The sequence below is a fragment of the Periophthalmus magnuspinnatus genome, chromosome 5 (assembly GCF_009829125.3).
Source record: "Periophthalmus magnuspinnatus isolate fPerMag1 chromosome 5, fPerMag1.2.pri, whole genome shotgun sequence".
Classification (NCBI taxonomy): Eukaryota; Metazoa; Chordata; class Actinopteri; order Gobiiformes; family Gobiidae; genus Periophthalmus; species Periophthalmus magnuspinnatus.
Genome location: NC_047130.1, coordinates 21,873,661 through 22,003,043, shown reverse-complemented (window position 1 = coordinate 22,003,043; position 129,383 = coordinate 21,873,661). Strand labels below are relative to the sequence as shown.

Genomic DNA, 129,383 nt, shown 5'->3' with positions numbered 1-129,383 from the left:
ATCTATATCATTGCACTGATTTCAGAAACTCCCTATGAGCAAACACTATACAGCATGTCAACAATAGAGGTCTGAGCAAGTGTCATATAGATTCATATAAGCCACTGGTAGAAAGAAACTCATTTGTCTTAGTCAAACACTGTTAGATAAATGCAGGAGTATATGCAAACCATACGACATACAACTGTACAACACCTCACCCTTATGTAACAGTAAACCATATTTCACCTCAAACATTTCAACAACATTTCATCTTTTGCATTGTATTTCCTTTTTCCAACCCTCTGTATATTTAATGCGCTTATATTTTAATCTACTTGCTACTAATTATTTTTAATTTCAGTACCACATTTCTATCTTTGTTGTTCTTATTTATTTATTTTTTATAGTGAGCTACTGTGTCTGAACAGTGGTGGAACTTAAAGTAGTATTTAAGTATTTTACGGTAGAATTTCTAGATATCTGTACTTTACTTAAGTCACTTTTACAGTAGATACTTTTTACTTTTACTGCACTACACTTGAGAGAAAGTGCCTGTATTTTCTACTCCCCTATATTTTTTAACTGGACTGAGAAGTGAAAGTTTTTTCATAGGATTTGAGGGGTTATTTTTACCATGTTCGTGGAAACACCCTGACTAAAGTTTTCCAGTTCAAGCTTCAGCTTTGAGTACACTAGGTACACTTCATTCATTCCCATTGAGAATTTTTTTCTGCATTTGACCCATCCTTAAGCCTGTCAACAAATAACACATTTTGAAGCATGATATATTGCAATAGAGAAATACTGTAATAAACAATAATATTGAAACTACTTTATGCCACTGATACAATAAAAATAATGCAAGATAATCCCATTAAACCATTTTTAAATAGACAGTATCATTAAGTGTCACGAGCTGCAACACATAAATAACAGAAAGAAGCAATAATCAGCCACAGAAGTTACAATTTCAACCTCTCAGGAGCAGTGGGCAGCCGTAGCCTTAGAGCAGCACCCGGGCACCCATCTGGACTACACTACCAATCGTGCATGTTTTGGGTTGATGGGGGAAAACGGGATTCTCAGAAGAATCGCATTCTGCGCAGGACGGCCTTGAGCTGAGAGGGAGTTAAACCCATGACCACAAGAAGGTCAAGGTGTGAAATTCTATGAAATCCAAAACGAGAAGTAGGCCAGTAGTACGTTACAAAACTACCCTCCATACACAGTGGGAGATGTGAAATAGAGATAATTTCACAGGGGCCTCATACTGTAAAATGACAGTGCACTTTTCATAATGGCCTTATTGTTTTTGAACGCAGCTGCAAAGAGGCGCTCTCCGAGGATTATTACCGATCGTGAAAGAAAAGATGTTTCTAATCAGTTTTACATAGCAGACACATGACGGGGGGAGAGAAGGACAAAATTCATGTGTTGAAATCTCATCTATTGCAGTGCATCTGTCTTAACCCTATGGTGTCTTTAGTAATGTTTTGTTTAGGTGACTTATGCAATGAAGAACTGGCCTTTTGAAAGAGATAAGGTTTGAACAAGGGAAGAAGAATACAATAGCGGACTTGTCTCTTGGTTTCATGCTAAATGAATGTCAACAGTGTAAAAAAAAAAAAGAAAAAGGATTTCTTTGTCAAACATAAATAAACGCATCCTCTGTGCTCACATAAAGTATGCTGCTAGAAAAGTACTATGAAAAGTACAATTTCTTAGTCACTCAAGTAAATGTAACTGAGTAAATGTAACTGAATACCACCACTGTACACTACTGCTCCTGACGGGTCGCCCACTGCAGCTACATTAATGGGTCAAATGCAGAGGATGAATGTTTATGGAGACAATACAGCGCGCTTTAACTTTAATCTATTATAGGACTCCTTTTGCAAGCAGTTTTGTTGGTTTAAAAATTGTAACTTTAGCAGAAAACACAAAAACTGACAAATGTTATTAAGGAGATATTAACCCCAGGTGAGTGTGGAAGAGAGATGGAGAGGCTGAGGAGGCTGATGGTTCTGCTGCTGTATAGGTTTCATTGCAGGTTAATGGAGCTCCGTGACAACCCATCACAAGTTTTCAGAAGTACATTTTTTTTTTTTTTTTTTTTTTTTTTCAGTTAAAGGGCATAGAATCATTTAAATGATTTCAGCCCTGGAATTATCAGTCTCTATTGAACTAAAAGTAAAAGGAGCTGTTAACTTGAAAACTATCACTACATCCCTGCAATAATAATAAAAAAAAAATAAAAAAAAAAATAAATAAATAAATAAATAAAATAATAAATAAATAAAATAATATAATAATAATAATAATAATAATAGTAAATATTATTATTATTATTATTATTATTATTATTATTATTATTATTATTATTATTCAATTCATTTTATTTTTGTAACTCTCAAAATCACTTAGCTATGATAGCTATGAGAAAAATAAATGAGGAAATTAACTTCAGTAACCTGGGCGGGTGTTTGTTTGAGCTGATTGGCTGAGCGGTAAAGGTGGAGCGCTGTGATCGCTACAGACAGGTGTAGAGAAGGAACAAGGAAAGATGCGGTTTTCCTGGTTGAAATTACACTTCTTTATTTACACAACACACCAAATGTTCCCATAAAAAGTACAGTTTACAACATATACAACATACTGTATTCTTTATCTAGAGCAACTGAGGATAAGGAACTGAGAGAGCAGGAAATCTATGTCAGGGCTTCAAACGTGAATGGACTTTGGACGTAAAAGGTATTTTCAGGAAAACAGAAACAGTCTATGTCTTGTCTTGTCTCTATGTGTTTTGGTTTAGTCTTATCTTTTTGGCATCTTTAGAAGTAAATAGGTCTTACAATGAGCTGTTTATTCATTTCATGGTCACTGAAGTTGAAAGCTTTAAACAAAACAATAGGCTTCAATGTTACTCAAGAGGAGAGTTGTAAAAATTGAGTCATGGGAACAAAACGTATAATTGAGCTCTCAATTGGACCACCAACCTTTTATCGGTTTTGGTTGGCAACTTGGTCTGACTCTGTACAGTTAAAAATGGTAAATGCTAGTCCTTCTTTAGACCTGGTTTAATCCTGGTTTAAACCTGGCTTGATCCTGGTTTAGACCTGGTTGAATCCTGGTTTAGTCTGTTTTTCTTCTCTGTTTGAGTTCAGACCCTGATGACGTCTCGTTTTAGTCATAGTTTAGTCACGGTTTTGTCCTGGTTTCATCATAACATTGACAGTAACACAAAAGCACTGAGATCCAAACCACTGAAACATTTTCTCAGTACGACCTGGACGCAGGTGACGCCACTAGGTCAAATTGCAGGTCAGATCCGTGAATAGGCAACCCCTCTCCCAGTTGTAATACATGTTTTTTACCTTTACAACTGTATAAATAGACAGATATACCTGCATGTCAAGCAAAAGAGCTGTGCCTATGACTCCTCGTTTAATAACAGTAGATGCCATTGCCTGAAATGTTTCTTAGTATGGCATTAAACTTATCTATCTTCACGGAGACGAGAAGGTCACACCACCCGACCAAGTTACGTACAGGTCAGATCTATGGGGAGGTAAGAATGCATTTTTCTTTACACTATAAAATCACTTCGAACCGAATAAATGTAAGATATATATACGTTTAATGCCATATTGTTGAATATTCCAGGCAATGCAATAACATCTCCATGGAGACAAGCAGGTGGCAGACCTTTACAGTTAGATGTAGCCATGACGTCTTTTAAATCTTTTTTTCTTTCCTCTTTATTTGTCAGGCACTATGTAAATTACACTGTAACTATGATAGATGTCCTTTATATTGTGAGAACCATGTGGAGTCAATTCAACAGTGTTACCGGGCGGATGAGCTGAATAAATCTCTGTGTGAAAAATGTGCTTCTGGTGTCGATCTTTTGTTGAGATCTAGGATAGTGACCATTTTGAACCCGTCACCGTGGAAACAAAGGTCAGAGTTGACGCCCTTTAAGTCATTGCTGTCGTTCAAGGAAACGACATGGCGACAAACATGGTATTTTCAAGGAACTGCCATAGACACATTTTTTTGCCCACGCTGCAATGATTAATGATTTGTTAAACCATTATTTTATTGAAACTATCAGAGCTGCATAGAAAAAACATGGACTTACAATAAATGAAATAACTCACCCCAGAAAACACCAAGCCTAAACAAATAAAAACATATTTGACCTAGACAATCTGAACTATTGAAAAACAACTTCAGCTGCTTCACATACAAGTCAACAACAACAAAAAAAAAATCTACATATAATACAGTACATACAGTAGGAAAAGAGCAATGAAACACCAAGATATCCTGTCTAGCTAGCGTTAAATGCCAGGGAGAAGAGGTGGGTTTTCAGTCTAGTCTCAAATTGCGTTAAAGATTGAGAATATCTGAAAGGTAGAGGGCGCTGTTCCATAGTTTGGGTGTTTCCAATGAAAATTCTCTGTCATTTCTGCTCTTGAGCCTGACTTTGGAGAATAACACTGCAGTAACTCCCTTAAATAAACAGGACCCATAAAGTGCAGACGTTTAAACACAATCTATAACATTCTGAATTACACCTGATATAAAACAGTGAGCCAGTGCATGATGTGCTCTTCTGGACATTCTGTAAACGCTGCAGGGAGCCGTGGTCCAGCCCCACAAACAAACAATTACAATAATCCAGGCGTGACGTTACAAATATTTGGATTGATTTTTCACATAGTAATGTAGTTGGCCAAAACCAAATTTGCGGTAACCAATTAAAACATAATGTTACACCCAAGAGACAACAATTCAAGGTAGACTGAAAGACAGATGTAAAAATGCAGTTCAGCAATTGGAATTAACAGGGAAAACCAGTTCTTCTTCCTCATATTAAAGTTTGACATCACCGCATTTTAGGATCTGAAAACCACCTGTTATGTCACCTTTCTAACCACCTCCAGTCACAGAGTACTACACCAAAGAACCACATTCACACGACACAGCACATCAGTGACTGTCCCTGCGTTACTGTTAAACGGTTGTTTTCCCACGTCTTCAGCACCACAGAAACAGCTGTTGAATCACAAACAGATGACTGCAGTTTGAAAATGGGTCAAACCAGACGGTGGTTCACAATATTACGGGAAATCTATAATACAACTTGAGAAATTAAAAGATTGTGCACTGCTGATAATGATGATTTTTATAGTGTTTATAAAATTATTATTATTATTATTATTATTATTATTATTATTATTATTATTATTATTATTATTATTATTATTTTATTTATATTATTTTCATTTTGAGCAAATTATACAAAAAAAAAAACCCACAACAATATTGACATAATTTATTTGAAAAGGTATCGACAGACTTACAGAAATCTGACTTTTCTTGAATAGTCTTGGAATGTTCAGTGGTGGAAGAAATACTTTTAAATAATTTTGTTAAGTAAAAGTACAGATTCGAGAGCAAAAAATATTCAAGTAAAAGTAAAAAATCTACTTAAGTAAAAGTATTGAAGTGTCTGTTTAAAAATGTGCTTAAAGAGTAAAAAGTAAAAGTATTTGGCACAGATTTTGAGGTCTAATAAAGCTTGAAATGTAGTGATTTTGATAAAGATTTGGGTGAAATTTTTGTTCAACCGAAACAAATAAATCAATCGTTTATTTTCTAGGTGTTTTTATTTGTATCTTTTTGTATGCTCAGATTATGAACATGTTAAAAATAAACCCATCAGCCTTTTCTGCAGGTCTTAAACTATAATAAAAAATACTTTTACTTTTCAGTCCAGTTAAAAAATGTAGTAGGGTAGAAAGTACAGATACTGCTCTGAAATGCAATGAAGTAAAGGTACGAAGTATCCAGTTTGAAATTGATTTAGGTAAAGTACAGATGCCTCTTTTTTACATAATGACAGTACTTTACAACTTTTACTTAGTTACGTTCCACCACTGGGAATGTTCTGGATCTAAATCAGAACAAGAAGATACTTTTTTGTGTTGAAAAGTACATTTTATTGTCTAAAAAAATAGGTTATTGTATCAAAATCTAAATCAATCATCAAGTCTTTTATTTGGTACTGAAATCTGGTTTGAGATTGTAGTGCCAAAACTGAAATTAACACATTTTTACAAGCACAACGCCCGTGAAGTTTGATATTTAGGCTGTTTTTATAATGAAGTTCTTATGTTTAATGACAAACTACATTTACTTTAAGATCGATGAAATCATTTGATGGTTTGTATGTCATTTTTGATTCATTAACACCACTTATGTCTCATTTTGGTTGTTTTGATTTCTCATGTCTGAATGGCGGATGTGTCACTGACAGATGACAGCCAGGATTTAGTGGTTTACCGTTTCCGTGGTGACACCTGCCCCCGAGGATTATGGGATTTAAAGAGGATACAGCCTGGTGGAGTTACGCGTTTTTGCTTTCACCACTATTTTTTACTGTCATGTTTTAAGATCTGGGTTATCGTCTTGTGCATGTTACTCTTTATGTAATCGGCACAGACTGGGTTAGTGGGTTATTTCAGAGGGAGAGTCGTGAGAGAAATACTTGACCCAGTAAAAAAATATGTGATTATGTGAGAATGAATGGCCTTGTGAATAGAGGTCATTTTGTTCTGATTTTGTGAAAAGTGGTGCGATTGTATAGAAATCACTTATTCATTAATTTCCAGGCAGAGATGACATAATAAACTACATCATGTCTTATTTCAGAATGTCATAATAATGAAAAATTACATAGTGATGAACAATTTAAAACCAAAAATCCTCAGAATGCTGCATTTATCAGGAAGCTGAAACCCCTGAATAAAAATGTTGTAGCTTTATTAACAAGTCCTCAAGTGTAAAATTTGAGGTTAATCTCAAATTCAAGTGTTTTAATATATATCCCATTAACAATAGTACTCAATTTTACTACTTACTTACTAAAAGTACAGATACGTAAATATAAGTTTCACATGAAAGAATCTACTTGTGTAAAAGTATTTAAAGTACCCGTATCAAGAGTTTAGAATGTTCAGAATATTTTTATTTTCTCAGGAGGTTAAAGAGTAAAAAGTAAAAGTATTTCATGCAGATTTTGAGATCTAATCTAAAGCTTCAAATGTAGTGATTTTGATACAGATTTGTGCTGAATTTTGATCAACAGAAACAACTGAATCGTTATTTTTTCCTTGCTGTTTTGATTTGTATATTTGTGTTGCTCAGAATATGAATGTGAAAAATAAACCTTTAGACTTTTCAGCAGGTCTTGAACAATAATAATACTTCTACTTTTCAGTCTTCTTCAAAAATGTAGAGTAGAAAATAAATAGCTGCTCTCAAATGTAATGAAGTAAAAGTAAAAAGTATCCACTTTAAAACTTAAGTAAGTACAGATTTTTATTTTTTTTTTACTCAAATACAGTACTTTACAACTTTTACTTTACCACTGGCCATGTCACAAGTAAATATAATGCAATAATGCCAATGCACTCCATCTAACAGACGCAGTGTTTGAAAATATGTGGCAATTTAAAATGTAAGACACATTTTCCAAACGTACTCCTAGTTTTGTAGATCTAGGTCTCATCCTCATTTTTATAATTGAGGCCTAAACTAGGGCATGTGAAAGTGAATTGCAGTTCAGATATTTAGACAAAACATAAACCAGTTGTAACGACTAAGATAGGGTCAAAATTTTAAAAAGGATCATTGATTATACATCACATTATTGTATTGTGATACATGTTGTTACCTTTGGCTACTCATCAGTAAATTTTCTATTAATGAATTATTATTTAAAAGAGCAATCTGTAAAGTTTCTAAGTTATACAGTTCTCAGTACTTATGTCAATAATGCTTTTTGCTTGAGTGATTTAAAGTATCGTTTTACACTCACCTGAAGGATTATTAGGAACACCATACTAATACGGTGTTTGACCCCCTTTCGCCTTCAGAACTGCCTTAATTCTACGTGGCATTGATTCAACAAGGTGCTGATTCATTCTTTAGAAATGTTGGTCCATATTGATAGGAGCATCTTGCAGTTGATGGAGATTTGTGGGATGCACATCCAGGGCACGAAGCTCCCGTTCCACCACATCCGAAAGATGCTCTATCGGGTTGAGATCTGGTGACTGTGGGGGCCATTGTAGTACAGTGAACTCATTGTCATGTTCAAGAAACCAATTTGAAATGATTCTAGCTTTATGACATGGTGCATTATCCTGCTGGAAGTAGCCATCAGAGGATGGGTACATGGTGGTCATGAAGGGATGGACATGGTCAGAAACAATGTTCAGGTAGCCCGTGGCATTTAAACGATGCCCAATTGGCACTAAGGGACCTAAAGTGTGCCAAGAAAACATCCCCTACATCATTACACCACCACCACCAGCCTGCACAGTGGTAACAAGGCATGATGGATCCATGTTCTCATTCTGTTTACGCCAAATTCTGACTCTACCATTTGAATGTCTCAACAGAAATCGAGACTCATCAGACCAGGCAACATTTTTCCAGTCTTCAACTGTCCAATTTTGGTGAGGTCGTGCAAATTGTAGCCTCTTTTTCCTATTTGTAGTGGAGATGAGTGGTACCCGGTGGGGTCTTCTGCTGTTGTAGCCCATCCGCCTCAAGGTTGTGCGTGTTGTGGCTTCACAAATGCTTTGCTGCATTCCTCGATTATAACGAGTGGTTATTTCAGTCAACGTTGCTCTTCTATCAGCTTGAATCACTCGGCCCATTCTCCTCTGACCTCTAGCATCAACAAGGCATTTTCACCCACAGGACTGCCGCATACTGGATGTTTTTCCCTTTTCACACCATTCTTTGTAAACCCTAGAAATGGTTGTGCGTGAAAATCCCAGCAACTAAGCAGATTGTGAAATACTCAGACCGGCCCGTCTGGCACCAACAACCACGCCACGCTCAGAATTGCTTAAATCACCTTTCTTTCCCATTCTGATATTCAGTTTGGAGTTCAGGAGATTGTCTTGACCAGGACCACACCCCTAAATGCACTGAAGCAACTGCCATGTGATTGGTTGATTAGATAATTGCATTAAGGAGAAACTGAACAGGTGTTCCTCATAATCCTTTAGGTGAGTGTATATGAATACTATTTGAAGAGCATAGAACTTTTTCTTGAGAACAATTTACATTTATAGTCTTACTTAAATCACTTATTCATATGCCATGTTTCCATCAGTCTACCCCAGGACAGCCGTGGCTATAAAAGTAGTTTACCACAGTTTTTAATTTACCAAGCTCAGAGAGTTTGATGAAATAAATACTCCTCAGCTTGTTCATTATTTTTATATATTTTAAATAAGGCGCCCATGAAAAGGATTTGCAACTGATTGCCCTCATTGAGCTCTCCTTGTATAAATAAAGATAAAGACAAAAAAGGCAAAAAAAAAAACGACAGACAGATAGACTTTGACTCATTTTATTGAGTATATAGAACATCTGGACATATAATAGTATTTAAATATGTGTGACGAACTCAGTGGTACTCTCACAGTGAGGCGGAATGGGCGGAGAGTGTGCGGCAGTGGGCGTGGTCAGTGTGCACAGGCGGAGATGGGGTGGCTCAGACCTGTGAAATAAGACCTCTCTCTGTCGCTCATCACCTCAAAGTGCAGAGGCTGCTGACAGAAGGTGCACTCTGCAGACGAATGAGGCTTTAGCTCCAGACCCACCTCCTTCCACGACTCTACCAGGCGATCTGTAAACAACAAAGCGCAAACAAGTTAGCCTTATTCAGATTAGTTCAAGCATTGTCAATTATTATCATCATTGTTATTATTCAAATCGGTTTGGTGCCCTTCCCAATTGATAAGAATTTGAAAGGCGTATTGACCTTATTCAGCCTGTCCACATGTGCCTCTTTTATCTTTATTTAAAGAGGGGAACACAATGAGAGCACTTAGACTCTATTTTTCATGTGTTCCCTGTTCAAAATACAATACAAACAAAACAAGTAAGTAATCCATATAAAACATACAAACAGGTTCAGGTGCGAGTATAAAAACTAGTTAGCAGATTAATGAATCGTGATTGTGGGCCTCTAAATGATACTAAACCACATTTTCAAACTTCCAGTTAAGCAAGAATCTCAGTCATTTAAATCTGAATCTTTTCGATCAGTCCATGTCAAAGAGCCGTTCAAAAGACTGGCTTTTATCATATAAATAAATATAAAAAAAGAGCCAATGTGAGAAGTCAGTTTATCTAGAATCTAATCGCAGAAAGAAATGACCAAGACTTAGATCTGTTTAAAATGGTTCAAACTGAGAGTGGGAGTGTGTTTACCCTTTCAAATTATCTAAATATCAAATAAAATGTTTCACTACAATAATAATTTTAAAACTAAATTTTTGCCATAACTTGATATGATGCTAAATATATTTTTTGTTTTACAAATCTCCCTCTCGTGTCACCTGCTCTGTTTCTGTGCTGATTCTTTTGTTGGTTTAGCATTAATCAGGGTAAAAATGCATAAAAATTAGAACGAAAAAGATTTGTCTTTTTAAAACTGAGATCTGGATACAGCCGTTCACGTTAAGGAGCTGTTCAAAAGAGCAGACTCGTTCACTTGTTCACTAAACCCTAAATTATTCTATTGTACAGTTTGAGTCTTACCGACAAAGTACTTCATCATCTCAGGGGTGTGGTGAGGCGTGGGGGCAATACGCAGCAGCTCTTCTCCGCGGGCAACAGTCGGGTAGTTTATGGCCTGGACGTAAATGTTGTGTTTGCTCATCATCAGATCACACACTTCAGTGTTTTTCTCAGCGTTTGAGACCTAAAAAAGATAACAGAATAAAATATACATTATAATAAGAATAAAATAATGCAGGTTATGAATGTGAATTGACAGAATGAGATGTAGAAGCAGTGCTCTGTCTAAAGTGTGCTACTGAAATCAGACTTATCAGGCCGTGTTTGCAAATTTGCTATTGTGTGTATTGTGTCACCATAGTAACGGCTGAACACCCCACTTCCCCAGCTGCAACTTTCTAATAAACCCTGGTTTTCTTACCCTGACAGGGATGATGTGGCTGGGACAGTGGACCACAGGCAGTCCAGAGTCCATGAGCATCTGTCGGAGCAGTTTGACGTTCCGCTGGTGTTTCCTCCGAAGCGTCCGGCCCTCTTCGCTCTTAAGGACCTGGATGGACTGACGCGCTCCAGCCAAAAGCATCGGGGGCAGAGACGTGGTGAAGATGAAGCCCGCCGCGTAGGAGCGAACAGTGTCCACCAGAGCAGAGGTACTGGCAATGTACCCACCCACACAGCCAAATGCCTTACCTGTAGAGAGGAAGAGAGGGGGAAGGGGGGTGAGAGGGTTAGATGAAGACACTAGGCTGAGGAAATCTGAAAACACATATAATTACGACTTTTCAAAGTATTGCAACTGCGATTAGATTTTTTTGGTATAGATTTTGTATTAGATTCAGTCCATGGGGCACATCCAGGATAGAGGGGAGTGATATCTCTAATAGAAATCACAGACCTGAGTTTTTTGCCAACTAACCATTTAAACAGTAATTTTCATTTAATTGTGACACATTTTGCAACCCCATGCGGTCAGATGATTTGACATGGCAGAAGCACTCTCTTGAATATAATGTCCTTTCAGTTGGACAGGGACACTGTAATTGAATCAGAGCAGCCAGAGCCTCTGTCTCTATGGCAACAGCACGGATCAGGTTTTCCTTCAGAGAGGCCCCAGAGCAAAAAACAATGTAATTATAGATCGCTGTTGCTCACACTTTACACTTACGCTAAATAACAACTATAAACATTTGTTCTCTTAAGAAAAAAATGCAAACCAATATCATAATTTGTGAAAACAATGGCAAGAGAATTTAACTGGTCAATAGAAAGCAACTGAATCATGTGTAAAGTGATGTTGTTGCACTAGCCTAAATCTGAATGGAATGAATCAGCCAAATTTCCTCTAAACAAGGATTTAGAATGGGACAAAACCATGTCTAAACTAGGTCTTATGACTAGCATACAGTGTCTCTCAAAGTACCACCAAAGAAAAGAGTTGGATTTCCAAGTACCACCAGATCCAAACTAGGTCTATAAACAGGACTATTCCTCGTTTCATCTAGGACTAAACCAGGTCTAAAAGCAGACTTAATTTCTCCTGTAGTTCAAAAGAAATTATCCAAAACAAGACAAAATTCACTAATGAAATAAGGCAGGCCCACAAGAGCTGTCCAAGTACCACCTGAAGGAGCACTGGACTAGAACATAAAATAGGCTCTTGTGCACTTTTTGTTGTATTAGTCAAAGTACCAATGAATCACAGGAAAGCATATTACACATCTCGCCAACATGTTAACTAATATACACCGTCTAAAATTCAAACTCAAACTAATAATGATTTAAAAGGTGTTTATACTGACCCAAAGTCCCTGATATGATGTCCATCTTGTGCATGACCCCGTCCCTGTCCCCGATGCCTCCTCCTCTGGCTCCGTACAAACCCACAGCATGAACCTCATCCACAAACGTGATGGCTCCAAACTCATGAGCTACGTCACACATCTCCTCCAACGGACACACTGCACCTACGGGGAACAAATGCATAATGTTAAGTTACTACAAAAATGAAGGATATAGAAAATGGTTTATCAGGTTACACATAATAAACCAGGATGAAATCAAGACCGTGTTGTGACTGAACTGCGATTAAACCAAGACCCAATCTTGGAAACATGGACCAAGGGTGAGTTCATGCCATAGACCGTGGACATGGCTAACCTGCTAGCCACCGCATCCCAAATAGGAAGTGAGCATGGGCGCACTTCAGGCTTCATTTACTCTGGCTACAATTCACTTCTCCTTCTGTAACTGTCGCTGTCAGGCTCGCCATTCTGATCGTTAAATGTTGGTTTTAACCTGCCCTATGTGATCAGGGGTTTTTTCTTTGGCTATTTTGTCTGTAAATCAACATGAACATTAATAACAGACCAATAAATCACCTGGGATTGGCTCTTTGGTTACTATGATATTTGAGGTTGGACTAAACCTGGACAAGAGCAGGACCAAACCAAATCAATATCAGGACTAAACATGCCTCAAACCAGGACACACCCCCAACATGTCCAAACAAGGTATGAAGCTATAATGGAGGACAACCCCAAGACTGGGGTAAATGGGGCCAGAAGCAAAACTAATGAAGGTCTAACATGTGACTAAACAAGTTCTGAAATGAGTCAGACAAAGCCAAACCTAAAACCAAGATAAACCAGGTCTGAAGCACAATTTTGGGTCTGTTCAATCGATCCTCAAACAAGGTGAACCTAAATCTAATGTGTGTTTTAATCTGGCGGTTTATTTATTATTAAGAAAGTTTGAGAAGAGGATTGGTAATAACAACAGAAGACAACAAATACATGAATAAAGGAATTAACGGTTTGATCATGGCGTCAGTAACAGCAAAACATTGTAAATTCTTCTAACAATACTAAACCGCAACATTAAAGTATATACAAAATCTGAGGACATTTTTCAAGAACTAGGTCTGGCGTGTGGTACTGACCGTCCATGGAGTGAACGGTTTCGAAGGCAACGATCTTTGGTTTGGTAGGGTCTCCTCTCTCCAGCTGCTCTCTCAGATGAGCCACATCGTTATGACGGAAAATGAACTTCTTGGCTCCGCTGTTCCTGATGCCCTGGATCATGGAGGCGTGATTCCCGGCATCGGAGTAAATCTCACAGCCTAAAACAGGTCAACGGGAAAAATAACAAGATTATAGAGTGCATTTATGGAGAAAGACATGAGATAATGCAATTAAACTGAAGATTTGTACTCTCATGTTAATGGAAACTAAACAAATCTGTTAAACCATTAACTTTAGCATTGTGAAATATATAAATGCGGTTTATAGATTATTTGAATGGCTAGTATTTATATTGCTTTACAACCCAAAGACAAAAAATACAATACTGAAACATACTCTTTAATATTTGGGTAATTTTATGCTATTTTTAAATGAAAACATTACAAAAAAATTCATTTATCTTTAACAAGCAATTACCCTTAAAAATAATAATAAATACATATATATATAAATAAATTTGAGAGTTTACTGAAGATTCAAAACAAATACAGTTAAAATTTGTAAACTAAAAAATAATGCACCATAATTATATATAAAACATTTTTTCAATTAAAATGTATGCCATAGTGACAGTGAGTTCCTGTAAACATGGATTGTACCTGGGAGCATCTTGGCGAGGGTGAAGAGGGTGGAGTCATTGGCAACGAAACAGGAAGTGAAGAGCAGCGCTGCATCTTTCTTATGGAGGTCTGCCAGCTCATGCTCCAGCTCCACGTGGTATTTACTGGTGCCAGAGATGTTCCTGGTGCCGCCCGCCCCTGAACCGTGCTTCTTCAGTGTGTCCCTGAGAGGAAGAAATCAGAATAACTATGGTTTTACTGTGTATGTAAACAAAGCCACTTCAATGATTGCTCAAAAAAGTAATTGGATTGGACTTAAAAAGGATGTCAGTACAAAATAGTGAATTTAAATAAAATGCAGAAAAATGTATTAATAATATTTCTCAATATTTACCCATTTGTTGCTACACCAAAGCAAGTAGATCCTATATTGGATCACAGTACGCCATTGGTATTTTACAGGTAGAAATTATTTGTCAGTAGTTAAATTGATCTGTTTGGGGAAATTAATATTATCAATCGTAAGTTTATTAATATTTCCTAATTTTTAAAACCTTTTAAACACCATCTAATGCAGTCTTTCATATTTTTTGTTTTAAAAATTACTTCTAATAAGATTCATATATTCAACACTATACAATGTTTTAAATGAAAACCCAGTAAAAAGTGTTTTGTAATTATTTGACGAGGCCAAACTGCCAATAAAAAAGGTGACCGTGTTGTTACTCAAGGGTATCAGATAATCAACCATGTTTACTGATAGACTAATGCATTTTTAATGAAGCTGGTCATTATAAGGTGACACCTAACCAGGAGGTGTTACTCCTGCTGTGAATAAATAAGGTCCAACAACAGAAAAATACTGCTTTAATAGACACATGAGGTTCAGGTGTAAATGGAAAAATGGAAAACCTACACCACAGAAAAAAAAAAAAAAAAATCACACAAGTGTTGGGTGCTGTTCAATTAACCGCATCTCTCAAGTGGAAAGAATCACAGAGGATGGTTCCGGAAATAATTTCAACAACAAACACCACTAGTATAGATTTAGATTAGTCCATGGAGCATTGTCAATGTTTTGTTTGTCAGTAATAGAATCAAAATGACTTAAAATCCAACAAATTTTGAAAAGACATTTTTTCACCTAAATGTCCATTTATGATTTATCAGAATGAGTCTAATTTAAATTAGGTAACCATTTTGCCATCAGTTACATTTTAATTAACAATTTTACATTTTAGCCTGTTGTATTATTTTACATAATTTAAAAAAATGTACTAAGCTAAAAAAAAAATGTACTAAGCTTTTTTACCATGTTTATTCATTGACATCATTCCTTTCAATTACTTGTTTAAGAGAATGTTCTACTGTTTAATATAATGTACAATGCAACCTTGACCATAATCTCTACAGCTACAAACTAGTCTATAATTTATGTGACTAGAAATATAAATGCTAATATGGAACCAATAGGAACAGTATGCTCTCAATGAATGAATCAAGATGGCAACTTACATGATGGTTTGTATAACTCGCGGGTGCCGGCTCATGCCCAGGTAGTCATTACTGCACCACACAGACACGTCCCTCTTGTCCTCCAAAGACTCGGAGAAATCATTGGCCATCGGGAACTCGTTAGCCAATCGATTCACCGTTTTGAAGACACGGTAAGTGTGATCGCTCTTCTTTTCCTCAATCTTCTTCTCAAAAAACTTGTCATAGTGGATTGGGGACACTGGAGGGAAGAAATACAAATTTGAAAATGTTGTGCGTGCATTGTGGCTTTTTATCCTTTCCAACAGCCTTGGAAAGTACTGACGTCTGTTACTGAACAAAGAAGATCCAAACAGAACTAAACCAGGTGCAGTGATCTACAATACACTATTGTTATTCTTGCGACCCATGTACAACCCGCTGTCCCTGTGCCACAGAAGAACTGGTCTTATTAAAACATTACTAAAATGTTACAACTACTCAGCAAATGAGAAATCCTATACAACAGTGAATTTATTTTAATTTTTTTTAAAGTCAATAAATCTGTAGAAATGCAGTTTTTGTACAGCCTTTGTTATTAATTAAAATGTTATAATTACCTGGCAGGTTGTCCTTGAGCAGATGAGAAACCCTTTTGGGCCTTTGCTTCAGGAGAGTCTTCATCAGGCTCATATGATCCTCAGATTTCTCAGGCTCCTTCAGCTGCACACGAGACACCTCTGCAATAAAAAAAGATTGGGTTAAGTACAATATAACTGACCACAGAGGGAGGATTGATTCAGTTTTGAGAATGAAGTTTTACCCTGCTGGACAGTGCGTACTTCTTGAACATCTTCCTGGAACTCCATGCCAACTTGGCGGACAACACTGCTGTGCTTTTGTCCCATCTCAGCTGCCAAAAAGGGGCATTTAGAGGCCTTTGCTTGCCCTGGGGGTGGCATGGGGTGACCAGGAGGCATAGCTTCCCGTTTGGTGCCTAAATGGAATAATAATGAAGGTTTATTTAGTTGTGCATATAATTTTATATAACTTAATTTAAAATGTAATTTATGACTTAAATGGCAATACACAAATCTGAAATCGTCAATGATGTAACACATCTTTCTTCAAGGTACCATATCATTATCTTCTCATCGTACACGATTTAAGTAACAATTGGGTCATTTGGTATTTTGTAGAGTAACTCATGTACACAGTACATAAACCTGCTCTATACAGCCCACTTCTTTATACAAACATTTTAAGACCAAAATGATGAGGCTGGCAGCAGCTGTTACGGAGAATAGAAAGTGAATTACAGCCAGAGTCGATGGATCTAGAAGCGCGCCCTTGCTCACTTCCCATTTTGAACGTGGCGGTTAGCAGGTTAGCTAGGTCCATATATATATATATATATATATATATATATATATATATATATATATATATATATATATATATATACACACACAGTCTATGGACCCAATGTTATTACAATCAATCTTCTTTCTTAAAAAGGTACCATATCATTATCTTCTTACAGTATACAATTTGTGTAACAAGTGTGGCATTAGGTGTTTTGTAGTGTAAATACCTATATAACTAAAGCCAGTCTCACCTTCAGTATTGTCCATTCTCTGGTGTGAGGAAGAGGAGGAGGAGCAGAGCGCGCGGGCCATCTGAGGGGCCATGGGTTTAGAGGCCAGTTCCATCATAATGGGACATTTTTGGGCGTAAACCACCAGAGAATTTTTGGGCTGCTGCATAAAGGCCTGAGGCACACGAGCCAAGAACGGACACCGGCGAATTATTACATCCATGATCAGCTCTCACTCCTGATTGTCTCCTGATTGAAAGAAAACATAGAATTACACAGTGAAGCAGATTTACCACATTATAGACATAATACTAATCGATGTCTATATTGTCACGATACCAGAATTTAAAACCATTTAGATGATGAAATAGACTCAATGCCTGATACCACAATGATAAAAAAACAACAACACTTTAGACAAAAAATGTGATTTTTAGCATTAAATCATAGTACTTTCTTTTATATTACCTTGCAGTCTAATGCTATTCAGGAAAGGTTCAATTCTGTCCTGTGAATGTGACCTTTGTTGTACTGATACCTGCTCAAATGAGTATCTAGTTTTGATACTAGTTTTAGTATCAATTAGCATCAGATTTTCAATACTTTTGACAAGCCAACACTATATACTAAATGGGTGTATATATTAACCACGCTTACATTCAAGTTACAAACCACAAACCAATATGAATAAGATTAGATAAGTCAAATTTACTCTATGAGTAATGGTAGTGAGTAAACATAAGTTAAAAAATGACTAATACAGGCTATGGTCCAAAAAGGGCAAGTTGTAAGACAAAGTTAGAAGAAAACTACAACTAAATATAAACTACAATCTGCATTGCTATTAATAATTCAATGTGACTTTCTTTGTAATAAATCAACTTCTATAAAAGAATTCATTTGGCGGTTTTTTTTAAACATTTGATCTGATACTGAATTTTAGAATAATTTTAACTTCAGGTTTATTAAACAACTGCAATCTGTCCAGACCAGCCCTTACTACCACTACACTGTGCAAAGTTCAAGTGAAATTCCATTCATCTTCAGTCACTCTATTTCCCCGTAAATAACCCATATAACGTGACACGAGACGTAAATGCCTTTTGAAAGGAAACACAATCCCCAACTACTACTGATACAGCATTACCGTACTGTGAGTGTGTATATAAGGCCTCGCAACAGGTGTCCAACCATAACAAATACGTAATAATCATCGTAACATGCACATTTCACAATTGCAAACTTTACGCACAGATTACGCACGCATTCATTTTTTCCCATCCCCCTTAGACATTCCTAGACCTTGACGCTTTGCTTAACTTCCATTTCTTTTCCCTTGTCATCGAGGAAAAAAAAAAAAGAAAAAAGAAAAAAAGGACGGCTCACGTTTAGTTATAACACTGAGTCAAAGTTGTCCAGCCAAAATAATTCATAATACTATCAAAATACTTGTCATAGAAGAATTGCGGTAAATTTTATGGTTTTAAAACTTGTAATAACTTACTAACCAGAAACTATACATTAGCTAAACCATCACAGTTCATTGTAGTAAATGTAAAATACTTTGTAAACGTAATGATCGTTTATTTCAAAGGTTTGATTAAGTTATTACACAGTCAGATCATTAATATTGTACGTTTAATAATCAAAACGTGGGATTTTATTTCTCCTTGCTAGAAGTCACGATCCGTCAAAACTAACACAAAACCTACAAATGAGCAACTATTAGACATTTTTGTATGATTTGCGGATATTAAAAAGCAAATTACTATTGGATAAAATCATTAATTATAAGAAGATTTCAAAAAAGGTTACCAAAAGATGTTACCAAAGCCGGTGACCTAGCTTAGCACGCCAATGTTAGCTAAAATCAAGAATTCACCATGAAATAAACGCACGGAGGAGATACTTACTGATAAAACACAGTCCTTATGTTGTAAACCAGTACCCTAGTTTGAGCAGCGGAGATTAGTAAAGTGTCTTCTTAAAACCAGGTATAGAACCGAGGCGAGTAGCGTTATCCTGCACTGAGGACGAACGAAAGGACGAGGACGGGGATGCGCTTATATGAGCTCACACCGTCACTGAAACTCTCGCGAGATCAATGACGCCCACTGACGTCAAATCAAAGGTCGTGAGAGTTTATGTGGCTCGTGACATGGATATATTAAAACGTGACAGTTCATTTATGATTTATTGCCATCTGTTGCTATACTTTAAGGGTTCTCTTTGTGTATTCTTGTGCATTGTTTCACTAAATCACACTTGAATGCAAAATGGACGAAGAATAGAGGTCAGTGGTGTAGGTTAAAGGTGCACTATGTCACTTTTCTTTTCTAGTCCACCACCTGTTTGTCTCCATGGAGATGTCTTTTCCTTCCCTGGAGTGTGCAGCAGTATTGAATTAAACATATCTGTCTTACATTTATTCAATTATTATTATTATTATTATTATTATTATTATTATTATTATTATTATTATTATTATTATTACGATTTTATTGTACATAAATTCCTTGAGCCGGTTGCCTCTCCACAGATCTGGCTTGTAACTTGGCCTAATTGTATCACTGTTTGTTTCCATGGAGACAGAAAAGTTTAATATCATTTTGTAGAACATTCCAGACAAAGGAATAACATTGCTATGGACAAACAGGAGGAGAACGCATCTCCAGAAAAGTTACACACCTTTAAATGTGACCACCTGTCTCTCTTGTGATTGTCCTGGCCATCGTCCCACTTATTTAAAGATAATTTACACTTTTTATTGATGCCACATTAATTGTAAAAAGTGACATTTGTTATGTGTTTTAAATATTTTATTTATTTATTTATTTATTTATTTATTTATTTATTTATTTATTTATTTATTTATTTATTTATTTATTTATTTATTTATTTATTTATTTATTTATTTATTTATTTATTTATTTTCTCAGAACGAATTAATAATAAGTACTGGCCTCTAGGGTTATGCTGGCACTCTTAACTATTGCCCAACCACAATCAACTTGTGATGTGTCCCTCTTTTAGTACAATTTGAGTTGATCACCCTAATTAAGTGACATCTTGAAAATCCAAATTGTGATTAATGTCTTACGTTGGTATCTACTGCCCTCTGGTGTTTAAACAGGAGTTTGACATTGTGTGTTATGAAAATGTGTTTGCTGCCCTCTGGCGGTAGTGTTGCGTAGTTTTTCTGTACAAAGGTCATGATTATGTCTTCTAGGAATAAGTCGAGGCCACTAAAGGTTTACTAGTTAAAGTAACCAAGAATTGTAAACCTGCTGAGATTATTCGCAATAATTACTGATTTTCAAGTATGGAATGAAACTGTTCTTAAAAGTAACTCGTTGGGGATATTATACCCATTTGATTGAGAGGCTTTGGAAATCCATTTTTGTCCATGTGTATAAACCATTATCTTATCTGCCAGATTGAAACGTTATTGTTGTATTAATAGCCTGTGCACATCAGAAGAGTGTAAGAATAGGCCCCACTCACATGATTTCTATTTATAGTCTGTCAGTGCAGTATCACCTGTGCACCATACAAACTCCTTACAAAGGAAGTGTGATCAAGACCTAAGTAGCTACAATAGATCTACTTTCACAGTTGGAGTCTTGGTTCATTGTCTTGTAACATGTAAAATCTTCAAAACTAAAGCTATTGATTGCATAAGGTTGTGGAATTACATTAAGACTGGAATTAAAAAACATATTCATGCATTACAGACATTAGAGGCATTATTCTACAGAGATTACATTATTGTAGTTTAAAGTCATAGTATATATCTTTTTGGCCAAAAATATAGGCATGCTTTCTCATTATGGATGTTTTAATTGCACTAAAAAACTGTTTTTTTTTTCCCCCTTAACTGTGATCAGATTTGCATCTTCAAAAATCTGATTCTTATTTGGCCTGGAGGAGAGCCTCCTCCTGCTTCTGCCACTGAAATGTTGTTTCTTCTTTCGCAAGTAATATTTTATTTCCATGGAATCATTCAGTTGACCTCCAGAAAGTGACATATTATCACTTTAAAATGAAAAAAAAAAAAAAAAAAAAAAAATCTCACTGGCATCTCAAACAAAACATATTCTGGTAGATATTTCTTTTATTCAATATGTCATGTTTAATAATCCAGTATCTGTCCCTATGTTTATTGTTCACATTTATTTGTCTTTTGTATTTCGTTAAAGCAGAGGTGCCCAAACTTTTTTTTTTACTTTTTATTTTTTTATCAAGGGACACATCTCAAAACATATTCTGAGCAGAGGGCCACAGGGCGGTGATCAGTGCAGTGCGGTGGTTTTTACACAGCTTTGACAGAGCCGCTGTGTATTAATAAGGACTGAAACACATTCATTTTAGGTCTGTATCACACTGCAATGTGATGTTTGAGGATATAGTGGTAGAAATAGTGATAATAATTTTAGTGATAGGATTTTCTAAATGGAAAATAATAATGTTCATTGGCTGATGTAGGCTATATATGTAATAGAGTTAAAAATGCACTTATTACTATTTCTTGTTTTCTTCCCCGCTCAGTTGCATGTTGGAGACTGCAGAGGGGACCCAGTGTGCCTCATGTGTGAAGACTTGTTAAGAGAGTATTTATATGTTTGTCACAGGAATAAAACTGAGTGACTCCATCCTATGTCCTGTCTTTCGTATACGGTCTAATGAAAGGTTTGTGTGTGTGTGTGTGTGTGTGTGTGTGTGCGGGGGGGTGGGGGTGTGTGTGTGCGGGGGGGTGGGTGTGTGTGTGTGTGTGTGTGTGTGTGTGTGTGTGTGTGCGGGGGGGTGGGGGTGTGTGTGTGCGGGGGGGTGGGTGTGTGTGTGGGGGTGTGTGTGTTTGTGTTTGCTTTGTTTTTTTCAGGAAATGAAAGTATCACATTGTGGGGACTAAAATAGCGGATGACGTAAACCCTTTGTTGTTACATCTATCACTTGGTTAATAATAATACTAATAATTTAGTATACATCAATTTATATAGAGTTTTGCTCAAAGAAAGTTTTGATTTATACTGCAGTATTCATTCACTTCACACTTGTGGTAAGCGGATATAGTAACCACAGCTGTCCTGGGGCAAACTGATTGAGGTGAAGCCGCAGACACCTGCACTCATCACTTTTTTTCATACTAGGCCACTTAAGCTAAAAGTCGAGATAAGACTTTTTAAGGTTAGGCAAGTACTACATGCCAAGTAGTAGTTATGGTTAAGGTTAGGATTAGTCTCCAGCAAATGAACCGAAGTTATTTGAATATCCCCCAAGAAGCATGGAAATAGTATGTTAATTAAACCTATTTTAATTGTTAATAGATTTCATGTGACATAACCATTTCACAATCTTTCATTTTTAAAGATGTGGATAAAGTTTATTTCATCAACGGTGTACAACAAAACCGAACAAAATAAGAAAACTTGATTAGTGTGATCAGAGAGCGTGGGTTATTGTCCACAGAGACGATCTCATCACACACGATCTTTGAGAGCCCACCCATTCCCGTTGGTCCAAACACAGAGGTCCTCCTCCTGCTTCACTCCGCCGCTGGTGACTCAAACAGCCATGGCGTCTGCCTCATCCAGCTTTGTTGTGCTGGCTTTAGTTGTCGTTTTCACCCCTTGTATATTTGGTATGTATATTTTCTTCTAATATGTATTACTTTAGTTTTGTTCAGTTGTCTTTAATGTTGTTTTTGATTAGTCAGTGTGTTGTAGTTATGGGCGATGTCGCTGGAGCTAGCCATGGCATCTTAATAGCATATGTCTTTAAGCTTCAGTTTAGACGAATCGAAACTTATGATTTTAAAAGACAAAAACTACCTTTCCGAATCAGTTAAGTGGACAAAATGAACGCGCAATGGTTCCTTCTATGTCGAAACACTGACAAACATGCAAACAGGATCTTGAATTTGTTCCTGAAGATGCCAAAATCCTCCTTCGTCTAACAAGTTTTTTCATCAACAAGCTAACATAGTGACATCATGCATTAGTTAAACCACAGGATCAGATAAGTTCAGCATGTTTTAGCTGTGGGTCATGTGTGTTTCTTAAATTAGCAACGTCCTTTTTCCATGTGTCTAAAATGCGGATATAAATTGTAAACCTCCTTCACTTCATACCTAGTACTTCTAAACATAATACTGACTGGTTTCATGACCTTGTTGTATTCTATTAGACCAGCCATGCCTGAACTGTAGCCCATGGGCCAAATGCAGCCCTCAGACCAATTTTTAACTTTAACTTTAACTTTAACTTTAACCAGCCTTTATCAAATATTTAATGTGCCCCAATGAGGATGTGAGCATGAATGAAGGTCTATTAGTTCAGTTTAACTTGTAATAATAACGCAGATTTGAAGTATTCACTGTATTGGTGACCAGTCTATGGCCCTCAGTCGGCCCTCAGCTTTGTCTGTGTTTTTATATGTGGCCCTTAATGAGAAAAGTTTGGAGACCCCTGTTATTTCCTTACATCCATCCATTATTGAACTAATAATCCCATTCATGCAGCACCATGCCTAGATTGTTAATTGCATAAGAACAAGTCAAAGGCAACGCCCAGTAATTCATAAAAATACAAGTATTACCGTATTTTCCGCACTATAAGGCGCACCTAAAAGCCTTTAATTTTCTCAAAAACCCACAGTGCGCCTTATAATCCGGTACGCCTTATATATGAATCAATATTGGTCAATTATGACACCCGTAGTCAGGAGGCGTCGCTGAAGTAATAGCGGTAATAACCCTTTAAGGACTGAGCACACTATGGGCCAGTATAGCTCACCTAGACCTACACTTTTATTCTTTTTTAGCCATAAAAATCATGTTAAACAAAGTATCAGAATTTGCTGCGTTTTTTCACACAACTACTTCTATTTTACACATCCATCCGTATTTTTTCTTTTACGCACCGAATAAATGAGTGAAAATCCCCGCAGCCCCGCGCTCTCATTCGTCACCTTCAGGACAACAGAGGCAGATTACCGTAATGATGGTAAAATATTTAGATAGCCCCGTGTCTCCGCTTTGAGACGCCGTTTGAGTTTACATGAGAGCACGACTGGGCGCGGAGTTACGCTGCTGGAAAGTCCGCAACCCGCTGTATCTGCAACGACAGGATCCGACGCTATAGGGATAACGGGGAGACAGCGCCGGGCGACATACGCCACAATCTGCCAATGGATCGCGGATGCCTGGGCTGATATATCAGTCTGAACTGTGGTCCGAGTTTCACGAAGGCAGGAATTGTCACTGAACTGTTAAGACAACAGCAGCGACACGGATAATGGCGATTTTGACGAGACAGAATCGGGCACTTTGAATGAGCTCGACCAACTGTTCAACTCAGACACTGAAGAGGAAGAATTTGACGGATTCGTGAATGAGGAATGAACTGAAAAAGTGAGGCTTTACGTGTTTCTTTCACGTGTTTACAACTAAACAAGGCTGGGAGATATTGTGAATATGGACATTAACGTTTGAACAACGTTGAGTTATTGTTATTACGTTGCACTATTTCGAGAGTTACTATATTGTGAATGCATTAACTTGTTTTGTGAGTTTGACTGACTTATCTGACTGTTTTGTTGACGTTCCCTTCAGCGCAGCTCCATCTCGTGGATGCATAACACAACCCCAGCTACTATAGTAGTTTATATTCTATGCGCCTTATAATGCGGTGCGCCCTATATATGAAATTTGTTTTAAAATAGGCCATTCATTGAAGGTGCGCCTTATATTCCGATGCGCCTTATAGTGCGGAAAATACGGTAATAGAAATACAATTTAGATCTAATGCTGCTTTCATTTAGCAAGAATCCCTCTTGTAGGCTACAGTGTTATAATACTCACAAATACACAACAATATGTCTGAGTTAAGTAACATTTTAAGTCATAAAGATGTTCAAGCAACCCTTTATCATTAGTGTGTCTAAATCTCCAAAGCTAAAAATACTCATGAAATGGTAATTTTCAAGTTAAAAGCTCCCGTTTACCATTACTTAAGTAGAAATTGTCATCTCCAGAGCTGAAATTATCCAAATGATTTTAGTTAAGGTGTATGGGCTTTAAAAAGACATTGGAGCACTTCCTGTATTACCACATGACATCACAAGGTGGAACAGAGTGTTTTCTGCTTGAGAGAATAACTCAGCCTAAATATGCAGGGTTTGTGTGTTAAACATGTGTGAGTAAAACAAACCATAACTTGGGGTATGTTTTTGATGAGGAAACCACAGTATAACATAGATCAGAAGATTGTATCTTTTTTGTTAGTGTAAGGTGAGCTAGCTAGAGTTTTGGGAGTGGCTGTTTAATCTCTTGACTCGTAAAGTTTAAGTTGATTATTAGGTCTATTTCTCTGTATACTTAGTTGTAGGTCACAATAAGTACTATATCGATGGAACAATTAATTTTGGGGGTCAATATTTATCATGGGGACTTTTTCTCCACATACCTGATGCTGATGGAGTAGTTTCTTTGGCAAAATTTGCAATCTTGCTGTAACCTGGCACAAACATATTACCTCCTTGTATAGGTCAATGTCTTTTATGTGCATAGTCCCTGATAAATAATCAAAGAAACTAAACTAAGCTAAGCCACTAGATAATGTAGAAATGTATCTGTGGGTTTCAGAATGATTCAGGAAAGATTAAGACCGTTGCCATAGTGATTAACAATTTAAAACTAAATATTATATCTTTTGAAAGGGAAAAAGTTCTAAAAAATTTTTCTTATAAGTGGAAGACAATGACCAGTGTATGAAACACAATGATAATTCTAAATATTTGTATTTTCAGCGGGCGATGACTGTCAGAGTTACGAAGACATATCAGGACAATACCATGCCCCTCAGAAGTGCCGTTTTGGATTCTGCTGTGGCTCCTGCTACAACAGATACTGTTGTCATGACTCATTTTGGAAGCTCTCAGAAGATAAACAAGATGAGTGGTATGTTTAAACTTTAATATGTAAAATTCCAATATTTCTTAACCAGAATATCACAACATCTATAATGCAACACATTTTACAGTTTTGTTTTTCTCTATGCTTAAATGTCCTACATTACACAAAACTGACTTTTGTGAGTAATCGTGTTTGAGTGATCCTTTATTATTAAGCTGTCGACGTCTCCAAAGCTCAAAATGTAGTGGTAATTTTCAAGTTAACAGCTACCTTTTACATTTAGTTCAGTAGAGATTGGAAATTCCAGGGTTGAAATTATCCAAGTCATTCTAGTGAAGGTGTATGCAGTTTAAAAACACAGTGGAGCACTTCCTGTATTACCGCATGACATCACAAGGTGGAACAGAGTGTTTTCTGTTTGAGAGAAGAACACAGTCTAAATATGCAGAGTTTGCCTAACAGAACCACAGATCTGACTTGTAAACTTGGCCTAGTGGAATCCCCTGCTTGTCTATATGGAGATAAAGTTAATACTAGCCCTGTCGCATTAATTACTATATCGACTCATCGTTCAATAAGTGATAGATGGAACAATAATATTTGTGGGTCCATATTTATCATGGAGACTTTTTCTTTGTACTAATGGGGAACTTTCTGTTGAAGAAGGTTGAATAAATCACTTCTATGAATCATTACAGATACAAACTAACTACTTAAATGTTTAATTCTGCTTTTTATTTCTTGCAGTTTATGTTTTTTAACCATATTACACATTTAGAATAGTTTTTTGGGGGGGATAATTCTACTTTAGAGTTATTGTGTCAGTGGCATAAATTAGCTTCAATATTATCATTTATATTTTCTTTTGCAGTATATCACACTTCATCACACTATTATTGTGACAGGCCTAGTTAATACCATACTGTAGAAGTTACCAGGCATCGTGATCACGTCTCCGTGGTGACAAGCAGGTGACATACCCTCCACTAGAATAGTTTGCATTTAAATAGTTATATTTTTGTAACACTTTTTCAATTTAAGTCAGTTTTTGTTGTGATTAGTCTTGCTCTAAATTCCTAATACATCCTTGCTATTCTATAAATGATAATATTAAAACTAAATGTTCAGTGTTGTAAATAAAAAAAACATGAGCTGCAATAAATAGCTGAATAGCAGAAGTTATGTTTTCAACCTTTCATGGCTCAAATCTCATCATATTGCCAAACATAACCAAAAATTTCCCAGTAGTACAAAGAAATACGATACACGATAAAAATTGACCCCCCCCAAAAATATATTGACCGATAGGCCTGTCACGATAATTACTATATCGGCTTATGTACACATTTTTAAAAAAATATTTATCACTTCAATTTGTATAGTATTTCCATGTGAATTTAATGTATACCATGTGATGCATGTCTAAACATGTGAAAATCCTGTTGTGTTTCTCATGTGGCTGGTATTGTGCAAAAGCAGAAAAACGACAGGAAATTGTATCATCCTGCGCGAGACTTAAGGTGCAGTAAGCCAACCATAACAACGGAAAGGAAGAAATAGTTAAAACAGTTAAATGATTCACCGACTATATTGCAAATAGTTGTTTTCATCATTACAGTTAATTTAAAGTTTAAACAGTTTAAACTTTAGCACCTGTAACTTAAATGAAACAAATAATTAAGCCATAAAAAAGATAGATAGATTAATACCATAGTGTGGAACATTACAGGCAAAGTAATAACATGTCCATGGAGACCAGCAGCTGGCTCCTCTTCTAGCTTGTTTCCATGGAGAACGTTCTCAAGTATAGTTTTAACCTTTTCTCTATACTGAATCAAGGAGGTGACAGGAGCAGGAGAGATCTAGCATTTCAACCGCCTCTCCTTTTTAAAAGTCCCCTTCCTTGCTCTGATTGGCTGCCAGGATGCCAATCGATCAGGTATCTCCAAATTAGGAGGCCCCTTACCAGGCCCCTCCCACAGCGCCCTCACACAGCACCCTCCCACAGCACCCTCCCACAGCACCCTCCCACAGCACCCTCCCACAGCACCCTCACACAGCACCCTCACACAGCACCCTCACACAGCACCCTCACACAGACAAACCAGAGGGGAGGCAGGAGCAGCACACAGAGAAATGCTTGCAAAACTGAAAGGTACCCAGACCTAATAACTGATGCCATGTTTTCTGAATACAGTGAAGTCCATTATAAGCCCATAGTCCCGATGGTGGTGGGGATTATAACCTTCGTCATCATTTTTCTCATCTTCGTCCTCTGCTGCGTCTGCCCCTGCTGCTGTCTGTACAAGGCCTGCCGCAGACCACGACGTGAGTATTTATTATTTTTACATATATTTCAAATTGTTCTATGTTGTGACTAGGCCTGTCACAATAACAGATTTTGAAGTGCGATATATTGCTGAGGAAAATGCTGATGATAAACGATGATGTTGAAACTAATTTATGCCACTGACACGATATAGTATTTATCGTGACAGGCCTAATTGTGACAAAAACAAAGGTAATTTATAAAAAGTACAAAATATCCCGTAACATTAAACACATATACTGTACTATGGGATTTGATGTAACTTTTCTGGTGGAGACAGGACTCTGTTCAAGGCATTTTTAGCAGCAAAAACAGCTTTTGAAAAGATATAAGTTTTATGCCAAAGCAACAACATTTCCTCTGTGGAGAGAACACATGGCAAACCCCACCACCAGAAAAGTTAGTCACAATAGGTTTTAAATAGAAGTCATATGAACTTGTTTGAAGGTTTTTCATGGATTGTTTAGTTTTGCATCTTTGATAATTATTAGGCTACTTTTAAAAATTATTTTTCCCACTCCTTTTTGAGCTTGTATATGAACAGTTTGTGAGATGTGCTTTAGATGTACCTGTGGTTGAAATAAATAAATTAAAATTATAATAATAATCATATAAAATAAAAAAAATATATGAATAGTATTCATTGTATTTGCATATGCTTACTTCCTGCACTATAGTTTATAGCAGCAATTGATTCCCAAAGGCAATGTCATGATACAACCAGACCTAGCCTAAGGTCTGGTTGACCAGACTAAACTGTAATACAAACATAGTTCAGAGTTCATTGCTTCTTCCTTGATTATTATTTACTTAAAGCGCAAATGACAGGATAGACTCCTCATTTCACTAAAACACAGTTGATTACAATGGTAACAAGTGCCAAAACTTGTCTAAATTACAATAGTTTAGATTAGACTGATAAAAATGCCTTTTATTTTGTCAGTGAGGGTTTAAACTGCTAGAAAAATGCCTTCCTTGTGCATAAATTGACGACATAGGCAGATGTATTCTATTGTAGAACTCACTGCTTCTTCCTGTGTACTTGTACTTTTCTTCTGAACGTTTTTTCCACATACAGATGTAAAACTAGTCTATATTTACCACAGGTCCTATCGCTCTACACCAAGTAATAATTAGAAAAAAACAATGAAACTTAAACTTGCACTTAAATGTACTCCTTCGGCAGACCAAGTAGCAGGTGTTCATTTTAAAATCATTACAGTCTCAGTTTTGTCTGGTAGCTAACCTTTCATTAACCCTCATTTGGAGATAAGTAGGCCTTTACACCACATGACTCTCAGTTCAAAATAAGGTGGAAATTGTAACGATATTCGGGAGGCTCGTCATTTGATGCCTGTGTTAGACTTGAGTGTATTCTTTTTTGTTCAGCTTGGCGTGCTTATTGTCAAAATCAAGTGTTAAAACCATAGACTGTATATATAAATGGACATGGCTAACCTGCTTCCGTTCCAAATGTGAAGTGATCATGGGTGCGCTTCCGACTCCATTGACTCTGGTTCCAATTCACTTTACGTTGGAAAATTGTCACCTCTCTCTTCGTAACTGCTGCTGTCGGGCATTTTAGTTTAACATGTTCATAGTGACCCAATCTACATAATCCTGGTGTTTTAATTTCACGAGTGTGTCAGTAAATTAAGATATGAACTTCCGCTAGCGTTAGCAACAGGTTTGATTGACAGTGTTGCTAAGTGCCCGCTCCCTGCTAAATCAGTGTTGCACGCAGGAAGTGGCGTTACCTTCAACAGCCTCTCTCCGGATTGGCTCTTTGGTTGCTACGATACTACGAGTTCCTAATATGTTGTGACAGTCTAGAACACTAAAACTATGCAGCAGATTGTGAGCTTTTCATTTTGGGATTGTGTCCAAGAATGTTTAAACTCCACCCATTTGTGACTCATTCTGTCTACCACCTTTTAAAAAAACAAAAAAACAAAACAAAAACACTGAACAAAGGTAGAACATTGCTACCAATTAACTTTACTAATAATGTGACATAATTTGCAAAAGCTACAGTACCAAGTTTATTTTAAATGTAGAAAATACAGTGTACTTTCTTAGACTTGCACAACGTAGCACAATGTTACACATGGCACATTTATGAACTAAATATTCTAAATAATATAAACTGGTAAAGAGATCTACTTTGGACTTCTTATGAATACAAAATATGTACATTTTGATTTGTTTGTGTAGTTCCTCAGTTATCCAGGTATGATCCATAGTAAAAGAAAAATTTTAAATCTGTCAACTGGACAAAAAGTTGTAGCAATGAAAATGTTTGGCTGCTCATCCAGGCCGCTTCTTCAGTTGTGGTCAGATTACTGGTGGACACTGCCTTATATGTGTCTGAAGGAAGGAGCTAACTACACTGAGACTAACACACCTATTGTTTACAGTTTCTGTTAGTGTAGCTCATTAGACCTAGAATACAAAGAGTGAACTGTGTCCGAGTAGGGATGGAATGATATCAAAATTTAGACTCATGATTATTGTGACTAAAATAATTGCAAGTAACGATATTATCATGATAATTATTAAACCAAGGCAGTATAAAGTTCTCGTATGTGGACACCAGCCATGACTGTGACTGATGGTGAAAATCCATCCCCAATTCAGAATAGGCACAGAAGCCAACAAGTGTCATTGCTCTGATAGTTCCCCCTTGTGGACAAACACCAGAACTAACATCTAAACCCTGTATTGAAACTGGAAACATGAGGCAGTCTGGTGCCGTAAAGGTGATTAGAATCGTGTGCAATGATCACCATTATTAAAAAAGGCCACGAACGATTAATTGTGACCCTTTTTTTTTTTTTATCACGATTAACAATATTATTGTATATTGTCCCATCCGTATGTTCAAGTCACATTTTGCAGAAGTTTAGATTTAGATTAGATTTTGATTCATTAACTTCAGATTGTTTGTTCTTGAATTGATCCTTTGACCTGAACCAAATGTTTTTTTTTTTAATTGAAAAATAAATTATTCAAGTTGTAAAATGGAGAACTTTAATTCAATATATTTCAATATGGCAGATGATCCTGCGAACATTTAATTTGTATTAATTATATTCTAAACGGTTAGGAAATATTCGGCAGAAAAACTCAAATTTAGTATTCTGAGTAAGTTTAATAACTGAGGTAAAATGGCAATGGAGTATTTTGCCTTTATTTGAAAGGAACAATGCAGTCAAATGAGCTTAAACGTTTGTGATAGTAGAAGTGGATATGAAACTGAAAGCCACAAAACTCCACTAACGCATTTTAACTTCCTCTAACTTGATTGTCTCTGAGGCAAAGATAAACAACAGGTTCCTCTGGTTAGTGTTTTAGTTAACAGAACAAATAACATTTACTGCTTTATGTGACCTTGAACTACTGCTACTACTAAATTCAGTATTAAGTAAAAAATAATTACTTTTTCAATAGCATTAGTACTATTAGTAATATGTTATATTTCTAAATTATTATATTTTTCAATACATTTCTCTATTAGTTTAAGACTTTCTTTACAATGGTCCTGGCAATTTAAATAGAATTTAAAATGTACTAAGTTATTCCTCGCACAAGTTATTCCTTATCTGACGGACTCCAAACTGAGGCAGCATCATCAGGACATATCTGGGGTCAAAATTTGTTAAAATAATTTACATAAGTCTCAGGGTGTGGTCATAACAAGCTCTTAACGAAGCAGCCATTTTGAAAGCATAAAATTCCCTGTAACTTGCAAAAATGGTCGGATCTGGATGGACTCGTATTAGTATTTGTGTGTTTGATGATATGGCCATAATATGCAAATTAAATGTTTATCTTTAAAAGTGGCTCTCCAGCGTCACCTGCAAAGTTAAAACGGGATGGTAAAATTCAGTTCAAATACTAATGAAGACCACACCCTATCTACATTGCATGGCCATGCCTCAAAAAAGTCACTGGGAAGTAGAAAAAAAGCTTGTCATAATCCAGTGAAATTATTTCTCATTCTTTATGTGACCCTGAGCTAAAAATTCTATGGGGACCACACCCTATTTTCAATGTGAAAAATATAAAAATATTATATATTTAAAATATTCAGATGGTTGAAATCTAGACATCCTACTTTAACATACTTGTCTTAGGGTTTTTATTTGACAGACTCCAAACTGATGCAGCAACATCAGGAGATATCCAGGATCAAAAGTTGTTAAAAGAATTTGTGTAAGTCTCAGGATGTGGTCATAATGAGCTCTTCATGAAGTGGCCATTTTGAAAGTAAAAAATTCCTTGAAACTTTGGGAACTTTGAATCTGAAAACGTCTGCAATGTGGTGTTGACCTAGACATAATGATATGCTACTTAAACTTCTATCTTTAAAAATAGCTCTCCAGTGCCCCCGGCACAGTTGTAATGGAGCAAAGAATGTAGTTTGTCCCAGACTAATGGAATTTGGTACGCACACCTGCCATGTGACCTTGAGAAAAAAAGTCTATGGAGACCACACCCTAACACTGATGTGAAGGCGGCCATTTTGAATCTAATTATACAGACTTCACAGTTTTTATTTGGACAGACTCCAAACTGAGAATTTACATAAGTTTTAGGGTGTGGTCATAACGAGCTCTTAACAAGCAGACATTTTGAATGCATAAAAATTCCTGTAACTTTTGCAAACATCATGGGATTTAGATAAACCCAATGTAGAGTCTGTGTATTTTAATGAGCTGGACAGGATGATGTGTGGATTAAAATTCTATCTTTAAAATGGCTCATCAGCACCCCCTGCACAGTTACAATGGGCCATAAACTTTTATCTCCAACATGACTGGAAATATTGAATCACATGTCAAGCTAAGGTCGATATGCAGCTCTCCCACTATGGTGTGCCCTTCCGCAGGTGCAAGGGTTGCGAGGGCCCTTTATCCCTGCTTGCAGTTTTAATTTGTTATTGTAACTACCAGCAAGTTGATGTGAAGGTCCTGTTTGTGAGTTTCTGGTCTGTTTGGAGACTGGCTCTAGTGAGTTGAGACTGCTGTTGTTTTGCTCTTGTTTTGGCGTGAGTTACGCCCTACAGTAGCCCTTGTGTTCAGAAAATAAACAACCAGAATAAATTTGGTGTGTTTGAACACTACAGTGTATACCATTGTGTTATTTGGAGCTTCTATTTAATTTGAATATTGTTGTAATATAATGTGCATATGCACTGCACTGGATTTTAATTGCCAGGGGGAGAATACCATGTGACTAATTTCTGCACTAAGTTTAATCCAAACACAAGGTACATTTATATGGCCAGAAAAATTTAATCAGATATCTAGAATAATCAGAACCCAATAACTACATGTGATTTTTATTTTTTGTTGTTGTGTGTTTACATGTTTTCATTCATTTTTTTCTTTGGCTACATTCATGTGCACACCAAAATCTGCATGTATTCTGATTTGCGGACCTTTTAAAATGATTTATATTACTCAAAATTGACTCTTGTGTGAGTGTTAATTTATGTTAGAATGTCGTTACCTCATCAAAAGCATACCTGAAATTGTGTTTTGTTTCATTCACACATGTTTGAGTAATCATTTTATTATTAGTCTGTCTACATCTCCAAAGATTAAAATTCTCTGTTCCACCTTGTGATGTCATATAGTGCTAATTTTCAAGTTAACAGATACCTTTTACCTCAGGTTCAGTAGAAACTGTTTTTAAACGCCATACATTTCATTAAACTTGATTTCAGCCTTGGAATTACCGCAGTGGAGCACTTCATTTTTTATTATTATTACCACATGACATCACAAGGTGGAGTGTTTTCTGTCAGAGAGAAGAACTCAGCTAAATATGCAGGATTTGTGTGTTAAACATGTGTGAATGAAAAACAACTCCAGGTATGTTTTTGTTGAGGAAACAAGATTATAACATGAAACAGAAAATAGTGTAGTATGGGCCCTTCAAATGACATGCCACAAACTCTGATCTGAGTATTCAAAGGGCCCATGATCAGAAAGAGAAAATATTTTGCTGTTTACATTTTATTTTAGTTGTCTTATAACAAAAAAATCTGTTACTAATCAGACTTTGAGCGTGCATGTAACCACACCCAGTACAACTTGTGGATGTAACTTGGTAGAGTTACAACATTTCTTTGCTGTCTAAAGTTACATTCCTTGTTTCTAATGTTTTTTTTCTCTTTGTCTGTTGCAGCTGTGATCGCCACCACTACTCACACCACTGTCGTCACCTCCACCCCGCAAACCTACCCCCAGCAGCCCACAGCCACCCCACAACCCTATCCGGCGGCTCAGTACGCACCCTACCAGCCCATACCCGTCCAGCCCGGATATGGGACACAGCCAATGCCCTACCAGGGAGCACCCTACATCCCCGGACCTCCTCCAACCTATCAGGAAGCAAGTAAGTAAAGAGTCAATGTACTGAGATAATCAGATTCAGTGTCTATTTTGGTGGCTAATTTTGTTGAAGTGGCAAATTTGATTAGAGCAGCTGGTCCAAAGGGTAGGTACAGTAGATAAAAATCTGTGTTTATATTCTGTTAGTATGGTACATGAGAAAGTACTTTTATGTCAGCTCAAATTAGTACGAAATTATAATTGTACCATAACAGAACCATAATATAGTAAGTAAAGGAAAAAATTTGAAGACTCAAAAAAAGGAGCTAGACTAAAACCAGGAACTAAAACTACTTTTGAAATACTGCTTTTAGCTATCAATAAAGAAACCACATAAATTGGGCAAAGTTGGACCTTTCCTGAATAGTTAAAATGATCTTGATCTATTTCAGAACTAGTATAAGACCATGTGGTATTATTAAAGAAGCAACTACTATTTGTGTGGAAAATTGCATTATATTGTTATCATTGTGGTATGGAAATTGGATTATTCTGCCTTTTACTTGGTATCAAAATGTAGTTTGAAATTTTAGCATTGTGATTAGCTCTGTCATCTGTCAACACATGTGATATATTGCTTAAGAAGATATAGATGATACATTATAATATTGGAACTCATTTTATTTTCCATATAATTATTGTCGCAACACAAATTAAAATTTTTATTTACCCATAGCTTACTTTAGCTTAATGAATAACTTAATTTAATGTTATTCCTTGTTTTATGTGGTACCTCATCACTGAAGCAGCTTCCTATTTTAAGAAACTAGGAACTTGTATATAACCAACTGTGATTCTAACAGGACCTATGGAGCAAGTTAACACCAAGGTCTGTATCTTTAGGCCTGTCATGATACTTACTATATTGATTTATCATTCAATAAATGAGAGATGGAACAATCATTTTTGGGGGTCAATATTTTTCGTGGGGACTTTTTGTTATTTTTCTGAGCTGAAGTTGACTTAATAACTTCTATGATCCATTAAGTGTTTCATTTATTTATTGTAGCTCATGTTCATTAACAGCACTGTACATTTTTTTTTGGGGGGGGGGGTTGATTATCCTGCTTAAAGATTATAGTGCTGGTGGTGTAATGGGACTCTATATCATCATTTATCATCTATATTTTCTTCAGCAATATATCAAAATGTGTTCTCGTAACAGGCCTACGTCTCTCCATAATCCATCTTTCTGTTCAAAGCTTCTGTCACTGTTGTGTTTTTCTCCAGCTGGTCCTTCATACCCTGCTGCCCCGATGCCCTACAGCCAGGCAGCCTTCACTCCAGGACAGCCATCGTACCCTCTCCAGCCCCCAGGCCCATCTCCATCCCAACCACAACCACAACCTCAGCCCACCGACTTCTTAACCCAGCCTGCGTACAACCCCGACTATGTGTCCAACAAGATGTGAATGAATGGAACAGTCACCGCTACAACGCAAGATCTGGGAATACAGTAAAACTAGTAATATTTTTGAAGTTTGCTCTGGTTCTGGAACTAAATTGTCCATTCACTTTTCCCATTGACTTTTTAAACATTTAAAAATAAACAGTTTGCACATACCCTATCATGTCATGCTTGTAAAGTAATCCATGACACAATTATTTTTAGTCCTAAAAAATCTAAACTACTAAATATCTTTTATTTGTGCTTCATAAAGTTCCTAAAATATATTATTAAAATTCCATTCTCAACATAAACATCATTAGTAGAGTGGTCAGACCCATTGACCCACAGGTTGGCAGTGCGATTCCAGCTCCCAGAGATGACTGCTATCGTTGTGTCCTTGGGCAAGACACTTCATCCATCTTGGCCTCAGTGTCTGCGTGTGTTCGGTGTATGAATGTACTTGTGAATGAGTAGCTCCTTGATGTAAAACGCTTTGAGTGCCTCGAATGTGGAAAGAAGCTATATAAATGTGTGACCATAAATATGATTGTGCCAGTTGCTCATTGGTTACCACGTTAGATTACACACATTACCTCCTAGCAAACTTGTATAGTTTAAAAGATAGTTTTATATAAGTGTATAAGTCAATGGGAAAAATGAATGGGAATTTTACTTGCTGAACATGAGAGGTGGGTGGGACTGTTGAACTCTTTTGGGGCTCTGTACTGTGAAGCTGGAAGTGGAAATCTTTGCAGCCCAAGTAGAGACAAAAAACATATTTATTAGTTGTACACTACCTGAGGTCCACTGTTGTGCACTTGGCATTCAATACCTCTATTAGAAAAAGTCTTGTTGAGTTAACCAAGGGAGACTATGTGGAGGATTTAAGTAACTTTGCATAGGCCGAAGCCAAGTCTAGTCCAGGAAAAAGCTAACACGAAGACTTGTAAGAAACAAAAAATATGCAAAGCAACACGTCCTTACACCAGTGCCCAAATGCTGGAGGTATTGTTGATGTTAATAGTTAAGTTTCATTGAATGCATTTTGAAGCAGGACGTTAGAAAATATGACATAAATAGTCATAAAATAACACACAGCTAATATTTGGTTCTGTAAAAAAAATGGTCATCATTATTTTATATAGTATAGTATTTTGAATAATTTGGCTTATGTAACAACTTTTAATAAACAACTTGTCTGGCTCTTAGATAATACATACAACATCTAAGGAAACTGCTCCAGTGAAGTGGATCTTTTGACTTGGTTTATATCAAGTCATTTCCATTAAAACATTGGTTATATTTTTATTCTAACAAGCATAAGCCAGTGTTAGGTTAACTTTTCATTGCAGTCTACTTCTGAACAAGGACTTGATGAATCCAGTTTTACAATACAAGACTCCCAAAGTGTGATAAACCATTAGTATTGCTTATTAGAAATGTAAATATTATAGTAGAAAAATTATTAATTCCATTGTTCAGTTTGCATGGACCCCCCAAACAAGAACCTTTGATATAAACTTGGCCATTTCAGTTTTTCATAAACCCATCAAAAGTATTTTAAAAGATCAAAGATGTGTACAAATAAGTTACATTGAATGTATTTCTATATGTTCTTGATCTTTTAAGTACCATAAATCATTAATTTATGGTATGGTTTATTGATACGTAATATTTTTGTCTTTTTTGTATCGAAGACACGGCCAAGTCAAAATGTTGAACTTTTATTATGTTACAATTTTAAAAAGAACATCGTGAATTGTCTGATCAAACTTGGTTGATTCTGGGCATTTTCAAGTACCACTATTTTAAAAGTTTAGTTTTATATTTTTCTTTTTAATCTTTGTTACATTGACCATAATGCTGCTCTACTGTATTACATGTTTTGGAAGTTCCCTTTTCAGTTTTTCTGTGGTCCAACTTTGAAAAGTGGCCTTAACTATTCCATGTTCACAATACAATCTAAAACTAGTTCATTTAAATATTAGAATCTTCAAATTTTGTTTATTTTTAATGTAAATGTGTATATTCTATAGAAACGAAAGTATAAGTTTGTCACCATTGTAGAAAGGATGATTGTTGTCAAAGCTTTTGGCCTCAATTGTTTAAAAAGGGAATTGTTGTTGTTCAAAAATATGCAACCAGTCAAACCATCAACACAGGACTGATGTCAATTGTCAAAATGATACTAAAAATGGAATATTTCTTTATAACTTTGCTCAGGTTTTTATAATTTAGTCATGTGAAAATAGCATTGTATGTATCATAAATCACATCTGCAGTGTTGAATGATAAAACCAAAGTTCATTTTATGTTCAGGGGTTGAGTTTATGTTTATAAATTTAGAAATATCAAAACTAGGATAGGGACCAATATAGCTTGATGGGCGAGACACAGTTTTGAAAGAAAAATCCAGAATTTTGAGATTAGAAAGACAAATTTGCAATTTTAATCTTGTGGTTTAAAGCTGTCTCTACTTACCCTTGCCACAGCTGTGCGTTGAAATTATAATTTTGAGGTTTACGTTGCTTGGAAAAACAAAACAAAAGAGAACTTTGTGCCAATTTTCTGTTGTTTGTGGATAGGCTCAGGAATTATATTGTTCAATTATATGAATAATTGACAATAAAAGATTAAATTATACAAGTTCTTACCTGCTTTCCATCTCCCTGTAGTTTTTAAATGAGATGGGAGCAAGTAAGATAGTTGTTAATAAACAGATACTGGCATATTAATTACAAATTATAACAGAATAATAGGCAGTGTTCAAGTGTTGATGGTGGGTTTACCTAGATGTTTTCCATCAAAATACCGTGTGACTGATGCACAAATATTGTCTCATGCCCTCCGTCTGAGAAAATCCAATTGTATAGCATCACGTGAATGCAACCCAGGCTGTACTCAAAACTTGTTCATGAATACTTTATTCAAAAATGCAAGAAAACACCTGTGCCTTCTTCGTCATTTACCAAAACATACAGTAATAGCACACAGCAAAAAGAACATTTCCTCACAGTAGTTGATATGACATACAACATATTGTGATCCTGATTTGAGTAGTTTTGACTGGCTTTTGGTATTTTGTGGTATTTGTGATTGGTGTTTTCCTCTGACTTTAGCTTTAAAGTTGAAAAAACTGCAGAAATAGTCCATCTCTGCAAAGCTATTAAAACTATTCAAAAACATGATTCCACTAGTAGCTCGATAGACTTTTTACTGTCTATTTCTTGAGTGTTTTTCTCATTTCTGTGTTTTACAAGAGTTATTTTTATCGCTCACACCTGTCACGTCACCTGTGCTTGTTACAGCTCCTCAGTATTCTGCTGCTTGCCTTAATTTTTCTAAATAAAACATATCAATATTTTTACTTACTACACCAGCAATTTTATTTTATTTTTATTTTTTTTACACCTGTCTCACTTTTGTTAGAATCTGTTCAAATACTAACCAAAATAGTCTGTAATTATTATTTTTTTATTTAATCATCCAATAACTGTTTATTTTAATACATTTGTTTGTTGGTATCCAGTCAGACTTACAAGGCAAAACAAGTTTATTATGGGAATGCCACTGTTTACTTGTTTAGTAAAAATGTAAACTATTTGTCCTTCATGGCTGTCTCTGTTTCTGTTCTCAATTTTAAAGAAGATGGTATAAAGTTGTTGCAATTTTGCTTATTGAGTGTCAGCAATTTTTTATGAGTAGTAATTTCAGATTTTGGTGCGCCCCCTTCAGGTTGTTGAAGGAAATTTACTCTGGTTTATTTGATTAGCTAAGAAGCTAATAAGACGCACGCGGCCTAGCTACAGAAGTGTGGGCTACAAAACCACGAAAATACAGGTAATCATGACAAAAAAAAAACAACTATATTTTAGTCTAGTCACGAATCTATTAAATATAATTATTTTATGAATTATTTTAAGACATTTCATGCTGCTACATAAACTAGCTAAGTTAGCTAATCACTAAGCTAATTATTCGTTTAGCTAAATAATTACAATGTTACATAATCTATTTCTATGGATTAATTGCAGAAAATGCTAAGATAAAATGCAACTGTTTTACTACACCATGATATAACTTAAAAGTCAAGTCAAGATAAAACTGAAAGAAAATTGTGTAAAAGAAAAAATATATTGATATATTGATATGGTGTTAGTATGATATAGCCTCTGAGGTGTTTTTTTATTACTCGAAACACCAAAAACGCACCGTTGCCTTTAATTTAAAGGCATGCTTAGGGGGTGGACATGAGAATTTGAGGAGATCTACAGAAAACAATAGTGCCGCACAAGATTTTCGAGATTAAAGCTTGTTCTTTCTGACTTCTCCGCGGCGGGACGTGTCTGAACCAGCCCGGGGTGGGGCTACCTCTGACGGGGAAAGAAGACTCGCATTTACCGCAGCAGAAGGGAAAGTAAAAGCATCAGATTTACAGGTCCCAAGTCCCACCGAACTTTAACGTGGTCCTGAGAAGATCCTACAAACTGGTAAGTGGTGTAAACTATGTAATGAGACACAGTAAGATTTGGTAATGTTAAAGTAGTCTGGAGTAGGACTAGGCTCGTTTAAAGCGTTTCAAATAAACAGATCGCTAAAAGGTTAACTGCATTTGTAAAGCCCTGAACGAGAACGAAAAAGCCTTCCCGGACAATGTATAATGTAATCTAAAGTTTTCTTGTTCTGTAAAGTGATACCCTACACACATAGACTTTATTAAGAGTAAGTGTTTGCATATTACGTGTGGATTATCGTCACAAGTGGGAGACCAGAGCTACAACTGACGTAAATGGTGGACATCCTCTTTAGTTTCATGGTCTTATTATAGATCCATGTTTACTTTACCTAGACACTGCCATTTGTCACACGTCTGAGGATTTATATTCTTTAGATAGATAATAATGAGTCATTTTACGATTGTGTACATTATACATTCATTTTATAGTTGATGGTGGTTAACTACTGTAGTAGCCACAGCTGCCCTGGGGTAGAGGGGTAAAAGCGAGGCTGCCAATCTGTGCAATCGGCGCTTGCAACCAACGCTGAGAAATCAAATTAAAACTTGTAAAGGTGGGTGAAGTGTCTTGCCTAAGGACACAACAGTTTGCAGTGCACTGGAGCTGCTGCTGCCCCACTGTGGTATTCCCAGCTGTGCCCCATCCAAGTAATAAACAGGCCCAACCCTGCTCAATTGTCTACTAACCACCCACAATCAACCAAGTAAAATGAGAAGTATAATGTTAGATATAGGCTGTAAAATGTAGCTTCTTCCTACAGTTTTATAGTTTTTTGGTATTTGCTTTTAACCTTTTAAGATATACAATGGGTATGGGCTTACCCTTTAATTTTTGACCATAATACATGTTTTGTCAATTCTCATCTTGTAGGTTGAGTGATGCAATGACCATGTCGGACTACGCTTTTATCGGTGCAGTTTGCGGCTCCATTTTTCAGATAGTTTTGTGTGTGGGGGTCATCAGCGGCTGTGTGTCCCTGTGCTGCTGGTGCCACAAAAGGTGTCGGAGGAGACGTCGGCCTCAAAGTAGGAATGATTTTTTGTCATTATTTATGGGCCATTTTCAGGTTCTAGAATGTATATGAATGTTCATATTCCAGTAATTAGCATGTAGTCATGAATATCTATATATGTCATTACCACCAGTGTGTAGTGTGTATATGTAGAGTTTTAATGCAGGGTGAGAGAGACTAAGGGGTCTGGGTAAGAGTACATGTGCTTATGTGTTTGGCTGTATGTTGTTTTTAGAATAGTATTTGAACAATATGACCCTAAGGATTATCTGTTTTAATTCAATTGTGGTCAGTTCATCTATATACCGGTACATTGAATCCATGAATTTCTACCATGTATTTGTCAGTATTTCTACCAACCTGCTCAGGGACTGCAGGTGTAAATTAGCATTTATGCTATAACTTGGCACAAACATTTCCCCTATGATTTGTCTTGGTTAATGTATTGTTGTGCACTGTCCATGTGTAAATAAAAAGCATACCATATCGGTACTACTATTGCTACAATACCCGCTAGCAACCTTATGGCCACATTTTGTATTAAGTTACGTTGGAAAATTATTACTCTGTATTTGACTCATTTAGTGTAACTGGGGCATCCTGTCACGAGCAGTGAGAAACCACAGTCATAGTGTCGTGCTCAGGGTACCACCTCCAGACCACCTTAGGGAAAGAATTACACCTTTTGTGTATGTTTTGTGCTGAAACCCACCCTGACATGGGTAGAACATACAAACTATACACAGAAAGTCCTTACACCATCCTCATGGAGTGCTGGTGCTAGTCAGCTACATGGCCACCATTTTCATTTGTTTAGTTTTAAATTAACATTTAATCAAATCTAATATAGGGGTGATCGATATTGCACTTACCTGTAAATAACTCGGTTTAGTTACCAGTATCGCACAAAAAAACACTTAAAAGAGCAGACGTTTTCATTCTTATTTGGAAGATTGTATTGGCAGTTAAATTTCTTTGGTTATGCACATCTCCAAAACAACACTTGTGCTGTTGTTGATATTTTGATGCATCTCTGACCTCTAATCTAATGTATATTTTTTTAGATGGGGTGAATGTCATATATGTCCCTGCTCCAGTGCCCCCTGAAGGCTTTCATCCATCTTTACCAAACTACTATCCTCCTGTTTCACCTCCAAACATTGGCCTACCCATACCCACTGCACCACCACCATCGTACCAGGAAGCCAGTGAGTGCTTTCAAACATTTAACATGTAGTGCTCTAGGGACATTTTCCTTTCAGATGTCACTTCCATACAATCACTGAACTATGCTACAGTAAAGTACTATTTATACATAAGAGTATGTTAGAAGTACAAGTAAAATAGTTTAATCCAAAAAATACTCCACAGAGAAGATAGTACTGATGTGAGCAGACAAAAAACAATGTAAAATGACCTACAAGTTGTACTTTTTAAAATGCCAACATTAATTTGACGATGAATAATATCTCAGAGTAAAGGTCAAGAGACATATTGCAACATACCTTTTGTCACATGTGGCGTTACTCATAGTGGAAAGACTATCCATATATTTAAGCCAAGTATTCCTGTCTTAATAAGGTTAAAGTAAGAGAAGTACAGTTTCTTCAATTGCATTACATCCCCTCATACATGCAAACACATACCCTTTTCTCGTGTATTTCTATATACTGTCTGTATACTGTCTATATACTGTTTTGTGTAATCATGTTGTAATTGCAATATAATGTAATGTAATTGTGTTGTTACATGTACTGCATGAATCATTGCACAAACCAATTATCTACCTTTTATCCATGCTTACTTTATATTTATCTTGCAGCTTCCACTGGGCCCTTTTCTCCTGACGTTTCTCAAAGACCACCAATGTACCCCACCCATCCTCCACTGGACCAAATCTCACAACAGCCTTATAATCCTGAGTATTCTCTCCCCAAATACGACCACAGATGAGCCTCTATATGACCACTGCTTTATGTATTCTGCTGCTTATACCAAAAACAATCATGAAAATTCCACTATGTCTAGATCAGTGCCTCTCAAACAAGTTAAGACCAGTTTTAGGCCTTGTTTAGTTTTTCTTTTAGTTTTTTTTTTTTTAGTTTAGGGCATTTTGTGAAGCCAAACCTACCAACACCCTAATTGATGAAAAATGTTTGAGATGCACTGGGCTACTTTTACACTTGTGCCATTTTATGCACGGCCACTAGATGTTGCTGTTCTATATCTATATATATTTTTACATTTAAAATGGTTTGTATTGGTTTTTACTGCTACTATTGAAGAAATGTTAATAATAATAAAATATTTTTTGTGTTTGTAATACTAACAGTGTGGTCATACTTTTAATCATTGCTGAAATCGTGTATTTTATTCCCCCAATACTTATTAGAATAAAATATTTAAATATAGAATACATTTCTATTAATTTATATTTTAAGGATGCACCGCTCCAGCTTTTTCAGTTCTGATACCAATATTATCCAAGAACAGTAGGCATGGAAAAATATTTCCTTAAAACATAACTTATTACAAGAGATCCAGTTGTGTTATGCAGCTGTTCCAATCACTACTGAACAGCTTTGTATGAATAAAAGTACAAATATGAGATGTTCTGGACCAAAATGAGCCTGTAAATAGTCTTATTACATCCAATTAAAGGCCCAACCAGGATATCAGCTTAACTGATATCATGGAACCGATACCCGATCCAGCGATGCAGCACTGATATTCAATACCAGTATCGGTGTATCCCTGTTGTGATGATGCCATACTCCCACGTGATGTGCAAAAGCCAATTTTCCTATTGATTACATGGTGGTGCTTCCCATAATTATTTTAGCTGGCGTACCTCTGTATTAGATTATATTATTGACCTACAGTTGTCTGAAATCACACAATAGGTTGTGTTTAAGAAGAAAAGAAAGTGGCTAACATTGGCTAAAAGAACAGATGTTTAGGAAAAAAAACAAAACTGGATCATTATAATACCTGCATCTGCATCAGAGTATCTTGGAGTTTGAGTTTGTGTTTTTACCAGTACAAGATAGTTCCTTGACTTCCATGACTTCCAAGAGTCATAACAAATGGAAAACAACTGTCAAATCAAATATATATAGAAAGGACAAAAGTCTGATAACAATTCATGCAAAACAGGACGAAGTCATTCTAGTTAAATATGTTATAGATAAACCGTGCTGTCTTTATTGTTGTCTTTGTTCATAAATGTCCAATATGTTTACCAAGCTATATATATATATATATATATATATATATATATATATATATATATATATATATATATATATATATATATATATATATATATATATATATATATATATACACACACACACATTTTGTCAGTGGCATCTTTTCATTTTCAACCACCCATATTCTCTCCCTTCTTTCTCTGACCGTTTATCCGAGCAACATTCTTCTGTACCATGGTCCCATTTAATCCCATAATAACCAGGAGCACTCTCTCTTTAGTCCAATCCATTAATCAATACAGTATTAGTGCTGAGGCAGCGATCTGCAGCCGTGGAGGTGTGTGCTGAAAGCAGATATGACCCTCTCCATATGAAGACTGCAGGTTTAAAATAGCCTGTATCCTTGAAACGTGGCTCAGGCTGCTAATGAGAGAGCCCCCTTAAGGACCTCACTGTCATGGCCGCCGCTGCTGCCGTGGGAGAGAATCGTTAATTTTTTTTTTCTTTTTTAAGTCCAGCGTTTATTTATTTTATTAGTGTCGGAATTGTACAGTTAGAAAGCATTCATGTCTTGGCCTTGAGCCTGAGATGCAATTAAATTGTATTATAGCCACCTTGGATATGCTTCTTTCATCTATTTTTCTATTTTCAAATTCACAACTACAGACAGTACTTTAAGACTAGGATAGTTTCGTTTTGAAGTTGGCTGCTGTATACATACATTTATTTAACTTGGCTTGGCAGACTTCTCATTGTCTTGGCAAAGTTACAATATAATCGCTCCACCCACCAAAATTGTACTAGATTATTTGACCCATACAATATCACTTTATACCTTGTTTTATCAGCTCTTTTTTGTTGTTTTAATTGTTTTATTTATTGATGACAATGTTTCTCATTAATAGTTGAGACCATGGTGGCCCCCATAGTCTAAAAAAAGACAAAAACTGATGATACAAATGGTACTTTATGTTTCCAGAGTTGTCATGAACATAAAAAGTTACTATATTTAATTTGTAATCAGTGTTTTTTATCAGTAGAGCCAATAAGTGACATTTATACTCGAAAAATCATATATTAAAATTATTCAAATATGGATCGCTGGTGCCACCATAGTATAAACCTGTGAGAAACAAATACTTGACATTCTAATTTTGCCTATCTGTAGAACAACAATTGTAACATTATCCATTTTCCGATATATCTCCCCTTATTAGATATTGTAGCTTAATTCATAAACTTGTCATGAGGTTAACGTCCATGTGTTCTTATGGTAAAAACTCTACATAAGAAAACAGGCCTAACTTTACAACACATGCCATCTTTGTTTGGTTTGTATTATTTTTAGAGCTGCAGTTTCTGGGATCAGTGATAACGAGTTTTCCACGATCATTCATATCAGACAGTTACATTCATCTGGGCACCTGCATTGCTTCATGTTGTACTTCAAAGGCTGTTCAAATAGTTTCAGAGGAGTCAAGTCATTCGTTCATGGTGTTTGTTAAAACATAAATAAAATCATGTTTTTGAATGTAGATGCAAAATATAAAAGCTAATAAGAATAATTAGTAATCAAATTTGAAACAGTGTTTTGTTATAATTGATTATATGTTTTCATTCCATCTTTAGGGCTCTAACACTGCAATACCACAGTGTTTCCACTAGGAGCTGCACAAATGTTTTACTGAGACAAACAGGTGTGAGTTTAGAGGAATGAGGAAAACTGCCCATGCATTGTAAACCTTGTTAAAAAAATTAAATTTTAACTACCGGTAGTTTAGAGTTTCACATTGTTTCTAAATAATATATAAGTATTAGTACTGTTGCTTATTTACTTGCATATAATGTTTTTACAAGGACAGCAATTTCCCATACATCTGTCTGAGGCTAGTGGCACAAATCATTTTTATTTGAATAATTTCAATTCTCTTTCAATTTGGGACATATAAAAGTCATTTACTGACTACTTTAAAATTTTAAGTCACTTTTGACCACTTAATGGTAATACAATGAGCAACAAAGTCTGATTTTGTTATGCCAATATATTGTCTGGTCTATTTTAAACTAAGAGGGACTATTTAAGATTATGGAGGGCCACCATAGTCTCCTGTATTAATGGGAAACACTGGATAGACAAGACAACAGACACACACACACACACACACACACCCACCCACACACCCCCACACACCCACACCCCCCCCCCACACACACACACAAACACAGTACATAAAAGTCTGCATATATGTGCTTATTTTAGGTTGTCTATGTAAGGAAAAGTACCCATTAGTTCATGTTATTACTTTATTCGATGTTTGTGATTATTTAATTTTATACTCCTTAAAGATTCTGCATTAAGCAGCTCTTCACATGTCCGGTGCTGATCACATGAGAGGAAAATAGCAGCTTTTTAGCCATTGAGACTGGTAGTTTCTGACACTAATCTTTTTTAATCCTTATACCCCAGTGTCAATTTTGATCTGCTTATGAAATTAATTCACTGCTATGATCTTGAAAATTATGTTTTTAAGAGAAGAAATATTATGTTTTAAAAAATAAACTGAACAATTTTACCCAAAGTTGTTTTTTTTTTACATGTTTAAACAGTGCTTCCATTTTTGGAAGCTTGACTTGTGCCCCCTGCTGCGAACAATAGGAGTAAAACGTACAAAACAAATGGAATTATTATTGCCCACACACACTGTTAAACGCTTATGTTCATTTTGCATAGTTAGTTTTTTCGAGAGCAGTTATTGGGTCTCTGTTCTGAGTTGAGCTGGCCTGCTGTATGTGTGGTTTATGGCTGTTAACAGTTGAGGTGGCAGCTGCCCCTGTTTTGCTGAGTAAATCAGTAAAGTTGTTGTCCATTAAAGAGTGTGACAAAGTTCACCTGTTCTTACACACTGGAATTTTCAGTCCTGATCAGAGGTTAAGAAGCTGTAAACTGTAAGTGGAAGATATTTTTTTTTGTCAACAGGAAGTTTAACATAATGAAACATAAAAGTAGAAAGCAATGGATACCAAAAATCACAAAATACAAAACATCAGGAGAGAATACTATGAGACCCTAGATAGATCCATGGGGTACAGACTAAATCGAGTAATGTACAATGCTCTGTTTAAATGAATAATAAATGAAAAATACATTCAAGTGTCAAATGCAGTAGACGTTTATGTTTACCATCAGTTTGTGACAGAGACATTGTGGTATATTGAAAGTTCAAGAAGATGATGATGAAGAAGAGTAACCTCAGTGGTACATCATAAAGATAACAAGGACAGAGTAAGTACTTCAGAAGTCAAAACAACAAAATAATTTGACTGTACTGTGTGGAAAAAAATCTGTGAAGGGCAAATAGTTTCTTTGCCATTATATTTATATTTGTATTTCAATGAAATATTGACGTCCACTGCAAACCTCTTGACCCGGCCAATAAAGGTTAATACAAATAACAATAAGAAGAAAAAAGAAAAAAAAACAATACATGACAAACTGCCATACCAAAAGATTCATCATGTTGTAAGTTACCATTTTACTCCTACAGTGACATTTTTATATAGAGCTTTTCCACCTTCAAGGCACTCAAAGTGCTTTACATCAAGGAACCACTCACACATTCACACACACATTCATACACCAGTGTACACACAGGTGGGTTGAGTATCTTGCCCATAGACACAACAGCAGTATTTATTTGTGGGAGCTGGAATCGTACTTCCAGCCTCTGGCCCAGTGGATCAGACCACTGTACCAATGATGTTTTTTTTTTATGTTGAGAGTGGGATTTGAACCGCCAACCTTCAAATCAGTGGACAAACACTCTACCTACACTACTGTTACCCCTAACTCCAAAACGTGGTTAAGTACCCAGGTTTGTCCCTTGTTTAGTGTTGTTCTTACATTCATAGAAAATGTGCAACTGTAGTCTGAAGTTGATGTTTGATGTTTTCGTATTATCACTATTCGTTCAGAGTCCCACTGTCCCATCTCCAGAGTCGCCAAAGGTCAGTAATAGAGTTTCATGGGTCAGTGTGTGCGTTTGGATCCTTTGTCTCCAGGATTCATTCCAGATCACTGCCACATCCAGTCCACTGTCACGGAGGATTTAGAAAAACATACTCACTCAAGAACATGAACCTGATCTAACCTCACATCAGCACTGTCTTAAATAATCAACATAATGAAGTTTTTTGATATGGATAAACCCTAATAGCTCATAGTACAACAATGTCTGAATAAAAGTTAACATAGACCTATTTCTTGGTTCTTGTTTTATATGACTAACTAATGTTTAAATATTACAGAGAGACTACTAGTATATTTTATACTTTTATTATGAAATCTGTAATTAAACGAAGAAAAGTGTTAAATATGTTTATTATATGCAGTTTTACCCAGGGATACAAATAGCTTTACTCTATTTTGTGAGGGAAAAAAACATGAACTCTTAAATCATAAATTTACTTACGTTTCAATAAATGGTCAAATTTCCTGTCATAAAATTAAACCAAGCTAGCTGCAAAATGCAAATATGCTTTTGTGTGTTGTTATTTAACAGAACTTAGCGTACTGTCTCTTCGCTCTTTATCCCTCTCCATTCTTTATTCAAAATGCTCCAAAGTATCTTGACAACCTCGGCTGGTATTTTGGCATGCGTCCCTTGAGTGTTGATGTCAGCTGAGATGGGACTGGCTCACTGGGAGAGAGAGAGAGAGACAGAGAGAGAGGAGGGGGGTCTGTTGCTGCCGAGGTGGGGGGCGGAGCTGCCTATTCAAAGCACTTGTCCTATGTCTCCCTCTCTCTCTCCAGCTTTTAGACTAGAGGAGGAGGGGGTAGGCAGGAGCACATGCACATTGTAACCACATTTCTCAGAGTAAAGCTTTGCAGACTGACAGCAGCAAACGGACCTGGCTACTGAAGCCTGCAGCGAGGACAAATTTGGGACGGCATCACGAGCTTTTGGATTTTTCATTTCTTCAAAAACACTGGATTGAACTTGCTCAATAAGGACCACATTGCTTTAACCCCCTACTATGGCAGCCCAAATGGGACAACCTGTCTCATCTCTAAAGTGGACTATAATTTTCTTTTTGACATTGCTGAGTCAAGTGCAAAGCTTTAATTTGGATACGGACCACACGCTGCATAAGTTGGGGGACAGAGGGACATTTTTTGGGTTTTCTTTAGCCCTCCATCAGCAGGTCACTCCGGAGCCGCAGAGCTGGTGAGTGAGTGCATGACTGCGACACTGGGATGGTCCCATGTGTCCTAACTTACACCTTGGGGTCCTAGACTTGATTTGACTTTGCTGTTGCTATTCTCAACTAGGGATGTGAAGATTATTTGGTAACTTGATAATCGTGATTATACTGGTTTACATATAATGTCAGTAAAACATAATCATTGTGAGAATTTTAAAAGAAAAAAATAAGTAATTTTAATTTAAGTGCTTGTTGAGTGTTAATGTTGATTTCACTTAATGATTCAGAAAGTTAGATTTTATAAAGCTGGTCACATACTGGCAGAATAGTGATGGTTCTACTAGACAACTTAAATGAAAGTTAATCTAGGATTTTACTGTTGTTTGTTCATGATGTCAGCATTTTTAAAATAATTTAATAATTGTGAAATGTCTTCTCATAACACTAAACTTTTATATTGTGACACCCTGGTTTTGTGCTGAACCGCTCCAAATGTATTTCTTGACTTATCAGCACATCATTTTAAAACCCAATTTTACATTTACATTATCGATTACAGTATGTGTAGTAGTTATGTCCAAGTATATTACAGTCTATGGAGCAGTTTTATAACATGGTTTGTTTTACCCGCTAGAATTTACAAAGCCTTGCATCTGTCTTTTTCATGTAATTTGAATTTATCAGCATTTGGGAAGAACACAATGAGAACACACGGTGTGATTATCTATGGCATAAATCATTATATTTGTATATAGAGTATAGTGGCATGTCCAAACTCACTGTAATATAGATATGGGAGATGATGAAATATATTGAAAAAAATTATACTATCACAATTGTTGTTTTGGAGATGAAAACTTAACATCACGTGAATTGTTTTTATTAAAAAACAACTAGAGGACAGCGGACAGCATGAAAGAGCTGATTACAAGTCAAGAGAACAGAAAGTTGGATCTTCTGGTAGGGTATAATGTGATACGTCTGTACTTTGATGGTTAATTTGCAGCCCATTCATGTTTTGAGCAATACTTGAACCTCAACCTCAACTTGGACATTTACAGATACAATTTTGCACATTTTGGATATATTGTCACCAGAATAATCCCCAAAAATATTGAGCTACAGTATTCATTTTTGTCTATATCGACTTTCCCTCATTTTAAAGAGTTGAGTAACCACTACTTCCACCACAGTCAGTTTGAAATAGCTTCTTATTGACACCAGTCCTGTCACAAGAACAAATTCAGTAGAATATAGTGCGACAGACAAATATCACAAAAACTACAATAGTGAAACTACGTTATGCCACTAAAGTAACCCTAAAACAGGTCCAAGTGAAGCTTATATTAAGTCAACCATCTATTGTAAAAGTGTAGCCAGCATGAAATGGATAGCACAATTAAACATTTTGGTAGTTTGTATAGTATAATGTGTAATAGATTAAGTTATTTCTATAATATTGAGCGATAAGTCGATATAGTAATTCTCTGGCCAGGCCTGAGGACCAGTGGACAAATGCCGTGCCTATGCCTCGCCACTGTATGTTTGTCTAAGTGTTTGACATCAGCTGTTGTGTGACTAGAATATACATTAGACTGTCCCTGATCCTCCAAAGGACATAAATAAGTGATGCCGCTGATCTGCTGCTTGTAAATAATCTGCAAATAGGAAGTGCCCTCAATTTACCTTCTCTGCAGAGTTTAATATTTATGAGGGAACAGAGCGATGTGCATCCTATGACGTTCTTGTAATGACGAAGCAAATACTGAATGCTTTATCAAAATGTAGCAGAGAGAATGAGTCACACATTTTAATCATATATAGTCTAACAATACGGTTTATTCTTAATATTAGGCTGCTCTTACAACAGTGCCTGCTTGTCTGGAAAATATAGTGTAAAATTTGAGGTTCAAATGTGCAAAAAACAACTTGTTGCTATTCGCACGTGTAACTGTGCTGTGGTTTCGATGAATAATTGTTGGTACTTTCATTTGTAAGGAGATGACATATACCGGTACTGAACACTGTTACTGAAATTGCTCAGTTGGTTCATATGTTTGTCCAGTAACCACTAGGCTGACAATCAGTTTCCACTACAATAATGTTTGCTGAAATTGGGACTCCTTGAGCAAGACGCTTTACTCACCTTGTTTGTGTTAGTGTGATTGGCTGTGGTTGGAGCAGCCAAATGCGCAAAATGTCTTATCGATGATAGTGACTTGTAAAGTAAAAAGTCACTATTTTAATTTTCTGTATGGTTTTACTGTTAAACTACAACTGGCCAAACTACAAAGGTTGCTTGTCCACTGATCTGAAGGTTGGCTGTTTGAATTCAGCTTTCCACATAAACATTGGTTGACATCCAATTGACGGTGCGATTCCAGCTCCCACAGATGAATGCTGCAGTTGTGTTCTTGAGCAAGACACTTAACCCACCTTGCCCCTAGTGTCTGCGTAAACAAGTGTATGAATGTGTTGTGTAAGTGGGTGTGCGGTTCCTTGATGCTTTGAGTGCCTAGAAGATGGAAAAGCGCTATATAAAATGTGTCGTTTACCATGTCCTGTTATCAGCAGGTTTTTACAGTTTTACTTATTTACAATATGTCTGTCACTGGGTCCATATTTAACCATTGGGTGCTCAGTTTACCCTCACCACCGTCGCCCTGACGCCTGCTCGCTCCGGCGGCATGACCTCACTATTAGAGGCGCAGACTGTCACCCTCTAAAATCTGCCTCAGGACACTGCATTCCTGGATGTGCTCCCTCAAATACCTACGCCCATTTAGTGAATCAAACAAGTGAGGTCTTTCCCTCTGAGAAAATGCTTATGCTACTGTAACGTCACCTGCCAAGCCCCAGTCAATAATCGGATGTGCTGATGTTAGCTAGTGCTGGGAATGCATTTGGTGATTAATACAACGTCGCTCAGTAAGATGTGATATCACTATGGTGCTATCACTGCTCTAAATGATGACAAATATATCTGACTACTGGAAGTGAAACATAGAGAGTTTTGATGATGTACCTGTTCACAGTATTCCGGGGTGAAAATATTGTATTTTATCAGCCATGTTTGTAGGGTGGTTGACTCTGTTCAGGGGTGGCACCAGACATTTTTGGTTGGAGGAGTTAAGGGGGATTTAAAATAGTTTAAATGTAGTTAGCTCCTGTAGTGATGGAATACTGTTTTATGGGCTGCCATTTAAACATGTTTAGTCGAGATTGGATGTGCTATTCAAGTGGAGCAAAAATCTTCAAAAAGCTATGGGGGAGCATTAGCTTTTCTAGGGGAGGCTAGTGCCCCATCAAACTCCCACCCCCCACCCCATCCTGGCGCTGCCCCTGGCTCTGTTAGCAAGATACTGGAAATGCAATGGCTGCATAGTTGAATATATTGAAATGTGGAATGAGTTTGTATTGTGAGTAAACTTGGGTTTGGTTGTATAGAGTGTACTAATAAAACAAGTTACCATTGTCTCTTTATTTAACTGGTTGATTGTGTAGGAACATTTGTTTTCGACATTTGACCCTTTCCTCAGGAGCAGTGCATCTACAGTAGGCCTGTCACGATAATTACTATATCGATGTACTGTTCAGTATATGATAGCTGAAACAGTAATTTTTGGGGGTTCAGTATTTATCGTTTCTTAGTATTAGTAGGGAACTTTTTTCACTTTTAGCCATTTTTCTGTACTACGAAAAGATTTGTCAAATACATAACTTCTATTGAGGATAATTCTACTTTAATGGCAGGCCCTTCTGCAGATCTTGAGCTTGGTTCATGGTCAGAACTGGACATGGACTTTCAGGAATATCTACTCTGGATGCTTCAGGAATACCCCACATGGGAACGATGTCTTTATCTATATATTATTTAGTTGTATGTAATTTAATGCTAGTCCAAATCCAAATGAATACTGTTGTTGTAAAAGCAAGTTGTTTCAGCAAAGGTTTGTAAAGATTTATTTGGTAAATGGAAATTATTATAATTTTTACATTAGAGATAGATCAATATAATATTTAGTGTACTGGCTATCGGCCTTAAACTTCAGCAGAGGCTGATATTTTGTTTTAGTCAATCTACTGCCTGAAAATGTACACAAAGCTTTCTATTAACACTTTAATAGGAAGAGATAGCTGCACAAAACATGACAACACTGCCCTCTTATAGGTTTCTGGTAAAAAAAAGGGCTTGGGGGGGAGTTTGTAGTTAGTTTAATTGACATCATTTGAAAAAAATTATCAAAATTGGCCCAAAATATCGATCCAAAAATATTGGCAGAGCTTATTGGCCATCAGTTGCTCTACATTCTAAACAATTGGTATCGGCATCGTTGATGAAAAAACCCATGTCGCTCAGTCTCTAATACATCATAAAAGTCACCATCAATGGCTAATAATTATCAGTGACATTTATAAATTGGCAGATCGGTATGTGCTGCAAGTATAGTGCCCATATACTTTTGTTTTTATGTACTTAGAGCTTGAGTGTTCTTTTATGTTTTCAGCATTTCACTTAGCTCCGTTTGGGTACATTCTTGGCTGAAAGCGTGCACTATATGTTTGATGCTGTGTTTTGATATCTGTTGATGCTTTGTTTAGTTGTAGTATCCATGCTCTTGTGTTTAGAATCCTTATTGTCTGTGTACTTTCCAAGTTTCCTACCCTGTCTGACTAATGCATTACTACTTCTTTGTAGCATCTAAACAATAAGTCTGCTAAGGAGGCTGTACTACTACTATCTGTACCCACTGGCCTGAAACGCTCGTAATTAGAATCTTATGACACATCTTTCCTTTGTATCGAAGAGGTGTAGATTTCTATCACCTCTGGCTAACTGTGATCCTGTATTGTCTGTATGTGGCGACTCATTCACCGGTGAAAATGATAGGTCCACTTTGATCAGTTTTGAGATTACTCACTGCCCAAAAATACAGAATAATATCATAAAAGTGTCTGTAAAAGTCGGCTTAGCCATCCTCATGTAGTCATGCCGAGAGCAGTCCAGAAAACAGCACAAAAGAGTAATTATTTCAGTTGAATATGATCTTTGTAATGAAACGAGAATCAAACAAACATCCCAAATCTTAAGGGCACTTTTAATAGATCAGGATACCCTTGCGGCATATAGTGGATGAATAGAACTGTCCTTGCTGAGAAGTATGTCTTCGATTTGACCCATCTTTAATGCCACAACTCATCATCACTTGTTATAGTCTTGTTTTAAAGCTGGTCTAGCTCTGTTTAAGTCTTGGAATAGGTCACATGGTTTAGTCTAGGCTGTTGTGTAATTCTTGATCAGACAGACATCATTTCATCGTTTCTGTATTAGTCCCAGGTCAGTACATTTTCAACAATTTGAGTCGGACTAAACTAAATCTTTTGCGTCTTGTGTTCTCCCGCTCTGTGTTGTCATAAAGCTGGACCTGGTGCAGCCAGACGAGTGGATGACATGACAGGCTATTTGAGTCTGAGTTATGCGAGAGTGGGTTATTTATACGGCTGTGAGGAAGGCTTCCGCTAATAGTTCAACGCCTGGTGAAGACAGGAAGCCCCTTCGCTTAATCCCACCACCACTCACTCATAGGACCCTTTGGAGACACTTAACGCAAATTATCAAAATGTTGAAAATTGAAATATACAATTTGGAAAAAATCGATTTAAATCCTGCACATTGCTCAAGATTATGATACCTTCTCCTCCATTTCTAAAGGATCCACTAATATAGAATTTTCTACCCCAATTTTATAAACAGTCTTATCTGTTTTCCCATTAGAAGTACATGTACATTTAACATGTTCAAATCAAATATAGTTTTTACTGAAAACAATTATGATGTTGATTTATTCTTAATTACAAAAAAAACAAAACATTGTACATGATGGGCCAAGTTGATATTTTGTGTTTTGGTTCTCAAACCGAATTAATCAGAATACAGAATGAGCCTCACAATTGGGTTCCCAGATCTTATGACTAAAATCGGTCAGAAATAAACCTACAGCTCCCACATGAGACATGGCCTGTCCATTCTCATGGTCGGTCATCTGGGTATTCAACACTTTTACTTGTCTTAGCAACCACAGCGAAGGGGAAAACACCAGACAGCAGCCCATGTGAAAGCATGGCACGACTGGTGTACATCATATACTTAAGTTTGGACAATGTAACAACTGCTGTGGGGTGGAGTGTAAATATAAAAGCACAGTAACTCCATCTGAAGTTATACTTATTACAAACGCCTGACACAAAAGCAAGAAAACACTTTGCAAAGCTCCCCAGGTGAGACTGCCACTGTGTATTCTCACAGCAATTCTTCGCAGGTAACTTGAATGGTAGTTTATTCTTACAGTGGCTTGCAAAAGTATTCATCCCCCTGGAACTTTTTCAAATTTTCACAACCACAAATTTAAATATGCTTTAATTTGCATTTTATGCGAATAAGTAACACAAAAGTAAGTGTGAAGTTGAAATGAAATTATATATGATTTCCAGATAAAAAAAAAAAAAAAGACAAAACTGAAAAGTCCAAGTTAATACTTTGTGGAAGTGCCCCTTTGTTGCAGTTATAGGTGTAAGTCTTTTGGGGTATGTCTCCACCAGCTTTGCACACCTACAGACTGAAATTTTTGTCCATTCTTCCTGGCAAAAGAGTTCAAGCTTTGTCAGATTCCCCCAACTGAGCGTGGATCTCTGCAGCTCTTCCAGAGTCACCATGGGCCTCCTGACTGCATCTCTGATGAGTGCTCTTCTTGTTTGTTCTGTAAGTTTTGGTGGACGGCCATGTCTGGGTAGGTTTGCAGTTGTGCCATACTCTTTCCATTTCTGGATGGTGGATTGAACAGTGCTCCTTGAGATGTTCAACGCTTGGGAAATCGTTTTAGACGCAAGCCCCGCTTTAAACTTCACCACAACCTTTTCTCTGACTTGTTTGGTGTGCTCCTTTGGCTTCATTTTGTGGTTTGCTCCCCAACACTCTCTTAACAAACTTCTGTGGCCTTTACAGCACAGCAACATTTATACTGAGACAAGATTACACACAGGTGGACTCTTCTTAGTCATTAGATCCACATTCAATCTTTCCAAAATCATCAGGCAACTTCTAAAAGCAATTTGTTTGCATTCAAGAAAAAGTCGACTGAATACTTTTGTATGCTGTACGTAAGTTTTTTTATTAAAAAAAAAATAATAATGGAAATCTTGTAATCTTCCATTTCACACTTGTGTGCCATTTTGTGTTGCTCATTCATATACAATGCTAAGAAAATATATTTAAATTTGTGGTTGTGATGTGACAATATATGAATAAGCTCCAGGGGGATGAATACTTTTGCAAGCCACTGTATACACCAGCAGAGGAGGTTTGAAACACATTTATTTGCTATACTAAACGGTGCCAAATTAGCTACAGGTGTGGCAGCTAACAACTTGAATCCGCATCCTCACACTCATTCCTTTGAGTGGCCACTTTAGAGCGAACAATAGTCTTATCATATAGTACAAACAACACACTTCAGTAGAGTGGAGTATGAACCTGCACAACAGCTTAGTGATATTTAGCCTCGTATTGCTTCCCAATGTTTTGAGCTATTGTTGTGTGCATTTGTAGAATTACTTTGGGAGAATTTGATGAGTTGATTGAAGTTACCCATTACTTTCCATTGAAGCTTTCCCCTTTGTAAATATGGCGACTGGCGTTGCTAAGCAAGTCAACTGACCAAAAACGTCACACCGACCATGAAAATATAGAGAGTGAGAAAAACCACATGTAATTTTACCTGCATTTGTTTACTTTCTAATTATTCCAGTGTCTCATTTCCAATGTATTATTTAAATGTTTGTTGTTTGACTTGCATCACTTTGAATCATGACAAAAACTGATCTGAACATGTGAGTGACATATACAGGAGTTTTTCTTATTTAACTCTTTGAACCCATTGTAGAACGTACGGCCCTCATAAATTTGTAACACACTTCAGTGTAAGCTGAATTGGCTGGTGACAGCATGAATGTCCTCCTGGGGCCCATACAGTGAAGTATCCCATATAGATGTCAATGGAAAACTTGCATATTTACAGTCTTTATAGTTCTCTTTGTTGGAGATATTTCTGGTTTCTTTGAACATTTTGATTGAAGATTTCTTTTTTGCCCTGATGCCCTCTCATGAATAAGTCACAAATCTTCTCTTATTGTTTCTTTGTCAGTGTGTAGGCCCTGAAAGACCTGCATTGTGCAACCAACCTCCCTCCATCGGTTGTGATTTTGTCTCGATAAAAAGCAACAATGCACAAACAATTCCCTCCTTTCATGAAACAAGGATGGTTTCTGTCTTTAGGATTAATTGATATGGTGTTGGGAATTGTGGACTTTTGCTTGGTAAGGCATTGCAAATCTTGTATGCTTACTGGTTTAACAATTTGAGGAACTTTGTTTTCAGAAATCGCTAACAAGAATATTTACAGGGTTAAAGAGGAACTGAAATTTTGTTGCTGGCTTTCACACTTGTCTGTGTTAACTTAATGGTGTAGATTTATATAGCAGATTTCAAAATACCAAAAGCACATTGCATTACTCTTTATACCAAATGCCGAGACGTGGCTGCCAATCTTCACCAATGGCCTGTCTGACCCCTGTCAATCACACAGTCACACTTACACATGTGTAACAGTTGTGTTACATACACACTGCCAATGTGTGAAAGACACACTGGCAGTTTGAACCAACTGGCTAGAATGGGAATTTGAACAGCCCATTAACTAACCCAGTTCAATTCAATTTATTTTTGTAAAGCCCAAAATCACAACAGCAGTTGTCTCTTAGGGCTGAACATGGTAATTGAGAGAAAGAAAGTTAGAAAATCAACAAGCAAATTAATCAACAGAAAACAAGCAAATGGATAACTGTCCCAGAACATCCCCTGTCTTTAGACCGTCCTCCTCGGCAAGGAAAAACTCAATAAAACCCAGTGGGAAAAAAAGAAACCTCGAGGAGAACCACAGTGAACCACAGTGAAGGAGAGATCGACTCCCAGGCTGCAGATGTGTCCAGGACTAATGTGCATCCATTTTCAGATAGAGTTCAAGTCCGTAGGGCCAGAGCCCACAAGCTAAAAGACAACCCCCTCACCCGTTAAGGTGAAGCTACTGTATACTTTATAAACTACTGTTTATGTTAGAAAAAAAATGTTCAAAACAAAATGTTGTAGATTATATTAATTTAAATTTTGTGGATCTGACCTGCTTTGTGTTAGGATTGGGATTTGACATATGAGTTCTAGGCCTCATTAGGAAAGCAATTGATTATCAATAGTGTCGTATTTAAATGTTAACGGCCTGGTTTGTCAGCTAAATCTATACATTACAATTTATTAAGCCTTGATTTGGAAAAAGCAACCATAAATCACATTGTTTTTTAATTAATACTTATGATGAACATTTCTGTTAAATGGCAAATGTTTTTGTGCTTTTTGGACTTAACAGGACATTTTGAATTATAGTGGTAAATACACACTATCCCTAATAGTGTTAAATTTAAATATCAAATTATTCTAGTAAATGAGTAGATATAGTAAAATTTCTAGTAATTTTTTTTAAACTTAAACAAAAATATCCCTATGTTAATTTAAATTTGACATTGTTAATAAACACTTAAATGAATTACAACCTATAAATCCAATACCAATCTTAATACAGTCTTACTCATATCTCAGTATTGAACATAAGCAGTGCCTTTCGGGCTCACACTGCCCAGTCCCATTCCCAGTTGTCTCCATGGCAGAGACAAAGTCTTAAAACCGACTTTGTGAAGCTGAACAAATCCTCTCACTGGACTAAAGCCTTGATTAACACAGTCTTAAAAACAGCAGTGGAGTGAAAGAGGTGAGTTTTGGACACCCTCCAAAAAGAGACACATAAAGCTCTGGACTGACAGCTCTCAAAGGGGTTTTTTAAGGACAATACTTACTTAAGTGTTTTTCAGATGATACATTTGGTCCATAGTTGGTGCAAGCAGTGTATTGGAAATCTGAACCGAACTAAAAGTACTTAAAAGTATCTGGCTGAAATCATTTTTCATACCAATTGTGTTAATGGATGCAGACTATGGAACGCTCTTAACACCAACCTAAAACTGCAGACTGACTGAAACACCTTTAACAGGCATCTGAAAGTGTTTCTGAAATTATGCCAGAGATGTACACATGAAAATGCTATATGAAATGTCATTAATTTTATGCAGTCTTACCTCATTTTAGAGCTACTAAAATTCTCCTATGGACAGGTCTTGAATATTAGAATTTCCTGCTGTAACACTTGAAACAATGCACCTGGTCGACCAGTGTAATTCCGATGTCCTAGTAAGGAGCTAATACTGGAAAATACTTGAAAGCTTAGCCTATTTGATTTAATTAGATTTAATAATAGCATTGACTTATGAGATAAAATTCAAATATGACCTGCTACACAATTACAATAATCATATGAATTTCTGAACACGTTTGTCGAGTTTGAGGTAATTTTATACTAGTTATGTTTTTCTGTTTCAAATTGTGCTTAAAACATTAATTTCTTTCTCCATGTTTTCAAATTGTACTTATTCCTCCTTTAGTCCACATTAGTGTAATTCTATAGGCCCCACCATAACAGTTATAAGCTTAAAAGCACAATGAAAAATGTCTGGAGCTGATTTGCATTTAAATAGAGATCTGAAATCCGCTTTTTGAACCTCGGCTTAAGACTCTGGACCCGACCTCACCTCCTCTCTGCTCTCTCCTCTCGTCTCTCACTAATTCAATTCATGAAGCTTGTCCTGAACAGCTTTTTTATTTCACAGTAACTCAAGGTCTAAGAGGTGATAGTCTTGTAACTGCTCTTAATTTAATCATTTTCAAACATGTTACTTAAGAAATTGTGTGCCTTTTACACTGCCAATTTTTTTATTGCACAATAAACCTGCTTTGCAAGTAAGAAAATCAGGAGTAAACTTGTTTTGTAATAATCCTCAATTTAACATTAATAATCTTGATTATTAAAAACATAAATGAATCAGATCAATTAAGCCATAGTCTGAACTTGTTTTTTTGTGTTATAAAAAAGTAGTACAACTAAATGTAAATTAAATAACTGTAAAGAAATACCCGTGGACTATAAAGCTTCAAGTCAGGGCAATGTAAACTAGGTCTAGATTAAACAAAAACTCAGAACTAAACCAGGTCTGAACCAGTGACAGCCTTGGATAAACCATTTAAACCTGTTGTAATGTAAACCAAGATTTAACTAGAACTCAGGCTACATCATTAGCTAAGGCAGGTCTATATAAGGACTAAAGGTGCACTCCCAGTAGCCCAATCCAATTGCTTCCAAGCACGGATAGCCCCCAAAGCGCAGCACGTTTGTCCAGTTTGAGCAGCAAACATTTCAAACTTTTGCCCGGTTGGAGGAGGTGGGCCAGTTACTCATGTATGCACTCATGAACTTATGTTTGCATGCCGTGTTTTGTGCGTGGAGAGGAAAAAAAGAAAAAGTGAATGAACTCTGATCCAAAACTCACGGCGAAACACAATTTTTACCTCTCGCATCCGGTTGTCCTCTCTGCTGCACACTGCTTTTTAATCCATCGATTCACAGAGATATTTCATGCCTCTGGACTTATTTTCAAACAGTGCTATGTGATGACGTGACCGGGCTGTGGTTCAGTTGTGCAGGTTTGACTGTGGGCCATAGAATGTTCTGTAATCTCGCTTCAGTATGGCACGGTTCAAAAAGCCTAAAGAAAACCAGGATTAAACCAGGACTACACCAACTCTAAACCAGGACTGAATCTAAAGGGCTGGACTGAACCAGGACTAAACCAGAACTAAAGCTCACATCACATTCCCCCCTGTTTAAGATTCCTCCATGCTTCTTTAGCTTGTGTAGTGTTGGACAAAAGCTCGGTGGGACGTGGCGCTGGTGACCAAAAGCTCTCAGGAATATTACACTGAACCATGTGCTCACAGGAAGGCAGCGAGAATTTGCAGTGTCAGGACTTAAACATGCAACTTAAAAGCAGAAAATCACTCAAACTGGCAACCTTAGTCACTGTAGCTGATAATGCATTTGGCAAAGAATGTCCTGCACCATGTCATCCTGATGTGAGCTTTTTCCTTGCTTGTAAAAAAAAAAAGAAAAATCAACAATTTCCTGCCTGATATTAACTTTATCGTGTTATCATCACAGCGTATAATCTGTCCCCTATTGTGATGTGCATTTCATTATTCATTCAGCATATAGATTGTAAACCAGATGCCCTCCCTCAGCCAGAATTCAACAACTTAGGACCAATGTACTATTTTTATAGGAAAATGTTGATAAATATTGACAAAGCACTTACCATGTTCATTATTTGATTGCATAGACTGTTAATAAGTTATAGTAAGTTTTATCTTATTGTGAGTATTTTGAAATAGTTTTTAATACTAACTAAATGAGTAGACAAACTATATACACTACAATAAACTCTAAATCAATAATAGGAATGGTGTCATTTTCCAAGTTTTGTTAGAAAAGAAAACCATCAGACAGGTGGTTAAAGTTATTAATATGCTACTATTGATTGTCAGCACATTTTATTGTATAACGAGGAAATGTGTTTAATTTAGGATATTTATACCGCTGAAACATTTTGACAAATCTGTTATAGCTTACAATCTTTACCTTAGTGCATTTCTGCTCGAGCTTGGCAGTCATATCCAAAAATCGGTGAAGATGGTTTGATGGGCTGGGGGAGGGGCTGAGGGAGATGCGAGCTGCAGCGGTGAATAAATCAAGGCTGGTCTTTGATTAAATGTGTGTGAGTGAAGCACACGCAAAAAACAATGAACTACGGTGGAACTTTAATCAATCAGCTGATGGTATCTCTACGTAAACCATACAACCTCACTGTTATGGATGGCAGCTCCACAGATACGATACAATCTGACGGTTATAGATGGCAGGATATTGCTGTCTTTTGTCAATGGTGTGTGCAATCATAAACTAAAGACAGCAAAGGAAGATATAAAAAGTGATGTAATGGTCAATATTGAACAAGCTGATTGGGAATTTAAATGTAAATTAGCCCCGTTTGACAAGAGGTTAAAGGTCCTGTATTACACAAAATTGACCCTCGTGAGCTTTAAGCCATGTTATAATGTTGTCTTCATTCTCACATGTTTAAGCAACGCAACTTTATTATTAATCTGTCCACATCTCCAAAACTCAAAATGCTCTGTACTCCTGCAGTTGTGCAATTTTTATTTATTTCAAATTCATGCAATATTACTTTGGCTCGTGGAGCATCACTGTTGAGGGTTTTTCCATAGTTTACCGTACATAAGATTAAATAAGCCAAACACAGCAATAACAATACATCCAATCCTCATATTTCATATTTCACATCCACAACTGCATGTGTTTTAATACATACAGTTGAGTTAGACTTTCTGCTTAAAGGGGCCATATTAGGGTATTTTCTGATCTATGTTATAATGCTGTTTCCTCATCACAAGCATACCTGCATGCATGACTTGTGTTTTGTTTCATTCACATATGTTTAACACACAAATCACACACACAAATTTAACACACAAATCCTGCATATTTAGGCTCTGTTCTCTCAAACTGAAAACACACTGTTCCACCTTGTGATGTTGTGATAATACAGGAAGTGTGCCACTGTTTTAAAATGTGATACACCTTTATTTTGAATCATTTGAATAATTTCAGCCCTGACATTGCCAATCTCAACTGAACTAAGGGTAAAATGTAGCTGTTAACTTGAAAACTACCATTTCATGACATAACAAGGTGGAACAGAGCATTTTGAGCTTTGGAGATGTAGACAGACTAATGATAAAGGGTTACTCAAAAATGTGCAAATGTAATAAAACACAAGTCCAGGTATGTTTATTGATGAGATAATAACATTCTAACATGGCATAAAACTCACAGGAGTCAATTTTGCATATAAAGTCCTGGTGTAGACTGGATTTAGTCTTATAACTTCTAGCACTGTACGGTACATATTTCCCTTGTGGTGGTTTATTCTGAGCATGTAATGAGTATTTATGAGAAAGAAACAACTAAATCAATTTCTCAAACATGCTTCGCCTAAAATGAGTGGGAAGCTAAACAACCTTCTCTTCTGCTTGGGTATTGATGTCCTATTTATTCGCCTCCTCAGTCACAATTTACGTGTAATGAGATTATAAATAGATTATTTAGTTGTAATTTGTGTAGGCTCCGGCACAGAGCAGCTCAGTATGAACAACATGGGAAAACATAACCAGACTCAGGACATTTTATAAGGTATATTTTAGATAGACTTTTTTGCCGATCTTGTAAAATTCTGGAAGTATTTGAGCAAAATAACAAACTGTATCTTGTCCCAGTACAAAAATATTGAATAAGCAGCTCAAAATAAGTCTGTTGTCTTCTTTATTTTCTCCCTCCTTTGTATATGCCCATCAAAAGGGGATCTCGGGGAAAACAGGTGGGAGGTTTGAGGTTTAAAAAGGGGGAAAAAGTTAATCTAACTGTAACTTGTATAACTGCAGATGACATCAACACTTGATTAAAACAATTTGATCACAAAAAAGTCTGCTTTATGCTGTCTGCATCTAATTCGAAAGCATTTATTGATAATTAGTAAGTGCGTGTTAGCATGCTAGTTATGAGAGTTGTGAAAAACTTGTATCACCTCATCACGGTGAATAATTAGGATGCTCGAAACGCATTAGGTAAATGAGGAATAACTTTGGACCACTGCAAACCGTTGAAAATTAATGTTTGGTTTTCCACATTTTAAGACAGTAAACATCAGGTACATTTCCTTTAATCTATTGTACACTTTGCTCACCAGAAGGTATGGTGTTAATCTAGATGTTTGTTCTTTCTCTTACCTGGTCACATGAGGGTAGAAGATTGTGTTATTTGTATTTATTTAAACAGCAAGAAGTCAGTAAAAGACCGAGTACTCACTGCCTGGAATCTCTCCATATAAATGTTTTCAATGCAATTTACCCTGATTAAGTCTAGGTTTGTTTCTTCATCAATAACCCTGATTGGGTCATAGACAGTTGTTTCGTGTTGTAATCCATCTGAATCAGTTGGTTTAAATGGACATGGAGAAATGGTGGAGATCTCTCCACCGTCTGTCCTGATTCATTTAACACAAACAGACCGATCGCACCATTTAATACATTTATAAAGTTCCTTGAAGAGATTTTAGGCCTGTCACAATAATTACTATATCCAATTATTGTTTAGTAAGTGATCGCTGCGACAGTATATTTTAGGGCTTAATATTTATTGTGTTTACAGTTTATTTGCAAAAGTGGGGAGTCTTTGGGTATTTTTGTTGTACTATAGTAACATTTGAGCTGTAGAAGGCTGAATAAGTGACTTTTGTGGCTAATTATTCCTTCATTCTTTTATTTATCTGTTGCGGCCTATGCCTTTTAATCATGCTGTCTATTTAAAAATGGTTTACTGGGATTACCTTGTATTATTGTTGTGTTATATCAGTGCCATAGAGTAGTTTCAATATCATCGTTTATTTCAATATCTCTCTGAATGAATATATGTTATCGTGACAGGCTTAGAGATTGTTTGGCTTGTACTGTACATGGTTAGACGGGACAGTAAGAAGAATGAAATGGGGGTGAAGGGTCAACAAAGACGTTTAGCAAATGTTGGAGCCGTTGTGGAGTAGCAAAATATAGAATTCCCTTTTGCTTATATTGTCTGCTTTATGTATATCTGTTTTTGTTTATTGTTTATGTGAAGCACTTTGGGCAGCTTCAGTTGTATTTTAAATGCGCTATATTCATAAAATTGCATTGAATAAACTGTTTACAATAAATGTAAAAGTCACCTATATGCCACAAGCCACTACTAGTGTACTGTGGATATTTGCCCCATATTTGGAAGATGGCTGTGTCATTAAATCCAAATCAATCTGCAATTTATTAAGAGACAATAGATATTTTTGACCTTGAAACGAAAGAAGACACCACTTTGAACTGCATTACCAAAACCTTGCTATTTAATACACTCTTGATGTTTACGGTAAATTTGAAAAAGTCAAGTAAAAGCTTCAGAAATAGAGCAGAAACTTGAGACGGCCAAAATAAAGGCTCCATGACAGATCAATACATGGATAAGTGTTTAATGATTGGGGCGAGATGAAGGAGGAACAGAGGCGGATCTTTGATGCATTTTGAGTCATGGATTAGCCCCGCTGTCTGTTTGCCTGGAACTGTCTAGGCCTTATTGATCTGACGGGGCAGGTGGTAGGCTTACAGGCCACTAAAACATGCATGAAAAGGGTTACAATTGCCTTTAATGTGGACGCCATATTGGTTAGGTCTCTTGGTAGTGGTCTCCAGATGAATTGACACCACTGTGATGTCTTGTTTTGGGACAGGAAGTTGAATCATATCCGTACAGTTTTCCCAGTGGGATTTTGGCACAGGCTGGCAGCTGTTTTTGTCTATATTTTCAGACTATTATTTTCTGCTGGGTTTAAATCACGTTGAGTAATCGCTCTGTCACTGTGCTCAGCTGTTGTTTTCAAGTTGACCATCACCATAAATACAAGGATTTTAGACAGACTTAGATGGCAGCTATAGTTCTATTCACAGTGCATTTGTCAAGTATATGTCCACACAGAAGCTATAACCACTGTTAATAATATTCAAAATATAAATAATATTGTGTAAATCAAAGCAAGATGACGGATGGCAGTTGGTGAGTATTGTCAGGAGGACGTTTGACAGCTTTACTTGCATCATTCAGTCACAGGACAGGTGAGACTACATGTAAGACTTTCTTATTCTGTAAAACACTTTGAATTACCTTGTGTACGAATTGTGTTATACAAATAAACTTGCCTTGCCTCGCCTAAGACTACTTTGAAGCACTTTACAAAATGAATGCATCATTGATATATTGTTCATGTTTTTTACTGCTGTATAAAGGTGAGAAACATTGTTCTTCTTTAATTAGTTGTTTGTTCTTTTCTGGTTGTGATGGTGTATCTGGCTTTTCACTGAAAATTTTTAGTAGTAGTAGACTAGTAGGGCAAGTCTGAAGAAATCAGAAGTCAGTTGCAAGCGGGAGATATATTGACAATTTGATAGTATTGCAGTTGTTGTTTTGGAAATATGTAACGTTAGAATATCGAGTTTATGATTCAAATTTAAGTTTGCAAAAAAGAGCATATGGAATAGAAATACATAAAAAACAACTTGCAGTGTAATCTTTCAAACTAGGCTGTGGCCACACTCCTGTCTCTCTCCCTGTACTCCCCATGAGTTTTATACGGCACATTCTTCCACTGGCTCTTGTGTGTGTGGATATAACATGTGTGCAGAGGTCAAAGGTCATAGACTGGCCTTAGGATAACAACAAAAGACTGAGCCCGGCCCCACGGTGATCCTGTGCAGCCACCGATCCCCAATTGGACTTCAGGGACAAATGTGGAGGCCACCAACTCCTGACCAATCACCACCTGTTAGATCTCCATACAGCAACCTGTTTATGTAAGACTTTAGTTGTAGTTCAGTGTAAAGGACCATTGCATACTTGGATCATAGATTTTTTAAAATAGATGTATTAATTGCAAATCACAATATTGATCTAAGACGACATCATAACAGAAATAGCACTCTGAGTTCCTGTTTTGTCTTTTCCTTGTGCAGTGAATTCACTGTGTAACATTTTTTAAAGATAAAATAAAGAGCCGTGGGCATTGATAGGTGGGAGGTAAAAGCTCAGAGCACTCACTTCTCAAGTGAGGAACAACATAGAAACACTTAATTTCCTAATTTCATTTGGTAAACATTTTTATTAGTTGTGGAATTATGTTGAACTATTAGTAGGGATGCACCAATCCACTGGTATTAGATATTGGCACTGATAATGTAAAATTAGCTCGATTGCATATCTTCTTCCAAATATCGGCTCAGCTAATATTCTGGTTGGACATATACATTGATGTAATAAGACTATTTACTGGTCGTAGTTGGCCCAGAAAAATGTGTATTTATACAAACTTGTTCTGTGGTTCCTTACTTTATTTTAGTTTAAAGAAAATAAATGCTGTTTTTAGTCTTGGCACTCATATCAGTTCATGTCGGGTATCGGCATGGGTCGGTTGATATCGGGTTGAAATCGGTATCAAAACTGAAAAAGCTGGATCGGTGCATCCCTATCTATTAGACCACTGCTTAGTCCTGATTTAGGCGTAGTTAAGTTTCATATTTTAGACCTCTCCATTTTATAGTGCTAATAATCCTGGTTTAGTTTTGTTTTAGACACTTTCTCAATCCAGGTCCTGGTCCAGTCCTAGACCTTCAGTCTGTTTTGAACAGGTCTAGTTCAGTCGTTATTTAATCCTTTTCAAAACCACAGATTAGAGCTTAAACTTCAGCCTTGAGTTCAACATTGTAGATCAAGAGCAGCTTCCTATGGTCCCACATCCATTAAGGGGCCCCAGACATGTCCATTGTGGCTGGGTTTTCATTCATCTTATTAGAGCCCTGGTGGATGTCATTGCATTATAACAATACGGTTTGTTCATTCACAACTGCAGTGAATGCTCTATAGTTAGTGCAGGGCAGTGGGTTAAAAGGTCATGCAGATTGTGTGGCCCAATTTCATTTTCATTGACCGACTTTTAAAAGATCCCAAGTTAGTACAATTGTTTGGATTAATATTAGTCAGTGTAGATATGGCAGCAAATAATGGTTAATGATCAGTTTTTTATTTGAGTAGTCAAATAGTACATCAAAATCACGATACTGGTCCTTCTTCTTTGCCATATTGAGTTTGTAAATCTGTATCGTCCAGATAACAATGAATGGTTATTAAAATAGTAATTTATTTTAATACTTGCCTAGTCACAATAGTCTCATTTTTCATTGCAGCCACTTTCTGAATGCATGTTGATTAGTAAGCAAAAATAACAGTGGAAACAATAGATCCCATAAGAGGCATATATTCTGTATTTTATTCTTAATGTGACTTTTAGAGGCTAAGTGTATTCCTTGGGGGACCAATCCTTCACTGCCACCGCCCCCGCCCTTTGGAAATCACTCCCACAATCCAACAGGAACGCAGACTCATTACAGCACTTCAACATTTGAACTGAAAAAAAATTCCATTCATTAATGTGAGATAGGATTATAACAACAAAGTTTAGCGTTTTAGCACATTGTAACCGAAGTTAATTACTGCTCTCTACGCTGTTGGTGCTAAAACTGTTAAGACAAAGATAATAAAATACTGTGGGCACATTTTATTAACCAACCACAATAGTAATTAAATTGTTCTAATTTAAAATCAAATTTGACCCAAACTGGCACATTCTTGGGGAAGGCTGCACTGTGGTTCCCCTGTAAATGATTTGTGTGAGAACGCCTCTTAACCGCATTATACGCAAAAAACTACATTGTTTTGGTGACAATTCAATGTAAAGTATTTAATTTCTTCCTCTAAAAATGAGCCATATTATCCGGAGTTTACCTCATTGTATTGTGTCCCACTGTCAATGTCCATCTTCTGAAATGTGACTATAGATGGTGGGGGAGGGGGGTTGCATTGTGGGTACAGAGGGCTCAGGTGGGGGAGGTGTGACCAGTCTGTGAGAAAAAACCAACAGCAGGGTCAGTGCACAGCATACCTCCCAATATGACGGCATGCAGCGTGAGAGTGCAGTACTATAATAACTGGAAAAATCACTCTAGTGTATGGGATTTTTATGCCCACTGTATGTTGTATTATTTATTTTGCTTAACAGTAGATTTTGAGTGCTGGTTCTGTTCCCTGTGTGCTTATAGAAACAAGCACTTATGTTTCAGTAGTTGCTTGGCATGTCCACAATAATATGTCTCTGGTCTCTTTTTTATATAGAATCATCAGTCAGTCTGGTCACCATTCCCTCTGTCGCATCTAGAGATAAAACCAAATATAATTGTCCAATCCCATGTGTTTATTTGTTTTGCTTTGTTCAGTGAAGCATGTGAAACAAAGGAGCTAATTGGTCACCCGTCATTTCCAGTAAATTGACGCGTTTTGATACGGATGGACCATGCTTTCCCCTGATTGGCTGATCCAGCTGTCAGTCACACCCATCTGAACATATGGAGATTCAATGATGACCAAACTCGACCAGATCTTCGTAAAGTACTGAAGAAGTGTGTGTTCTGGATCCCAGGCAGTTTCAGTAGTGTAATTCTGGTTCATTTTAGTAGTGCTTACTGTTGTTGTGTCCTTGAGTAAGACACTTCACCCACCTTACCTGTATGTGTGTGAATGGCAGCCTTGCTTTCGTTAGCTAACCCCAGGGCAGCTGTGATTACAATAGCTTATCTTGATCAAGTATAGAATGAATAAAAATGCCATGTAAAGCATATTTGAGTGTCCAAAATATAGTGACATTTTTCTACAATTGCTTTACTTATTTTTATTTTATTATGGCATTACAGAAGGCTGCCTTTTCCCTTGTTGTACCTTGTGTTTGGAAACCATCTCAAGACATTTCAGCACTATCTCATCTCCATCTTAATCTCATTTGTCAGCGCCTGCATGTTCCTTATCTAATCTATAAAGCCTATATCCTCCTGTGAATCCCTGTAAAACACTCACTCTTCCTCTGATAGCCTCATCTCGCTATGGTCCAATAACAGCCCCTTATCCCTCAGACACCTCCTCCCCACACTCCGTTATCTGTGGTGGGACAGGGGCACAGCTGCATCCCTCTGCCCTGCTCTGCCCTGGTCTGTCCCGTGTGGGTTGGTGAAGCGTGAGGATTCTGACTCAATGAGAAACACTGTGAGATCATAACTCAAGTATAACTCACAAATGGACCATGAGTCACAGATAACAATGTACCACAGACATCTGCACCTGTTGGAGAGGTGTGACAGTTTTGTGTCTGAGAGGTACTAGTTTTCTGGGAAAGGCTGAATCCATGTTGGCAGTTTATTTCTTCATTTTAAAGCACTCCCTAGGGCTGAAAGATTAAGTCTGCAGTATCATATTTGAAGTACCATAATGTCCTTCACAAATAGCAAAATATCTTATTCTACATAAACAACTGCTAACCCAAGGTAAAGCAAGTGTATTTGTATAACACATTTCGTACACAAAATAATGCGAAGTGCTTTACAGAATAAGAAAGACATTAAAATCACAATACAAAAAAAACAAAAAAACATAAATAATCATCATAAAATTAACATTAAAAGAGAAGAAAAGAATAAAAACTTTTCAGTCACATGCAAAGATAAACATAAACATTTGGAGCCTGGATTTTAACATTGTCAAAGTAAACCCAGTAGTTTAGAAATGTACAAAAATGTTATATAATGTGATTTTTGTATTAGTTTGTCAGTTCATATTTCAGTTTTTTTTTGTCAATTTGTGTTTAAAATGTGAACTTTGAACAAAATTCTATTACAAAACATGAATTGCAAATCAAATTACCTTTAGTAATTAGATATGTTTCCCTGGCACTCCCTCGTTTATTTTGAATGATAAAATGACATAAGCCACTGAAGGATTCAACACTAATACAAGCGCTTACATTTTCCCCATTGGCCGGAACACATTCCATTATGTATTTATTTCTGGGAATCCAGGAAATAATTTTGAAGGGTAAGGCAAATATGTGGCTATTAAAATGTTCCATCACACCAGTTCAAAGGTGCTTCGGTAGCTAGGCCTGTACTGCAAATTTAACATTGCAGTAGGTGAATTAAATATGAGAAAATGGTTATAGCTGTTAGTAGTTTTAATACCTTCTGTCAGAATAGCAAGATGTTTAAGTTTTGTTTTTTTTTGTTCTTGGGAAAAAATCATTTAAATTTGAGAAAACTAGCTAATTTAATTATTCAACAACATCAGATCGATCTTAAAACTGACGTAATTTAAAATGATCTCAAATCCATTCAGTTCAGACCCCCCACAGGCAAACCATGACACCTGTCCATGCTCTTGCAAATGTGACAGGAAACTGACTGCCCCTGAACACACCGCGTTGCCTTTGAACGCACCACAGAGCTTAAAGGAATGTAGATTTTATCATTATCTCCCTTTGTTTAGGCTCTGCTCCTTCTCAGCTTGTTTTATGGACCTCCAGTGATGTGAAACCCTCATATAGACTGATTATAGACTCCATTTATGTCACGTTTGGGTGGGTTTGCTCATTGGGGTAAAGAGAGGGGGAATTGGAGATGTCTGGGGTGAGGTCATGCATTGCTAACTACCTCTCATCTGAATTTGACAGGACAGGGGTGACAGAGGAAGTGTCTGCTCTCTGGGTGGTAACGGTAAAGATAGAAACGTGTTTATGTGAGGAGTGATAATGCTCTTGGCTGTTGCATACCGTTACATTGCGAGTTCCTGCTTCTGTGGCTTTGCATTAAAACTCAGTAAACAACAGTTAATCTTTTGATGCGCGTAATAATTAATAGGGTTTATAGGGTTAGCGTGCTTAGTATTTGTGTGATGTTTTGTCAAGAGGAGGAGCAGAAGGGTAGTCCTGAGTTGTGTTGTGTACATTAAAAGCATTTGGAGGTACATTTTAAGTAATGGTGATGGTGCTTTGTGACGTTTTGTGAAGACTAGCTCTATGGTATAAATAAACACGATATAACACTGTATATAATTTAAGATATATATTTGAAACCTATCTATTTACTTTTATGTTTTCATTTTTTTTCTCTAGATATAATGTGTTATGGTCACTCGTTATAGCTGATTAGCTTCATTCTGAAGTCTACTGGAATTCTTACATCTAGAACCACATGTGGGCGAGCTTTATAAGGCTCCATACATTACATTATACATTCTTGGAGTTCTTTTCTAATCTTTATTCATAGGTTTTAGCTTCTATATGCGACTTTTTCAGGACTTTTTCTATTCAAAAGATATAATATTGTGTTTTAAATAGTTGATCTGTAATCTTTCATAATTTCTCATCATTCCCAAATCCATGTATCTGATTTTCAAACTGTGAAATGAGGAAGTAGATAGTTGAACATACGGTATCTAGTTCCTAACTCTCATAAAACCTTTTGTTGTTTTGACACATGCATAGCTTTAGAGCATCTTTTTCAGATGGGAAAGAGAAACGAGTGGTCCACCAACAGACAGCCAATAAGAATATGTTTTATTGCCATTGTCAATGAACATAATTCACAAATGAGGGACTTGCTTCGGCGGTGACGTACAACATAAAACAATGAATAATAATAGTAAATATAAGATATTATAAAAAATATGGGTATGCATTAAAATAGGATAATTAACATGTTAGATTTTGACTGAATAGTATGGGTAGAACAACAGTGCAAAACTATCAACTGCAGTCAGCTCTGTTATTGTAAATGTAAATTCTCCAGCAAACACCACATTTATACAATATTAGTCCTGTTTTGTTAATGTTTATCTGAATATACAATTTTAGTTTTAATTATTGATAGGCCTGTCACGATAACACATTTTGAAATGCAATATATTGCTGAAGTAAATATAGATGAAAAAAACATGAGCTGCAAAAAATAAATGACGAAATACAGACCTTATGTAATAAATTTGTATCTACAATGAGTAATAGAAGTTATTAATTCAACCTTCTACAGCTCAAATCTCATCATAATACAGAAAAATAACCAAAAACTTCCAATTAGTACAAAGAAAAATAAATATTGACTCACAAAAATTATTGTTCCAACGTGTATTCGTGTATTGAACAATAAGTCGATAGTATTTACTGACAATTTCTTTGGATATTTCTATACGTATATCCTCTTTCTGCTGCTTTAGCATTCAAATACGCTCTGATTTAGTTTAGCTTGGTGAGACACTTAACAGTAATACGCTTTCAATTAGTCGTTTTGGCACGTTCACTGTTGCAAACTTTGAGCATAATCTGTGGACTACATTGCAAAGAAAAGTTATGATCTGGTAGATTTTCCCCCCATAAAGTGACTTGTTGCTTTGCCCTTCCATATGCCCCTTGCTCTGTTGGCACTATCAGCTTGCGGCATTGTATTTATAGGCAAAATACTTCCTGGCCACAGACATGGCTAATTTAAGCGTGAGACCAATAACAAGGCATGTGAAGAGAGGTGCATCATGGGAAATTTTGACACAACTTCACACGACCCTCACTTATATTAGTGTACACGTATTTAGCTTCATTGTAACCTGGGTCTATCTATAGGTATTGTCTTCATTGCTCAATCTGCGTGCCGGACTGACAGTGTTGAGAGGAATGTGGGGAGTTTTTAAATAGCAAGTCAGAATAGGAGTGTCCTAATAAGGCAGAGGCCGGTGACTCCCAAACCCAAAATATCATCTACACCTCTCTGAGAATAAAACAGTTCCTTTGCCAACACATTAAGGATGATATTATAGCAACAGAACAAGGAGTGAAGCCAAAGTAGAGTGAAATAGAAAGCTCAGTTTTAATGGGAACACACTGGACTTGATAATACCAAAGAAGGCCCAACGTTAGGGGAGTACCATATTTTCCGGACTATAAGTCGCACTTTTTTCACAGTTTGGCCGGGGGTGGAATTTATATGTGAAATTATTAAAATATATACTTTCACATCTTTGTTATTGTCACACTGACTTTGTTATTGTCACACTGACAACCGTGTGCTACTTCCAGAGCAGGTGGAGTTCGGAAGCAACACCGAGGATGAGGAATTCAATTAATTTAGTGATTTGGAGTGAGATCGAGAGTAAACTTGTTAGCTTTTTTTTTAAAGCTTTAGTTATCCAATTAACTGTTAATATCTTACAGACATGTATTCAGTTTTCTGTCTATGCTTCGTGTGGCTGAATAAATATAAATGTGTTATGTTAGTGTGCTGTACTTCTATTCAGCCTGTTATTCTCTATTTTATTATTATTATTATAACTTGCCTTTAAAGATAAAATGTCTGTTCTTGGTCTCTCACTGTGTTAACAAGAAGGGTTTCAAATCACTACACTACTTACCACGCCAGCCAGAAGTAAACACTCTGATGATACTTTCCAACACGAGTGGATCTGGAGCCGTATCCTGTCTCCCCAGTTTCAGAGGATTGACAGGCGGATTAATGAATCAGAGAGACCCATGCTGGCTTTTTGTCAAAAACAAACATGGCTGCTTACACAAAAACAACATAAAAGACTCAGAAGCAGTGTAGATTTTTGCAGAATCAATAGTCAAAACACAAAACTCGTATTTATCTCAGGTAAAATGAGTTATATATTGTTATTAATGTTACAGGAGTTTTTGAGAGAAGATGTGGTCTGCTTTTGAGAAACACCTGATACAAATTAGCGACTGTTGTTGGACTGTCTCAAGTTAGGACAGAGGATTTTCATCCTCTATTGTCTAGGCCCAGGCTCTTCTGGATTAGATCAGAATGTATAAGGGACTGGTAGATCCGGCAGCTACACTACACCATCATTCATTAACTTCACACTCAGTGGTGGTAAGCTACTTTTGTACTGACTGACAGAAGCGAGGCTGCCAGTCTGCGCCATCAGCCTCTCCCCAACCCCCATCAATCACACACTCACCACTATCATACTATGAAAGGTGGGTGAAGTGTCTTGCCTCAGGACACAACAACAGAACTTGGTCTGAGTGGAAATTGATCCTCCGGCCTTAGGAGACTGCTTTAACCACTGAACCCCTGTCGCTGTCATGTTGCTAATAGCTGTGCTGTAAATGATAAATTTGATTATTTATATTAAACTTATAACAAAGTCTGTACTGATATCCCCCTTCTTCTTACAGGATCCTCGTAGGTGCACCACAGGCTGCAGGACAGGGAGCGCTATTGGGCAGCAGACCTGGAGCTTTGTTCAGATGTCCCGTTTCACCAGAAGAATATGACTGTGAGCGAGTCGACATCGATGGAGACGGTACAGTTTGATGACTTCATTATTGTTTTAAACTCTAATGGTTTGGTTTGGATTTACTAACAGCAATGTGCTCTGACTGTACTTTCATTGCTGTTGCTGTTGTATATTCTAGGTCTGTATTCTGCTGTTTATTTGTTTATAATAGCAGCTGATGCTCATGTTTTTTGTCTCCAGTGAGTTTAGACAAAGAGAGCAAGGACAACCAATGGCTGGGAGTTACAGTCAAAAGTCAAGGCATTGGAGGGAAAGTCGTGGTAAGTTCAGAACATTCATAACAAAAAATTATACAGTACTTTTTATGCTCTTCTACTTTAAAAGTCCATCATGTAACTTTTCTGATGGTGGTGTCCACCATGTGCTTGTCTCCAAGGATATATTTCCTGGGATATTAGGACATTCGACTCTATTCAGCATGAATCCAATTACTGTTGTTTTATTACTAAAAAATACAATCTTGGTGTGAGCGGTTTCTCTGCAGATTTGACCTGTAGTTTAGCTTGGTGATATCATCTTCTTTTGTCCTTGGAGACAGACAAGTTTAATGCCATACTGTGGAACATTTAAGGCAACACAATAGCATGGGGTAGCAGTCCCTCCACCAGAAAAGTTACATAGTGGACCCTCAGTTAAAATGATTAAAATTCAGTGTGTTGACAGAGATTTTAGATTGTTTTAGTTTAGAATTATTTTAAAGGTTCTGTATTACACAAAATTGACTCTTGTGAATTTTAATCCATGTTATAATGTTCTTACCTCAACAAAAACATACCTGGAGTTGTGTTTTGTGTCATGATTGAATAACCCTTTATTATTAGTCTGTCTACATCTCTAAAGCTCAAAATGCTCTATTTTACCTTGTGATGTCATGAAGCAGTAGTTTTCAAGTTAACAGCTACCTTTAACTTTTAGTTCAGTAGAGATGTGAAATTTCAGGGTTGAAATTATCCAGATTATTCTAGAGAAGGTGCTTGGAGTTTAAAAACACATTGGAGCACTTCCTGTATTATCACATGCCATCACAAGGTGCAAAAGAGTGTTTTCTGTTTGAGAGAAGAACTCAGCCTAAATATTCAGAGTTTGTGTTGTAAACGTGTGAATGAAACAAAACACAACTCCAGGTCTGTTTGTCATGAGGAAACAACATTATAACATAGATCAGAACTAGAATTAAAGCTAGTCATGACATTTAAATATGGCTGATACACATTCAAGCATATACTAAATCATTTCATTGTCCCTCCGTCCTTTCACAGACCTGTGCTCACCTGTACGAGCTGCGCCAGCGTGTGAAGCAGCCCTCGGAGACGCGGGATCCCATCGGCCGCTGCTACGTCCTGAGTGAGGACCTGACTGAGCGCGATGACCTGGACGGAGGAGAGTGGAAGTTCTGTGAGGGCCGACCACAGGGACATGAGCAGTTTGGCTTCTGTCAGCAGGGCATGTCTGTCAGCTTCACCCCCGACAACAATTTTATACTGTTCGGAGCACCAGGAACTTATAACTGGAAAGGTAAGAAGGGAGAGTTTGTTTGATTGTTAAAGACTATTTTAAATAATGTCCTTGTTGAGTCTGATAGCAAGTCAGATTTAGACCAAAAGTATGTAAAATGTGACTTAAAATGGACATTGATGTATTAGCCTTTACTCAAACAACAGACCACTTGAAATGAAACAAGAAAATATATATGTAAAAAGAGTTTATATAAAAATAAGATACCATGTCTTGCTGTAGTTAAGACTCTGGAATCAAGGAACAGTAAATATGTAAGTAAGTATATGGTATATATTGAATTATGAAAACTGTTATTGAAATATTTTTAATCAGTACTGTTACATGTATGTATAAATAAATGTAATAAAGCCAGGAAAGCCTCATTCTGAAAAAGATAAAGTGTAGATGTAAAATCGAAAAGACAATTTGATTTATAAACCAATCTCATCATTGGAAGAAGAAATGATGTTACTGCACTTCATTAGAGAGAGCCTGTGTCTGAGCTGGTAAAGAGGAGGATGGATTAATATGTAGTTCAATACAATCCATAATGTGCCGTACTTCATCGAATTGCATTCTATATTCTCTACTGTATTTTGTAGCTTTTATAGAGAGGGTTTTTCCAGAAAACTTCATCAGAACATACTTTCATGCAAGTACCGGTAATTTGGAAGAAATACAAATTAATTTAATTTTAAATAGTACCTATACTGCCCATAAATTTACTACTACTACTTAAAGCCACAGTATGTAACATTTTAGCCAATGAGCAGACAAAAAATAAATTTAATTTTGGTTGTTGTAATTACACAGAACATTTTTTAAAAACGTGTCGTTTTACTGTGTGCAGGCTTCCATTTCCACAAACCTGACTTTTATTTGGCCTGAAGGAGGGCCTCAACCTGCTTGTTTCCATGGCAATGTTGTTCCTCTAGCTATAATCTTCCACAGTGCAACATTTAAACTTACGTATGGCTGTAACTTTCTTTTTCCATGGTATCATGAAGGTTACATACCACCTCCAGAAAGTTACATACTGTACCTTTATTTTTAGTACATATTGTGAATACTCGTGTACTATGAGTATTCACAATTTGTACTTAAAGCTATTTAGCATTGTTCTAAATTGTAAATGCGTTAAATTCGACCAAACACATTTAAAACCACATAGGGCATTTGTAATACATTCTGTTGTGAGTATTTTGTCCATGTTTTAACTGTGCTCTCTCCTAAACCACAGTCATTGTTGTGTATTGTCTGTTTTTGCCGCGCCCTCACCTTTGCCCCCACAGGCGAGATGCGAGTCCAGCTCTTGAACCAGACCCTGCTGGACCTCGGTTTCTATGACGACGGTCCGTACGAGGTCGCTGATCAGAAACAGCTAAACGCACAGCTGATCCCAGTGCCCTACCACAGTTACCTGGGTATTTCCTAAAACCATCGCTCCCCCTTTCTCCACCTTTTAAACACACTGAGAGGGACCACCAAGCTCAGACGGGACCCTACCTCCCTGGGCCTCTGTGGGATTTATTATCTATGTGTTCAGAATGATGACAGATTAAGACCGTTGCCATAGTGATTAACAATTTTAAACAAAGTATTATAGGATGGGAAAAAGTCATCAAAATGTTGCATATTACAGGAAGCTGAAATCGATGTATAGGTTTTGGGGTGGATGGGACTAAAACCATTCATTGAAAAAAAACAAAAAACAAAACATAGATCCAAAAACAAAATACGGAATTCAAAATAGAAATGATAAAATGTTTAAATATTTGAGGGAAAACATGACTTTAATGAGTTTATTCATGTGTTGATTATTTAATGACATCCTATAGCCATGTGATAGTGCAGGTCTATATGCATTCAGTGTAAAATTAATAATGATGATAGTACAATAAAAAGAAATCTACAGAAAATAAATCTTATAAAAAAATTAATTAAGAGGGAATTCAAAGTATCTTAACAAACTGATACTTATGAAGTGTCCTTGAGCAGGAACCTTCTTCTCCCTCCCCAGTCCTGTTTGGGAATCTGTGTTTTGGTATTTGGATTATGCCTGGATAACCCTCAGTCTGAGTCACAAAGCTCTGACTATGGCTCCACCCACTTGTGAAATAGTTTCTCATGTCGCTTTAGGCAGAGGGTGCACAAAAAGGCATGATGCTGTCTAAAGTTTACCTGAAGGAGGAGGGATATCATTTGGGAATAGAACTATGTTTATTTCTGGTTTTAATTCTCATAACTTGTAAGACAAACCAGAGGTGTTTATTCAAAATGTCAATAGCATGAGTTTATAATAAGTCTCATTAATGGGGAGTTTATTTGAACTTGGATAACTTTTGTTGTAACTTGTTTTAACTTTTTGAATCAATTCTTGTAACTATTTGGTCGGCTGTTTTAATAAGAAATATATGAGTTTCTAGCACTGTTACCATAGCAATTAACAGTTCAAAACAAAAGTTCTCAAAATATCACCTACAGATCTGAACAGCTGAAATTTGTGAATCCCAACTTCCCTTCTGCTGCTAGTGTCCATTTTATTAAACATGACAAAGGTGTCAGCACAAAAACAGAAGCTGTATTTCTTAACAAGGATAATCGTACCAATGAAAACATAATTACATCTCTACCCTTAACAAAAGAAAAATCCCCCATAAACCCATCAGGAGTGTCCCGTCTGAGCCTAAACCTCCTGTCTCCATTTTCACACAGGAAAAGTATCCACCAGGACTGCGCCACGGCAACCAAAACACAACCAAATATCACTGCTGCTTGTCTCACCTGCACTCTCCCCCTTTTCTGTTTCTCTTTTCTTTTATTTGCCCTCACCATTTCATCACCCCATCACCCCTCCACCTGTCCACCCTCCTCTCTCTCTCCACACTGTCCTCTCCTCTGCTGGGACGTCCCGTGTTTAGGGCTCTTGTTCATGGCTAGCCCGATTGAAGATGCATTGCTGTACAAAACACTGGAGCCTTCGAGTCGACCCACTCCATTTGAAGACGTAGCCCATAATAGCTACTTAGGTTTGTAGGCGTGGGGTCTGTTACGATTTGGATGTTATCGTGGGAAAATCGTCTTTGTCTAATTTGTCTCATTTGTCTAATGTTCGTTCATGTCTATTTTAGATTTAGTTTGAAGTCTGTGTGGGGTCTTCTTGTTTTGTTTTTTTGCTGCTTTGAAGAGACATCCATCCACCTGTAGCACTTTGCTTGGTTGGTCTCTCTTTGTAAAGCAGCAGGGTGTAAATTCTACTACTAGCCTGGCCAGTCAGACATATTCACCAATATATCACCTTTTTTACAATAAAACTATGTCACTTTTTCAAAAGTATCGACCCAAAGGGAAATCAATTGTTTATATTTGATCTAACCTCTGTTTTCTGATTGGTTAGATCAGGGTTATCCAAACTAGAGCCCTGTTTATTTTGATGAATTTAACCAAATGATCATTAGAGACGTTCCACGTAAGAATCAAAAATCCTCCCACATATAGTGCCTGAAAATTGAGACACACTTCCTGTCTGTCAGTGTCAATCAATATTGACATTTGTATCATAAGTAACAGGTTGTAGTAGAATTAGCATTAGAACCTGTATGGTGTCATTTACATTGTATTAATTTATCAGTTATTTCAGTTTAAGGGAAAATCTTTTGCATTATGACAAGAATGACCTTTAGCCTATAGCCTAGAGTGTATGATATTCATGCAGGCATTAAACATAGTCAGTGAGTTACCAGTAAATAAAAAAAAAATTGTAGCAAAAGAAAAAATAAAATTTCTGTCAACGGGAGAAAAGTTTTAAAGTGAAGATGTTTCGCCACTCATCCAATCGACTTCTTCAGTTCTGCTGGTGGACACAGCCTGAAGGGGAAGGGAGACGTTAACTACACTGAAGCTAACACAACTATTTGTTTACAGTTTTTTTTGTGTTGTCTAGGTCTATTGTCTATAAGTGTGAGCTGTCCCTGAGCTTATATTTAGCATAATCGTTCAGGCCCCTAATGGGTGCACTCACACCTATTAGCATACTGGCTATAACTATTGTTTTCCTTGTTTAGATTTAGGTCTGAGGATGGACTTATAAATAGGACATAGATGATGTCTAAGCCCCCATTCCTGTTCAAGATGGATTGTCTTTCACAACAAAAATTACCACTTTAACTCCCTTCTCAAACCATTTGTTTTCTTTTGCTAAAAGCTGTACCTGGGTAGAAGATAGTGAAACATCTTCACTTTAAAACCTTCGTCCAGTTGACAGAATTTTTCTATTGCTATAGATCATACCTGGACAATTGAGGGATTACACAGAAAAAAAAAATTGTAATTTTGAATTTAAAAAAACATCAAATACAAATTAAATACAGATATAGTATGAGTGTAAGTGAACTTTTATTTGTCCTACAATTTAGAAATTACAGGGTTGCAATATAAAGTACATATGCAGTTAAAAAAAAGAAGAAAATAGCCAAATTATTTAAAAATATAGGGCAAATCTTACCATTTATTTATAATATATAGATTTATCTGGTCTGGTCAGGCTACACCTTTTTAGTTCGTCTTCTATGTCTCTCGTCCGTCTCGTCTGTCTGCATGTGAGGATCTCTGCAGGTGATTTGTAGATTCATTAGTTTTAGAAAATGTAAGTAGGCCTGTCTCGCCTTTAATAATGCTGGGGGTTGAACGTAGATCGTAGTATTTTGACTGACTGCTGTGGCTTAGCACCTGTTCGATGATATTAACGGGTTGTGGTGATTTGTCTTTTAACTCAGCGTACCTTAAAGCGTTTCTTTAGGTCTCTCATCATTCACAAATGTCCCCATACTGAGCCGTTGCCATGACAACACTAATTCCCACATGACCTTTTTAGCCTCATCTATAACCAACATGCCTCCATTGGGCTTAATCTGATGAACCGCCACACCTGCATGCTACTAAAACCTCCAGTGATGCTGTTTTTTCTGAATTTAAGATATAGAATGAAATTTCACTTGCTACGATAATACTTTTTTAGATTCAAGAATCCACAAATGCTGAAGCTAAGTACTTACATCAGTGGCTATGTTTACATGCACACCAAAAATCGGATCATTGTCTGATTTCTGGAGTGATCAAATTATTAAAATGTCATTGTACAGTAAATAGTTCCATCTGATGTGGGTAATCTGATTTTTGATGCAAGTTTTGGCAAGTAAGTAACTAGGCCCTTAAAAATAGACCTATCACGATAACAAAACACGATATATTGCTGAAGTAAATAGATGATAAACGATAATACTAAAACCAAACCATAAAACAGAATTTTCCCCCAAACGTATTCTAAATGTACAATATGGTAAAAAAAATATGAGCTGCTACTATAAATATTGACCCCTAAAAAGTATTGTTCCGTCTAACATGCACTGAACGATAAGCCGATTTAGTATTTATCTTGACAGGCCTACGTAAAAACACTATATTGTTACAGTAATCTGCATATGAACAATAGTAATTTTACCTGCCCCCGTGTTTATTCAATGCTATAGGGCCAATGATTTTTGTGATGTCATCTGTTACCCATCAATACAGTCGTAATTGAATTTAAAAGAGGTTAACCTAGGCGACAGAATGCATACACACAAATATATTAGGCTTTAATGCCATTGCCAATATGATACACCAGCTAATGCTAATGTTGCATCAAGCAGCCTGATTTCATCATTTGAGCAAATCATAGGGCAAGATATAACACATAAGTTGTAATTACTTTGTATAAGACACCATTTCTGTTTAAGGGTTCCCAGTTTCCTATTGGTCCCCTGTAACTTTCAGGAAATGAAATAACCGCATGATTTGTATGTATAAAAGATAAGATATATACAATATTTTAGTACACATGAGAACAACTATCATGTAAGAATATCAAATAAGTTTTTTTGTAAAGCAATTTCTAGCTAGTTTTAATCGAAATGTGTGAAATTACCCTTTTTCCCCTTTTGCCCCTTGCATAAACTATAATTTACTTGCTTTGGTGCAAACAGTATTCAACACTCATTATCTTTAGCCTTTGGTTTAGCTCACACAATAGAAACCTTAAAACCCACTCTTTCTTTACAAGTGAATGGAAAGCAGTAAAATTACCTCTATTTTCCTCACCTTTGTAAAGCAGAGCAAACCCACCCAGTCAGTCCCGTGTAAGTGTAGCAGCGTTAGCCTTATATAGCCTTTTAGCTTTAAGACACATGACCTTGAGGATGGCCTTAGCGTGAAAAGTGATTGCTTTGTGGAAAAAGTAGCACCATGTCTCCAATTTAACACCTTTTAATGACAGCCTTTTGCACGGACGCATACCTCACCTGTTACCCTGGAGTTTAATGTATTGTGTTTTGTCTAGATTTTTTTTTTTTCTCTTCTTTTGCATGTTTGCCTAGGACTAACACATGTCTGTCTCTGTCTGTCGTCTGCATGTTTTTAAGGCTAATGCATGTGGCTTTATGTTATATGTATCAAATGTTTTCTTTTTTTAATGCATTATTGATTTTTTCACAGCTTTGTATGAAACACAAAAAGCAGATGGTCAGATGGGTTTACATGCTGGATGGAGATTGGTTGAAATAACCCTAGTTTAAAGTATATGTATCTTTGTTATAGGGTTAGCTTATATTTAAAGCTGCAATATGTGACATTTCTGATGGAGTGTCTACCACCTGTTGTCTCCATGGATATATTATTGCTTTGCCTGCAGTGTTCCACAGAATGGCATTGCACTTCAGTCAGATGTGTTTAATGCCATACTGTGAAAAATGTTATGTAAAGCAAAACAGTTCCTTGGAGATAAGTTGATGATGGACCAGCTCCACCAGAAAAGTTACATAGTGCTTCTTTAATGCTTGATGTTTCATGCTGGATATTTCCAGATTAATATGTATAGAACATTGCCATGAAATTATGAAGTAACAAATAAGATTAAATGGAGGTAGAAAGAAAAAATAACAAGAAAAATATGTTTGTAGTATTAGCTGTTAGCCAGACAGTCTGAACGTTAGCATCTTGTTGGGCTATATTTCAATATCTAATTCATTTAATCTAATGCAGCGCTCACTTGAGTATTGGAAACCCATACATTAAACTTAAACAAAGACAGAAATCCAGTTGCATCTTACCCAGTCTACAAACAGAGTAGACTTCAGCCTTGCATGTAAACCTACTGACTCCCTTATTGGTCTGCTCCTTCACCTGATTAAAATGCACATTCCTCTGGACACAAACATGCATTTCATTGTAGCCTCCCACAAAAGGAGGATCTGCCTTAGGCCCATAAATTACATTAATGTCCCAGCCCTCTGTACACTCCTCGGATACACAGTAAGCATTAGGAAAAGCCAATATATCTATGTCTGGGTTTCATTCTAAAACTTTACAAACCCGCACCATCCCAGAGAATATTTTCAATAACAAGAAAATCTGGTTTATCAGGCAAGACTCTAAAGGTTAATTAAACCAAAAGAAAATCATATTCAAACCAAGACTAAACAAGACCTAAACAGGGACTAAACCAAGACTATGTTTAAAGCCAGATCACAACCAGGACTTCTTAACTATCTTATCCAAAACAGAAACAAATCAGGACTAAACTAGAACTTAATTTGGTCTACAAAGGAAAGGACCGCATTCGACCCAACAAAATCATATTCTAACAGTACTATACCAGGTCTAAACAGGGACTAATCCAGGACTAGAAGTTAATATTGCCTGGTGAAAACCAGGATTTAATACCAGGAACAAACCAGGACTAAACCAGGTCTCTCAATCAGAACCCACAGTGAATCCAACCAAATGGATGGCAATATTTTGACTAATCATGGTCTAAACATGAACAAAGTCCAGATCTGATTTTGGTCTGAACCAGATCTAAAACATTACCAGAATTTAAGTAGTCTGGTCCAGGACTAAAACAAGAACTGTACCAAGACTCAACATTGTTTAAATAGGGTTCAAACAAGAAACAAGAACTTAAGTGGCGTCTTAATAAAACAGAACTAATTTAAAACAGTATCCAGGTCCAGCTTGATCAGGTCTAGTGAGTCTACTTTAAAATGTCAATTAAATATACATTTTATATATGTGTGCGTGTGTATGTATATATATATATATATATATATATATATATATATATATATATATATATATATATATATATATATATATATATATATAGATGGATAGATAGACAGATAGATATAGATAGATATAGACAGATAAAACATGCCTGCATACCAACAGTTGCACTTGCCCCACAGTTTTAAAACCACTGCTCCCAGCAATTGAATTACAACCTGCTACTATCACTGACCACTGACATATTCCCCCTGCAGCACCAGTGCACTACACAGAACATTTAGTACAATCACGACTTTGGCACAAAATCAATATCTACTTTAAGCACACATTTCATCAGTAACAAGATGAGGACGACATGCTAGCTAAGGAAAAAGATGCTGTGCTATAAAATACATCTAACATTTGACCTTTCCCCCTCCCCGCCTCCTCCCCTTTCCCGTCAATGTGTTGGTTTTCAATATAAAACATCCATAGGTTTCTCAGTGGATTCAGCGATGGGAATAATGGCCCGTGGGGAGCTGACATTCGTAGCAGGTGCTCCCAGGGCGAACCACACGGGGGCGGTAGTGCTGCTGAAGAAGGATAACGTGTACAGACTGGTGCCGCAGCATATCTTCTGGGGGGAGGAGCTGGCGTCTTCGTTTGGGTATTCTGTGGCGACCACTGACCTCAACAAAGACGGGTGAGTAGTCTGGATTTAAAGGCGATGTGCCTGGAATTTTACTTAAAACATGAAAAATACTACTAGTTCATTTTTAGTTTGCAGTTTTGCCGTGACGGGAAAACTAGTCACAACTAGCATGCTAACACAAGTTCCTGATTATCGGACAATAAAATGCTTTCTAATTAGATGCAGACAACTGCGACTGGCCAGTGGTCCAACCACCTCCAGTCACTCGCACACCACAGTCATGCAAAGGAAAGGTTTATGAAGTGTCTTGCCAAAGAACAGAACAATAGTATCCAATGGCCAGATTTGGGATTGAAAAAAACACTTTCTCAAGACCATATGAGCCACTGTAACTCAAATGACTGATGATTTATGTTTGTGAATATTTTGGATTATTTAATGCTAAATGAATTGGCCCTTTGTATTTTAATAATCATTTGCTACCTCTGTAGTTTGCATTTAGAGCCAATATTCCACACTTTTTCTCCCTGTTTTAAAAGGTCTGTTGTGATTAACCCTCTTGCTGTCCCCTCTCCTCTCTCAGATGGACAGACCTGATTGTTGGAGCTCCTAATTTTTTCGACCGTAAAGCAGAGATCGGAGGTGCAGTGTATGTTTATCTGAACCCCTTTGGTCACTGGGATGATCACTCGCGCCCCATCCGACTCAACGGGACATATGACTCCATGTTTGGGATGACCGTGAGCAGCATTGGAGACCTGGATCAAGATGGATATGGAGGTAGGTTCTGTTACCAAAGCAAAAGTAGCAAAAGCCCTAATTCAATCTGTTTATGTATTTGTTTAACTGCTTAATCATTTAGATATAATTTTTACTTTGGGCTAAATGACTTGATTTGAAACATAAAATACTAGTACAGAAATCCTATGTAAAGTACACAAATATTGTTCAAGGGATAAACTGGCATAGGCAAGATGGTGTCAATCAAGAGAGATAAGAATACATTTGTTATGGAAATGATCTTTTCTTGGGCCTTGATTGTGGTGGTGGTGGTAGCAGAGGTTGTGAAGAGGAGGAGATGGAGAGGTTGAGGTGGCTGATAGTCCTTCTGCTGCAGTGGCAGTGGGACAGAGGAGGGTTGTTGATAAATGGCAAGATGAAGGAGTGAGTATGTATAATAATCATTTTAGATGTAACTTAAATGAGAGGCAAAAGTACCAGGCTGACAGTAACTGGTTAACACATTTTCTATTATCTAAAATCTAAGATTATCTAAATCTAAGATTATATTGATATTTTAATTATTTATTATTTTGTTTAGATTTAACAACACACTATTGTTCTCTTCAGACATTGCTGTTGGAGCTCCATTTGATGGAGAAGGCAAAGTGTTCATCTACAGAGGGTCTGACTCTGGCATTGAAACTAAACCAGCTCAAGTAAGTCCTACAATTCTATCCATCCATCCATCCATTTTCTTCCGCTTATCCGGGTCCGGGTCCCGGGGGCAGCAGTCTGAGCAGGGACTCCCAGACTTCCCTCACCCTACAATTCTAATAGAAATTAAAGGTGTACTATGTAACTTTTCTGGTGGAAGATACACCACCTGATCGTCTCCGTGGAGAGGTTAAGATAAGATCTGCCTTTATTAGTCCTGCAGTGGGGAAATTCAAGTTAATTCTGGACTAGTATTGTTCCACTGTACCTATCGATGTTGCATTGTTACAGGTACTTTTAATGATATAGTGTGGAATATTCACGGGAAAATCAATAACATCAGCATCAGAAATGCAATGTATTAGTGTGTCCGTAAAATTGGTTATTGGGTGCAAAATTACCTATCTCCGTGGAGACATGGAAGTGACGTCATCAGGCCATCAAGTTACAGGTCAATAATAACACCTGTAATTGAACAAAGGCAAGATAGATAAGTTTAATGCCATACTCTGGAACAATCAGGCAAAGCAATATTATCTCCATGGAAACAAGCAGATGACACACCTCTACCAGAAAAGTTACATAGTGCACCTTTAAGTAAATCATTGCTCTCCTTATATTTACTGACTGATATTTTCAGGTTTTGGATGGTCGTGATTTTGACGTGAGGCGTTTTGGATACTCCATCTCCGGGGGTCTGGACATGGATAATAACCACTACCCTGATTTGGCCGTGGGGTCTCTCAATGATTCTGTGGTCCTCTTCAGGTGAGAAAACAAAACTACAAAAGTATGCCCTTTTGTACCTTGATATACTGCACAGAGACATGCAGTTTCTTGGGAGGAAATATTTTCACCTTTAATGGTGAAGATAAGCTTAAGAAATATGAGAGACAGAGGATGGTATCACTCAATATGGTATGTGCTCGGATATTTGGTTTGCAACTATTTCTGCCTACCTACTTTTATTCTAAGGTAATGTAACATGATTCACTACTTTTTGCAGCTTCACTGGTAAATTTCTGAGTTGTTTTTTCTTTGACTTATTGGGAAAATATACAGTGTAATGTATAGTAGTTACAAAATGTTGGTCTTTCTATGCAAATCACTTGTTCAAATTTTTTAATAAGCATATTATTTATAAAATGGTGTGTTTTTTATTATTTATTATCCACTGTGTGGATACTTCCAGATTACAATGCCATAAATAAATAAACAAGTAATTATTGATATTTGTGTTGCAGGTCTCGTCCAGTCATCCATGTAGCCAGAGAATTGACCATTGACCCCCAGTACATTGACTTGGGCCATCACAACTGCAAGGGCCGTGATGGAGTCTGGTAAGACCACAACCAGAGGGAAAACTACTATATAACTAATTTCATAATCAAGTAATACCTCAAATCCCAAATGAAAAAGCCCCTTTCCTCATTATTTGGTGATACTTAGAGCTAGAGACCTGAAAGTTCTCTTCCCATCTCCTAACTTGACTCACTAGATCTATTTCAAAGAGAAAAAACAAAACAAAAATATGTTTAAATTCCCCAGTTAAACAGTGACTTTGAGATAGTGGTTGGTATAAATAATTTTTCAATAGTTTTGACAATTTGGACTTTTTGTTTCCTGGGATCCAGAATAACACTTAAATAAACACTTATTCAATATTTTACGAAGACGTGAGTCTGGCCATCGGTGAATCTCCCTGTTTTCAAATGTACGTGATTGACAGGTGGATTAGCCAATCGGGCACACGAATTGTCCATTGTATCGCAAAAAGTAGAGGAAAAAATATCACGGGCTGAAAAACATTACGGGTGTCTGCAGCATCAATAAGGGAAGCACTAAACTCTGTTAATCTGAGGTGAAATAAATGTGATTTTATTTGTAAATCATAGGTGACCAATGAGCTCATTTGTTTCACATGTGTGTCTGAAAAAAAACTGTCTGATTGCACAATCACGTTCGTCCGGGCTTGAGATGCAACGGAGCATGTGAGCACCAGACTGATATCTATCTGTATAAAACAATACAGAGATCATTGGGATTTTCCAGGCAAGACTTTTAACACATTTCTGGTGGAATATGCCAGAATATTATGATCATTTTTAAGTTTATTTGATCATCACAAAAATATTATCAAATGTATTTAATAATATACAAAACATATTTTGTCAGCACCTTCTTTGAGGCACTAGTTGAAACAGATCCCTAAAATAAATGAACCCAAACCCTCTTTTTCATTATTTTGTCATTGTTGCAGTAAACCAGGACATTCAATATATTGTCTCTTCAGTCCTCCAATTTTAGTCTTCCATATTTCAAGTACAATTTTAACCTGTTATTGTTTTCTTTTGCAGTGTTGACGTAAAGGCCTGCTTCCTGTTCACAGCCCATCCAGAGCACTATAATCCACACATCAGTAAGTCATGTCTAATGTATGTCCCTATAGATTTCATATCACCCTCTCTGTGGCAGCAGCTTTCTATTTAAAGGACAGTGACCTCAGCCCTGTCTCATGTTAGGACACTATTATCATAAAAAATAGCAGCACTTACTGTAGTCTGGAGGTTTAATATATGCACTGTATGCCTTCAGTGGTTTGATGAGTGATTCACTTTATCTAAAGTTAAGGCAGGGGGAAGGAGGAATCTTATTTTGTCTTGAATGAAAATTAAATGTAAAATTGGTTACAGGATGCAAAACAACTTAGGCAAAACAACTAATAGATATTTAGAAACTACACTTCTTTAAGTCTAATTTTAAGGAAAGATTTGCTATTATACAGTATTTGTAGTTTAAACTGGAGTGTAGCTATTTTCCCACAGCTCTATGTTCCCATAGCCCAGCCCTGTTGTCTCAAATTCCCCCCCCCCAACCTTGATCTTAACCTTAATCACGATCTCAAAACCAAGCCGTAGCCCTTAACCGTTACCCTACAACCCTACAAACCTGGGAACATAGAGCTGGTGGAATTGATTCCCCAACTGGTTGACAAAGCCAGAGGGGGGGACAAAGCAGTCTGTTATCCTGGGCCCCAGGGTCTTAGAGGCTCAGAACCGGACCCTCCTCCTATTAATTTATATTAAGGGGGCCCATACAAGGCCTCTTGCCCTGGGCCGCCCAAATTCTGTTAATGGGCCTGGATGGTTTACTATGGTTTATGAATGTCTTAGTATTATTGTTAATTGGTAAATCAGTCTTAACTGCTTTGAGTGTTCATAGAGATAAAAAGACACTATAGAAATATCACAATCAGCTATTTTCTTGTATTCTTATCCTTCTTCTCCTCTTTCTCATAGCTCTCGTGGTTCATTTTGAGGCCGACACGGAGCGTAGGAAGTTGGGTCTCCCACACAGAGTGAACTTCCTGGGTCGAAGTTCACTGGAGGCGGAGTACACTCAAACTGAGGAGGTGGAGATGCACAGACAGCGCCAACATGTGTGCACTACCGCCACCTTCCAGCTGCATGTTAGTAAAGATTTTTGTTTGCGATGGTTCAAAGTTATTCTTCATTTTTGCTGACAATAACTAACATGGAAACAGCACTAATTCCCGGTTTATGGATTACACTTCAGTGTAGACCTGCCTTAAGTACAGTTTTTACAATATGTCTGTACTGGGAATGAACTATATGAAAAAAGTGTACAGCCCCTTTAAATTAGTTTTTCTCTTTATCTTCTTAAACAAAAGTCCCCAATTACCTTGTTATTAACAGGGGTACATATGAGTAGCCTTAATTTTAGATGTAATAGTTGTAAATAAAACTCGAATAAATCTGTGTTTTTTGTGTTATTTCAGGAGAACATTCGAGACAAACTGCGTCCAATCTCCATGGCGATAACTCACACTATTAAACCAGTGCCTCCACGACGACACTCGGGAGCCAAGAGACTGGAGAAGCTGCCTCCTGTTCTGAGCGTGTCCCCCTCCAACACTCTGCACTCAGAGGTACAGCCACAAAAACACAATTACGCATTTATTATTTTCAGTTCAATTTATTTTTGTAAAGTCCAAAATGACAACAGCAGTCGCCTCACAGGGCTTGAGGAAATTGTTGATTTAGCCAACAGAAAGTTAGAAAATCAAACAGCGAAACAGTCATTGGTCCAACAGACGCAGATGAACCAACATTGACAGGAAACAAACAAATGGATCTCAGAGCGGTCCCTGTCCTTATACCCACATTCTCGACAAGGAAAAAAAAATCAAATTTAATTATTTATTTATTTGGTTGTTTATTTATATTTGCTTGTCTAATGTAAAAACAAATGCTCTAAAATTAAGGCTTTACAATTCCATGCAAATCTTGTCTTCTGGGGTGGTTGAATGGGTTTTAAATATGTGGTTACATTTGTAAACATTATTAAATAAAAAGTAGATTACCAATGCAACAAAATATAGATTTGGGTGACAGTAGCTCTGTTGGGGGAGTGCTCGTCCTCTAATCTGAAGGTTAGTGGTTTAGATCCACTGACCAACAGCTTTACAGTGCGATTCCTGCTCCCATAAATAAATACTGCCATTGTGTCCTTGAGCAAGGCACTTAACCCGCCTCGCTCCCAGTGTCTGCGTACACTGAATATGTGTCTGAATGGATGAGTGGTTCTTTGTAAAGATGTAAAGTGCTTTGACTGTCTTGGAGGTAAAAGCGCAGTTCAAAACATTTCCCTATACTATGATGACGGGGCTCAGATGGAGTGTTTGTCCACTGATCTGGGGGGTTGGCGGTTTGAATCCTGCTCTCGACGTAAACATCATTGGTTGAGCGGTCAGATCCATTGACCCACAGGTTGGAGGTATGATTCCATCTCGCACAGATGAATGCTGTTGTTGTGTCCTTGGGCAAGACACTTAACCCACCTCTCCCCCAGTGTCTGTGTACACTGATATATGAATGTGTGTGTGAATGGGTGAGTGGTTCCTTGATGTAAAGCGCTTTAGTGACTTGAAGGTGGAAAAGCTCTATATAAATATGTGACAACTTGTCATGCATTAGGCTATGAAATAAATATAATATGTAACAGTGTTATGTATTTTGCTTGCCCTCAGCTGTATGTGTCCGTTAATTCTAACATTTATTATTCAATTCAACTTCATTTATATAACACATTTAAAAGCAACTTCAGCTGCCCAAAGTGCTTCACATAAAGTCAACAAGAAAAACTATTATACAGGTAATACAAAACACAGGGGAAAAACAATAAAACACAAAGATATCCTGTTTTGCTAGTATTAAATGCCAGGGAGAAGAGGTGGGTTTTCAGTCCTAAACTGTGTTAAAGACTTAGAGGAGCTGACAGGCAGAAGGAGGCTGTTCATAGTCTGGTCGCTGCCACAGAAAAGCCTCTGTTGACAATTTAATGTATTAACTGCAGTCTCATTCATTTGCATTTACTCTACTCACTGTCTTGAGATATTTAAATGTACTTTCTTGTCAATGCCTGATCCACCCTCCTCTTTGCCCTTAAAGATAAACTTCCTCCGTGAAGGTTGTGGCAGTGACAAGATCTGCCAGAGCAACCTGAAGCTCAGCTACCAGTTTGGAACACGACCTTTGACCTCCGACCTCTTCACCCCTTTACCACGGTAGGTCACCATGGAAACATATAGTCCTTCTCTAAGACAGATACTGGTGTGTTTATTGGATTTGGACAGATTCCATTCATATATTTGATTTTTTTTAGTAACATTTCTTGCAAACCAGGTTTATAAAGGTCTGGACTGTTCCAGTAGTTCTCAAATAAGGATTAAGCCAAAGGAGAGGAGGACAGAATGTGGATAAAACTGTCTCTGAAATAATCAAACACTATGCAATTTTTTTGGTTTGTGAAGGGATGTGCTCCATAACTTTTGTTCCTTGGAGAAGTTATTTCTTTGCCTTGAATGTTCCACAGTATTGCATTAACTTAAATAACCATTAGTAACCCTGGGTTACTGGGTATTTTGTTCTCTGCAACTAAAGATAATTTTAGCCTTTGACTAGATCTCAATCTAGTTTTTAAAATTTGTGTTGTAATACAGTGAGTTCTAGGGCCTAATCACTAATACAAATGATCAGGTTCAACATTTGTGAATTTATCTTTTGGATATTTCATAGGAAAGTTCAATGTTACCTATAGGGAAATCTGTCTCTTGTCCCCATCTGGGATTACAACATCATCACATTCTAGTATATGAAAACAACCAATAAGAAGTCTTTTGTGTTTGTGGTCTGGATTCACCTTATTCTGGAAGTTGCCGTGGGCGCCTCCATCGTCATTTGGGTTGTATTATTTCGTATGTAGCTGCCGATCTTGACAGAAAATAAGTTCTGTACGGACTTCAGACCCATTTTAAAGCTTCTCATAGAATTGGTGCAGTGTTGACTTGTTGTTCCACATAACCATTGAACATTTGAAACAAACCAACCTACTTTATATAATATTTGAATGCCAAAACTTTTCCCAAATTCTCCATTAAAAGGAATGGGATTTTCACTTAACCAGAAGTGCTACTACAAAGAAAGCGCGGTTTAGTTGTATTTATGGAAAAAGTGTGCGGGGCGGAATAAGGTCAATAGTCCAGATAATGATTATAGTTATTTAAATAGTCAACTCAGGATGATTCTGACAGTAAATTATGACATCCGTTTTTACTACATGTACTTCCCTATTCTTCGTCAGAGATGAGGAGGAGGTGCAAGTCTTCTCTCTGTCTGATCAGCGTGTGGTGGTTTTGGAGCTCACCGTCACAAACTTCCCCTCTGACCCTCTGAACCCGGAGGAGGACGGAGACGATGCTCACGCAGCTCAGCTCCTCATCTCACTCCCAAAAACACTGTCCTACGCTGGCTCCAGGCTGCCCCCTCAGGTACGGCACGGAAACACATATTGAAACACATACTTCATGGGTTTCAGCTTCTGTTATATGGTGCCATTTTGAGGACAGATGACCATTCAAAAGATAGAATATTTTGTTTTTAATTGTCAATTGCTATGGCAGCGGTTTTTCACTTACAATTGTTTTACCGTGCATATACATGATTTTTATGGTACCTGTTTGTATTATATATTAACTAATTATTTCATTAGTAGGTAGGTACAGTACCCAGAACGATAGTGTAAATAAGACTGCTCTGGGTATGATAATATAAAAGTTAAACAAATAATAATAAAAGAACCAAAACATATGTATAAGTATAAGTAGAAACTACAGCAGACGTGCAATTTATTCAATTTATTTATAACAGTTGTTAAGATAAATGTACATGAATGCATTTAACTCCTTATTAGAAATCTTTTATACTGAACACCTTAGCATATTGTGTTACCCTGCATTGAAGCCATTTGTTTTTTGGCTATTTAATTGCTTAAATTTTGTCACTGAAAAACGAGTGTGTGGTGTCTCTTTAGATTCGATGCCAGGCGAACCAGAACGGCTCTCAAGTGGAGTGTGACCTTGGGAATCCTGTCAAAAGAAACAGCAAGGTAAATCTTGATAAACCTGCAGTATGTGGTGACTGCGCTATTATAACGGGTTTGAATACAGTTTAAAACAGTATCGTTTTAAAATTTTTCTTAACTTACTTTTCTTTTCTTGACAGTTAAAATTCTCCATCAGTCTGAGCACAGCCAACATTACAATTGAGACCACAGAGCTGACAGCAGATCTCCTCCTGTCAACGTAAATATCATTACGAATTCATTTGCACTGGCTTTTTATTTTTATTAATGTTTTATATAAATTCTGCCTAGTTCATTTTCATGTGATTTTCCAGTTTTAACCTTTGTCATTTGTCATTATACATTTCCTATATTACACAAAACTGACTCTTGTGAGCTTTAAGTCATGTTATAATGCTATTTCATCAAAAACATCTGGAGTTGTATTTTGTTTCATTCAGACATGTTTGAGTATCACTTAATTATTAGTCTGTCTACAAAGCTCCAAATGCTCTGTGCCACCTTGTGATGTCATGAAGTGCTATAGTTTTCATGTTAACACCTTCCTTTTACCTTTTGTTTAGTAAAGACTGGCAGTTTCAGGGTTGGAATCATCAAAATGATTCTAGTGAAGGTGTATGGAGTTTAAAAACACAGTGGAGCACTTCCTGTATTACCACGTGACGTCACTAGTTAGAACAGAGTGTTTTGTGTTTGAGAGAAGAACTCAGCCTAAATATTCAGGATATTTGTGTTAAACATGTGTGAAAGAAACAAAACAAAACTCCAGGTATGTTAGTGCTGAGGAAATATTATAACAAAGATCAGAAACTCTAACCCAGTGCTGTTGTAAGAGTGCTATTTGAAATGAACATTTAACTTAACACAATATGGTTTTGACTTAAAGCATCATCGTGTAACTTTTGTGTCCACAGTATCAGTGAACAGTCCAACTTGGCTCCAGTCACAGCTTTTGCCAAAGTGGTGATAGAGCTCCCCCTGTCTGTCAGTGGGTCAGTAGCAGGACATTATATCTATTCACATGTCACATAAAAAATAACTTAAACAAAAATAAATCCTAATATAAAACTTGTATTATTTTGTTTAGCCTGGCAAACCCGCACCAGCTGTTCTTCAGTGGGCCAGTGAAAGGGGAGAGTGCTATGACCAGTCTGGAGGAGATTGGCAGCCCTGTGGAGTTTGAGTTTGTGGTATGTATTGGCATTATAGTAATTATTTTATGTAAGCTTTTTTTTTGTTAGAAAATTAAGTAGTGCAATTAAAAGTGCTTATAGCATCCAGCATAGAATCAGTGTGTAAAGGTGCACTATGTAACTTTTCGATCCACCACTTGCTTGACTCCATGGACACGCTATTGCTTTGTTTGAAATATTCCACTTCTCTATCTCAATGGAGACAAGCAGGTGATGCCACCAGTACAGACAGGTCAGATCTATGGAGAGGCATTATTTTGTAGACATTTTTGTAGCCATAGGAACACCTATAATGTAATGCAAGATAAATATGTTTTATTCTATCTCCATGGAGACAAGACCAGTATATGTTTTGTCCCAAATTATGCATGAATACTTTACCACTACAGTCACTATGGCAAATTAAAACCTAAACCAAATATAAATATGATAAGATAAAATAAGATGGTGAAAAAACAGACTTTGATTAAAAAAAAAAATTATATATATATCCATCTTGATTAATATATTGTCCTTATAGGTTTCAAATCCTGGACAGGCCTTGCAGACTCTGGGTTCTGCGTTCCTCAACATCATGTTTCCTCATGAACTTTCCAACGGAAAGTGGCTCCTGTATCCGTCCAGCCTGAAGTTTGAAGGAAACCAGTGCAGCCCAAAAGGAGAGATTAACCCTCTGCAACTGCCTGTATCTGCAACAGCACAAACAGAAAACCACAGGGTAAAATACTGTACAGAAATAGACAAAGAAAAATTCTATTCTGTCAACTGGACAAAAAGGTTTAGTTTTTTTGTTGGCATTAAGTTGGGGTAGGAATTTACATTAAAGGGAAGCTGGAGTTGTGTTTTCTTTCATTCACACAGGTTTAACACACAAACCTGCATATTTAGACTGAGTGCTTCTCTCAAACAGAAAATACTCTGTTCCACTTTGTAATGTCATGTGGTAATACAGGAAGTGCTCCACTGTGGTTTTAAACTCCATACACCTTCACTGTAATCATTTGAATAATTTCAGGCCCGGAATTGCTAATCTATACTGAACAAAAAGTTAGCTGTTAACTTGAAAACTATCACTTCATGACATCACAAGGTGGAACAGAGCATTTTGAGCTTTGGAGATGTAGACAGACTAATAATAAAGGGTTACTCAAACGTGTGTGAATGAAACAAAACACGATTCCAGTTCTGTTTGAGGAGGTAACAAAACCCTTACAATACTACCATTTTAAAAAATAGTATTAAGTATGGCTTTAATAAACCTCAAACAAAACCCCTTCCTCCCAAAGCCCCTTCACAATAAAAGTACATTTTGTGTATGAGACATAAATCCCTTATGTTTAATGTATTTCTTTATTTCAGATCGGGAGGACTCGACGCTCGCACCCAGAGGAGGAGGGGGAGGTGATGACAAAAGGAAACGGAGCAAGAACGACTCCAGCTGTGGCTGCTTCAGAGCGACGCAAGTCACTCAAACTGGTGCGAATACTTAAGACTTAACACTTTATGTACTCTGTATTTAGTAAATATTTTTGTATTTTGATAGTACTAATATAACCACAGTGTGTCCCATAGATTTTGCTGTTTTGTGGCACAAATAATTTTTAATATAACATTTTTGGCAAGTCTAGTCTCTTTTATAGGTTTATGATAATACAGCAACCAGAAAACATTGATTACATAATTTTGTTATGCCAATATATAGTCTAGTTTATTTTAGACTATGTGGGACTGTTTTAGACTATTAGGGGCCAACGTAGTCTCCTGTGTTTTGTAAGGCCAGTGTACCCAATGTGTGCCGAAAATGTGTTTGTTAGTTTTTACATTGTGTTTTGCTTTTGCGTATAAATATGGACGTTATGAACTGTGAATGCAAATTATTGACATGCAACACAGAGTACAAAATCAACAAACTGAAACTTTACTATTCATTCAGTAATCTCCACCTCATTAAATTTAGACCGATAGGTTTGAACGGGAGAAGTCACAGACCGGTTTTCATCTCATATACATACAACAAGAAAAGAGCTATTTATTTATATGTATATTTCCTGTCTCTTTGTGTATCAGGACTGCCTGTTGAGCTCTGCTCGCTGCGTGCTCTTCCAGTGTCCTCTGCACAGTTTCTCTGGTCAGGCTGTGCTGAAGATACAGGCACGACTCTGGGATGCCAGCTTCGTAGAGGTAAGACTACAGCTATTTAGAGCTACAATCTGTCTTCATCCAGCCCATCTAGATTTCTCACAGAGATGCTAAAGAAGACACAGTACAATTTTGCTCCTATGAGTGAATAAATATGTAAAATGGGGCGTTTTCAGTAACATGCACAAAATCTGACATAGAGGAAATAAATAAGTTATAAAGTTGTTTAGTGGGTGCTGTTGATTACAGCTATGAGAGCAAAAGCAAGATAACAAAGTAAGAAACAGGTGTAAACGTTTTACACAGTTCTGAAAATTGTCCACACTTCTAAAATTGTCCTTGTGGGTCATTAAAATGAACAACAAGGACAGATGAGATAATAACACACTTTTCAAAGCAGCAGTAATAAAATATAAACTCTTTATCTGCGACACTTGACTTGACTCCCACAAGTCTTCCACTGATCCGGAGGATTCCACTGCAACAGTTTATCAAACTGGGCCCTCATGAGTCTGTCCCATGTCCTAAAGCGGAGACTGTGGCGTCCAGTCTTCCTGGATGAGTCACAGCGTGCGTCCCTGTCCCTTCACCGCTCCAATGCCACAGGCTCGATCCATCATCCAAAGTGAAAACAACATCGCTGAAAAACTTGCTGTTCTGAGTTTTCGCGACTCCCAGTCAGACGCTCCTTAATCCAAACGTAACACTTCAACAATACAATAGCCTACAGGAGCAGAGGCACACAGTCCTATGCACTCACCAAACACCCTCATTTACATATCAGTTTTGCAGCAGAAATAATGCACGCACTTTCCAAAGGTAAATCACACATAACACGCCCCCAAACTGCACATAGACTGATACCATCCTTCATATATTCGTTATCTCTCCCCTGTATATCCAAACATCTCATTTTACTTCTAACATTGGCGTTCCCTCTTGTTCTCATTCCTGATCTTATATTTGTGTTGTGTTTCTTTCAGGAGTTCCCATCGGTCAGCGCTCTGGAGGTGATGGTCAGAGCAAACATCACAGTCAAATCCACCATCAGACACCTGGTCCTCAGGGACGCAGCAGCACAGGTACCACAGATGTCCTACAACTCTCAGTACTCTCAGTGTTCATTATAATGTGTGAAAACATGAAATAGCGAGGATAGGACTGGATAACTTGTTTGAATATCCAAATTTTGTAACGTGCTAGTAGTATTTATCAACCCTTTTATATTCACTTCAAAGGAGCACTGTATAACTTTTTCTTGTGTAATGTTTGCCACCTGTTTGTCTCCATGGGGATTTTATTGTCTTTCCTTATGTGTTCCAAAGTATGGCATTAAACTTATCTGTCTCCATGGAGCAGCTGGTGACACTAGGAGTTACAGGTTAGAGATGGAGAGATGACAGTAAGGATCTATTTTTTCCAAGGCTTTTTTGTTCTATAAAAATGCCCATAATGAAATAATCAGGAGGGGCAACCTGACTGTTTGACTGCCTCTTTAGAGATACATATGTTAATGCCATACTGAGAAACATTCTAGGACAGCAAGTGCAAGCAGGTGGTGAAACTCTCCATCTTGAAAAGTTACATAGTGCATCTTTAATAATCAGCCACATGATTCATCAGTGACATGTTGTGTTACTGTTGTCCAGGTCCCGGTGATGATCTACCCTGAGCCCGGCCTCTCAGATCAGGACGGGATCCCCTGGTGGATCATCCTCATTGCGGTGCTGGCCGGGATCCTGCTGCTCACGCTGCTCGTCTGCATACTCTGGAAGGTAAGAGTGAAATGTAGTACTTTATAATACTCCTACTAGCTATGTTTATGTATAAATGGCCCATGTTGTGTTGTTTTCTGATTTATGTTATAATGTTCTTTCCTCATCATAGACATACCCAGAATTGTGTTTTGTTACATTCACATATGTTTAGCACACGTATCTATGTTGAGTTCTTCTCTCAAACTGAAAATACTCTGTTTCACCTTGTGATCTCATGTGGTAATACAGGAAGTGCTCTACTCTAACTTCACACCCTTGCAATAGAATCATTTGGATAATTTCATCTGTAAAATTGCCAATGTCCATGAAACTAAAGATAAAAGGAGCTTGTAACTTGAAAACTACCACTTCATGACATCACAAGGTGGAACAGAGCATTTTGAGCTTTGGAGATGTAGACAGACTAATATTAAAGGATTCCTCAAACATGTGTGAATGAAACAAAACACAACTCCAGATATGTTTGAGGAGTTAACACCATTATAACATAGATCAGTGTAATATGGGACCTTTAAGGATATATAGATGAGGTCAGTCATTTTTGTAGAGACATAAATCTCCAAAACTATGTTCATTTCAAAACTGTTGCCAATGGAATTTAAGAGGGAAAATGCAAATGTTTCCATATTCCAATTAAATAAGATAAAGGTTTTGAGTTTTTATGCTCCTGGTTGACTGCTGGATTACACCAACATACTTGTTTCAATATAATTTCTGAGCACTTTTGGTGGGTTTCAGCTGACATCTATAAGTAAATAATACTATAGATGGGAGTATCTAAAATTAATAATGCAGATTTATGTTGTAGTAAAGCAAAGGTCAGGTTTAACATTTGTGAATTTACCTTTCAAATAATGTTGGCTCTTGCCCCCCAAGTTTAAAATCATTGCATTTTGAATCTGCAAATAACATATACATATATACATATAACATATAGACACATTTATTTCGAGCTCTCAGTTGATCGCATTCAGTTTTCTTTTTCCTCCCATTCTGTCATTTCATTACCTACATTCTTTTCTAAAATAATCTACTACTATCCCTGTATCTTTTCATTTTGATGTATTTGTCTCTTATTCGATCTTTTCTGTCATTTTCTTATTTACCTGTCCTCTTTCCTCCTCTCCATCCTACGTCCTATGTCCTCCCTTCACACCTCTTCGTCAGTGTGGTTTCTTCAAGCGCAGTGAGCGGCGTCCACACTATGAGACCGAATATTACCAAGCTCATTTGGGGGTTCAGCCTTCGGAGGCGGAGAAGCAGGCCTCAGAAATTTGAATTGAACATATTCACTTCTGTGGCCTGCTCTCCCCTCCTCTTCCTCCAAACGGTAAACAAAAAGCACTCAAATGTGTTTGGTGTGTTGCTAATTTTTCATAGAAGAAACTGCTTTTATCAAGGGTGGAAAGAGTGCTAAAGATTTGTACTTAAGTAAAATGTATTTACTACTACTAATAATATGCAAGTACAGTACAAAAGCAAGTACAAAAGTGTAGTTGGTTGTTGTACCAAGTAAAGTAAAGTACAATTACCCCAAAACTACACTTAATTACAGTACCATGAGGATTTGTACTTGGTTACTTTCCACCCCTGTTTTTGAATTGATGCTAAGTGTCTTCTTCATGTTTTCTGAGTTACAAAGCTCTCCGCCATGTTTCCTCCAGATGCTTGCAGTGTCGTGTGCTGTTATTTCTGTCCTGAAGTGTTTTTATTGTGTGCCTTGCAGATTTTGCAGTGGGACAATTACTGCATGTGCTATTGATATTACATCTATACTTATTATAGATTTAAAAGTCTACTATGTAACTTTTCATATGATGGGGTCCGCCCGCCACCTGCCAGTAATGTTCCACTGTATGGCATTAAACTTATCTGTCTTGTAATCAATATGGCATCATCTGCCTGCCTCCATGAAGGTAAGTATGTTTATAATATCTCCATGGAGACAAGCAGGTGCTGTAAGGTTAAAGTTATTAACCATAACATTATGAAAATCTTGTTTGGATTTTTTTATGATGCAGATAAAAACTATTGAAAAATTATGATTAACAAAATAATTTCAGTCATAAAACCAGAACAAATCACTATGTAACTTAAACAAAATGGGACCAAAATACTGTGAATTGGACAGGTCTATAGACGTATATAGACTGGACTAGTTTGATGGATGTACAGCATTAATTGATTGGGGGCAGTATTTAATTTTTATTGGAGTTATTTCAGAGGACGTAGAGCTCATGTCACTCAAACCTTTTCTCTCTCTCTGTTTAGTGTGGCTTCTTCCGTCGTGCTCCTTACAAAGACAAGCTGCCCCAGTACCACGCGGTGAAGATCCCTCGTGAGGACAGACCACAGTTTCAAACACAGAAATCTGGAGGCGTCCACAAAAAGGAGTGGGCTACGCACTGGAGCGATGGAACGACTTTGTAAAAACAGAAAAAAGAAGAAAAAAACTATTTAAGATCAACTTGTGTGACTTTTGCATTGGAGTAAACATAGAGTGCACATAGACTGAAAGATTGTGTGCACATCGGGTCACATTTGAGTGGCTGATTTCATGGACTGGGAATGTTTACCATCCTGGCTGGTCTTGGATTTTGAAGTTCACCCAATTACAAGATTTGCGGTAATTCATTATGCGTGTTAAGATTGGCTGCAGTTTAGTCTGACGCTCTAAGAGACAAGAAAATGGACAAACTTAACAAAACAAGCATGGCATTTTTAAACCAGAGGAACTGACAACACACTGGGAAGATTTCAAGCCATTTTTGCCTTAACTACAAGACTGATCACTGATGGGCAACAATAGTTTTTATAAATAAATAAAAGAGATATGTGTGTGTGTAGTTAGCACTGAGAAACCACAGAGAAATAGAGCTGTTTGTAAAAAGATTTTATCGATAAAGTTATACTGAATGATAGGCTTATGGACTTGCTGTTTGTTTTGTAAATTTGAATGCGTTAGGATTAAAGATACTGCTTTTTATTGAGGAGTTTGTGTTGATATCTCCTGTTGCTAAATGTACTGTACTTAAACAGGGGCCTGGCCAGTCAAGCATGAAATAGTTAAAAAAGGGGTTTGTACCAATATCATAGGACCATAAATACTAACATAATGCCAAGGGAGAAACTAAAGACACTCCCTTGGTTCCTTTACTGACCCCTTGTGGATGGAGTTGGTATTTTGTCCAGGTTATGGTAGATTTCTTGATATAGACAGCGATGAATTCATTTGTCTTTTTTTCCCCAATATTTCCTGAAGATGTTCATGTTCAGGAGTAAACGTGTGTGAGTGGCCAGGCCTCTGGAGCAGGCGACATCCTGAGTGAACTTGAACTAAAGAAACACAGTACAGCCGTAACCATGGCACTGACGATTCAACCAAATATGTCTGAAAGAAGAAACTCAGTAGCACTCATAGTGTCTCACAATGTGAGCATTTACAGTAACACTCTCAACTACTCATGTAGTTTGAAGCACCACGACTACTGTTCACTGAGAATAGTATGTTACATTTTACCATTTGGATAAAACAGTGTGAAAAACTGTACATTTTATTGTGTCCATGTGATATTCCTAAAGGCCAGCGTGCATCGAGTTACTGCAGAAGTGACATCCTCCCATTCAACCAAGTGCCTTTGAAAGAACAGGTACTCAGAATATAGACCTCTGCCAAGGCGTTACACTCATTTGAAACTTAACGTTACTCCACATGTTTTCACTAAGTCTGGTCTGTCCATGAAAGTGTGACCACGGCATTATTTACAGCAGTGTCCCAGAGCGGCCTAAGGCTTCAGGATGTTGTCACTAATAATAACATAAGTTTATGTATCAAAGAGTTCAAGTTTGGAAGTATTGCTGGACAATCGCGTATTGGCTGCATGAGGTTCATGTCACTGTCCTGTCCCTCTCTTCTGTCATGGTTCACTTCAAGTCTATTGTTCTTGTTTTGGCTGCACTGTTAAATCAAATGTTTGTAAATAAATGCTGAGGAAAAACATATTTGTGGAAGCTACAGTTTGTCTCACAATGACAAATACAAGGAAATATAACGGCAGGATTCAGACACTGATTTAATAGAACAAGACAGTGAGATACATTTACATTCAAAGTTGGGAAGCGACTAAAAACATGTACCAAAAGCTGTATTCTGATACAGTCTCTTTAATTTGACAATATTCAGAATATAGATACTTTCCTAAAATCAAATGGAATACAATGAAGTATTTGATCATGTAATTTAGGCTTCAAACTGCACAGTATTAGTAAGAAAAATGTAAAAACACAACTCTTTTTCTGTAATTAATGATAAATAAACACATAAACAGTGACACAAACTGTTTCAATGTATTTTACACTATATAATATAACTTATTGTGAAAGTATTCTAAGTATTCAGAATACAGTACTCTAATTGGACCATGTGCGGTACATGTTACAAGCTTTACTTTAATGCGTGTATTCAGAATTCTATTACTTCTTACATTTTCAAACTATCACTGTTAGAGCCTACTACAGTGTTTCTCAAACTGCAGTACACGTACCACTGGTGCTTGGGTCCTCAGCAGTTCTGGTAAATGTTTAATTTGAAAAAAATGTACTCATATATTTTGTTGTCATTTTCCATGGTTTAGCCTGAAATGACACCTGTTTTAGTCTTCATTTTCATCCTGACATAGTCCTGGTTTAGTTCTTGTATCACTCAGAAAGTCAAATATTTGATTGGGTCTGTGAAAGGGTCTAATGTAAATGTGTTACTGGCTGTGGCCACACTTTCCTCTGTTTGAAAAAGGACTCATACAAACAGTGAGGGCCATAAAACAGCACTCTGCCTCCTCTTTTAGTGCGGTAGCAATGAGCACTAATGATTTTATTGTAAACTCATGGACACAGCTGCATGTGGCAAAAACACTGCTCACATTCAGTACTGCAGCTGCTCCAGGTTCTTTTTTGAGGTAGAGTTGATGAAAATAGAAAACAACTATAGTATTTTATAAACATCTTCACGATAAAACGTCAAATCCATTTTCAAAATAAAAGACACACATTTAGAGGATTTTCTAATGTATTGTTAGGTAGTTAACATTAAAACATTATTCATCTAAAGGCAATTTTAAAGACTGGTTCATTCTAGTCCCTGGTTTGTTGAACGTTTAAAATTCTAATATGAAAAAGATGAGAAAATGCTCTTTTTTCTGAATTTTACATTTGTTCTCGTGCTATTTTTTGTGTATTTACGACACAGTGTCTTTACTGGACACTGGGCCTATGTTTTTCTGTTGCAGGATACACCACCACACCAAGTTACAGGTTAGATCTGTGGACAAGTGACCCTCACAGTAACAATGAGCGTATGTAATAAAAACACACATAATAAAATAAAAAGAGAGTTATGTTTAAAGGTACAGTATGTAACTTTCAGGAGGTGGCACGTCACCGGCATGATTCCATGGAAATAGAAAGTTAAAACCATATGTCTGAACATTCTGCATGGAGATGGATACAGTTTATGCCATAATGTGGAAGATCATAGCCAAAGGAACAACATTTCCAGGAAAACGAGCAGAAGGAGGCCCTAGGCTAAAAAAAGGTCAGGTTTGTGGAGATGCAAGCTCGCTCACAGTAAGAACACATGTTTTAGAGCAATAAACATATGTTTTATTGTAGTCTTTTTTGGCTAAAAAGTTACATACTGTGGCTTTAATGCCATACTATGGAACACACCATTCCATGGAGATAGGCAGGTGACCAGAAAAAAGTTACATGATGTGTACAGTTTGAGTCATAATGTTCAGGTTTGTTTACAATCATTCAGCTGCAGGGTTTTTTTTTGTTGAAAGTGTCCGATTCCTCTTACAGACTTTATGGAGTCCAGTGTACTTGACTATGAAGCCTCCTCTGGTACCTGTCCTGGGATCTTCTGCTCCCGCTCCACACTGGCTCTCAGACTGGTCCTTCTCCCTGAGTTACTACTGCCACTACTAATACTGCCCCCTGTGGTTCTTTGAATGAACTGCATAAAGTTCTCCTGGAGCGACCCTTCATGGCTGGACGTCCCCATCTCTGCTGTTTGGGTCCAACAACATCTTCTAAACTTCACCAATTCATCTCTGATCTGACGGTTCAAAAGTCCATAGAAAAACGGGTTCACCGCAAATGACGAGAAGGCTAACCAGTTCACCACCTCCTCGAGATCGCCTGGGCTTTGCATGGACCCACTTAGCGCCATCTGGAGGTGGAAAATGAAATACGGCAACCAGCAAATTAAAAACTGTCCCACGATGAAGACCAAAGTTAGCGCTGCCTTCCCGCCACTGAACGCTCTTTCGGGAGACAGACGTTTCGGAATAGTCCTGGTTGTTGTGATCATTGTTGTTTGACTATTTATCGAATCCGATCGATCTTTAGCTTGGCAAGGCGTTACTACGGGGGCTTGCTGTAACGCGGCTGATCTTGCGACCTTATAAACAGCGCAATAAACAGCAAAAATCACAAATGAAGGGACCATGAAGCAAGTGACGCTAAAGAGCACCGCGAAAACTTTTCTTAAGCTACTGTGGCTAGCATGGAGCGAGCAATGCGCCGCGGAAATTGAGCTATGGCTTCCGTACGCGGGCCAGCCGAATGATGTTACCATCGCTAGTAGGAGAGACTTGATCCAAATTAGCAACATTACGACAATTACGAGGTTGACGGTCATGTTCACTTCGTAGCGCATAGGGTGGACGATGTAAAAGTACCGCTCGATGCTAATAGCTGTAACGGTAAAAATAGACAAACAAATAAGAAAGACATTTAAAAATATATAAACTTGGCACTCCAAAATAGTGAAAACAACTGTCCCGAAAAATGGGGAACTCGATATGATTCCCAGCGGCATCAGGAGAACAGCGCAGAGGACGTCTACAGCGCAAAGATGGCAGACAAACGCGAACCGCTTGAGATGAGGGGCACGTGCGATAGCCACCATGACGCCGATGTTAGCCAATAGCGCGATGAGGTCAAGGGTCACCATGCAGAAGAGGCCAAACAGGTCCTTGATTTCGGACTGGGATCCAGTGACCACGCCCAGATCGGAGGGGACAGTCGGGAGAGCGGAGGAGGAGAGGTTTGGAGCAGGAGCGATGACGGGATAGAAGGACTCCGCCATTTTTCACAGACGTCTGGTTTTTAAGGTCCTCATTGCAGACTGTGGATGGATCTAGAAATGAAAGAAAAACACAATTTAATGTAACACCTCGATAATGCGAGTCGTCTAACGTGGTAGTGTAAGGTGACCAGGTTTACTCAATCCCAAACTGGGACAGACCCGGGTTGAGACGGTTGGTGTAAATAAAATAGTGAAATATGGTATAACATTTACTGTTGGCATCAGATTGGTCAAAAATAGGGACACCTGGGACATTTCTTGTATAAAACTGGGATAAATCAGTGGTTTTGGATAAATGTGCTGGGACAGGGGACACAGGGCTCAAAACTGGGACTGTCCCGGGTCAATAGGGACGTCTGGTCACTCTATGTTAGTGCAAAACCTAACACCACCTAAGATAGGCCAAAACCTGGGTCAAATGTTATTAACAACGAGGACTGGAAGGAAAAACAGCACAAGGACCAACTGTTAAAGATGCATTATGTAACTTTTCCAGTGGGGGGTAAGCTTGATAATTCTACGCCAGGAATTTTCTTTTTTCTTTTTTTTTTCTTTTCTGTATTTATCTTCAAAAACCTATATAACTTAAAGACGCATTGTGTAACTTTTCTGTTGGAGTTCCCACCGTCTGCTTGTATTTACATGAATGTTATTGGTTTTGCCTGGAATGTTCCAAACTGTGGCATTAAACCCATTTATCTCCCCAGAGACAAGCAGGTGACAGTTAGAATGCAGGTATTGTTTTAGCAATAAAGAAATCTGTAAATGACTATGTTTAATGCCAAAGTGAGGAACATTCCAGAAAGAGCAATGACATCAGTGTTAAGCAGGTGATATCCTAGATCATAAATGTTACATAGTGCGTCTTTAATGGTGTTTTGCCTGTAGTACGCCTTTAAATTACTTCGTTTTAGTATTTACAAGTTCTACAATTTAATTAAGTCACAATAACATTACTTTATTACTTTCAACATTTTATCTTATTTTACATTTAACTCAGATTTTTTTCAATAACATAAAAAAATACTATGAGTAAAAATCAAAGCAAAACACCACAACAATGTACATTAACACAACATAAAACTATAATCACACTTACCTCAACACTCCAGGGCTGTCGTCCACTTCGAACACACATTTTAAGGCTCGACTCTTAAAACGCTTCACTTTTAAACCATCTCATTTTACACAGAAAAAGTGAAGCAGAGTGTGTTGCCTCTGCTTCATCTCCTGGTGTGTTCTGTGTATGGCACTGACTGTCACACATTGTCTTCTGTGGGACACACACTTCACTGTCGCCTGGGCCAGACTCCACTCCTCAGGGTCCTAAATACACACACTGTCCAAGGCTAAAGTGGTGCGTGGTAAAAGCTGTCACAATTATATATATTTATGGGTTTATTTTTTACTTATCCAGGTATCACAAAACTCAAAACAATATTATTACAACAAACTGGATTGTGTTTTTATTTTGCTACTGTTCAGAGAAGTTTTGGTAAACAGCATTTCCATAAATTAAAAAGCAGATTAAACCTTCCAGTAAGACTTGACACTACAGGTAATCACTCCATCAGGGGTAGTACAATATTCTGGGCCCTGGGTACAATTCATCATGGTGGGCCTGTTTTACATGTTCTCTATATGAAAATTGCATATACAGATTTTGTGAAGACATTGAAATCAAAATACAAAACAAAACATAAATAATCATCATAAAATTGAAAATTAAAACAGAAGAGTGCAGAATAAAAACATTTCAATCACATGCACAGATAAACAGAAGTGTTTTGAGCCTGGATTTAAACATTCTCCATGTTTAGTCCTGACTCTAGGCGCCAGAAGAGTCCCTAAACCAGAACTGAACAAGGACTACATCAGGACTGCAGCAGGAGGCCTGTCCCTGAAGTCCTCAGAGTGTGAGACGGTTCCTATGGCCCCTGCACTTCATGTCTGCTCCTTTCTGCTGTGGTCCGTATAAAACCTTATAATTAAAAAAAATAATAATAATTAGACTAAAAGAAAGGTAGGTATACCAGATGTACCTTAAATAGGTGGTGGTTGGTGGTGTGCTGCATTTTTTCAGACCAATAATTGTTGCCATCACAGGGCTAAGACACCATCAACTGACAAATCGACTAAACTGTTACAGGGCCCACTGTTTTCTGTTATAATGTTGTTTCTTCATCACAAAAAGACAGAGTTGTGTTTTGTTTCATTAACGCATGTTTAACACACACAAACCCTGCATATTAAGAGTTCTGAGAAAACCTGTCCTGTTCCCTTTGCATCAGGGGGAGCGGTGTTGTCAGTTTCGGGGTTTTCTGAGGTATTTCTGTCTTCAGCAGAAGGGGAGTCAGCAGCTCTCTTCTTTTGTGCCATGATTCTTGATACTGGACGATGTGACTCAATGATAATGATGATGAACCACACCTCTCGCCTCACGCAAATGCAAATGCAAACTTGAGGAAGTTATTCAAAGTTGTTTTGCTGTCTTTTCTGTCCATCTCGTATATTCCAAGTTTATTTAGCTGAAGGTGGAAGGCTTATAGTGTGCAACCCTTAATTTCTTAATTCATGGGAACAATTTTGGTAATTTGTGGGTACGAATAAAGCTCGTACAATTATTAAGTGTTGTAACTTAAAAATACTAATATAAATGTAAGTAATTCTAATTTATACTGTACAGAAGACTAAAGAAGTTCTTGGCTGACTCAGAGAAGCACTGTGTACAGAGTTATGGATTATACACAGCCCTATTAAACAGCATCTTCATTAGTAAAAAAGCAGATTTACCTGTAGATCAACTCCCAAATCTCTCTGGCTAACTCATTCCATACATTCTTCTCTACTGTGGTCCATATAAGTCCTTGTAATCTTAAAAAAGTTAATATTTGCATTAAGTTTTGGTTGAGTTCAAAACTTTTATTTGTTTATTGGTGTTAATGTATTTTCAAATCAAAGTTGACAGATTGCCCAAGCTTGAGTTTTAATACAATAGAGAAATAAAGGAGACTCACTGCTGCTCGCGGGTTTGGCCCAGGACATAAATATAAAACCAGGTAGTGGTGCTTTAAATTTCCACTGGTGTTGTAAATGGAACAAATCAAAGTGAAGTGCTCTTATTCAGACATATATATTCTGAGTTGTATATTGTAAATAGTTCAGTGCATCATCATTATTGTTCGAGGCATATTGCCCCCAGTTGAGTATAATGATGCATTTACACTTACATTTTCTACAGAAAATAAAGATTCATATTTTTACTACTGGTAGAAATCAATCACAACATGGTGAATAAAGTCAGTTTATTATTTCTTGATTGGCTTTAATTTAAAGTGCAAAAGCTGACCTTAGGCACATTATACACAACACAGATTATACTGCGACTACAAAGTGAAAAGTCAGATTTAGCCAAGTGTAGTGCAACATTTGAACTTAACTTCTGCATGTAAACATTTTAAACTCTGCAGCAATTACTTCAAGCAGTATCACATGATGTGGTCAGTTAAAGACCAATCAGCTATTCTAAAGTCTTATACATTTTTTTTTACATCTTTGTAGTACTCACTTGCATTACCAATAACCAACAAAAACAAATCAAAATCAGAAACCAATGTATGTGAAATAAAATATAACATTTAGATATAACAATCCTTTAACTGTAATAGTTTTAACTGGAAGAAAGCATGAAAACCCACTCCACTACAGGATCAACAACCTGAAATCTACTCAAACTAGTCACTGCTTTTACCCTGGAACAACAGGCATAAGGCAAACTGTGTTTAGATGCATGGCAACATGCACAGTGCAAGCATTTGAACTTAAACATATCGATTTTAACAAAGAACAACCGAATACATTCAGACATAATTACAGTATATGTCACTTGTTAAGGCATAAAAGACAAAATGGGTTAATTATTTTACAGTGAACTGCAAAAAAGGCAGTGACAGTCTATTGTCTATTTTAAAGCTCCCATATTTTGTTTTATAGAGGTGTTTTTCAGTATTTTATTTACATTATTAGTGGTATGAATGAAAACATGTTCTTTTGCATCACTTTATTATATGCTATTAGCAGCGTGTTGCTAACAGATGCTAAGAGACGTTAAAATGGTCAAAATGGGTTCAGACCTATTCTGCAAAAGCGACTTTTCAGAGTTTTAAACCGTGTTATAGTTGTTTCCCCTCACCATTTACCCCCTCAAAGTTGTATTTGGAGTGATTCATGTATGACTGAGCAATCTTTAAGTGCTTTATTAATCAACTCCTGTGTTCAACGGTACACGCCCACTGCTCACTACCGGCGGCACGGTGGCTGACTGGCTACCACTCATGCTTCACAGCAATTGGTATCACTGAGGGATGGGGCAAATGCAGAGGGCAAATTTCCCTACAGGGACAATAAAGTGTACCTTAACCTTTACCTTACTTACTTCGTCTTAATCAGTGATACGCACAGGCAGTGTTGCATAGTCATTTTGGTGCAAATTTAAAACATTCCACTGCTCGCTTGTGTGATCTACAGCTATTGGAAGGGCCGACAGCTACATGGCTCTTTATTGTGATGACATTTATGGCGACGTCAGCTCCTATTGGGCACCACAGTTTTCTAACACAGATGTCATTTTATTAAATTGTTTTAGATGAATATTGCGATTTAAAACGTGCAAATTATAACTTAATGATGCACAGGTGGCATAGATTGTTTAAGATTGATGGAGAGGTACTTAGACATGCATGAATAGTAACAAGAAAAAAACAACATGATGATGATTTTGCACTGGATGGGAACTTTAAATGTTCTATTTTTTTCTAGGCTCACTATATTTCAACACAACTTTCACCTCAGTAAGTATTTAGTCACAGTAGTACTTGAGGAAAGGGTAGGTGGTTCGGCCTCTAGGGATGGGACAGTAAACAACAATACTAACTGATTTTAAAAAAGTGTGACTAGTTGATCATGGTACATTTTGTAATATTGCGAACACCCAGAACGTTTGTCTGAAATGTTTCTCAGTATGGCATTAAACGTATATCTTACAGTTACAGTTGTTTATATTGTTAAAAACCCTAGAAAAGCACATATCTTTACACTGAGCAGGGTCACTTCTCCACAGAGCTGACATGTAACATCACCTGCTTCTCTCTATGGAACATAACGCCATATTGTGGAACATTACAGGCAAAATAATTACATATCTACATCAGAAAAGTTACATAGTGCACAGTTAAATCATTGTCGCGCATATTGCCAACATTTTAAAACTCTCCGCAGTTTGAATAATTGTATATTGTCCCATGTCTAATCGGGAATATGTTACAGGTTGTTACCACAGACTGTATAAAGACGTGGACTGAGTGAGTGTGACGTCACCCACAGCGTTCAGCTCCAGTCACATGAAGCTCATCGAGGCTAGAGCAGCTATAAGGAAGAATTTGAAGTCAAGTTCCATATTTGGAATTCTGACTGCGAGTATCATAGCAACCAAAGAGCCAATCCAGAGCCAGGCTGTTGGAGGTAATGCCCTTCCTGCCCACACCGCTGTCACTCAACTCTGTCACTCAAACCTGTTGCTAACGCTAGCGGGAGCAACCTGGGGGAAAGAAGGCACCTGATTTATCTGTTATTAATGGTCATATCTTCATTTACAGACATAATTGTGAAATAAAAATACCAGGATCATGTAGAGCAGGTTAATATGTCATGTGCAGCTCAAGCAGGTAGCGTATACGGCACTGGCTCTCTTTGTAGATGAGATATTCACTGTTGCTGAAGCTGCTGCCAGAATACTGAGGCTGTGCGATGGCAGGCCCCTGGGGTACTGCCACCTGCTTTCCATCCAGAGTAATGAACACGTCCTGAGAGGGGTCTGCAACACACAAGAATCATTCAAATCAAGGTTAGGGTTGTCAAAAGTTTAGAAAATCAGGTACTAATTGATACTAAAACTAGCATCAAAACTAGGCACACATTTGAGCAGGAATTGATACAAAAACTGATCTTGAGCTGTATCAGAACAAGTATAAGACACATAGACTAGTACACACCCATGGACCACTATGGAACCTACTGACAACTGAGGGATTACACAGATATAAGGCCACATGGGAATATAAACAAAAGATTTAATGTTGTAAAATCCCAATCTATTCATTTGAACAGTACCTGGCTCCACTATTCCTCGGGCCACCACAGAGTCAAAGCCTTTTGGAGCTTTCTTCAGTGAGCTGTCGTCCGTGGTGATGGTGTACTCTTTACCCAGAGCGACCTCATTCAAGAACATGATCCCAGTGTTTTTAGACACGGCCACTGCAAAAAGATGTGTAATGAACATAGACGTACATGCTGTTTCCAGAAAAGTCAGACCACTAATACAGCATATTACAGTGTAATGAAGTACTGTACTTAAGCATAAACAGATTAAGTAGCTTTTAAAGTGGATACTTTACTTGTACATCTGTATGTATGTCTGAGCAGGTATATGTACTTTTTACTCTAGTACATTTTTGAACTGGACTGACAAGTAAAAGTATTTTTTTTATCATTTTTTGAGATCTGCTGAAAAAGCTGAGGGGTTTATTTTTAACACATTTGTAGTTTGAGCAAATGAAAATATACAAATAAAAACAACTAGGATAAAAACTCAGTTCAATTGTTTGTTGAACAAAATTCAACACAAATCTTTTATCAAAATCTGAACACTGAATCTTTCTAAGATCTCAAAATCTATGTGAAATACTTTTGCCTGAAACAGCTTGGGCCCGACTCCTGAGATAAACTTGAGGTATCTGGTTTTCAAATGGATGGATGCATTGATTTTTTGGCCTTAAGAACAGTTTCTTCAGAAAGATGAAACGCCAATGCACATCCAATTTCTTATCCCAAAACACTCTTTTTTTTACATGTTTGCAATGGATAAAATGCTTTACAAACAGACGCGGACAGCCCCATCTATCTCTATATACTTATCTATAAGCATGTATTTTCTTACCATATCCTGCAGATTTAGCATTTTCCGATGCAAAGTAAATGCCTCGACCGACTCTTCCCCCGGAGTGAGGCATGATCCTCAGCCCGCTCTTCAAAATGGCCGCCACCACGGCGATGTTTGTACCGTGCCAAAGCAGACGCCGGTTCTCCAGACGGTCATTCTCACTGAAGCGCTCTCCCTACAGCGAAAAGATATTTGATAAAACGGAACAACAAAAAGACCTGCAAATATGGAGTTGTTAAATGTCAAAAGTTGTTAAATGTCACTTTCAGGTCCAACCAGAAACTTCACAGCTGATTTCTGGCTTTGTTTTTGTTCATTATTCATCAAACAAGAGACATGTAACTTTCAAAAGTATATCTTTAACTACAAACTGCATCAAATATGTAAATAGTGCAGTAATAATCTAGCATTACACAGGATTACCAGTGTGCATCTTACAACCATAGATCCATACGTGGTTAGCTTTAAACGACTATAATCTCTTTTTAACCTGGGCATGTTATTGTTAAAAAATTTTTGTTCATTGTTTTCAATCAACGGATCGACCCAGAAGTGACATCACACTTAACAACACTATAATATTTATCTAGCACTTACCTCTGTAAATCGATTGACCTCCCAAACATTGACAATTTCGGTCTTTGAATATGAATTCTTTGTTTTGTTCAAGTACTTCTCAATTATCTGTAAGTACAAAAAAAAATGTACTATGTTATGATCACTGAGTTAAGCAGTAAATATTGTATATAGCATATTTCTATGTACCGGTAGGTGATTTATATTGTAGGCTATATTAAAGGAGCACTCTGTAACTTTTTCTGGTGGAGGGTTTCACCACCTGCTTATTTAAGTGTTATTGCCTAGAATGGTCCACTAACCTGTATAATCTGATCTATTAACACACAGTTTAATAAGAATGATTCAATCGCTATGGCAACAGTCCCAATCCCCCATCATTCTGAAACCCCGTGTGTATTTGTACCTTGTATGTTTGTGACTTTTTGTCGAGCACGGTGAGATCACAGTTGAGTGAGTGGTAGTCCTGGTCCGCCGGGTGAGGGACGGTCTCGATCATCTCCTCCTGAGCTTTCTCTGTCTCGGACTTCAGCGTCTGTGCCAGCTCTATGTCCGCAAGCACCTTTAAACAGTGTAAAAAATAAAGAAAAATCAACTATAAGGATGGAGGATATGATAATAAAAATTGTGATCTGATCCCTGTGATGATATTATAGGTGTGTCTGTTAAACTTACACATTACTGGTTTTGTGTTTATCTGTCTTTGTTCTACATATGCAAAACAATCCATATTTGAATTACAAGTTATTTATTAAGCAGAATAATATACATATTTTTTCCTGAATGTTCGTATTAAGGTTAAGGTGCACTTTACTGTCCACATGGGTAAATTTGTCCTCTGCATTTGACCCATCCTTCATTTCCGCTGGGGCACCTCATCAGGGGCATGATCTCCATGATCTTGTGATAGGCTTGGTCAGGACCGTCTTAGCAATGGTCCAAGAAATTACTCAAGTAAAATGTCTGTGTAATCCCTCAATCGTATGGTGTGATCCATAGTAAAACAACAAAAGTAAAATCTGTCAACTGGACAAAAAGTTGTAGGAGTGAAGATGTTTGGTTGCTAATTCAAGTCGCTTCTTCATTTCTGGTCAGATTGCTGGTGGACACTGCCTTATATCTGTCTGAAGAGAGGAGCTAACTACACTGAAACTAAAAACACCTATTGTTTACAGTTATATTTACAAGTATGTCTCAGGCACAGTGCACATTTAGTGTATCTCAATAGACCTGGCCTATAAACAGAAACTGTAAACAATAGGTGTTTTTAGTTTCAGTGTAGTTAGTTAATCTGACCAAAACTGAAAAAGTGGCTTGTATGAGCAGTGAAACGTCTACACTCCTACACCTTTTTGTCCATTTGACAGATAATTTTACTATACTCAAGTAAGAGTAAAACTAAAGAAGCTACTTGGTTGAGTGCCATATTCACTCTTATAAACTTTTGCCCAGTTGACAGAGTTGAATTTTCTCACCATAAGCATCTCCTTCTTCTTCTCGATGATCTCTTTGGAGTCGATGGTTGGGGGTCGGGTGCGTCCGAAGTTGTGCGGGATGGTGGTGAAGAATTTCGACGAGAGTTCCTCCAAAACGGGCCGTTTACTTTTCTGGTTCAAGGCGGCTTCGATCTCCTCCAAAACATCAAAGCCCTTTGCGATCTGCATCTTGCTCAGCTTCCCCAGGGGCATCTTCTTAATGTCTGAACACAAATCAAAAATATTTCTGTTAGTGGGATTCTTCTGAAATCAAATAAGCTTGAAGAGTTGATCTGAAATGAAATACGGTACACATTGTAAAATAACATGAACATATTGGCTAATCTTTTAAAAGTAAGAGTCTGGGAGGCAATATTTTTATTAATAAAGCACAAATAGTTAATATAGTAACATATTATCACTGTTATTGCCTTGAGGATTTTAATTGACAGGTCTTCAGAAGCAATAACAAAACAGTTTGGACTTTGGCGATATAAAAAGCGTTATTTTGGGTTACACACTGTGCTGTAGAGGAGCATTTTAAATGTTGTCTACGCTCATCAAAGACCTTGAATTAAAATGTGTCCAAAAGACGGGGGGTTCTTATTAATTTATGTATTTATTCAGTTATTCATTGCCATATCACCCAGCTCTCAGCGTAGGTAGAGGGTTATGGGTAAGCAGTCACTCAAACATAAGCTTAGTGGTTCTGGTGTGTTGTAGTGTTCTTGTGCACACTGTCCCGGTCCGATCTGGGCTGTTCAGTGGGAGCACGCGCCAACTGCAACTGTAGAGGAAATATTAAGTTATGCTGCATCTGTCATAATCTTACATAACACATAATCTCCTTGACTTCACCAATCCCACATAAGAATGCCACTGAACTGGTCTCATGAACTTTGACCTCAACAGTTACACCCACAGTCCACACAGAAAGCCTCACCCAGGTTCATTTCTTCCATGGCCTCTTTGAACATGTCCGTACTAAAGATCAGCTCGATCAGTTTCTGTGTCGGTTTGTCCAGAGTACAGGGCTGCACGTTTTTAACCACTGACCTCCCGTCCACGCTGTCCACCTGGGAGGAGAAATTGTGCGTACATTTGATTGATTTTTGACAAACAATATGAGATAAATAGCCAAGATCAGACCTAGTTCAATGTTTCCTTTTGGTGTTAAAGGAACCATATGTAAGATTTAGATTTTAAATTTCATAAATGTGACGTATTGGATATAACGTAGACATGTTCACGTTCAGCTCATGGTTGCAGTACCTTTAATAAAACTGTAGGGGCAAGGCTACATATAGTTCCTTTGACATATTTTACATACAAGAATATCATTAAAATAAACTTGGTGAAGGGTCTCTATGGAGATGTTATAATTACATAGGGATTTAACGCTGATAATGAATTACTCACCTACTGTAGCTTCTGTCTGTACTGTATATGTATGTTCATTCAGTGTTTTACCTTGACCTCTGCGTCCTGCTCCCCGTCCACCTCGATCAGGGTGTACTTTCCGGGATGAGACACAAAATCATCCCGATCACTCCAGTTGTTTTTGGTTTTATCTTTAAACTTCTTCTCAAACTCTTTGATGGCCTGTTCGACTGCTTTGAACGTGCTAACTTTGTTCTGCCCAGTTTCTCCCTGAATGAAAAATCAATCCAAGACTTAACCTAATTATGACGGCAATGTATGATAAGTAGTTAAAAATCTTTTTGACTCTTGTACACTCACCACTCTGCCCCATCTGGTCCATGTGTGAAAGCTGCTAGGTCCTTCTTTTATCACTTGAATGACATAAAACTTGTTGTTATTGTGACCGATGTTTGTTTGGTTAAGCATACAGTCGTAGTCCTCATAAACCTGCAAAACAATTAGCAACAGTATCATTTAGTGGTAGGACTGCACTAAATATAATGGAAATGTCAACAACGAGCAAGGGCTGGATGATATGGGAAAAGTATCACAGTTTTATTCCTTCCTTATAATTATTCCTTATTGCCAATCTCACATTTTTAATAGATTTTAGTTTTTCTTATTCAAAAAAACACATTTGTGACACACATTTTATTAAGATAAACAAGACAGAGCCCAAACCACACGCTTTTACTGACAGAGGATTGAACTGTTCAAAAGTTCAACTCTCATGTACTGCCTTCCTCATTTACATACCATTTGGTTTGAATGTACCATAATTCAAATACAAGTGCTAAACAAATGACCAATCTGAGCTTTGACAAAGTAGTAAAGTAGTAAAACAGTGGCGGATAATCTAGACCTAGAGGTAAGTCACATATATTGTCTCCAAGATGATGCTGTAATGTTCTGGTGTAAGGAAACATGCCACATTTCTTCTAGTTGTTTATTTCTGAACACAAAGGCAACTGTAGGTAATAACTCACACCAAACAAGAGCAAAACAACAGCAGTCTCAACTCACTAGAGCCAGTCTCTAAAACAGAACAGTAACTGAAGAATAAAACCTTTACATCAATCTGTCGGCATAGCAACCACAACAACAACACAGTTACAACAAAAGTGTCAACTCTGAGCTAAACACAAAATATCAGATCCCTTCCCCTTTTTTGATTTTGTTTTGAAGATATGCAAAATCACTGTTATTTTGGATTCGTGTTATCAATATTTTAATGCACAAGTTTGCTACAGCTTAGTCCTCCACAGGTTAATCCTCCACACACTCTCACCAACTGGCCTTGAAAAATAGGAAATTAAAAATTGTGTGTAAGTAATTAAAAATACTATACCTCAACAGAGATATCAATATTAATTTCCTTAATTCTGGTGTCACTCTAGGCCTGTCACGATAAATAAAGACGTATCATTCAAAAAGCCTATATGAAAGCTGGAACAATATATATTTGGGGCTCAATATTTTTCTTTATAAAATGTTGGTAAATGTGGGGTATTTTTTTGGTAACACAACACTTTTAATGATACTGTTTATTTAAAAAATGGTTTACTTGGATTACTTTGCATTATTGTTATTGTATCAGTGGCATAAAGCAGTTTTAATATTATTGTTAATCGCAGTATTTCTCTGTACCTGTGCGTCAAAATGTGTTATCGTGACAGGACTAAGTTGCTCAAACCCATTTCAAACTATCCGACAAATAGGATTTAACAATATGACCACAACAATGTAAAAAAAACATCTGGAGAATTTTGTTTAATAAAGCTCTAAGTTCAATCATATGAACTGTTTAGGTTTCAGCTTTCTGTTATTTGCATTTTAAGGACTTTTTCCCATCCAAAAGACATAGTAATTCATTTTTAAATTGTTAATCACTATGACAAGGGTCCTAGTTTTTCCTCTGGACCCATGGATTCTCAAGCAGATACAAACAGTGCATCATATTATTGCAGTTTTATTGCATTATGGTCCTTATCCTTACCTCTCCAGATCCATACCAGTGTTCATCCACCTTTCTTTTGCCTTTCACTTCCGGAGCAGCGGCCTTTAGAGCTTCTTTAGTTGAAGTGAAGGCATCTTTGGGTTTCTGGGGGGTCTCTGGCTCTTTTTTTACCCTTTTACCCCTGGCTTTAGCAGCAGTGGAGGCAGCAGCAGCTCTCCTCTTTGGTGCCATGGTTCTCTGATACAGTATGATCCTGCAGAGTAATGGTGGTATAATGATTTTTAGACTGGACAAGCTCAGACATGCCCCTCTCTCTCTTCTTCACTCCCTCCCTCTCTGTCTCACCCTCTCTTTCCCTCTATCCCTCCATCCTATAGTTACAAACAGACTACTTCAATGCCATGTGTTACTTAATTGCAGAACTTTCCAAATGCAGTATTATGCTGCATAAACATTAAATGTAAACCTACACCCTGAAAATACCCAAATGTTTGTGTTTACATGAGCAGTCAACTCACCTTTGTCCTTGCAGAAGTGTCAAATAAAGCTCTCCAAACAGGAAGTGAGGGGAAAACAATCTGTGAAGTGCGTAATCTGTGCGTAATGAGCGCTGTCCCTGGGCCCTGGGGAGCTGTCTGTCTCTGATATTCGTCTAATGACAGGAGAGTCCAGTAGTTTACAGTAAGAGGAAGACTCTGCCCCTCCTCTTCCTCCTGGAGCTTTAAAGTGAAAGCAAGAGTGAAGCCTGAAGTCGCTTACACTGCCCCCTAGGGCTGAATGAAGGGAATGAAGAGAGAGATGACAGTTAAATGGCAGTGGTACAAGGATTTCATAAACTGGATTTTATTTAATCATATCCTCTTTCAGTTTATCCCTTTGTGTCATTTTTACAGTTTTTTTTGTGGGAAACATAGGTGACATAAAACAGAGCAGAAGGAGGTCATGGATATGTGCTTTTCAAAGACCCTCTTTCCCACTTTAAAGTGTAAAAAATATTGTTCTGTTTTTATTGGTCTCTGCAAGTTGCTAAAATACACAAGTAAATGGGAGCTCTGGTGCTACAGTATATGTAGAGATTTCTTCAATATGCAGCTAATTATTTTTAGTCTTTAAGTCTCATCATTGATATTAATCTAAAAAATATATAATATAATTCAAAATAAAAAAATAAAAAAATCCAAATTAAATAGTAACCATATATTACACATACCATTATAAAAAAAAAAAAAAAAAAAAAAAAAAAAAAAGAGCTGGTAAAATGATTTGGTGAGAGTCCAAGGTTCATAAACCATTAACCAGTAGATTATTTTAAATTGTAAAACAAGGCCTATGTGTGTTATTATAATAAAACTGATCTGAAAATCGTTCAATTCATTGGAACGAAATTCTGATGCTTAATGGGCCCGGATCTATGTTATAATGTTGTTTCCTCATCACAAACAGACCTGGAGTTGTGTTTTGTTTCATCCACACATGTTTAACACACAAACCCTGCAGATTTAGGCTGAGTTCTTCCCTCAAACAGAAAACACTGTTCCACTTTGTGATGTCATCATGTGGTAATACAGGAAGTGCTCCACTGTGTTTTTAAACTCCACACACCTTCACTAGAATCATTTAGATCATTTCAGCCCTAGAATTGCCAATCTCTAGTGAACTAAAGGTAAAAGGAGCTGGTGACTTGAAACTACCACTTGATGACATCACAAGGTGGAACAGAGCATTTTTGAGCTTTGGAGATGTAGGCAGATTAATTTCTAAGTGCAAATGACTTTTTTTTTCTCCCCAATACATACTTAGGTACTCCATCAGCCATGAGTAGATATTACAAATTGCAAAGAGCTTCTTCTGACCACTAGATGACAGTGTTACTTCACCGATCCACCCTCTGTATACTCACACACTACCACACACCCTGGTCTAATTGCTGTGTACTCCTGGAGCAGATTTGGTGGATCTCGTCCCTTGTTTGAGACAGATGACGATATTTGTGCTGCTAATTTCCATGTACACCGTTCACTCACCGCAGATGGTAAGATTTGAGCTGCATTTTCAAATCCCGCCTAAATCTGTTTTTAATTGGATTGAGCATCATCACTGTGTTTTATATGGTAAAGTGCTGTCCAGGTGGTACATAAATTAGTCATTTCAGTTCCATTTAAGCTACACGTCTTAAAGCGGAGCACTCTACATTAAAAACCCCACTCACAACATTTTGTCCTTAGGGAGCAGCAGGTTGTGCTCTTCATGACAAAATCTCAACTGGAGTTCAGGAACCGTGTATTTATGGCCTCAATTTTTTTTTTCGAAACTTCTGTTGTGTTTGCATCCAGGTTTAAGGGATCACTGAATACATTTGGAAAAAAAAAAAAAAAAAAAAGCCTAAATATTGTTTTTCTTACAAATTTCTAATAATACACATTTGATAGTGTTTTGATTGTGGTCAGATTTGCAATGTATGTTTCACAATCAAGATTCTGGTCACGGTGGCATACAAGATGATACAAAAACATGAACGGCAAAACGTACAAGAATCTCGTTCATTTGAGTATATTTGTAGAGCTCTAAAAACCCACAGAGATGAGTATTTTTGTTGTTTGTAGAGGACACACATGAACGAAATAACTGCAGCTTTTGTGGTTTAGAATTGACCTTCTGTGGTTTAGTATTAACCTGCCCCGCCCATTTTTGCCCCTAAATGCAACAAAACCACCCTTATGGTTAAGTGAGAACCCTATTCATTTCAATCGAGAATTTGAGAAAAGTTTCTGAAATATGATATAAAGTTGGTTGATTTGTATAAAATGTCCAGTGTTCATGTGAACCAACAGGTCGACTGCACCGATTCTCTTGGAGGCTTTAAAACAGCTGTATAGATATAGAACTTATTTACTGTCAAGATCGGCAGCCCCATGCAAAATAATCCAACCCGAATGACAATAGCGGCGCCCACAGTAACATCCAGAATAAGGTGAATAGCCTAATGTGACCAAACAAATGTCATTTTTATTCCGTTGCATTTAATCTTGCAGACACAATTTGTATACTGTGGCCTGGATGTATTAGAAATAGCAGGGTATGTTGTCTCCATTAACAGATTATTTCAACGCACAGGCCAACTGTGAGGTACAAAGAAAAACATGAGACATTTTTTTGTATAGTATTAATAAAAAACACATTTTATTTACATAAATTACAAGAACGCACAAACCGGTTCACCAAAATCTATAATAAAAATGTCTCCTCTATATATATAATACACTGAACAGATGTACTATCATTTACTCCATGTTGGCAGTAGTAGAAGTTCATTGATAAAAACGAGGGCTATATTAAACTGTATTGGCGTTTTGCGTCGCTACTAGTCGAAAACAAACTGAAATCATCGGGACATTTGAACTCACAGCACTGAGACATGGACCAAAACCTGTGCCCTCAGAATATACACCCATACAGAAGAGTAGTATAGAGATGTGTCTGTGTAACTGAAGAGGTCAGCTAGTCTGCCCACACCTGGTGTAAGGCTATGGAGTTATTAAGTCATGTCAAGTCATCATGGGTCCTGTTTATTATGGCTCCTACGGTAAATATGTTACTGGGCTTAGTTGAGATTTATTGAATGGCACAGTGGTTAAGACCTTTGCTTTGGAGTGACAAGGACATGGGTTCAATGCCTGGACCAGGTAGAAGCTTTCTGTGGGGAGTTTGTAGTTTACTTCCGAGGACTATTTTACTTTACGCCTCCTGAAGTGTCATATTTACTTTATTTCAGTAAGTCTCAAGGTTCTTTTTTTCCAAGGTTGTCTTTACTTTTTGACTCTTCTACAAAAGCTTTATGTTGGCACTGTTAAATGTGAAATATTTAGGCTCGTTTCCATAGCGCCGGGATGGGTCCAACGCGTACCACTGGAGGTACTATCTTCCAAAGGAGTCTGGTCTGGGGTTTGTGTTTCAAATTACGCTCATTTCACATTATAAATCAGCTGCTATGTCAATTTGTTTCCTAAAGTATATGTTTAATGAGCTCTATGTTTGATCCTGTTAATATATAAGTCAAAAGTCTGCCTTTCTGCATAAAAAAGAGCATATAGTTTAGAGCAGCGGAACTGACTATAATATGTTTGGCAGTGTTTCTATTTTGTTAGCTTCTTGTTTGCTGCTCCAAACCAAATGCATTTTACCTGCTTTATAAACCCATTTTTTTTACAACTTCCTTCTCAGATGCTCTTGTTATGTTTGTGCGCTTTTATTTCATGTATGTATTTCATATTAATGATTTTTAGACAACTTTCTACTTTTTATTCATTTGTTTCACCCGTGGATACTTGACCCACTAGGACCAGCACAGACCAAACAACTCAAGAGTGGACCAATTGTCTTCTTCCTTATAAAAACATTGACAAGTTTTTTTTTTTTCTCGTCAAATTATAGGCTTGTAAAAATAACCCTTCATGTTTTCAAACTTTTATAGTTATTTCGTGCAATCAAATGTTTTAAAATACTTTGTACAAATCCATGGCATAGGTTTAAAATCAGCCAAACTCCCATTATTATAATAAGACTGGAATTATAATGAACCAGGGAGTAAATATTTGACATCATCCTTAACAACTCCATAGTGAGGAATGTAACAGTGTGTATTTAGTGTGTAAGTCTCCTGAACCTGACAGTAGAGACACAGGACCATAGTGACTGATGTATTTGAGAGACCAGGCTCCTCTTCACAGGGACGAGGTTGTAGAGTCCACCACCTCACGGCCGTTACACACTGTGGGAACCACGTTTGAGGCTGACGCTGGAAGGCACAGTCGCAAAGAAAAATATGAGTTTCTTTCTCTATTCTTGTGGTCAGACTTTTACAGCTGCCTTGGGGTAGAGTGACAGAAGTGAGGCTGCCAATCTGCTCCATCGGTCCCTCTGACGACCATCAACACTCACGCACACACCACAGGGAAAAGGGTTGGTGTATATGTATGAGCATTGTGTAATCCTGTGGTGTATTTACCCTGAGAGAAGCTGGAGCCCTGTCCGGTGGTGACGCTGAAGCGTGTGGTGGCGGTCCGCAGAGTGCACACGTTCTTCTGAGGCTGGAACAGGATGATGTGAACCTTTGGAGCAAACAGACAGCCCAGGACCACCGAGCCACTCAGACTCACCGAGATACACATGGTGGTGGTCTGCACCTGTGTCAGAGACAGGAGGGGGATTAAGGCTGAGGTACACTTTATTAACCCCATAGGAAAAAGTGTCCCCTGCATTAGATTGATCAAATGGGGCAAGGAGCAGTGGAAACCCATCTACAGAACTTGAGCTCGGCTTGGTCATGACAACCTCTACCTGACCTTTGACCTATGGTGCATGTTTTGGGGTGATGGAAGTATCAAGAGTTATGTGAGAGTTTTGAACAGCTCTCTTTCATATACCTTACTCTGAGTTCCATTTTGATTCACTCATGCATCTGTGAGCAGTGTTTTACAGCATTAGAAGCTCAAGTGCTCACTCTATTTGTGTTTTCAGCCCCTTATCTCCAGAAACTCGTGGTTAAGATGAGAAGGCTGGATTTGCACAAACAGCACAAAATTCAACCCTAACCTAACCCTAACCGTAACTGTTAAATAGCAATCTACTGATACAACATTACACAAACAGTATTTGCTCGAGAACACAACAATAACCAACAAAGAAAAGATCGAGCCTTCATCCTCTTGGTATTTGAACTCCTCCTCCTGATCTTTATTTAATGTGCGTTCTTCACACCACCTCACACCTCCCTGAAACAAGCAAACTCCTGTATTTTTAAATGATACGGAACAATCCCAGCAAACAGAAACACTTCATCTTCATCAGAATGTGTGAGAATTGTGTTCTGCAGAAGTCTGTCAAATCGTCCATCTCCTCCTGTCTCACTACCACAGCTCAGACTGCACAGGTGCACAGACCTGCTCCAGACCTGCTCACACCAGGTGCTAAATGATTTATCTGTTTGTCAATCACCGCCTCTCTCCTCCACTCCTCCTCTCCTGTTTTACCTCTGATCTCTCCATCCTCTCCCTCTCACACATCTCTCTCTCTTCTCTCTCAATTTGTCTCTCTCTTAGTTTGATTTTCCCTTCTATTCTCTTTCTTCCTACGCTTCTGCTCTCTCTCGCTATTTTTCTGCTCACTGTCTTTCTCTTCTTTCTGTCCACCTCTATTCTTCCTCTTATTCTGTCTTTCCCTCTTTTTCTTAGTATATCTCTCTCTTATTCCCTCCCTTCCATTCTCCCTTGTCCTCTCTCATCTCTTTCTCTCTTCACATGTCCTGTCCCTCTCTCTCCCATCCTTTACTTCCTCTACCCTTTTCTTTCTCTCTCTCCCCCATTCTTTTCTTCACCCTGTCTCTCCTTTTCCTCTTCTTCCTCTCTCCTCCTCTACAATCACTTACTCCTCTCTCTCCCTCTCTACCTCTCCTCTCTGTCCTCTCTCATTCCTCTCTCCTTCTCTTTCGCCCTCCATGTCTACATTACCTCTTTACCACTCAGTCCTCCTGTCTGTGCTGTTTTCTCTCTCCTTTTTGCTCTCTTTCTTCCTCTCTCCTCCGCTATCCACCCCTTCCTGGTCTCTCTCTTTGTTTCCCTCCTCTCTCATTCATTCTCCTCTCTCTCTCATTACCCATGTATTAATTTTTTTCAAACAAAAAAGTACAAATAGAAGGTATTACTTGCACACACCATTTCTATAGGATCTCTCTGAATTTCCCAATGTCTCTCTCTCTCTCTCTCCCTCTTTCACTCTATCTTTTTCTCTCTCTCCCCTCCACCCTCACCTTTCTCTCTTCTCTCTGTCACTTTCTCTGTTTTTCCTTCTCTTTCTTAGTCTCTCTCTTTCTCTCCCTCCCTTCCTATCTGCCCCCTCCTCTCTCTTTCTCTCTATCTCCTTTTTTACTCATCCTGAAGTGTCACATCTGGTGCCTCATTTCCCACCTTGTACATATTTCTCCTCTTTATTTTCTTGAACATAAAGACACACCTCCTCCTCTGTGTGTCTCTTTCTGCCCGTCCTTCCCTCCTCCCTCTGTCCTCTCTCCCTTTCTCTCGCTCCCCTCTCTCTGCCTCACCTGTCTCCCCTGTTTTTCTCTGTATCGCTCTCTCCCTTCCTTCCCCATCTCTCCCTTCTCCCTCTCTATTCTCCCAGACACATCTCCTCTCTAGGTGTGTACCTCTTCCTCTCTGTGTGTATCTCTTTCTCTCCCCTCCTTCTCTCTTTCTACCCCCCTCTGTATCTCACTGTCCCCTCATTCCTTCTCTCCCTCTCTCACGCTCCCTCTCTCCCCTCCCAGACACACCTCCTCCTCCTCCATGTGTGTCTCTTTCTGCCCCCCTCCTCCCTCTCTCTTTCTGCCCCCTCTTTCCCTCTATTTCACTCCCCTCCTTACCTCTCTTTCTGTCCCCTCCTTCCCTCTCTTTCTCTCCCTTCCTTACCTCTCTTTCTCTCCTATCCTCCCTCTTTTTCTCTCCCCTCCTTCCCTCTCTTTCTCTCCCTTCCTTCCCTCTCTTTCTCTCCCCTCCTCCCTCTCTTTCTCTCCCCTCCTTCCCTCTCTTTCTCTCCCCTCCTTCCCTCTCTTTCTCTCCCCTCCTTTCCCTCTCTTTCTCTCCCCTCCTTTCCCTCTCTTTCTCTCCCCTTCTTCTCTCTCTCTGCCTCCCCTCTGTATCTCAATGTCCCCTCCTTCCTTCTCTTCCTCTCTCACGCTCCGTCTCTCCCTTCCCAGACACACCTCCTCCTCCATGTGTGTATCTCTTTCTGCCCCCCTCCTCCCTCTCTCTTTCTCCCCCCTCCTTCCCTCTCTTTCTCTCCCGTCCTTCCTTTTCTTTTTCTCTTCTTCTTCCCTCTCTCCCTCTCTCTGCCCCCCCCTCTGTATCTCAGTCTGCCTTCCTTCCTTTTCTCCCTCTCACACGCTCCGTCTCTCCCCTCCCAGACGCACCTCCTCCTCCTTGTGTGTACGTGTATAAGTGTATGTGTGTATATGTGTGTGTGTGTGTATGTGTTGGGGGGTGTGGGGGTGTGGGTGGGGGTGTGTGTGTGTGTGTGTGTGCTGCAGGTACACGCCCTGGGCCCATGTTTGTCAGGTGTCTGTTCTCACACTGAATACTAATCACAGCGTTACAGTCACATGTGCCGTACACTTCACTCCCAGAGATCGTCATGGATACCAGCCACAACAAAGGAGATCATTTTTCTCTGTACTTGTGTTTTTCATGTAATAAAACACAATTTGTCACGCCCCAGCACAGATACACTGAAAAACCAGCTCCTAAGGTCAAAATGAGACCACTGTGTGCTGTCTGCATCTAATTAAATAGCAAATAGTCACATTTTTATACAGCGCTTTTCCACTTAAACACACAGACACCGGGGGCGAGGTGGGTTAAGTGTCTTGCCCAAAGACACAATGACAGCGTTCATCGGTGGGAGTTGAAATCGCACCGCCAACCTGTGGGTCAGTGGATCCGCCCGCTCGACCGATGATGTTTATGTAGAGAGCGGGATTTGAACCTCCAACCTTGGGATCGGCTCAACCACGAACCAGGAAGTAAGGCCGGTGCGCTGTTAGCATGCTAGTTTTTGTTTGTATTGCTGTGATGGTTGTGAAAAATGTTTAAAAAGTCGTCGCTGTGAATAATTAGGATAGTGGGAATGTGTTAGGAAAGTGAGGAATGTGAATGTGAACTACTACACCGTAACATCTCATACTGTATTTGGACGCCATTTTTATGTGGTAATTTAAACTGACTTTACATTTTTTATTCTATATGTAAATCTTGCAAAACAAATGTATTGCAAAGACGTATGCCGCATTGCTCATAATAAAAATACAAGAGCGGCTGGTACTTTATGTACTTGAACAACTTTGGAACAACTTAAAATGGATTTATCTGTCAAAGTCACAATGCACAAAAACATTCACATTTCAGACAATAATATGTGTAGGTGGACCTTAAAATACACAGACATATACACTGACTACTGCTGTATTCAAATCTCATACTCTAAAGAGGGGGTATTACTCTTCTGTGGGGTATTAACTGCTAACACATTAACACATTTATTGCCTTTTATTGTTTTGAAAATGCCGTAATCGCTGAAAACAACGTATTGCAATGTTAATGGGTTTGAATTTTTTTTTACTCTCTACACTAAGTCACACCCCTTTCAGAGTGTTATCACATTACAGTCATCATGCATTTCGTTAATAAACCACTGCACTTAGCATCAGGTTTGTCAAGTTGTTTTGTATTGTTTTGTGTCATGTTTTTGTATATTTATGAAAAATGGCTGTGAGTTAGGCTTGTGGGCGGAGCCTTGGACAGAGCTAACCGTAAGGAGAGTTTGAATAGTGTCCGAAAGTGATCACTAGATTACTCAAACACGCATGGATGACATAT

At 37.4% G+C, this 129,383-nt stretch overlaps 7 protein-coding genes across 10 annotated transcripts in view; 3 read left to right on the top strand and 4 right to left on the bottom strand.

The window, feature by feature from the left end:
• Positions 1–9,405: 9,405 nt before the first annotated feature.
• alas1 (aminolevulinate, delta-, synthase 1) lies at positions 9,406–19,306 on the bottom strand. Its single transcript, XM_055221698.1, has 11 exons — positions 19,160–19,306; positions 17,268–17,495; positions 16,473–16,646; positions 16,270–16,389; positions 15,692–15,911; positions 14,216–14,400; positions 13,535–13,714; positions 12,396–12,560; positions 11,018–11,286; positions 10,618–10,780; positions 9,406–9,700 (listed from the first exon to the last, which is right to left on the bottom strand). The coding sequence occupies exons 2-11, from the start codon at positions 17,467–17,469 to the stop codon at positions 9,537–9,539; spliced, it is 1,842 nt and encodes a 613-aa protein (XP_055077673.1). The 5' UTR covers positions 17,470–17,495; positions 19,160–19,306; the 3' UTR covers positions 9,406–9,536.
• Positions 19,307–22,342: 3,036 nt separating this feature from the next.
• Positions 22,343–38,490, top strand: LOC117371478 (protein shisa-5-like). 2 transcript variants are annotated; one of them, XM_055221700.1, is made up of 6 exons: positions 22,343–22,536; positions 22,614–22,884; positions 26,052–26,202; positions 28,355–28,485; positions 34,682–34,891; positions 36,118–38,490. In XM_055221700.1, exons 2-6 carry the CDS (start codon positions 22,818–22,820, stop codon positions 36,297–36,299), a joined length of 741 nt encoding a protein of 246 aa, XP_055077675.1. In that variant the 5' UTR covers positions 22,343–22,536; positions 22,614–22,817; the 3' UTR covers positions 36,300–38,490. The 2 variants fall into 2 exon arrangements, with proteins under 2 accessions (XP_055077675.1, XP_033823063.1); XM_033967172.2 differs by having other exon boundaries at positions 22,343–22,884.
• A 2,115-nt stretch (positions 38,491–40,605) lies between these two features.
• LOC117371275 (submaxillary gland androgen-regulated protein 3A-like) lies at positions 40,606–44,091 on the top strand. The gene is made up of 4 exons (XM_033966922.2): positions 40,606–40,767; positions 41,665–41,819; positions 42,871–43,014; positions 43,629–44,091. The coding sequence occupies exons 2-4, from the start codon at positions 41,678–41,680 to the stop codon at positions 43,757–43,759; spliced, it is 417 nt and encodes a 138-aa protein (XP_033822813.1). The 5' UTR covers positions 40,606–40,767; positions 41,665–41,677; the 3' UTR covers positions 43,760–44,091.
• A 5,748-nt stretch (positions 44,092–49,839) lies between these two features.
• itga7 (integrin, alpha 7) lies at positions 49,840–104,371 on the top strand. 2 transcript variants are annotated; one of them, XM_055221697.1, is made up of 25 exons: positions 49,840–50,243; positions 76,042–76,169; positions 76,344–76,423; positions 77,423–77,678; positions 80,582–80,689; positions 86,238–86,445; positions 86,978–87,174; positions 87,745–87,833; positions 88,472–88,599; positions 89,076–89,171; positions 90,189–90,250; positions 91,131–91,300; positions 91,631–91,780; positions 93,303–93,418; positions 94,495–94,681; positions 95,224–95,298; positions 95,415–95,494; positions 96,189–96,266; positions 96,362–96,464; positions 96,988–97,185; positions 97,827–97,943; positions 98,535–98,648; positions 99,590–99,688; positions 100,256–100,381; positions 102,656–104,371. In XM_055221697.1, exons 1-25 carry the CDS (start codon positions 50,053–50,055, stop codon positions 102,812–102,814), a joined length of 3,315 nt encoding a protein of 1,104 aa, XP_055077672.1. In that variant the 5' UTR covers positions 49,840–50,052; the 3' UTR covers positions 102,815–104,371. The 2 variants fall into 2 exon arrangements, with proteins under 2 accessions (XP_055077672.1, XP_033823090.1); XM_033967199.2 differs by lacking the exon at positions 80,582–80,689 and adding an exon at positions 78,953–79,084.
• Positions 104,372–106,268: 1,897 nt separating this feature from the next.
• On the bottom strand, positions 106,269–107,534 carry gpr61l (G protein-coupled receptor 61-like). Its single transcript, XM_033966979.2, has one exon. It carries the CDS (start codon positions 107,532–107,534, stop codon positions 106,269–106,271), a length of 1,266 nt encoding a protein of 421 aa, XP_033822870.1.
• A 3,289-nt stretch (positions 107,535–110,823) lies between these two features.
• On the bottom strand, positions 110,824–120,663 carry parp3 (poly (ADP-ribose) polymerase family, member 3). Of its 2 annotated transcripts, XM_055221699.1 has the most exons (12): positions 120,480–120,652; positions 120,001–120,214; positions 118,323–118,451; positions 118,053–118,232; positions 117,526–117,658; positions 116,583–116,806; positions 115,514–115,669; positions 115,129–115,215; positions 114,529–114,706; positions 113,703–113,846; positions 113,212–113,406; positions 110,824–113,130 (listed from the first exon to the last, which is right to left on the bottom strand). In XM_055221699.1, exons 2-11 carry the CDS (start codon positions 120,190–120,192, stop codon positions 113,231–113,233), a joined length of 1,599 nt encoding a protein of 532 aa, XP_055077674.1. In that variant the 5' UTR covers positions 120,193–120,214; positions 120,480–120,652; the 3' UTR covers positions 110,824–113,130; positions 113,212–113,230. The 2 variants fall into 2 exon arrangements, with proteins under 2 accessions (XP_055077674.1, XP_033822504.1); XM_033966613.2 differs by having other exon boundaries at positions 110,824–113,406; positions 120,480–120,663.
• A 2,453-nt stretch (positions 120,664–123,116) lies between these two features.
• Positions 123,117–129,383, bottom strand: part of grm2a (glutamate receptor, metabotropic 2a) — a 62,734-nt gene continuing 56,467 nt past the window's right edge. Inside the window, exons 5-6 of the mRNA XM_033967254.2 lie at positions 124,967–125,144; positions 123,117–124,756 (exon numbers count right to left, since the gene is read on the bottom strand). Of these exons, the coding sequence (XP_033823145.1) occupies positions 124,683–124,756; positions 124,967–125,144 (252 nt within the window). The 3' untranslated portion in view covers positions 123,117–124,682. The remainder of the gene's footprint in view (positions 124,757–124,966; positions 125,145–129,383) is intronic.

What these genes read in the sequence shown, in the direction of transcription:
- gpr61l (XM_033966979.2), bottom strand. Translation starts at nt 107,534, where the DNA reads ATGGCGGAGTCCTTCTATCCCGTCATCGCTCCTGCTCCAAACCTCTCC.
- LOC117371478 (XM_055221700.1), top strand. Translation starts at nt 22,818, where the DNA reads ATGGCGTCTGCCTCATCCAGCTTTGTTGTGCTGGCTTTAGTTGTCGTT. An exon ending in GGCCTGCCGCAGACCACGAC is followed by an intron (nt 28,486 to 34,681) that starts GTGAGTATTTAT and finishes TGTCTGTTGCAG; the next exon opens with CTGTGATCGCCACCACTACT. An exon ending in TCCAACCTATCAGGAAGCAA is followed by an intron (nt 34,892 to 36,117) that starts GTAAGTAAAGAG and finishes GTTTTTCTCCAG; the next exon opens with CTGGTCCTTCATACCCTGCT.
- parp3 (XM_033966613.2), bottom strand. Translation starts at nt 120,192, where the DNA reads ATGGCACCAAAGAGGAGAGCTGCTGCTGCCTCCACTGCTGCTAAAGCC. An exon ending in ACTGGTATGGATCTGGAGAG is followed by an intron (nt 118,452 to 120,000) that starts GTAAGGATAAGG and finishes ATTGTTTTGCAG; the next exon opens with GTTTATGAGGACTACGACTG. An exon ending in AAAAGTCACAAACATACAAG is followed by an intron (nt 115,216 to 115,513) that starts GTACAAATACAC and finishes TTGTACTTACAG; the next exon opens with ATAATTGAGAAGTACTTGAA.
- alas1 (XM_055221698.1), bottom strand. Translation starts at nt 17,469, where the DNA reads ATGGATGTAATAATTCGCCGGTGTCCGTTCTTGGCTCGTGTGCCTCAG. An exon ending in CCTCGCCAAGATGCTCCCAG is followed by an intron (nt 13,715 to 14,215) that starts GTACAATCCATG and finishes GACCTGTTTTAG; the next exon opens with GCTGTGAGATTTACTCCGAT. An exon ending in GCCACATCATCCCTGTCAGG is followed by an intron (nt 10,781 to 11,017) that starts GTAAGAAAACCA and finishes TATCTTTTTTAG; the next exon opens with GTCTCAAACGCTGAGAAAAA.
- LOC117371275 (XM_033966922.2), top strand. Translation starts at nt 41,678, where the DNA reads ATGACCATGTCGGACTACGCTTTTATCGGTGCAGTTTGCGGCTCCATT. An exon ending in GAGGAGACGTCGGCCTCAAA is followed by an intron (nt 41,820 to 42,870) that starts GTAGGAATGATT and finishes ATATTTTTTTAG; the next exon opens with ATGGGGTGAATGTCATATAT. An exon ending in ACCATCGTACCAGGAAGCCA is followed by an intron (nt 43,015 to 43,628) that starts GTGAGTGCTTTC and finishes TTTATCTTGCAG; the next exon opens with CTTCCACTGGGCCCTTTTCT.
- itga7 (XM_033967199.2), top strand. Translation starts at nt 50,053, where the DNA reads ATGGCAGCCCAAATGGGACAACCTGTCTCATCTCTAAAGTGGACTATA. An exon ending in GCATTGGAGGGAAAGTCGTG is followed by an intron (nt 76,424 to 77,422) that starts GTAAGTTCAGAA and finishes GTCCTTTCACAG; the next exon opens with ACCTGTGCTCACCTGTACGA. An exon ending in ACTGACCTCAACAAAGACGG is followed by an intron (nt 86,446 to 86,977) that starts GTGAGTAGTCTG and finishes CTCCTCTCTCAG; the next exon opens with ATGGACAGACCTGATTGTTG.